Here is a 124,789-nt window from a genome sequence, read left to right on the forward strand (position 1 = left end):
TGTACAGAAACCCAGCCTAAAACCCCAAACAGCAAGCAATGCAGGTGTAGAAGCATATACACTATGTACACAATATATACTATATACACTATACACTATATACAGGATACACACTATACATACACTATATACACAATACAAACTATATACATGATATACACTATATATGCACTAAAATATACTATACCCACTATATACACTATATACAATATATACACTACATACTATATACACTATACATACTATTTACACTATACTTACTATATACACTATATACACTATACATACTATATAAACTATATACACTATGTACACTATACACACCATATACACAACAAATACACTATATATACACAATACATGACATACTATATACACTATATACACCATATATACTATATACACTATGTACACTATACACAGTATACAGTATACACACTATACATACACTATACACACTATATATACGATACATTGTGAACACTATATATACTATGCACTATATACACTGCATATACTATACACTACATATACACTCTTTGTACACTATATATACTATACACTATACTCTTTATACACTATTTATACTATACATTATACTCTTTATACACTATATATACAACAGAATATTCTCTCTACACTATATATATACTATACACTATATACTATATACACTATATACAGTATATACACACTATTTACACTTTATCAAATCAAATCAAATGTATTTGTCACATACACATGGTTAGCAGATGTTAATATGAGTGTAGCGAAATGCTTGTGCTTCTAGTTCCGACCATGCAGTAATATCTAACAAGTAATCTAACAATTTCACAACAACTACCTTATACACACAAGTGTAAAGGAATGAATACGAATATGTACATAAAAAGATATAAATGAGTGATGCCCGAACGGCATAGGCAAGATGCAGTAGATGGTATAGAGTACAGTATATACATATGAGATGAGCAATGTAGGGTATGAGAACATTATATAAAGTAGCATTGTTTAAAGTGGCTAGTGATACATTTAATTACATCAGATGGCAAGATGCAATAGATGGTATAGCGTACAGTATATACATAAGAGATGAGTAATGTAGGGTAAGTAAACATTATATAATATAAAGTGGCTAGTGATAAATTGAATACTGTCACGTCCTGACCAGTATAGGGGTTATTTGTTATTGTAGTTTGGTCAGGACGCGACAGAGGGTATTTTGTTTATGTGGTTCGGGGTGGTGATTTATGTAGTAGGGTGTTTGATTTATTATTTCCGGGTTTTGGTCTATGTTCTATGTTTTGTATTTCTATGTTCTTTCTGGTTTGTGTTTTTCTATGTGTAGGTTAATAGGGGGTTGGACTCTCAATTGGAGGCAGGTGCTTTCTCGTTGCCTCTGATTGAGAGTCCTATATATGGGTAATTGTTTGGTGTAGTGTTGTGCGAGATTGTTTCTTGCTTTGCCTGTGTGAGCCTGACAAGACTGTTTTGTTGTTCATGAGTTCTTCGTTTTGTTATTTTGGTCTCTTTATTTAAAAATAAATACAAGATGAGCATCCACATTCCTGCTGCATTTTGGTCCTCTATCCCCGACGACAACCGTTACAAATACATAAATTTTACCATTATGTTAATATGTACTGTATACACTATACACTATATACAGTTTACACGCTATACATACACTATGTACACAATGTATACAATACACTATAAACACTATACATGCTATACACTATATACACAATACAGTATTCACACTATACTGTACACTATTTATACTATAAGCTATATACACTCTATTTACTATACACAATATACACTATATATATTATACACTATATACACTATACACTTTATACACAATACAGTATTCACACTATATACACTATATATACTACAAACTATATACACTGTATATGCTATACACTATATACAGTATATATACCAAGTTATCCTAACAATTTCACAACAACTACCTTATACACGCAAGTGTAAAAGAATGAATACGAATATGTACATAAAAAATATATAAATGAGTGATGCCCGAACGGCATAGGCAAGATGCAGTAGATGGTATAGAGTACAGTATATACATATGAGATGAGCAATGTAGGGTATGAGAACATTATATAAAGTGGCATTGTTTAAAGTCGCTAGTGATACATTTATTACATCAATTTTCCCATTCTTAAAGTGGCTGGAGTTGAGTCAGTATGTAGGCAGCAGCCTCTCTGAGTTAGTGATGGCTGTTTAACAGTCTGATGGCCTTGAGATAGAAGCTGTTTTGAAGCTTCTCGGTCCCAGCTTTGATGCACCTGTACTGACCTCGCCTTCTGGATGATAGCTGGGGTGAACAGGCAGTGGCTCGGGTGGTTGTTGTCCTTGATGATCTTTATGGCCTTCCTGTGACATCAGGTGGTGTAGGTGTCCTGGAGGGCAGGTAGTTTGACCCCGGTGATGCGTTGTGCCCACCTCACTACCCTCTGGAGAGCCTTACGGTTGTGGGCGGAGCAGTTGCCGTACCAGGCGGTGATACAGCCCAACAGGATGCTCTCGATTGTGCATCTGTAAACGTTTGTGAGTGTTTTTAGTGACAAACCAAATTTCTTCAGCCTCCTGAGGTTGAAGAGGCGCTGCTGCGCCTTATTCACCACGCTGTCTGTGTGGGTGGACCATTTCAGATTGTCCGTGATGTGTACGCCGAGGAACTTAAAACTTTCCACTTTCCAAATCTTAATACACTATATACACTATATATACTACACACTATACACACTAAATATACTATACGCTATACACACTATATACACTAAATATACTATACACTATATGCACTATATATACTATATATGCTATACACTATATAGAGTATATACACAATACAGTATTCACACTATACAAACTATATATACTATAAACTATATACACCATATATACTATACACTATATTCACTATATATACTATACAGTATATACACTATACACTTTAAACACAATACAGTATTCACATTATATACACTACATATACTATAAATGATATACACTATATGCACTATACATACTATACACTATATACACTATATATACTATACACTATATACACTATATACACAATACACAAAATATACTCCACACTCTATATACTATACACTATATACACTTTATATACTATACACTATATACACTAAATATACTACACACTATATACATTAAATATACTATACAATATATACACTAAATATACTACACACTATATACTTTAAAATACTTTAGACTATATACACTAAATATACTATACACTATATACACTAAATATACTACACACTATATACACTAAATACACTATACACTATATACACTAAATATACTACACACTAAATACACTATACACTAAATACACTAAATATACTATACACTATATACACTAAATATACTATACACTATATACACTAAATATACTACCCACTATATACATTAAATATACTATACACTATATACACTAAATATACTACACACTATATACTTTAAATATACTATACACTATATACACTAAATAAACTAAATACACTATACACTATATACACTAAATATACTACACACTAAATACACTATACACTAAATACACTAAATATACTATACACTATATACACTAAATATACTATACACTATATACACTAAATACACTATACACTAAATACACTAAATATACTATACACTATATACACTAAATATACTATACACTATATACACTAAATATACTATACACTATATACACTAAATATTCTATACACTATATACACTAAATATACTATACACTATATACACTAAATAAACTAAATACACTATACACTATATACACTAAATATACTACACACTAAATACACTATACACTAAATACACTAAATATACTATACACTATATACACTAAATATACTATACACTATATACACTAAATACACTATACACTAAATACACTAAATATACTATACACTATATACACTAAATATACTATACACTATATACACTAAATATACTATACACTATATACACTAAATATTATATACACTATATACACTAAATATACTATACACTATATACACTAAATATACTATACACTATATACACTAAATATACTATACACTATATACACTAAATACACTATACACTAAATACACTAAATATACTATACACTATATACACTAAATATTCTATACACTATATACACTAAATATACTATACACTATTGTTGTGTGCTGACGTTGCTGATGTTGCTTCCAGAGACAGTTTGGAACTCGGCAGTGAGTGTTGCAACCGAGGACAGATGGTTTTTACGCGCTACGCGTTTCAACACTCGGCTGTCCCGTTCTCTGAGCTTGTGTGGCCTACCACTTTGCAGCTGAGCCGTTGTTGCTCCTAGACTTTTTCTCTTCACAATAACAGCATTTACAGTTGAGCGGGGCAACTCGAGCAGGGCAGAAATTTGTTGACCTGACTTGTTGGAAAGGTGGCATCCTATGGCGGTGCCACGTTCAAAGTCACTAAGCTCTTCAGTAAGGCCATTCTAATGCCATTGTTTGTCTATGGAGATTGCATGGCTGTGTGCTCGATTGTATACACCTGTCAGCAACAGGTGTGGCTGAAATACCCAAATCTACTAATTTTATATACTTTTATATACTTTTATATACACTACCATTCAAAAGTTTGGCGTCACTTAGAAATGTACTTGTTTTTGAAAGAAAAGCAGAAAAGTTTTGCGGGTACTATTTATTGAAGCTGCCAGTTGAGGACTTGTGAGACGTCTGTTTCTTAAACTAGACACTCTAATGTACTTGTCCGCTTGCGCAGTTGTGCACCGGGGCCTCCCACTCCTCTTTCCATTCTGGTTAGAGCCAGCTTGCGCTGTTCTGTGAAGGGAGTAGTACACAGCGCTATATGAGATCTTCAGTTTCTTGGCAATTTCTCATATGGACTAGCCTTAATTTCTCATAACGAGAATAGACTGATGAGTTTCAGAAGAAAGGTCTTTGTTTTTAGCTATTTTGAACCTGTAATCAAACCCACACATGCTGATGCTCCAGATTCTCAACTAGTCTAAAGAAGGCCAGTTTTATTGCTTCTTTAATCAGAACAACAGTTTTCATCTGTGCTAACATAATTGCAAAAGGGTTTTCTAATGATCAATTAGCCTTTTAAAATTATAAACTTGGATTAGCTAACACAACATGCCATTGGAACACAGGAGTGATGGTTGCTGATAATGGGCCTCTGTACACTAATGTAGATATTCCATAAAGAAATCTGCCATTTCCAGCTACAATAGTCATTTACAACATTAACAATGTCTACACTGTATTTCTGATCAATTTGATGTTATTTTAATGTAATGTATACATGTATGTATGTATATATATTTTTTTACTGCTCTTGGGATGCATTTATTGTTTGGATAACCTTATTTACTATTATGTATACATTGTTCACTCTTTATGCGATGCGCACTGCAGAGAACAAGCGATGAAGAATTATCACAGGTAATTATCACAGGTAATTATCACAGGTAATTATCACAGGTAATTATTACAGGTAATTATCACAGGTAATTATCACAGGTAATTATTACAGGTAATTATCACAGTGAATTATTGTAATGTTTTGTTTATGTCACAATTATTCCTGGTGATTTGCCACGAAAATAACATGTACTTCATTCATTCACAAGTTTAGATAGCTTAGCCAGATCTATCTTAAAAAGTTTTTTAGCTGACATGGCTAATGGATTGACTGTCAGTGACAGACATAACAAGAGGAAAAACGGCCGATGCACAATCATTTTTCGAACTTGTACCTTGGTGTATTCTACTATTTCAACTTGACACAGTAAATTGAGACGCCCGACTGAGTTCCCAGTGGCCTGAAGCCCTAAGCGTCCGCTTACGTCGCTTCTGCCTGGAACCGGTCTTGCCTGCTCTCGCTCTCCACCCATTGATATTCTGTGCTGCTCTATTCTTACAACCCCGCGTTCTTGTGCAAATGGTCTCATCCAAGGAAAGCTGGGGCTGCACGATGCTTGCAGGGGAAGCGTGAACACAAAGAAACCACAGCCGTCGGATTGGGAACAACAAAAGACAAGAAATCTCAAACCAAGTGATGGACCCGATTTATGACAACAGTTTAAATTAAAAACAGTCTTGATTTTCTATTTCTATCCATATTCGAACCATTATTTACATGGCATGTTATAGGAGGGGGACTTTACACAGTCGTTATCCAGGAGAGAGTGAAGCTTGAGCGGTGAGACGTTGTTGTAGTGTTTCCCGATGGCTTGGTGTTCGTGGGCAGTGCTCTCTCTCTGCCAAACCGTGGTCCTGGTGCCTCTGTAGCGTTTGGGACGGGCAGGGACTGGCGGGTTGACGGTTGAGGACGATGACTGTCTTGCAGGCTGCTAGTTGACACAGAGGAGAGGATTCAACGGAATCTGACTGGGCATATCTCTTGTACATGCTGGGTCGTTACGGAGGTGAGTGAGACAGGTGCAGTTTTCTTTGTTCTTCATCAATACCAGCCCTAGGTTGATTTGGACAGCGTGTTCAAGGCTTTTTCTAAAGAATGCTTGTTTGCGAGACATGGAGACAACACACAGGATAATACATCAATTCGTTGGGGGGGGGATCATGATATTATAGAAATACCTGGGTTTGTGTTACATTGTAACGAGCCTCGTTTTTGCTCTTTTGTTTCAATAATGTTATGGTTGCCTATACAACATCTTGCTTTGTTTCCATATTCATTGTCGTAATGTCCCCACCAAACACAATTATCACTTTGTTTTTTTTATTTACTTCGTTTTAATTGGATATTAGGGCGTATAATTTCGCGCCACAGCATGTAAACAAAATAAAGGAATCGATTGCCGGCGTGCCCACTAACCTGCCCGCGCACTCCATCATTTGCCGGAAAGTCTCCTGTGCAATCTGAAACCGTGTTGACAATCCAGCACATTGTACAGACCTAATGTAATTAGTACATCCAGCACAAACATAGCAGATTGCGTTTTAAAAATCGTTTTATACAGTTTGTTTGCATCCTAGTCTCTATAGAAGACACCATTAGGTTGGCCTATGAATTCAGCATACCTTGGTTGTTTATATATTTCAGTCTTTCTCTCTCTCTCTCTCTCTCTGTCTCTCTCTCTCTCTCTGTCTCTCTCTCTCTCTCTCTCTGTATGTGTGTGTGTGTGTGTGTGTGTGTGTGTGTGTGTGTGTGTGTGTGTGTGTGTGTGTGTGTGTGTGTGTGTATATACAGTATGATGTTGGTTATGATTAGGGTCATTAGGTGTCACCATCTGGATGAGGTTGGGTCTGTTTAGGTCAAGTTAAAGGGGCAGTCTTGGAAAACAACAGTCCTGCCACCCTGAAACCTGCTTGGATTAACAGCTGAGGGATGATTCCCACCTCTCAAATTCACAGGCAGACCTACTGACGCAAGGACTGAGAATCCATGATATCAAAACGTAGTTTTTGATGCCCCTCCAGATTGACCCTGAGAGCATTGTGTTTATGAATCTGTTGTCATGGGGGGACTTGTTTTACACCACTGTGCTCGGCAGTGTTTTGGGCTGTGGTTGTTACAGACAACAACATATAAGCTACCCTGAGCAATGTGTTGTGAAAAAGCTCTTAAAAACCATTTACATTTTGAAACATTCTATTGTTTGATGATTTCTATATGCCCTCCATATGCTGAAGGCAGAATAAGTGCATTTGAATCAATATATTAGACAGGCTCAGCTTTAGGGATAGTGAGTGATGGATGAAGGAATGAATTGGGAATGTAAAATGGACGCTGCTTGTAGGAAAGTGAAATGAACAGAGCTTAATGGTGTGAAATGGGGGAATTGTGTTTTTGCTGTGAAGATAGTTATGTAATAATGGGAGGATAGAGAGAACCCAAGCAGCAGCAGCATCAACGGCATGTCTCCTCAGGGGGTTCAGAGTCTAATTGAGTTATGCAGCAACAGGTCAAATATTTTTCGTAGTTAATGCATTATCATAGATGAGAGAGGAGGGGGGAGGTGGGAGGGAGAGAGAGAAAGGTGAAGGTGGAGACGTGAGCAGGGAAAAGTGTTGAGAGTGAGAAATAGAAGGGGGTGAGAGAGAATGGTGGGACAGAAAGAGGGAGAGAGTGGGAGTGAGCGAGAGAGAGGTGGGACTTGGAGAGAGAGTGAGCGAGAGAGATGTGGGACTTGGAGAGAGAGAGAGTGGGAGTGATAGAGAGAGGTGGGACTTGGAGAGAGAGAGAGTGGGAGTGAGCGAGAGAGGTGGGACTTGGAGAGAGAGAGTGGGAGTGAGCGAGAGAGAGGTGGGACTTGGAGAGAGAGTGAGCGAGCGAGAGAGAGGTGGGACTTGGAGAGAGAGAGTGGGAGTGAGCGAGAGAGAGGTGGGACTTGGAGAGAGAGTGAGCGAGAGAGAGGTGGGACTTGGAGAGAGAGTGGGAGTGAGAGAGAGAGAGGTGGGAATTGGAGATGAGAGAGTGTTTGTGAAAGACAGAGAGAGGGGGCGCATGGAGAGAGTGGTGGAACTATTAGAGAGAGGTAGAGAGGGATAGAAGGATAGAGGGAGAGAGAGAGAAAGTTGATTCTAATCCTATTAATCCACTTCACTGCTGTCATTCCTACTAGCCACAGCTATACCTGGCAGCTTGCAGAGACTCTTTATCCAGGGAGCTGAGGTCTGCAGACCCAACAGAGCTTGAGCTCTGTACGACTGAGGATGTGGTGGTTTTATAGACAATATAATGTTTGTTTATTTGGCTGTTACAATTGCAACCGCTGCTCTTTCTGTTTTTACACTGAACAAAAATATGAACGCAACATGTAAAGTGTTGGTCCCATGTTTCATGAGCTGAAATAAAAGATCCCCAGAAATGTTCCATACACACAAAAAGCTTATTTCTGATTTGAACAAATTTGTTTAAATCCCTGTTAGTGAGCATTTCTCCTTTGCCAAGATAATCCATCCACCTGACAGGTGTGGCATATCAAGAAGCTGATTAAACAGCATGGTCATTACACAGGTGCACCTTGTGCTGGGGACAATAATAGGCCACACTAAAATGTGCAGTTTTGTAACACAACACAATGCCACAGATGTCTCAAGTTTTGAGGGAGCGTACAATTGGCATGCTGACTGCAGGAATGTCAACCAGAGCTGTTGCCAGAGAATTGGATGTTAATTTCTCTGCCATAAGCCGCCTCCAACGTCATTTTTTAAAATTCGGCAGTACGTCCAACCGGCCTCACAACCGCAGACCATCTGTAACCGGCTTCTTCACCTGCAGGACCGTCTGAGACCAGCCACCTGGACAGCTGAAGAAACTGGGTTTGAGCAACTGAAACATTTCTACACAAACTGTCATAAACCATCTCAGGGAAGCTCATCTGCCTCACCAGAGTCTTGACCCGACTGCAGTTCAGCATCATAACCAACTTCAGTGAGCAAATGCTCACCTTCAATGGCCAATAGCACACTGGAGAAGTGTACCGGGCAGATGGCAGACATTTATGGCAAGCAGTTTGCTAATGTCAACATTGTGAACAGAGTGCCCCTGGTGGCAGTGGGGTTTTAGTATGGACAACAAACACAATTGCATTTTATCAATGGAAATTTGAATGATAGTCATTTAGCAGACGCTCCTATCCAGAGCGACTTACAGTAGTGAATGCATACATTTCATACGTTTTTTTTTCCGTTTTTTTTTCTTCCCCATACTGGTCCCCCGTGGGAATCGAACCCACAACCCTGGCGTTACAAACACCATGCTCTACCAACTGAGCCACACGAGACCCTATTGTCTAATGTCGTGCCATTCATCCATCACCTCATGTTCTCATATTTCAGCATGATAATGCACAGCCCCATGTCGCAAGGATCTGTACACAATTCCAGGAAGCTGAAAATGTCCCAGTTCTTCCATGGCCTGCATACTCACCAGACATGTCACCCATTGAGCATGTTTGGGATGCTCTGGATTGACGTGTACGACAACGTGTTCCAGTTCCCGCCAATATCCAGAAACTTCACACAAACATTGAAGAGGAGCGGGACAACATTCTACAGGCCACAATCAACAGCCTGATCAACTCCATGTGAAGGAGATGTGTCGCGCTGCATGAGACAAATGGTGGTCACACCAGATACTGACTGGTTTTCTGATCCATGCCCCTACCTTTTTTTTTATAAGGCATCTGTGACTAACAGATGCATATTTATATTCCCATTCATGTGAAATTCGTAGATTAGGTTCTAATAAATGTATTTGAATATATTTCCTTTATATGAACTATAACTCAGTAAAATCTTAGAAATTATTGTATGTAGCATTTATATTTTTGTTCAGTGTATTATGATTTCATAGAACCTGTTGTGTATATGTTACCCCTTTGTCAGCAACATAGACAGGGACAGGGGGATACCTAGTCAGTTGTATAACTGAATGCCTTCTACTGAAATGTGTCTTCCCGTTTAACCCAACCACTCTGAATCAGAGAGGTGAGGGGGGCTGCCTTAATCGTCTTCGGCGCCCAGGGAACAGTGGGTTAACTGCCTTGCTCAGTGGCCAAACGACAGAGTTTTACCTTGTCAGCTTGGGGATTCGATCCAGCAACCTTTCGGGTTACTAGTGCAACGCTTTAACCACTAGTTGTGGTTTGAGTTAGAACTGTCACTTCGTCCCAGAGGAAAGGCCGTTCGTTATTGGTCCTCTATGTGGTCGGGTTCCTTATAAAACAATAGCTCAGGGCCTTTTCACACCTTGACCGTTATAGTTTCTAGAATAGTCTACAGCAGGGGTGTCCAACTCATTCCATGGAGTGCCTAGTGTCTGCTGGTTTTCATTTTTTTCCTTTCAATTAAGACCTAGATAACCAGGTGAAGGGAATTCCTTACTAATCAGTGACCTAGACAACCAGGTGAAGGGAATTCCTTACTAATCAGTGACCTAAACAACCAGGTGAGGGGACTTCCTTACTAATCAGTGACCTAGACAACCAGGTGAGGGGACTTCCTTACTAATCAGTGACCTAGACAACCAGGTGAGGGGACTTCCTTACTAATCAGTGACCTAGACAACCAGGTGAGGGGACTTCCTTACTAATCAGTGACCTAGACAACCAGGTGAAGGGAATTCCTTACTAATCAGTGACCTAAACAACCAGGTGAAGGGAATTCCTTACTAATCAGTGACCTAGACAACCAGGTGAGGGGAATTCCTTACTAATCAGTGACCTAAACAACCAGGTGAAGGGAATTCCTTACTAATCAGTGACCTAAACAACCAGGTGAGGGGAATTCCTTACTAATCAGTGACCTAGACAACCAGGTGAGGGGAATTCCTTACTAATTAGTGACTTTAATTAGATCAAGGACAAGGGAGTAGCGAAAACCGGCAGACACTCGGCTCTCTGTGAAATGAGTTTGAAACCTGTGGTCTAGAGCAATGTATGGGCAATGGGTATAGTCATACTGTATGCATGCTAGCCTGGCTGCAGGTCTGGGGACGGAGAAGGCCTAGCCTGGTCCCAGATCGGTTTGTCTGTGGTCATTGTCAAGCAGCTCTGGTCAAAAGTAGTGCGCGCCATATGTGACAGACACTGACTAGTATCATGATGTCCTGGTCTGTCCCGGTCCTGGTCTGTCCCTGGTCCTGATCTGTCCCTGGTCTGGTCCTTGGCCTGGTCCTGATCTAGTCCTGGTCTGGTCCTGATCTGGTCCTGGTCAGTCCTGGTCCTGGTCTGTCCCTGGTCCTGGTCTGGTCCTTGGCCTGGTCCTGGTCTGGTCCTTGGCCTGGTCCTGATCTGGTCCTGGTCTGGTCCTGGTCTGGTCCTTGGCCTTGTCCTGATCTGGTCCTTGGTCTTGTCCTGATCTGGTCCTTGGCCTGGTCCTTGGCCTGGTCCTGATCTGGTCCTTGGCCTGGTCCTGGTCTGGTCCTGGTCTGGCCCAGGCTTAACAGTGAGCTGTCCAGTAATCCTCTTTAAGTTTCTGTCACGTACTCAGTACTAACCTGGGATTTACAGGGATCAACTGGAGAGATAGATGGATACCTGTGTCCTGCTGCTCCACAGTGGACTAGGGCTAACATAGTGACACTGGCTGTATGGTTAACACAGTGGGATGGCTAACATAGTGAGACTGGCTGTATGGTTAACACAGTGGGCTAGGGATAACATATTGAGACTGTCTGTATGGTTAACACAGTGGGATGGCTCACAAAACCCTGTATATACACTACATGGCCAAAAGTATGCTCGTTGAACATCTCATTCCAAAATCATGGGCATTAATATGGAATTGGTCTCCCCCGTCATGCTGAAACAAGGAAGGGCCTTCCCCAAACTGTTGCTACAAAGTTTGAAGCACAGAATCATCTACATTTACATTTACATTTTAGTCATTTAGCAGACAGTAGTGAATGCATACATTTCATACATTTCTAGAATGTCATTGTATGCTGTAGATTTAATGATTTGCCTTCACTAGACTGAAGGGGCCTAGACGTAACCATGAAAAACAGCCCCAAACCATTATTCCTCCTCCACCAATTTTTGCCGTTGGCACTATGCCAAACCCAGATTCGTCCGTCGGACTGCCTGATGGTGAAGTGTGATTCATCCCTCCAGAGAATGCGTTTCCACTGCTCTTGAGTCCAATGGCGGCGAGCTTTACATGAAGCTCCATTTCATGAAGCTCCCAATGAACAGTTATTGGGCTGAAGTTGCTTCCAGAGGCAGTTTGGAACTTGGTAATGCGGTTTGCAAACGAGGACAGAACATTTTTACGCGCTACGTGCTTCAGCACCTGGTGATCCCATTCTGCTAGCTTGTGTGGCCTACCACTTCGCGGCTGAGCCATTGTCGCTCCTAGACGTTTCCAATTTACAGTACCAGCCAGCACTTTCAGTTGACCGGGGGTGCATTAGAAGGGCAGAAATTTGATGAACTGACTTGTTGGAAAGGTGGCATCCTAAGACGGTGCCACGTTGAAAGTCACTGAGCTCTTCAGTACGGGCCATTCCACGGCCAATGTTTGTCTATGGAGATTGCATGGCTGTGTGCTCGATTTTATACACCTGTCAGCAACAGGTGTGGCTGAAATAGCCGATGACAAAGTGAAAACAGGTTTTTAGAAATGTTTGCAAATGTATTAAAAATAAAAAAACAGATACCTTATTTACATAAGCATTCAGACCTTTTGCTATGAGACTTGAAATTGAGCTCAGATGCATCCTGTTTCCATTGATCATCCTTAAGATGTTTCTACAACTTGATTGGAGTCCACCTGTGGTAAATTCAATTGATTGGACATGGTTTGGAAAGGCACACACCTGTCTATATAAGGTCCCACAGTTGACAGTGCATGTCAGAATAAAAACCAAGCCATGAGGTGGAAGAAATTGTCCGTAGAGCTCCGAGACAGGATTGTGTCAATGCACAAATCTGGGGAAGGGTACCAAAACATTTCTGCAGCGTTGAGGTCCCCAAGAACACAGTGGCCTGTATGATTCTTAAATGGAAAAAGTTTAGAACCACCAAGACTCTTCCTAGAGCTGTCCGTCCTAGAGCTGTCCGCCAAACTGAGCAATCGGGGGAGAAGGGTCTTGGTCAGGGAGGTGACCAAGAACCCAATGGTCACTCTAACAGAGCTCCAGAGGTCCTCTGTGGAGATGGGAAAACCTTACAAAAGGAAAACCATCTCTGCAGCACTCAACCAATCAGGCCTTTATGGTAGAGAGGCCAGATGGAAGCCACTCCTCAGTAAAAGGCACATGACAGCCCACTTGGAGTTTGCCAAAAGGCACCTAAAGGACTCTCGGACCATTAGAAAAAAGATTCTCTGGTCTGATGAAACCAAGATTGAATACTTTTTCCTGAATGCCAAGCGTCACGTCTGGAGTAAACATGGCACCATCCCCACGGTGAAGCATGGTGGTGGCAGCATCATGTTGGGATGTTTGTCAGCGGCAGAGACTGGGAGACTAGTCAGGATAAGATGAACGGAACAAAGTACAGAGATATCATTGATGAAAACCTGCTCTAGAGCGCTCAGGACCTCAGACTGGGGTGAAGATTCACCTTCCAACACGACAACGACCCTAAGCACACAGCCAAGACAACGCAGGAGTGACTTTGGGACAAATCTCTGAATTCCCTTGAGTGGCCCAGTCAGAGCCTGGACTTAAACCCGAATCGAACATCTCTGAAGAGACCTGAAAATAGTTCTGCAGCGACGCTCCCCATCCAACCTGACAGAGCTTGAGAAGATCTTCAGAGAAGAATGTGAGAAACTCCCCAAATACAGGTGTGCCAAGCTTGTAGTGTCTGTATCTCTGTGGTGATTTAACTCTGTAACATCTCTAGATGTTCTGTATCTCTATTTGTATCAGACAGTCCCCTGGACAGTAGATTGATAGTACCCAAGCTATACAGCAGCTCCTTAGGCAGTGTTGATATAATGAAAACATTCAATGCTATGTTTATAATAAAAAAGGACAATAGTATTTAGTACAAATAACAATGGAAATCATCACTCTCAAGGTAAAGTATTGAAATTCGAATGAAGAGCAGTGAAGCACAATATTAGTAAACCTAGTGCCCTTTCCTGATTGAAGGAAAATGTGTCCCATATCTCTCCAATGCATCTCCTTCTCTCTCACACACCCTGCTGCTCTCATTACAAAGGGAGTCTGGCCAAATGTCCATTCTGCCTGCCTGTATGGTGGCTGTTGCGGAAGCTAGGCCTGCATCCCAAATGGCACCCTAATCCCTGTATAGTGCACTACTTTGGACCAGAGCCATAGAGGCCCTATTCCCTATATAGTGCACTACTTTGGACCAGAGCCATATGGGCGCCATTTGGGACGCAGCCTGAGGCTGAATTGTCATGCTGCCCAGAACCTGTGAATATGCTGCCTGTCTATCGCTGTCAGGATCTGGGACTCAACCCCAAGATGCAGGGCAGCTGGGAGAGACCTAATATCAGGATCTGGGTCTCAACCCCAAGATGCAGGGCAGCTGGGAGAGACCTAATATCAGGATCTGGGACTCAAACCCAAGACGCAGGACACCAGGGACGTACCTAATGTCAGGTTCTGGGACTCAACCCCAAGATGCAGGGCAGCTGGGAGAGACCTAATATCAGGATCTGGGACTCAACCCCGAGAAGCAGGGCAGCTGGGAGAGACCTAATGTCAGGTTCTGGGACTCAACCCCAAGAAGCAGGGCAGCTGGGAGAGACCTAATCGATCACTACCCGCACCTGCTCGCCCGTCCAGCATCACTACTCTGGACATCACTGACTTAGAATACGTGGACAATTACAAATACCTGGGTGTCTGGTTAGACTATAAACTCTCCTTCCAGACTCACATTAAGCATCTCCAATCCAAAATGAAATCTAGAATCGGCTTCCTATATCGCAACAAAGCATCCTTCACTCATGCTGCCAAACGTACCCTCGTAAAACTGACCATCCTACCGATCCTCGACTTCGGTGATGTCATCTATAAAATAGCCTCCAACACTCTACTCAATAAACTGGATGCAGTCTATCACAGTGCCATCCGTTTTGTCACCAAAGCCCCATACACTACCCACCATTGCAACCTGTACGCTCTCGTTGGTTGGCCCTCGCTTCATACTCGTCGCCAAACCCACTGGCTACAGGTTATCTACAAGTCTCTGCTAGGTAAAGCCCCGCCTTATCTCAGCTCACTGGTCACCATAGCAGCACCCACTCGTAGCACGCGCTCCAGCTGGAATATCTCACTGGTCACCCCCATAGCCAATTCCTCCTTTGGTCGTCTTTCCTTCCAGTTCTCTGCTGCCACTGATTGGAACGAACTGCAAAAATCTCTGAAGCTGGAGACTCATATCTCCCTCACTAGCTTTAAGCACCAGCTGTCAGAGCAGCTCACAGATCACTGCACCTGTAGATACAGTGGGGGGGGGGGGAGTATTTGATCCCCTGCTGATTTTGTACGTTTTCCCACTTACAAAGAAATGATCAGTCTATAATTTTAATGGTAGGTTTATTTGAACTGTGAGAGACAGAATAACAAAAGAAATCCAGAAAAACGCATGTCAAAAATGTTATAAAATGATTTGCATTTTAATGAGGGAAATAAATATTTGACCTCTCTGCAAAACATGACTTAGTACTTGGTGGTAAAACCCTTGTTGGCAATCACAGAGATCAGACGTTTCTTGTAGTTGGCCACCAGGTTTGCACACATCTCAGGAGGGATTTTGTCCTACTCCTCTTTGCAGATCTTCTCCAAGTCATTAAGGTTTCGAGGCTGACATTTGGCAACTCGAACCTTCAGCTCCCTCCACAGATTTTCTATGGGATTACGGTCTGGAGACTGGCTAGGCCACTCCAGGACCTTAATGTGCTTCTTCTTGAGCCACTCCTTTGTTGCCTTGGCCGTGTGTTTTGGGTCATTGTCATGCTGGAATACCTATCCACGACCCATTTTCAATGCCCTGGCTGAGGGAAGGAGGTTCTCACCCAAGATTTGACAGCACATGGCCCCGTCAAATGATGCGGTGAAGTTGTCCTGTCCCCTTAGCAGAAAACCCCCCCCAAAGCATAATGTTTCCACCTCCATGTTTGACAGTGGAGATGGTGTTCTTGGGGTCATAGGCAGCATTCCTCCTCCTCCAAACACGGTGATTTGAGTTGATGCCAAAGAGCTCCATTTTGGTCTCATCTGACCACAACACTTTCACCAGTTGTCCTCTGAATCATTTAGATGTTCATTGGCAAACTTCAGACGGGCATGTATATGTATTCTTGAGCAGGGGGACCTTGCAGGTGCTGCAGGATTTCAGTCCTTCCCGGCGTAGTGTGTTACCAATTGTTTTCTTGGTGACTATGGTCCCAGCTGCCTTGAGATCATTGACAAGATCCTCCCGTGTAGTTCTGGGCTGATTCCTCACCGTTCTCATGATCATTGCAACTCCACGAGGTGAGATCTTGCATGGAGCCCCAGGCCGAGGGAGATTGACAGTTCTTTTGTGTTTCTTCCATTTGCGAATAATCACACTAAATGTTGTCACCTTCTCACCAAGCTGCTTGGCGATGGTCTTGTAGCCCATTCCAGCCTTGTGTAGGTCTACAATCTTCTCCCTGACATCCTTGGAGAGCTCTTTGGTCTTGGACATGATGGAGATTTTGGAATCTGATTGATTGATTGCTTCTGTGGACAGGTGTCTTTTATACAGGTATCAAGCTGCGGTTAGGAGCACTCCCTTTAACAGTGTGCTCCTAATCTCAGCTCGTTACCTGCATAAAAGACACCTGGGAGCCAGAAATCTTTCTGATTGAGAGGGGATCAAATACTTATTTCCCTCATTAAAATGCAAATCAATTTCTAACATTTTTGACATGCGTTTTTCTCGATATTTTTGTTGTTATTCTGTCTCTCACTGTTCAAATAAACCTACCATTAAAATGATAGACTGATAATTTCTTTGTCAGTGGGCAAACATACAAAATCAGCAGGGGATCAAATACGTTTTTTTCCCCCACTGTAACCTATCTGTAAACAGCCCATCTATCTACCTACCTCATCCCCTACTGTATTTATTTATTTTCTTGCTCCTTTGCACCCCAGTATCTCACTTGCACATTCATCTTCTGCACATCTACCATTCCAGTGTTTAATTGCTATATTGTAATTACTTCGCCACCATGGCCTATTTATTGCCTTAACTTACCTCATTTGCACTCACTGTATATAGACTTTTTGTTTTCTTTTGTTCTACTGTATTATTGACTGTATGTTTTGTTTATTCCATTTGTAACTCTGTTGTTTTATGTGTCGAATTGCTATGCTTTATCTTGGCTAGGTCGCAGTTGCAAATGAGAACTTGTTCTCAACTAGCCTTCCTCATTAAATAGAGGTTAAATAAAGGTGAACAAATATATATATATATATCAGGATCTGGGACTCAACCCCAAGAAGCAGGGCAGCATGGGAGAGACCTAATGTCAGGTTCTGGGACTCAATCCCAAGACGCATGGCAGCTGAGAGAGACCTAATGTCAGGTTCTGGGACTCAACCCCAAGAAGCAGGGCAGCTAAGAGAGACCTAATGTCAGGTTCTGGGACTCAACCCCAAGAAGCAGGGCAGCTAAGAGTGACCTAATGTCAGGTTCTGGGACTCAACCCCAAGAAGCAGGGCAGCTGGGAGAGACCTAATCATGTTCTGGGACTCAACCCCAAGAAGCAGGGCAGCTGGGACAGACCTAATGTCAGGTTCTGGGACTCAACCCCAAGAAGTAGGGCAGCTGGGAGAGACCTAATGTCAGGTTCTGGGACTCAACCCCAAGAAGCAGGGCAGCTAAGAGAGACCTAATGTCAGGTTCTGGGACTCAACCCCAAGAAGCAGGGCAGCTAAGAGAGACCTAATGTCAGGTTCTGGGACTCAACCCCAAGACGCAGGGCAGCTGGGAGAGACCTAATGTCAGGTTCTGGGACTCAACCCCAAGACGCACGGCACCAGGGACGTACCTAATGTGTAAGGAGGAAGTTTTGCTGGTTGATCTGTCTCTTCTATTCAGAAACATTTGAATGAATGTCAGCCAGTCCCAGACCAACATTGGGGCTGCGGCCTAAAAGACAAACTCTGATCTGCCAACTAAGGAGCAAATCCTAACTTCCACTTTAGTTGACTTATCACTTAGTTATACAGTATATTGATGTCAAAGTGAAATTTTAACTTAAAGCTGGAATCCTTAATGGTGAAACTGCCACGTCCGTTTGCGATATTATAACAAGAAGTAACAAACACTGTTTTATTTCAATTTGAGATCATTGCATGTGCGATAGAACAGCAGAACATGTGACTCGTTTCAGGAAACTAGGCGTATGTCACACATCACCACCTTACAGGAGAGCAATTAGAATGTAAACATTTTTTTTTTTTTATCAAAATGCGTTTTTGGCAGAAATGCCTTCTGGAACATGTAAACTTCAATGTGCCTTAATAACAAATTTGTATACCATCTGTAAATACAAATACAGTAAAATGGTTAAATTATGAGCCTAGTTGGTTTAGCCATGGACAAAAACAGGAACCTTGCCGCTAGCCATGATTGGCTGAGATAATGGGTGGGCTGGACATGCCGAGAGATGAGTTCAGATTGGTCTGACATGTAGTACGCTTCTGTCTATAACATGAGCACAGTATGTGTAGGTTATTCTTTCTAATGCAGCTTATTTGAACGATATCACGAAGAACTGCAAAAGTGTTGCTAATGCTCTCCACTTTCTGGAGGACCGCGTTTTGGAGTCAGAGTATGATATCTAAGGAGATAAGGAAAATTCTGGCGTTTGATTGCAAATATGGAGACGGAGTAGAAAAGAGAACACACAGAAGGCTGTTGTATAAAACACCTGTCTCCGGATTACATCTTCAAACTAAGGGCAACCATGGCATCTGTGACAGAGCGGGAGAAGAGTTCATCCATGTATACGGGTAAGAGAGTCTAGCTAGCTACATTTTCAGATGTTACATGTTTCTAATTTTGTCAGAAAGTTGTTTTCATTGCAAGTTAAACCATACTGTTAGCGAGCTAGCTGGCTGGCTAGGCTGGCTGGCTCGCTAGCTAACGTTACGTGTATGATCTGTGTGGTAATATTATTTGTATCTCAGGGCCATTTTCATTGCTAGTTATAGCCTGATGTTAGCTAGCTACCTAACATTAAACCTAGTTGGTTAGTTTTAGCTACCAGCAGATTCATGCAGGGTAGCAACATTATGAGTTGGGATTATGGTTCATTGTTTAGCTAGCTAGCTACATGTCTAAACAAAAGACTCCACTAAGCAAGTAACCATTTCACTGTACCGTTTACACCTGTGTCCTGTGCATGTAACAAATAAACGTTGATTTTATTTAATATAGTGGGTGTTTACCAGATATGGTAATGTTAAGAACAACATGACACCAAAGTCAAAATAGAATGTAACGTTATACCAATGAGACAGTGTCCAAGTTCTAAAATTCTCCGGTAGAATGCCCTGCTTTTATTTCGTCACACTCACAAGTAAGCTATTTTCTGTAATTATCTTTGAAATGTATTTTTTTTTACGTTGGATAAAAGTAGAAACTCAGAGCTAGAAAATGGAATTTCAGACACTACAGTTGAGGAACAATGGGAAAGTAATTCTGCTGTGAAAGTTGATAAACTTGTAATCTCACTTTTGAGAAAATGTCCTTTGAATGTTTTGGTACCTTCTGGAGAGCTCTTCTTTGTTTACACCCATTCAGCATTGTTCACACTCTTTGAAGCTTTAGCCCCACCCATCTATTTAAGGACAGATTGCTCGGATCAACCCTAACAACTGCAGTCAAGCACCCAAGCTAACTGGCTAACGTTGGCTAGCTTGCTAGCCACTTCCAGACATAAATGAGAGAACATCCCCCTCTCACCATTTTACTCACCCTAGAGCTGGTTAGGCTGTTTTGATGTTATCCAGAGCGTTGATGACTGCAACTGTGCTGCTGGCAACAATTTACGCTTTTTTGCCAATGTTTACTGACACCGGCCATATTCAACGGGTGTTGAGCGTTCGTAAATTAGTCAGTTATTCTGCGCTCTGAAATCGGAGTAGATATCCAGAGCGAATTTACCCACTACGTCTATCAACAGCTGTCGTGTCGCAGTAACATCATGAACATTCTGTTGAAATGGATACTTGCATAGTGGAGTCTTTTTATTAAGACATGTAGCTAGCTAGCTAAACAATAAACCATAATCTCTCCTCATGACGTTACTACCCTGCATGAATCTGCAGGTAGCTAACCAACCAGGTTCAATTTTAGCTAGCTAACATAACTAGCAAAGCAAATGGCTCTGAGATACAAATAATATTACTACACAGATCATGGACACGTAACTTTAGCTAGCGAGCTAACGTTAAAACCTTATGATAAATTTAGAAACCTGTAATATCTGTAAATGTAGCTAGCTAGACTATCTTACCCGTCCGTATACATGGATGGACACTTCTCTGACTGTCACAGATGCCATGATTGCCCTTAGTTTGAAGATGTAATCTTAAGACAGGTGTTTTCTCCATCTCCTTAGCTTTCATACTCTAATTCCACTGATTTCAAAACTCAGTCCTCCAGAAAGAGGAGAGTAACACTTATGCAGTTCTATATTTTTTTAAAGCCGTGTTAGACAGGATCACCTACACATACTGACCAGCTCAAATAGACAGAAGCACGCAACATGGCAGACGAATCCGAACTCATGTCTCAGCATGTCCAAATTACTCATTACCTCAGCCAATCATGGCTAGCGGGAAGGTTACTTCCTTTTTCTGTGGCTAAACCAACTAGGCTCGTATTTTAATTGTATTCTTATTTACAGAGGGCATACAAGTTTGTTATTAAGGCACATGAAAGTGATTAAAAAAATAAGGTCAAATCACTTTCTTGTTAAGTAGTGACGCGCGACGATACTTTTTTAAATTTCTATAATGATCGTGTAGGGAGTTTATTTTCCTGTAATAATGAAATTATTAGAAAAAATGTTTAATGTTTTTTTTTATTTCACCTTTATTTAACCAGGTAGGCAAGTTGAGAACAAGTTCTCATTTACAATTGCGACCTGGCCAAGATAAAGCAAAGCAGTTCGACACATACAACAACACAGAGTTACACATGGAGTAAAACACTTACATTTTACATTTACGTCATTAAGCAGACGCTCTTATCCAGAGCGACTTACAAATTGGTGCATTCACCTTATGATATCCAGTGGAACAACCACTTTACAATAGTACATCTATATCTTTTTGGGGGGGGAGGGTGGGGGGGAGGGTTAGAAGGATTACTAAATCCTATCACAGGTATTCCTTAAATAGGTGGGGCTTCAGGTGTCTCCGGAAAGTGGTGATTGACTCCGCTGTCCTGGCGTCGTGAGGGAGCTTGTTCCACCATTGGGGTGCCAGAGCAGCGAACAGTTTTGACTGGGCTGAGCGAGAACTGTGCTTCCGCAGAGGTAGGGAGGCGAGCAGGCCAGAGGTGGATGAACGCAGTGCCCTTCTTTGGGTGTAGGGACTGATCAGAGCCTGAAGGTACGGAGGTGCCGTTCCCCTCACAGCTCCGTAGGCAAGCACCATGGTCTTGTAGCAGAGTGGGGTGACGTGAGAGAACTTGGGAAGGTTGAACACCAGACAGGCTGCGGCGTTCTGGATGAGTTGTAGGGGTTTAATGGCACAGGCACGGAGCCCCGCCAAGAGCGAGTTGCAGTAATCCAGATGGGAGATGACAAGTGCCTGGATTAGGACCTGCGCCGCTTCCTGTGTGAGGCAGGGTTGTACTCTGCGAATGTTGTAGAGCATGAACCTACAGGATCGGGTCACCGCCTTGATGTTAGCGGAGAACGACAGGGTGTTGTCCAGGGTCAACTCAAGGCTCTTAGCACTCTGGGAGGAGGACACAATGGAGTTGTCAACCGTGATGGCGAGATCATGGAACGGGCAGTCCTTCCCCGGGAGGAAGAGCAGCTCCGTCTTGCCGAGGTTCAGCTTGAGGTGGTGATCTGTCATCCACACTGATATGTCTGCCAGACATGCAGAGATGCGATTTGCCACCTGGTTATCAGAAGGGGGAAAGGAGAAGATTCATTGTGTGTCGTCTGTGTAGCAATGATAGGAGAGACCATGTGAGGATATGACAGAGCCAAGTGACTTGGTGTATAGCGAGAATAGGAGAGGGCCTAGAACAGAGCCCTGGGGGACACCAGTGGTGAGAGCACGTGGTGCGGAGACAGATTCTCGCCACGCCACCTGATAGGAGCGACCTGTCAGGTAGGACGCAATCCAAGAGTGAGCTGCGCCGGAGATGCCCAACTCGGAGAGGGTGGAGAGGAGGATCTGATGGTTCACAGTATCAAAGGCAGCAGATAGGTCTAGAAGGATGAGAGCAGAGGAGAGAGAGTTAGCTTTAGCAGTGCAGAGAGCCTCTGTGACACAGAGAAGAGCAGTCTCAGTTGAATGACCAGTCTTGAAACCTGACTGATTTGGATCAAGAAGGTCATTCTGAGAGAGATAGCAAGAGAGCTGGCCAAGGACGGCACGCTCAAGAGTTTTGGAGAGAAAAGAAAGAAGGGATACTGGTCTGTAGTTGTTGACATCGGAGGGATCGAGTGTAGGTTTTTTGAGAAGGGGTGCAACTCTCGCTCTCTTGAAGACGGAAGGGACGTAGCCAGCGGTCAAGGATGAGTTGATGAGCGAGGTGAGGTAAGGGAGAAGGTCTCCGGAAATGGTCTGGAGAAGAGAGGAGGGGATAGGGTCAAGCGGGCAGGTTGTTGGGCGGCCGGCCGTCACAAGTCGCAAGATTTCATCTGGAGAGAGAGGGGAGAAAGAGGTCAAAGCATAGGGTAGGGCAATGTGAGCAGGACCAGTGGTGTCGTTTGACTTAACAAATGAGGACTGGATGTCGTCAACCTTCTTTTCAAAATGGTTGACAAAGTCATCCGCAGAGAGGGAGGAGGGGGGGAGGAGGATTCAGGAGGGAGGAGAAGGTGGCAAAGAGCTTCCTAGGGTTAGAGGCAGATGTTTGGAATTTAGAGTGGTAGAAAGTGGCTTTAGCAGCAGAAACAGAGGAAGAAAATCTGGAGAGGAGGGAGTGAAAAGATGCCAGGTCCGCAGGGAGGCTAGTTTTCCTCCATTTCCGCAAACATACAGTCAATAATACAGTAGAAAAATAAGTCTATATACAATGTGAGCAAATGAGGTGAGATAAGGGAGGTAAAGGCAAAAAAGGCCATGGTGGCAAAGTAAATACAATATAGCAAGTAAAACACTGGAATGGTAGATTTGTAGTGGAAGAAAGTGCAAAGTAGAAATAATGGGGTGCAAAGGAGCAAAATTAATAAATAAATAAATACAGTAGGGGAAGTGGTAGTTGTTTGGGCTAAATTATAGATGGGCTATGTACAGGTGCAGTGATCTGTGAGCTGCTCTGACAGCTGGTGCTTAAAGCTAGTGAGGGAGATAAGTGTTTCCAGTTTCAGAGATTTTTATAGTTCGTTCCAGTCATTGGCAGCAGAGAACTGGAAGGAGAGACGGCCAAAGGAGGAATTGGCTTTGGGGGTGACCAGAGAGATATACCTGCTGGAGCGTGTGCTACAGGTGGTTGCTGCTATGGTGACCAGTGAGCTGAGATAAGGGGGAACTTTACCTAGCAGGGTCTTGTAGATGACCTGGAGCAAGTGGGTTTGGCGACGAGTATGAAGCGAGGGCCAGCCAACGAGAGGGTACAGGTCGCAGTGGTGGGTAGTATATGGGGCTTTGGTGACAAAACGGATGGCACTGTGATAGACTGCATCCAGTTTATTGAGTAGGGTATTGGATGCTATTTTGCAAATGACATCGCCGAAGTCGAGGATCGGTAGAATAATCAGTTTTACGAGGGTATGTTTGGGAGCATGAGTGAAGGATGCTTTGTTGCGAAATAGGAAGCCAATTCTAGATTTAACTTTGGATTGGAGATGTTTGATGTGAGTCTGGAAGGAGAGTTTATGGTCTAACCAGACACCTAGGTATTTGTAGTTGTCCACATATTCTAAATCAGAACCGTCCAGAGTAGTGATGCTGGACGGGCGGGCAGGTCTGGGCAGCGATTGGTTGAAGAGCATGCATTTAGTTTTACTTGTATTTAAGAGCAGTTGGAGGCATTGAAGCTCGTCTGGAGGGTTGTTAACAAAGTGTCCAAAGAAGGGCCAGAAGTATACAGAATGGTGTCGTCTGCGTAGAGGTGAATCAGAGACTCACCAGCAGCAAGAGCGACATCATTGATGTATACAGAGAAAAGAGCTGGCCCAAGAATGTAAGGATCGGTACAACAGGCCATCCGATTTGACACATTGAACTCTATCAGAGAAGTAGTTGGTGAACCAGGCGAGGCAATCATTTGAGAAACCAAGGCTATTGAGTCTGCCGATGAGGATGTGGTGATTGACAGAGTCGAAAGCCTTGGCCAGGTCAATGAATATGGCAGCACAGTATTGTTTCTTATCGATGGTGGTTACGATATTGTTTAGGACCTTGAGCGTGGCTGAGGTGCACCCATGACCAGCTCTGAAACGAGATTGCATAGCGGAGAAGGTGTGGTGGGATTCGAAATGGTCGGTAATCTGTTTGTTGACTTGGTTCACGAAGACCTTAGAAAGGCAGGGTAGGATAGATATAGGTCTGTAGCAGTTTGGGTCAAGAGTGTCCCCCCCTTTGAAGAGGCGGATGACCGCAGCTGCTTTCCAATCTTTGGGAATCTCAGATGACACGAAAGAGGCTAGTAACAGGGGTTGCAACAATTTCAGCAGATAATGTTAGAAAGAAATGGTCCAGATTGTCTAGCCCGGCTGATTTGTAGTGGTCCAGATTTTGCAGCTCTTTCAGAACATCAGCTGACTGGATTTGGGATAAGGAGAAATGGGGAAGGCTTGGGTGAGCAGATGTGTGGGGTGCAGTGCTGTTGACCGCGTTAGGAGTAGCCAGGTGGAAAGCAAGGCCAGCCGTAGAAAAATGCTTGTTGAAATTCTCAGTCATAGTGGATTTATCGGTGGTGACAGAGTTTCCTATTCTCAGTGCAGTGGGCAGCTGGGAGGAGGTGTTCTTATTCTCCATGGACTTTACAGTGTCTCAGAACTTTTTTGAGTTTGTGTTGCAGGAAGCAAATTTCTGCTTGAAAAAGCTAGCCCTTGCTTTTCTAACTGCCTGTGTATATTGGTTTCTAACTTCCCTGAAAAGTTGCATATCACGGGGGCTGTTCGATGCTAATGCAGAACGCCACAGGATGTTTTTGTGTTGGTTAAGGGCAGTCAGGTCTGGAGAGAACCAAGGGCTATATCTGTTCCTGGTTCTAAATTTCTTGAATGGGGCATGCTTATTTAAGATGGTCAGTAAGGCATTTAAAACAAATAACCAGGCATCCTCTACTGATGGGATGAGGTCAATATCCTTCCAGGATACCCGGGCCAGGTCGATTAGAAAGGCTTGCTCGCTGAAGTGTTTCAGGGAGCGTTTGATAGTGATGAGTGGAGGTCGTTTGATTGCTGACCCATTACGGATGCAGGCAATGAGGCAGTGATCGCTGAGATCTTGATTGAAAACAGCAGAGGTGTATTTAGAGGGCAAGTTGGTTAGGATGATATCTATGAGGGTGCCCGTGTTTGTGGCTTTGGGGTGGTACCTGGTAGGTTCATTGATCATTTGTGTGAGATTGAGGGCATCAAGCTTAGATTGTAGGATGGCTGGGGTGTTAAGCATGTCCCAGTTTAGGTCACCTAGCAGCACAAGCTATGAAGATGGATGGGGGGCAATCAGTTCACATATGGTGTCCAGAGCACAGCTGGGGGCAGAGGGTGGTCTATAGCAGGCGGCAACGGTGAGACTTGTTTTTAGAGAGGTGGATTTTTAAAAGTAGAAGTTCAAATTGTTTGGGTACAGACCTGGATAGTAGGACAGAACTCTGCAGGCGATCTCTGCAGTAGATTGCAACACCGCCCCCTTTGGCCGTTCTATCTTATCTGAAAATGTTGTAGTTAGTGATGAAGATTTCAGAGTTTTTGGTGGTCTTCCTAAACCAGGATTCAGACACGGCTAAGACATCCGGGTTGGCAGAGTGTGCTAAAGCAGTGAACAAAACAAACTTAGGGAGGAGGCTTCTAATGTTAACATGCATGAAACCAAGGCTATGATATGATCATTATATGATATGATCGTTATTAACTTAACGTTAGCTAGCTAGCTAACGAGCTGGAAACGAACCAAAAACATAGTTTAGAAAGTTGCTTTTAGTTGCCTGGTTTCGCTAGATTGAAATATGAACTCAACATAAAAAGAAACGTCCTCTCTGTCAACTGTGTTTATTTTCAGCAAACTTAACATGTGTAAATATTTGTATGAACATCAGATTCAACAACTGAGACATAAACTGAACAAGTTTCACAGACATGTGACTGACAGAAATGGAATAATGTGTCCCTGAACAAAGGTGGGGTCAAAATCAAAAGTAACAGTCAGTATCTGGTGTGGCCACCAGCTGCATTAAGTACTGCAGTGCATCTCCTCCTCATGGACTGCACCAGATTTGCCAGTTCTTGCAGTGAGATGTTACCCCACTCTTCCATCAAGGCACCTGCAAGTTCCCGGACATCTCTGGGGGGAATGGCCCTAGCCCTCACCCTACGATCCAACAGGTCCCAGACGTGCTCAATGGGATTGAGATCTTCGCTGGCCATTGCAGAACACTGACATTCCTGTCTTGCAGGAATCACGCACAGAACGAGCAGTATTGCTGATGGCATTGTCATGCTGGAGGGTCATGTCAGGATGAGCCTGCAGGAAGGGTAACACATGAGGGAGGAGGATGTTTTCCCTGTAACACACAGCGTTGAGATTGCCTGCAATGACAACAAGCTCACTCTGATGATGCTGTGACACACCGCCCCAGACCATGATGGACCCTCCACCTCCAAATCGATCCCGCTCCAGAGTGCAGGCCTCGGTGTAATGCTCATTCCTTCGACGATAAACGCAAATCTGACCATCACCCCTGGTGAGACAAAACCGCATCTCGTCAGTGAAGAGCACTTTTTGCCAGTCTTGTCTGGTCCAGCGATGGTTGGTTTGTGCCCATAGGCGACGTTGTTGCCTGAGATGTCTGGTGAGGACCTGCCTTACAACAGGCCTACAAGCCCTCAGTCCAGCCTTTCTGAGCCTATTGCGGACAGTCTGTGCACTGATGGAGGGATTGTGCGTTCCTGGTGTAACTCGGGCAGTTGTGGTTGCCGTCGTGTACCTGTCCCGCAGGTGTGATGTTGGGATGTACCGATCCTGTGCAGGTGTTGTTACACGTGGTCTGCCACTGCAAGGACAATCAGCTGTCTGTCCTGTCTCCCTGTAGCACTATCTTAGGCGTCTCACAGTATGGACATTGCAATTTATTGCCCTGGCTACAACTGCCGTCCTCATGCCTCCTTGCAGCATGCCTAAGGCACATTCAAGCAGATGAGCAGGGACACTGGGCATCTTTCTTTTGGTGTTTTTCAGAGTCAGTAGAAAGGCCTCTTTAGTGTCCTAAGTTTTCATAACTGTGACATGAATTGCCTGCCATCTATAAGCTGTTAGTGTCTTAACGACCGTTCCACAGGTGTATGTTCATTAATTGTTTACGGTTCCTTGACCAAGCATGGGAAACAGTGTTTAAACCCTTTTACAATAAAGATCTGTGAAGTTATTTGGATTTTTACGAGTTATCTTTGAAAGATAGGGTCCTTAAAAAGGGATATTTATTGGTGTTAAAATACACCAGATATGCTGTTTTGGACCACCAGGCTGCTGATGTCATGCATGTGAATCCTTAAAGAGATGGGTGGGGCTAAAGAGGGTATGAACCATGCTGAATTGCTGTAGGCAAAGATGAGCTCTCCAGTATTTGTACCAAAACATTCAAGGATTTTTTTTTTTTTACAAGTTTATCAACTTTCAAAGCAGAATGACTTTCCCGTTGTTCTTCGACTGGTATGTTATACTCTTTTTTTTTGTTGTTGTTCTGAGTCTCTAACAATGTAAAAAACACAATTTAAAATGTTGCTACGTCATCCGACTCTAGCAGGGTCGGTCACATATTAGTACCGCAATTTGGATGACACTCCTCACCAACAAAACAAACAAACAACGACAAAAAACAGACAGTGGTGAGGTTTTCCCTACTGCGGATCCAGCTTTAAGTGGAAGTAAGAATTCACCCATAAGGAAAGAGTGGAGTCATCTCATCCCTATAGTAGCCTGTCAATAGCTGTGATTTCTCTCTCTCTCGTATCGTATGAACCAAAGATGTGTCGCTCGGGTTGTAATCCTCTTCCTGTCAGTACTGTGGTCAATAATCATGTTTGGTCAGTAGTAATGATCGTATTAGATGTCTTAAAGTCCATTCATTTAGACCTCCTCTTTCTGTCTGTATTAAAACCCTGTGAAATGTTCCTGTCTCACTGTCCATGTTGGATAGGTCTTTCTCTCCCTCTCAGCCCCATCCTCCTCTCTCTCTCTCTATCTCTCACTGCCCCTTTCCATCCTTCTCCTCTCTCTCTGCCCTGTCTTATCCTCTCTCTCTGCCCTGTCCCATCCTCTCTCTCTGCCATGTCCCATCCTCTCTCTCTGCCCTGTCCCATCCTCTCTCTCTGCCCTATCCCATCCTCTCTCTCCGCCCTGTCCCATCCTCTCTCTCGGCCCTGTCCCATCCTCTCTCTCGGCCCTGTCCCATCCTCTCTCTCGGCCCTGTCCCATCCTCTCTCTCGGCCCTGTCCCATCCTCTCTCTCTGCCCTGTCCCATCCTCTCTCTCGGCCCTGTCCCATCCTCTCTCTCTGCCCTGTCCCATCCTCTCTCTCGGCCCTGTCCCATCCTCTCTCTCGGCCCTGTCCCATCCTCTCTCTCTGCCCTGTCCCATCCTCTCTCTCTGCCCTGTCCCATCCTCTCTCTCTGCCCTGTCCCATCCTCTCTCTCTGCCCTGTCCCATCCTCTCTCTCGGCCCTGTCCCATCCTCTCTCTCGGCCCTGTCCCATCCTCTCTCTCGGCCCTGTCCCATCCTCTCTCTCTGCCCTGTCCCATCCTCTCTCTCTGCCCCATCCTCTCTCTCGGCCCTGTCCCATCCTCTCTCTCTGCCCTGTCCCATCCTCTCTCTCGGCCCTGTCCCATCCTCTCTCTCGGCCCTGTCCCATCCTCTCTCTCGGCCCTGTCCCATCCTCTCTCTCGGCCCTGTCCCATCCTCTCTCTCTGCCCTGTCCCATCCTCTCTCTCGGCCCTGTCCCATCCTCTCTCTCGGCCCTGTCCCATCCTCTCTCTCGGCCCTGTCCCATCCTCTCTCTCTGCCCTGTCCCATCCTCTCTCTCTGCCCTGTCCCATCCTCTCTCTCGGCCCTGTCCCATCCTCTCTCTCGGCCCTGTCCCATCCTCTCTCTCAGCCCTGTCCCATCCTCTCTCTCGGCCCTGTCCCATCCTCTCTCCGCCCTGTCCCATCCTCTCTCTCGGCCCGTTCCATGCTCCTCTCTCTCTCTCTCTCTCTCTCTCTCTCTCTCTGCCCCTTCCATCACCCTCCCATCCTCCTCTCTGTCTCTGCCCCGTTCCCACCTCCTTTCTCTCTCTTCCCCGTTCCATCCTCCCATCTTATTCCCTCTCTCTCTCTCTGCCCCGTTCCATCCTCTTCCCATCTTATTCCCTCTCTCTCTCTGCCCCATTCCCTCCTCCTCTCTCTCTCTGCCCCATTCCCTCCTCCTCTCTCTCTCTTCCCTGTTCCCTCCTCCTCTCTCTCTCTTCCCTGTTCCCGCCTTCTCTCTCTCTCTTCCCCGTTCCCTCCTCCTCTCTCTCTCTCCCCCATTCCCTCCTCCTCACATCCTCTTCTCTCTCTCTTCCCTGTTCCCGCCTTCTCTCTCTCTCTTCCCCGTTCCCTCCTCCTCTCTCTCCCCCCCATTCCCTCCTCCTCACATCCTCTTCTCTCTCTCGTCCCTGTTCCCTCCTCTCTCTTTCTTCCCTGTTCTTTCCTCCTCCCATCCTCCTCTCTCACTCTGCTCCGTTCCCTCCTCCTCCCATCCTCCTCTCTCTCTCTCTCTCTCAGCCCCCGTTCCATCCGCCTCTCTCTCTTCCCTGTTCCCTCCTCCTCCCATCCTCCTCTCTCCCTCTCGGCCCCATCCTCCTCCTCCTCCCATCTTCCTCTCTCCTTCTGCTTCAGTGAGTGCCAGAGCCTGTTGAGGGCTCGACCAGGGCCAGGAATAGCTTCTCAGTGGAGGCTCTGTCTGTATGGGCTTTGTGTGTTTCTCTCTCTCTCTCTCTGTGTGTGTGTGTGTGTGTGTGTGTGTGTGTGCGCGCCCACGCTGCCGGGGAAAACCACTAAACCGTTTTGATTGGGACAAAAAAAAAGTACATGGCACTGGGTCAGCCAGCCCTCTCAATGTGCTTTCAGCCCGAGAAGAGAGAACGCTCGCAGCAGATTTAAAGCCTCATAGCCTCCCTACAAATCATTTTGTCTCATTTGCAGAAAGCTAAATATTTCACTCTTTTGAGTTATATCCTGTTTTATTAACTGTAAAATGGACCACAATTAACACTACACTGTCAACACATTCTAGTTGAAGTAATTATTATTAAGTAACTGTTTCCACAGCCTTTTTTTTAAGTGTACTTAACTTTTTGATCAAAGTGTTACCTGAACTTAAAATGTTTAGTTGACCCAAACTAAGCTGTCAACTTGAGAAAATTCAGTCAACTTAAAATGATGTTTTCTCAACTTGTCTCACATGTTCATTCAACTAGAAATGTTTATTTGGGAATCTTCACAACAACAGTGAAACTACTTACACACACTGTGCTTTTGACATACAATGTTTTCAACTTACATATTTCACACACGTTGACATACATGAATATACATGCAATTTTCCATGTAATATTATTCAACATGTCCTCACCTGGGATTTGAACTCAACCTCTTGGTTCACGACATACCCATCTTCCTGCTATGCCTCCATGTCTGTGTCAATCACTGATTTCACCTGTATTGCTAACACTTTGCACTTCTCAACTCTGTTAAAAGAACACTCAAGAAAAACTATTATATTTATCATAGTGATTATCATTAAAACGGAATAATATTCCCCACCAACATAACACAACTATACTGAAAACCCCTAAAATGTCTCAATTACTGTAAGTAAATCAATCAATCCAATCAATAAATCAAATGTATTTATAAAGCCTTGACTAAAACCCCAAACAGCAAGCAATGCAGGTGTAGAAGCACGGTGGCTATGGAAAAACTCCCTAGAAAGGCCAGAACCTAGGAAGAAACCTAGAGAGGAACCAGGCTATGAGGGGTGGCCAGTCCTCTTCTGGCTGTGCCGGGTGGAGATTAGAAACCTAGAGAGGAACTAGGCTCTAAAGGGGTGGCCAGTCCTCTTCTGGCTGTGCCGGGTGGAGATTAGAAACCTAGAGAGGAACTAGGCTCTAAAGGGGTGGCCAGTCCTCTTCTGGCTGTGCAGGGTGGAGATTAGAAACCTAGAGAGGAACTAGGCTCTAAAGGGGTGGCCAGTCCTCTTCTGGCTGTGCTGGGTGGAGATTAGAAACCTAGAGAGGAACTAGGCTCTAAAGGGGTGGCCAGTCCTCTTCTGGCTGTGCTGGGTGGAGATTAGAAACCTAGAGAGGAACTAGGCTCTAAAGGGGTGGCCAGTCCTCTTCTGGCTGTGCCGGGTGGAGATTAGAAACCTAGAGAGGAACCAGGCTCTAAAGGGGTGGCCAGTCCTCTTCTGGCTGTGCCGGGTGGAGATTAGAAACCTAGAGAGGAACCAGGCTCTAAAGGGGTGGCCAGTCCTCTTCTGGCTGTGCCGGGTGGAGATTAGAAACCTAGAGAGGAACCAGGCTCTAAAGCGGTGGCCAGTCCTCTTCTGGCTGTGCCGGGTGGAGATTAGAAACCTAGAGAGGAACTAGGCTCTAAAGGGGTGGCCAGTCCTCTTCTGGCTGTGCCGGGTGGAGATTAGAAACCTAGAGAGGAACTAGGCTCTAAAGGGGTGGCCAGTCCTCTTCTGGCTGTGCCGGGTGGAGATTAGAAACCTAGAGAGGAACTAGGCTCTAAAGGGGTGGCCAGTCCTCTTCTGGCTGTGCCGGGTGGAGATTAGAAACCTAGAGAGGAACTAGGCTCTAAAGGGGTGGCCAGTCCTCTTCTGGCTGTGCCGGGTGGAGATTAGAAACCTAGAGAGGAACCAGGCTCTAAAGGGGTGGCCAGTCCTCTTCTGGCTGTGCCGGGTGGAGATTAGAAACCTAGAGAGGAACTAGGCTCTAAAGGGGTGGCCAGTCCTCTTCTGGCTGTGCCGGGTGGAGATTAGAAACCTAGAGAGGAACTAGGCTCTAAAGGGGTGGCCAGTCCTCTTCTGGCTGTGCAGGGTGGAGATTAGAAACCTAGAGAGGAACTAGGCTCTAAAGGGGTGGCCAGTCCTCTTCTGGCTGTGCCGGGTGGAGATTAGAAACCTAGAGAGGAACTAGGCTCTAAAGCGGTGGCCAGTCCTCTTCTGGCTGTGCCGGGTGGAGATTAGAAACCTAGAGAGGAACTAGGCTCTAAAGGGGTGGCCAGTCCTCTTCTGGCTGTGCCGGGTGGAGATTAGAAACCTAGAGAGGAACTAGGCTCTAAAGGGGTGGCCAGTCCTCTTCTGGCTGTGCCGGGTGGAGATTAGAAACCTAGAGAGGAACTAGGCTCTAAAGGGGTGGCCAGTCCTCTTCTGGCTGTGCAGGGTGGAGATTGAACCTCTTGGCCATGTACTGTTATAAACGTTCATAAATGACCAGCAGGGTCAATTAATAATAATCACAGTGGTTGTAGCGGGTGCAACAGGTCAGTACCTCAGGAGTAAATGTCAGTTGGCTTTTTCATAGCCGATCATTCAGAGTTCGAGACAGCAGGTGTGGTAAAGAGAGACGAAAACAGCAAGTCCGGGAAGGTAGCTTGTCAGGTGAACAGGTCAGGGTTCCATAGCCAGACAGGTAGACAGGCAGAACATTTCAAATGTAAATCAGGTCAATGATGAGAGATTAGTCAGATAAACTGACACAGACATGGTGCAGTAGCATGAAGATCGGAATGATGTCAACCAAGAGATTGTGCGTTGAAATCTCACATCAGGACATGTTGAATAATAATGACTGTCTAAATGAACATGCACAGTGTAATTATGTACGTCAACCAGTGTCAAATATCTAAGTTGAAAACATTATGTTAAAACCACTGAGTGTGTAACCAGTTGCACAGCCATTTTGTTTTTAGTTAAGATGCCCAAACAATAGTGGGAAGAAAATATCAGACAAGTTAAGCAAACATATCAATTTATGTTGACAGAATTTTTGGCCACGTTTGTTTCAAGTAGGAGTTAAGTTTAGGCCAACTAAAAATGTTATATTCAAGTAACACTTTTAACCGAAAAGTTGAGTAAACAAAAAAACGGCTGTGGGACCAGTTACTTAAAGATGCACTATACAGAAATTTCTCCGCCATTTCCTGGTTGCTAAAATTCGTATAGTTCGCCTAATTTCAGTTTATGTGACAAAACAAGCAAGTAGAGCGTAGAGAATCATTGTACCATCTAAACCGCTGTGAAATATATTTCCTATAACCAAAAAATATTGTATTTTCAGCTGTTCTGAAGCTGGTGCACAAAACAGAAAACACAAAATAAAGACTCAAAAAAACGAAACTTAAACACGGGAAGCATAGAAATAGGGAACATAGAACAGATCTAGCGCTTCTTAGACTTGCTTTCAGTATGTGACAGATCTATAACTCACATTTCTATGTGCATTTTTAGTAACAATTAGTTGAAACAACTAGAATTTACAGTGTACATTATTGAATATATTTGATGAATAAATAAAATGGTCTTAGATGATGTTACACTCACACGGGCGGCTCCGTTCTGAAAATAACCCTGTCCTATAGAAGAACAACAGCTTCTAACTGGCTCTCAGGTGCTAGTCCAGAGTGAGGGGTCTGGTGTAATCATAGTGTAAGGTGTGACTCCCCTACAGACTGTGTTGGTCTCTAGGAGAAAGTGATACTGTAGAGAAGAATGTCATGAGAGATCCTGGATGACTTATTGATTGACATTGTTATTTTCCTTCTAGAACGTTTATTTTTATTTTATTTAACCAGGGAAGACCCTTGAGGTTAGAAACCTATTTTGTCAGGGGGACCTACTCGTTCCCACAGGGTAAGAGAACGAGCCAATTGTAGAGTAGGCCAATAATAACAGGCAGATCGAAACAACTGATTCATCTCTGAAAAGACGGATGCATCTTCAGGTCTGGACAGTCATCTACAGGCTGGGTTATGGACGACACCGTTAAATAGGACAGTATGTATAATAATAAAATAGTATCTCTCTATGAGGTAGACACTGATGTTTAGCTACAGGAGCAGGGATTTGTTTTGCCCGTTTGTTTTTTTGAACGTAGTCATAAACCAGAAAGGAATGGATGACTTATGAAGGGAAAGGAGGGATACCTAGTCAGTTGTACAGGGAACAAAAATATAAACTCAACATGTAAAGTGTTGGTCCCAGGTTTCATGTGTTGAAATAAAAGATCCCATTTTCCTTATGCACAAAAAATATGATTTCTTTAAAATGTTGTACACAAATTTGTAAATATCCCTGTTAATGAGCATTTGTCCTTTGCCAAGATAATCCATCTACCTACCTGACAGGTGTGGCATATCAAGAAGCTGATTAAACAGCATGATCATTACACAGGTGCCCCTTGTGCTGGGGACAATAAAAGGCCACTGTAAGTTGTGCAGTTTTGTCACACAACACAATGCCATAGATGTCTCAAGTTTTGAGGGAGTGCGCAGGTGGCATGCTGACTGCAAGAATGTCCACCAGAGCTGTTGCCAGAACTGAATGTTCATTTCTCTACCATAATCCGCCTCCAACGTCGTTTTAGAGAATTTGGCAGTACGTCCAACCAGCCTCACGACCGCAGACCACGTGTATGGCGTTGTGTGGGCGAGCGCTTTGTTGATGTCAACGTTGTGAACAGAGTGCACCATGGTGACGGTGTGGTTATGGTTTGGGCAGGCATAAGCTACGGACAACGAGCACAATTGTTCTATCCGTCTCGTTAAGTTACCACACCTGTTAGTTACCACACCTGTTAGTTACCACACCTGTTAGTTACCACACCTGTTAGTTACCACACCTGTTAGTTTCCACACCTGTTAGTTACCACACCTGTTAGTTACCATACCTGTTAGTTTCCACACCTGTTAGTTACCACACCTGTTAGTTACCACACCTGTTAGTTACCACACCTGTTAGTTTCCACACCTGTTAGTTTCCACACCTGTTAGTTACCACACCTGTTAGTTACCACACCTGTTAGTTTCCACACCTGTTAGTTACCACACCTGTTAGTTACCACACCTGTTAGTTACCACACCTGTTAGTTACCACACCTGTTAGTTTCCACACCTGTTAGTTACCACACCTGTTAGTTACCACACCTGTTAGTTACCACACCTGTTAGTTACCACACCTGTGATATAATACATTCAGACAGTGGAGAGGAGTACTAGAGAAAATGACTGGTAATCTACTGACAAACCACAGCGTATATTGAGTATCTACCACACACACACACACACACACACACACACACACACACACACACACACACACACACACACACACAGTGAGTATCTCTCTACACCATTTATTCACGGAAGGCTACCTCAGGACACACATACCCACTCAATCAGTCTCTCACTAACCCTGCTGCAGGGTTTAAAGATGCAGCAGCTCTCTACAAGATTAGCTAATGTTTAATCACCTCACGTTCATACCATATAGCCCAGGAATGGGCAACTTTGATGGGGGTGAACTCATCATGAGGGTCCGTAGTGGTCTGCATACCAACACATACAGTCAACTGATTTGTGTAATCAACCTATTTGTGCAGTGAAACTACTTAACTCTCTTAACTAGAGGTCGACCGATTAATCGGAATGGCCGATTTAATTAGGGCCGATTTAATTAGGGCCGATTTCAAGTTTTCATAACAATCGGTATTTTTGGACACCTATTTGACGATTTAAATAATTTTTCATTTTTTCATTTTTAATTTTTTTAAATTTCATTTTACCGTTATTTAACTAGGCAAGTCAGTTAAGAACACATTCTTATTTTCAATGACGGCCTAGGAACGGTGGGTTAACTGCCTTGTTCAGGGGCAGAACGACAGAGTTTTACCTTGTCAGCTCGGGGATTCAATCTTGTAACCTTACGGTTAACTAGTCCAACGCTCTAACCACCTGCTTTACATTGCACTCCACGAGGAGCCTGCCTGTTACGCGAATGCAGTAAGAAGCCAAGGTAAGTTGCTAGCTAGCATTAAACTTATCTTATAAAAAACAATCAATCAATCATAATTACTAGATAACTACACATGGTTGATGATATTACTATATAATCTAGCCTGTCCTGCATTGCATATAATCGATGCGGTGCGCATTCGCGAAAAAGGACTTTCATTGCTCCAACGTGTACCTAACCATAAACATCAATGTCTTTCTTAAAATCAATACACAAGTATATATTTTTAAACCTGCATATTTAGTTAATATTGCCTGCTAACATGAATTTATTTTAACTAGGGAAAATGTGTCACCTCTTGCAACAGAGTCAGGGTATATGCAGCAGTTTGGGCCGCCTGGCTCGTTGCGAACCGTGTGAAGACTATTTCTTCCTAACAAAGACAGCCAAACGTGGGATGATTTAACAAAAGCGCATTTGCGAAAAAAGCACAATCGTTGCACGACTGTACCTAACCATAAACATGAATGCCTTTCTTAAAATCAATACACAGAAGTATATATTTTTATACCTGCATATTTAGCTAAAATAAATCCAGGTTAGCAGGCAATATTAACCAGGTGAAATTGTGTCACTTCTCTTGCGATCATTGCACACAGAGTCAGGGTATATGCAACAGTTTGGGCTGCCTGGCTCGTTGCGAACTAATTTGCCAGAAGTTTACGTAATTATGACATAACATTGACGGTTGTGCAATGTAACAGGAATATTTAGACTTAGGGATGCCACCCGTTAGATAAAATACGGAACGGTTCCGTATTTCACTGAAAGAAAAAAGTATTGTGTTCGAGATGATAGTTTCCGGATTCGACCATATTAATGACTTAAGGCTCGTATTTCTGTGTGTTTATTATATTATAATTAAGTCTATGATTTGATAGAGCAGTTTGACTGAGCGGTGGTAGGCACCAGCAGGCTCGTAAGCATTCATTCAAACAGCACTTTCATGCGTTTTGCCAGCAGCTTTTCGCAATGCTTCAAGCATTGCGCTGTTTATGACTTCAAGCCTATCAACTCCCAAGATTAGGCTGGTGTAACCGATGTGAAATGGCTAGCTAGAACAGCTGCCTCCAATCGAAGGTCAAACCAATAACCCTAAACATAGAACTAAAAAGACTAGACCAGAACATACTAGCATAGAACATAAACAAACACCCCTCTAAATAAACACATAGCCCAACAAACCCCGAAACACTCTAAACAAATACCCCCTGCCACGTCCTGACCAAACTATAATAACAAATAACCCCTTTACTGGTCAGGACGTGACAGTACCCCCCCCCCCCCAAAGGCGCAGACCCCGGATGCACCTCACACAAAAAAGAAACACAAAATAAACCCCCAAAACTAAAGGGAGGGAAGGGAGGGTGGCTACCATCACCAACGGTTCCCGTGCTACACCCCCCACCCTCCCCAATCCTCCTACTGTGGAGGTGGCTCAGGCTCTGGCCTTTGTCCCCCACCTAACCTGTCTACCCCCGCTGAATACTTCGGGCTGAAGCGCGTCGCTGTAAACCTCGGGCTGAAGCGCGTCTTTGGCTGCGCCGCTTCCGGACTGTCGGGCGACTCTCGCTGCACCGATTCTGGACTGTAGGGCGACTCTCGCTGCACCGATTCCGGACTGTAGGGCGACTCTCGCTGCGCCGGCTCCGGACTGTGGGCCGTCTCTCTCGGCTCCGGACTGTGGGCCGTCTCTGCTGGCTCCGAACTGTGGGCCGTCTCTCTACAGGGCACTGTCGCCGGAAGCTCTGGACGGGTCACTGTCGCCGGACACTCTGGACGGGTCACTGTCGCCGGACAGTCTGGACGGGGAACTGTCGTCGGACAATCTGGACGGGGCACTGTCGCCGGAAGCTCTGGATGAGACACTGTCGTCGGAAGCTCTGGACGTTGACTGCGCACTGAAGGCCTGATGCGTGGGGCTGGCTTAGGATGCGCCAGACTAAGGACACGCACCACAGGGCTAGTGCAAGGAGCAGGAGCAGGACGAGCTGGACTGGGCTGACGCACTGGAGGCCTGGTGCGTGGGGCTGGTACTGAAGGTACCAGACTGGAGACACGCACCCCAAGGCTAGTGTGAGGAGCGGGAACAGGAGGTACTAGGCTGGGCAGACGCACTGGAGGCCTGGTGCGTGGTGCTGGCTTTAGAGGCGCCAGACTAGAGACACGCACCTCAGGGCTAGTACGAGGAGCAGGAACTGGATACATCGGGCCATGGGTAAACACTGGAGGTCTGGAGCGCACCTCCTGCACAACCCGTCCTAGCTGGATGGTAATAGCAGCCCTGCACGAGCAGAGTACTGGCACAGGGCGAACTGGGCTGTGCAGAGGCCTGATGGTTGCCGTGCGTAGAGCAGGCGTAGGGTAGCCTGGGCCTAGGAGGCGCACTGGTGGCCAGATGCGCTGTGCCTGCATTCTCCTTCCAGGCTGGATGCCCACTCTAGCACGGCACTTGCGAGGGGCTGGGATCGCTCGCACCGGACTGTGCGTGTGCATGGGCGAGATCGTGCGCACTACAGCATACTCCTGCGCTCACCACTCCATACTCTCCCCATAATAAGCACGGGGAGTTGGCTTAGGGCTCACCCTTGGCCCAGCCAAACTACCCGTGTGCCCCCCCCAAAAAAAATGTATTGGGGTTGCCTCTCGTACTTGCCCCTCGGCGCATATAATGCCTCATAATGTCGTCGCTCCGCCTCGGCTGCCTCTATTTCCTCCGGTGGGCGACGGTATTCACCAGCCTGGTGCCAAGGTCCAGCCCCGTCCAGAATTTCCTCCCATGTCCATGATTCCCCATAGTCCATATAGTTCCTCTGCTGCTCCTTACCCCGCTGCTTGGTCCTTTGGTGGTGGGAAGTTCTGTAACGGCCGTTGTATGAAGTAGACCAAGGCACAGCGGGTTGAGTGCTCATTTTAACATTTTATTTTAATAAACTTCAACACTTAACAAAAATAAGAAAACGAACGACAGCTAAACAGTTTTGCAGGCTAACCCTAGCAGTGCAAAAACAACTTCCCACAAAACCCATTACAAAAACACACCTCTATATAGGACCTTCAATCAGAGGCAACGAAGAACAGCTGCCTCCAATTGAAGGTCAAACCAATAACCTTAAACATAGAACTAAAAAGACTAGACCAGAACATAGAAATATACTAGCATACCCCCTGCCACGTCCTGACCAAACTATAATAACAAATAACCCCTTTACTGGTCAGGACGTGACAGTGTGTGTGTATATACCTTATAACCTTGGTCCTGGAACACTTAGGAATACATCAAATGGAATGAAATGAAACCTCTGACAGTTCAGTAATATCTAACAAATTACACAACCCAATACATACAAATCTAAGTAGGAATGAAATAAGAATATTTAAATATGGAAGAGCGCCGTCAGAGCGGAAGGGACTAAGATACAGTAGAATAGTATAGAAAACAGTATATACATATGAGATGAGTAATGCCAGATATGTAAAGATTAAGTGACATTGGATATGTACATAGAAATACAGCAAAGTTTGCCCTTAAAAGTATGTGAAGCAAGTATTCAGCATTTTTGCAGACTGCTGATGTTTAGCCTACTTACAGTATGTGTCTGCTCTGCATCATGCAGCAATACACCTGGGATGTTACTGTAATATATAATGCGTCAATACACCTGGGATGTTACTGTAATATATAATGCATCAATACACCTGGGATGTTACAGTAATATATAATGCATCAATACACCTGGGATGTTACTGTAATACATAATGCATCAATACACCTGGGATGTTATTGTAATACTGTGTTTCTGTGTGTTAGCAAGCAGACTCGGCGTTCAGGAGACAGACAGACAGGCGTGCATGGCCTCATTTTGTTCACGTCCTTTCCCCAGGCATGATGCCGGCCTCAGCCTGTCTCTGACTGTCTGTATGTTAAAATATTCATGTGAAACTGCATGCCTAATAGACCCTGCTGCTGGCTCAGCTGGCCTGCATGGATCATGAGGACTGACACTCTGACTGGGGGGTGTGAGAGAGAGAGAGAGAGAGAGAGAGAGAGAGAGAGTGAGAGAGTGAGAGAGAGAGAGTGAGAGAGTGAGAGAGAGAGAGAGAGAGAGAGAGAGAGAGAGAGAGAGAGAGAGAGAGAGAGAGAGAGAGAGAGAGAGTATATATATTCCCTGTGGGGCAAAAGGAAGATGACACAACGACACAGCTACCTCTGTGTTTAGTACCTTGTTATGTTGTGTGGTAGTGCTTCTACATCACCTTACTGCCAAGTGGAAACAGAGAGTAGATAGTGTTTCCTTTTGTACTACCAGGAAGTCTCAGTAGATCCACGTCGTCATGCATGGCGGCTACATTAACATCTTTCCAGTAGAATGAATAGGTCAGTGATTAATTAAGACTCGTCTGTCTTCATGTCTGGTGGAGCTTATCTTGTACACAGTAATCCTGAGGTACATTATGATTATCGTGAAGTGGGGACAGTGAGCTATTGCTTACACTTACCCAGTTGAGTTGTCTTGGGTACAAGGGGAGGAGAGGAGGAGACGAGGAGAGGGGACGTGGACAGGGAAGGGGAGGAGAGGAGGGGAGAGGACGAGGAGAAGGAAAGGGAGGGAGGAGAGGAGACGACAAAGGAAAGGGTATGAGGAGGGGGAGGAGAGGAAAAGAGAGGACGAGGGAAGGAGAGGGAGGAGAGGATGAGGGGATGGGGAGAGGGAAGAGAGGAGAGGGAAGGGGAGGAGAGGACGGAGACAAGGACAGGGAATGAGTAGAGGGAGGAGAGGAAGGAGAGGGAAGTGGAGGGAGGAGAGGAGAGTGAAGAGAGGCGAGGACAGGGGAGGGAGGGAGGGAGGGAAGAGGAGAGGAGAGGACAGGAGAAGAGAGGAGGGGACAAGAGAAGGAACTATACAGGTGACGTTGCCATGGTGCTAAGTCCTCCTCTTCTCATGTGTCACGTTTTAACACCACCACCCTGGAGCATCACTTTGGTTGTTATGACAACAGACAGGAAGAGGAAAAACAGCTGTAACAAGCTTTGGTAACTATACAGAACTCTGTATGGTAAAGTATTACCCAAGTTTCTTTCACTGAAAATACATTGACATTTGTACAGTTATTTGCCCTACTAATTTGTGTGAATGTCATTTGAAAATCCATTTGACATATCTGACCCCAACTACTGCTGAGTTCATGATTTGAAATCAATTTTTTACTGTGTGAGAAAACATTTTGGCACCTGTCTGGGTACTGTCTGGTCATTATAACCCTGTGAGACCTGGCAGCACAGCTTCAGGTGAAAGAAATCTGACCGCACGCACCGCCAGCGTTTTGAAAAGTCCAACGGCCTCCCCTTCTCGCCTCCTCTCCTCTCCTCTCCTCTCCTCTCCTCTCCTCTCCTCTCCTCTCCTCTCCTCTCCTCTCCTCTCCTCCATAAGGACCAACTACCAAGACAACCAGTAAAGTAAGTTGAAATGTAATTTCATTCAACATTCTGGCTTGCAGAGGTCCTGCTAGGTCCTTTTCCAAACAACTGTATTTCATAACGTCGGACTGTGAATCGCATGTTGCTATGCTATCTCAGGATGATTTTCAGCAACCGTGTGCCTAAAGAAATATTCACCCAGATAATACACACTGTTGTTACATTTGTCTGGTTCGTTCCGGCTGTTGCATCATTATCTGAGCGCCGCACATCATCAGCAAAGTTGCTACTTTGTATAATTAACCAATAAGGCACGAGGAGGTGTGGTATATGGCCAATATACCACATCTGGCTGGCTGGGCTGGAGTGCAACGCAAAGTGCTTGAATACAGCCCTTAGACGTGGTATATTGGCCATTATAAAATGGTTACCAACGTAATTAGAGCAGTAACAAGAAATATTTAGTCATACCCGTGGTATACTGTCTGATATACCATGGCTTTCAGCCAATCAGCATCCAGGGCTCCAACCACCCCAGTTAATCATTTCACATTAAACCTCTGAGAGTGAAGAGGACGTTCAGAAACTCTTGGAGGACAGTGAAGGGCTTTACCCATTGGACATAGAACAACGTAACATCTGTCCTATCATCAGGGAGATCATGGGTAGCACCACCCTTTAGTCCATTTTCTTCTAATAATGTTTTGGAGAGATGCTTGTATTTCCCACTGTTTCCCAACTATCCCTGAGACTCCGAACTTCCCACAGGGAGTGGGGTCACAGTTTTGGGGTCACCATTGTCCAGTGCAATTGGGGTCGAAGTGTCTTGCTCAAGGGCACAGTGGTATATGTTTTACTTTGTCTGCTCCGCGATTCGAACCAGTGACCTTTCGGGTTCACAGTGCTCTAACCTGGAGGCTACCTGCTGCTGCTTCCTCCTACTACTTCTATGAGTCGGTAAACAAACTGAAAGGGTGCATACTGCCCCCTGGAGGGTGTTGTCTGAACAGGTATAAAGACAAGGATGGTGATTTACTGCCCCCTGGAGGGTGATGTCTGAACAGGTATAAAGACAAGGTTGGTAATTTACTGTTTTTATCAAACAAAAAATAATAAAAAAAGATAAATGAGTTAAAGAAATCTGTCAAACTAATGAAGGCTGAAGGGGAAGACTAAATGGGGATGAGGTAGTTAGATGGGCTATTTACAGATGGGCTATGTACAGGTGCAGTGATCTGTGAGCTGCTCTGACAGCTGGTGCTTAAAGCTAGTGAGGGAGATATGAGTCTCCAGCTTCAGTGATTTTTGGAATTCGTTCCAGTCATTGGCAGCAGAGAACTGGAAGGAAAGGCGGCCAAGGGAGGAATTGGCTTTGGGGGTGACCAGTGAAATATACCTGCTGGAGCACGTGCTACAAGTGGGTGCTGCTATGGTGACCAGTGAGCTGAGATAAGGCAGAGCTTTACCTAGCAGAGACTTATAGATTACCTGGAGCCAGTGGTTTTGGCGAGGAATATGAGCTGACAAGAGCATACAGGTCGCAGTGGTGGGTAGTAAATGGGGCCTTGGTGACAAAATGGATGGCACTGTGATAGACTGCAACCAGTTTGCTGAGTAGAGTGTTGAAAACTATTTTGTAAATGACATCGCCGAAGTCGAGGATCGGCAGGATGGTCAGTTTTACGAGGGTATGTTTGGCGACATGAGTGAAGGATGCTTTGGTGTGAAATAGGAAGCCGATTCTAGATTTAATATTGGATTGGAGATGTTTAATGTGAGTCTGGAAGGAGAGTTTACAGTCTAACCAGACACCTAGGTATTTGTAGTTGTCCACATATTCTAAGTCAGAGCCGTCCAGAGTACTGATGCTGGACGGACAGAAGTATCAAAGTTCAGAGGGAAGTAGGCTACTGGCTCTTCCATGCCACACCTGTTTTCACCACCTATCAGACATTTTTACAGATTATTATACTGTGTACTCGTTTGCTATTTGATAAACTTGGGTTGAACGGATTAAGATCTAGCCTGGTTCCCAATCTGTTTGTGTGTTATATAGCAAATGACCGTAGCTGTCAAGACAGCACATATCTGAGAACAGGCTATCAGGGGCCTATGGAGGGAGTCCCTTTCATGATCTCTGCTGTTTTATAACCATGAGCTTTAAAGACCAAAAATTATGCCCCCCCCCCCCCACCCTCTTAGAGACTAAAATGATATTCCTCTCTGTGAGGAGAGTGTCTGTGTTCCTCTGAAATGAATCTACTTCGCAAATGTGTCATCAAACGCAGGGCACTGAACTGTGATGAGAGCTGTGGGAGTCAGATACTGCAGGCTTGTTAGATGATTTACCCTCAGTGTTTCTTCTGACTCTGATGTTTTGTCCCTTTGGTCTCTTCTTTACTGTCTGTATGAGCTGTTAGTCAGTAGCTCAAACTTTTTATAGTACCTTACCCCTTCAAAAAAGTTTACCTCCAGCTGCGTACCCCCTCTAGCACCAGGGTCAGCGTACTCTCAAATGTTGTCATTGTAAGCCTGCCACACACACACACACACACACACACACACACTATACGATAGATTTATTAAACATAAGAATGAATGTGAGTTTTTTTTTTGTCACAACCCGGCTCGTGGAAAGTGACAAAGAGCTCTTATAGGACCAGGGCATAAATAATAATTTTATAATAATCAATAATTTTGCTCTTTATTTAGTCATCTTACGTATAAAACCTTATTTGTTCATTGAAAATTGTGAATAACTCAGCACAGGTTAATGAGAAGGGTGTGGTATTTTGGTATTTTATTAGGATCCCCATTAGCTGCAAAAGCAGCAGCTACTCTTCCTGGGGTTCCACACAAAACATGAAACATGATACAGAATGACATAATACAGAACATCATTAGACAAGAACAGCTCAAGGACAGAACTACATAAAAAATGTTAAAAGACACACGTAGCCAACATATCAATACATACACTCAAACTATGTAGGTCAAATAGGGGAGAGGTGTTGTGCCGCGAGGTGTTGCTTTATCTGTTTTTTGAAACCAGGTTTGTTGTTTGTTTGAGCAATATGAAATGGAAGGAAGTGTGCTTGAAAGGATGCACATGACTGCAATGTTGGGTTGTATTGGGGAGAGTCTCAGTCTTAAATCATTTTCCACACACAGTCTGTGCCGGTATTTAGTTTTCATGCTAGTGAGGGCCGAGAATCCACTCTCACATAGGTACGTGGTTGTAAAGAGCATCAGTGTCTTAACAGCGCGAATTGCCAAGGCAGGATCCTCTGAGCGCAGCCCAATCCAGAAATCTGGCAGTGGCTTCTGATTAAATTCAATTTTCACAGAACCGCTTGTTGCAATTTCGATGAGGCTCTCTTGTTCAGATATCGGTAAGTGGACTGGAGGCAGGGCATGAAAGGGATAACGAATCCAGTTGTTTGTGTCGTCCTTTTACGGAAAGTACCAGCGTAATTGCGCACCAATCTCACTCAGGTGCTTCGCTATATCACATTTGACATCGTCCGTAAGTTTGAGTTCATTTAAACACAACAAATCATACAATGATGGAAAGACCTGTGTGTTGTCCTTGTTAATGCAGACAGAGAAGAGCTCCAACTTCTTAATCATAGCCTCAGTTTTGTCCTGCACCTTGAATATAGTTACGGAGAGTCCCTATAATCCTAGATTCAGATCATTCAGGCGAGAAAAAACATCACCCAGATAGGCCAGTCGTGTGAGAAACTCATCATCATGTAAGCGGTCAGACAAGTGAAAATGATGGTCAGTAAAGAAAACTTTAAGCTTGTCTCTCAATTAAAAATATGTGTCAATACTTTGCCCCTTAATAACCAGCACACTTCTGTATGTTGTAAAAGCATTACATGGTCGCTGCACATATCATTGCTCCAGGCAGAGTCCAATAACTCCAGGCAGAGTCCAATAACTGCAGGCAGTGTTCAATAACTCCAGGCAGTGTTCAATAACTCCAGGCAGAGTCCAATAACTCAAGGCAGAGTCCAATAACTCCAGGCAGAGTCCAATAACTCCAGGCAGAGTCCAATAACTCCAGGCAGAGTCCAATAACTCCAGGCAGAGTTCAATAACTCCAGGCAGAGTTCAATAACTCCAGGCAGTGTTCAATAGCTGCAGGCAGTGTTCAATAACTCCAGGCAGTGTTCAATAACTCCAGGCAGTGTTCAATAACTCCAGGCAGAGTTCAATAACTCCAAGCAGAGTCCAATAACTCCAAGCAGAGTCCAATAACTCCAAGCAGAGTCCAATAACTCCAGGCAGAGTCCAATAACTCCAGGCAGAGTCCAATAACTCCAGGCAGAGTTCAATAACTCCAGGCAGATGTGAGATGCAGGAGGATGGAACTCTTCTCTTACCTCTCTGTAGCTACTGACCAAGCAGGAGGTCAGCAGCCTACAGACTAATATGATATGAGTGCAAAATTGCTGAACTTTTGTAGATATTCTAAACAAAGTGTTTTGATAACATTGAAGGGTACCAGTTTCATGAAGAATAAACCCTCCTTCAGATCATGCTGTAGAAGCAGTGTTCTTCTGATATAACAATTGGCAAATATTACATCTTCCTCTATGGTGTCCCATATCATTTTTTTATTTAACCAGGCAAGTCATCTAAGAAGAAATTCTTATTTACAATGACAGCTTAGGGTTAAACTGCCTTGATCAGGGGCAGAACAGATTTTTATCTTGTCAGCTGTGGGATTTGATCTTGCAACCTTTCTGTTACTGACCAAATGCTCTAACAACTAGGCTACCTGCCACCCCAGGGTGTTGCCTGACATATTTGAAGAATACACAGGTTCTTGTATAATTTGAACGCTGAGTTCAAGGTTCCGCGCAATTCAGACATCACTATCAACCTTTCTTTCAGTCCGAGAATTCATTTCAATAGTATCTCTTCTGCCGATCTGTAGAAAAACAAGGAAGACTTGATGAATGACACGTATTGAAATTGTGATATTACTAATCACTTGTGATGTACTGTCTTAACAGGAATCACTTTTAGGCCCTTCAGAGGTGATGGTCATGTCAGTATAGCTCAGACCTCTCTCATCACAGATACTGGTCATAGCTGCGTAGATCAGCTCCATATAATTACTCAATAAACATAACTTTTGTCTAGTTTTGAAGTAATGTATATATCTGGGAAAAGAAAATACAAAGAAAAAAACAGTCTTTGAAATGTAAGAGAAAGGCCATAATGTATTATTCCAGCTCAGGCACAATTTAGATTTTAGCCACTAGTTGGCAGCAGTGTATGTGCAACGTTTTAGACTGATCCAATGAACCATTGCATTTCTGTTTTAAAAAATGGTATTAAGACTGCCCAAATATGCCTCATTTGTTTATTAATAACTTTTCAAGTTCATAACTGCACTCTCCTCAAACAATAGCATAGTATTATTTCACTGTAATAGCTACTGTAAATTGGACAGTGTAGTTAGATTAACAAGAATTTAAGCTTTCTGCCCATATCAGATATGTCTATGTCCTGGGAAATATTATTGTTACTTACAACCTCATGCAAATCGCATTAGCCTACGTTAGCTCAACCGTCCCATGGACCCACCAGTCCTGGAGAAGTTTTTGATATCAAGAATTTTAAATTATTTATACTTTTACGTTTGATACTTAAGTATATTTTAGCAATTCCATTTACTTTTGATACTTAAGTACATTTAAAACCCAATACTTTTAGACTTTAACTCAAATAGTATTTTACTGGGTGACTTTTACTTGAGTAATTTTCTATTATGGTATCTTTACTTTTACTCAAGTATGAAAATGGAGTACTATTTCCACCACTGTGTATACCTGTCACGGGAGTCGTAATGTAGAGACCAAGGCTCATCATTATTTTATTTAAACGTGAACACGGAAAAGAACAAGAAAACAAAGAGGCGACAGAATGACAGTTTCGCAGGCTAAACTAACAGCAATGCAACATTAACTACCCACAAAGGGACAGGTGGAAAACAAGCTCCTTAAGTATGACTCTCAATCAGAAACAACAATGTACAAGCTGTTCCTGATTGAGAGCCACACCAGGCAAACAAAGAAATACACAACATAGACAACCTAGAATACAAAACAAGAACATAAACCAAAAACCCCGGAACACATAAATACAACACCCCTCTAAGTACACACACACACCCCGAACCATATAAAACAAATACCCCGGTCTGCCACGTCCTGACCAAACTACAATAACCAATAACCCCTTATACTGGTCAGGACGTGACAATACCCAACCTTCAAGGAAGTCCTGACTAACTCACTTACAAAACAGAGTTTTGGATGGGACTGACTTTATGACCAAATTGTTTTCTTTTTTCTGTATTTAACCAGGCAAGTCAGTTAAGAACAAATTCTTATTTTCAATGACAGCCTAGGAACAGTGGGTTAACTGCCTTGTTCAGGGGCAGAACGACAGATTGTTACCTTGTCAGCTCGGGGATTTGGTCTTGCAACCTTTCGGTTACCAGTCCAACACTCGAACCACTAGGCTACCTGCTCTATTTACACTCCGTAGTAAATTTTGTAACTAGACTTAATGTTTCTGACTCATATCAGAAATACCAGAGAAGTCGGTTAATCTTCCATTGTTGTCTTACCTGTTGTTGTCTTAGCTAGCTCTCCAAATCAACACCTGTGATTGCTTTATGCCTCGCTTTATGTCTCTCTCTAATATCAATATGCTTGTATACTGTTGTTTAGGATAGTTATCATTGTTTTAGTTTACTGTGGAGCCCCTAGTCCCACTCAACATGCCTCAGATAACTCCTTTGTCCCACCTCCCACACATGCGGTGACCTCACCCAGCATAACTAGTGCGTCCAGAGATGCAACCTCTCTTATTGTCACTCAATGCCTAGGTTTACCTCCACTGTACCCGCACCTTACCATACCCCTGTCTGTACATTATGCCCTGAATCTATCCTACCACGCCCAGAAATCTGCTCCTTTTATTCTCTGTCCCCAACGCACTAGACGACCAGTTTTGCTAGCCTTTAGCCGTACCCTCATCCTACTCCTCCTCTGTTCTTCGGGTGATGTGGAAATTAACCCAGGCCCTGCAGCTCCTAGCTCCACTCCCATTCCCCAGGCGCTCTCATTTGTTGACTTGGTTTCATGCATGTTAAAACCTCTTACATCTAGACGTTCCGCTAGCGGAACACCTGCTCCAATATCCAATGATAGGCGTGGCGCGAATTACAAATTCCTCAAAAATACAAAAACGTCAATTTTTCAAACATATGACTATTTCACAGCATTTTAAAGACAAGACTCTCCTTTATCTAACCACACTGTCCGATTTCAAAAAGGCTTTACAGCGAAAGCAAAACATTAGATTATGTCAGCAGAGTACCCAGCCAGAAATAATCAGACACCCATTTTTCAAGCTAGCATATAATGTCACAAAAAACAAAACCACAGCTAAATGCAGCACTAACCTTTGATGATCTTCATCAGATGACACACCTAGGACATTATGTTATACAATACATGCATGTTTTGTTCAATCAAGTTCATATTTATATCAAAAACCAGCTTTTTACATTAGCATGTGACGTTCAGAACTAGCATACCCCCCGCAAACCTCCGGTGAATTTACTAAATTACTCACGATAAACGTTCACAAAAAACATAACAATTATTTTAAGAATTATAGATACAGAACTCCTTTGTGCAATCGAGGTGTCCGATTTTAAAATTGCTTTTCGGTGAAAGCACATTTTGCAATATTCTGAGTAGATAGCCCAGCCATCACGGCTAGCTATTTAGACACCCACCAAGTTTAGCCCTGACCAAACTCCGATTTACTATTAGAAAAGTTTGATTACCTTTGTTGTCTTCGTCAGAATGCACTCCCAGGACTGCTACTTCAATAACAAATGTTGGTTTGGTTCAAAATAATCCATTGTTATATCCAAATAGCGCCGTTTTGTTCGTGCGTTCAAGACACTATCCGAAGTGTAAATAAGGGTCGCGAGCATGGCGCATTTCGTGACAAAAGATTTCTAAATATTCCATTACCGTACTTCGAAGCATGTCAACCGCTGTTTAAAATCAATTTTTATGCCATTTTTATATGGCATAAATTCCGACCGGGAAAGCGTGTATACGTACAAAGAGAGAGAAAATAAAAGCATGGGATCCCCTCGTGCACGAGCCTGAGTTTCATAGTACTGTGACTGGCCACTATCCAAACGCGCTACTTTTTTTCAGCCAGAGCCTGCAAAGCCACGATTCAGCTTTTTGCCGCCTTCTGAGATCCCATGGGAGCCGTAGGAAGTGTCACGTAACAGCAGAGATCCCCTGTAATGGATAGAGATAATCAAGAAGGGCAAGAAATGGTCAGACAGGGTACTTCCTGTACAGAATCTTCTCAGGTTTTGGCCTGCCAAATGAGTTCTGTTATACTCACAGACACCATTCAAACAGTTTTAGAAACTTTGGAGTGTTTTCCATCCAAAGCTAATAATTATATGCATATTCTAGTTTCTGGGCAGGAGTAATAATCTGATTAAATCGGGTACGTTTTTTATCCGGCCGTGAAAATACTGCCCCCTAGCCATAACAGGTTAACGTCAGAAGCCTCCTCCCTTATTTTGTTTTACTCACTGCTTTAGCACACTCCGCCAACCCTGATGTCCTTGCTGTGTCTGAAACTGGTTTAGGAAAGTCACCAAAAATTCAGAGATTTCCATCCCCAACTACAACATTTTCCATCAAGATAGAACTGCAAAAGGGGCAGGACTTGCAATCTACTGCAGAGATAGCCTGCAAAGTTCTGTCATACTTTCCAGGTCTATGCCCAAACAGTTCGAGCTTCTAATTTAAAAAATGTATCTCTCCAGAAATAAGTCTCTCACTGTTGCCGCCTGTTATAGACCACCCTCAGCTCCCAGCTGTGCCCTGGACACCATATGTGAATTGATTGCCCCAAGTCTATCTTCAGAGTTTGTTCTGTTAGGTGACCTAAACTGGGATATGCTTAACACCCCGGCAGTCCTACAATCTAAGCTAGATGCCCTCAATCTCAAACAAATGATCAATGAACCCTCCAGGTACAAACCTAAATCCGTAAACATGGGCACCCTAATAGATATTATCCTGACCAACCTGCCCTCAAAGTACACCTCTGCTGTCTTCAACCAGGATCTCAGCGATCACTGCCTCATTGCCTGCATCCGCTATGGGTCCGCGGTCAAACGACCACCCCTCATCACTGTCAAATGCTCCCTAAAACACTTATGCGAGCAGGCCTTTCTAATCGACCTGGCCTGGGTATCCTGGAAGGATATTGACCTCATCCCGTCAGTAGAGGATGCCTGGTCGTTCTTTAAAAGTAATTTCCTCACCATCTAAATAAGCATGCCCATTTAAAAAAAATGTAGAACTAAGAACAGATATAGCCCTTGGTTCAGTCCAGACCTGACTGCCCTCGACCAGCACAAAAACTTCCAGTGGCGGACTGCAATAGCATCGAATAGTCCCTGTGATATGCTACTTTTCAGGGAAGTCAGGAACCAATACACGTAGTCAGTTAGGAAAGCAAAGGCTAGCTTTTTCAAACAGAAATTTGCATCCTGTTGCTCTAACTCCAAAAGGTTTTGGGACACTGTAAAGTCCATGGAGAATAAGAGCACCTCCTCCCAGCTGCCCACTGCACTGAGGCTAGGAAACACTGTCACCACCGATAAATCCACAATAATCTAGAATTTCAAAAAGCATTTCTCTACGGCTGGCCGTGCTTTCCTCCTGGCTACCCCAAACCCGGCCAACAGCTCCACACCCCCAGCTTCTCCTTCACCCAAATCCAGATAGCAGATGTTCTGAAAGAGCTGCAAAACCTGGACCTGTACAAATCAGCTGGGCTAGACAAACTGGACCCTCTCTTTCTAAAATTATCCGCCGCCATTGTTGCAACCCCTATGACCAGTCTGTTCAACCTTACTTTAGTACCGTCCGAGATCCCTAAAGATTGGAAAGCTGCCACGGTCATCCCCCTCTTCAAAGGGGGAGACACTCTAGACCCAAACTGTTACAGACCTATATCCATCCTGCACTGCCTTTCTAAAGTCTTCGAAAGCCAAGTTAATAAACAGATCACTGACCATTTTGAATCCCACCGTACCTTCTCTGCTGTGCAATCCGGTGTCCGAGCTGGTCACGGGTGCACCTCAGCCACGCTCAAGGTACTAAACATAACCGCCATCGATAAAAGACAGTACTGTGCAGCCGTCTTCATCGACCTGGCAAAGGCTTTCAACTCTGTCAATCACCGTATTCTTAACGGCAGACTCAACACCCTTGGTTTCGCAAATGACTGCCTTGCCTGGCTCACCAATTACTTCTCAGATAGAGTTCAGTGTGTCAAATTGGAGGGCCTGTTGTCCGGACCTCTGGCAGTCTCTATGGGGGTACCACAGGATTTAATTCTCAGGGCGACTATTTTCTCTGTATATATCAACGATGTCGCTCTTGCTGCTGGTGAGTCTCTGATCCACCTCTACGCAGACAACACCATTCTGTATACATCTGGCCCTTCTTAGGACACTGTGTTAACAAACATCCAGATGAGCTTCAATGCCATACAATACTCCTTCCGTGGCCTCCAACTGCTTTTAAACGCTAGTAAAACTAAATGCATGCTCTTCAACCGCTCGCTGCCCGCACCCACCCGCCTGACAAGCATCACTACTCTGGACGGTTATGACTTAGAACATGTGGACAACTACACATACCTAGGTGTCTGGCTAGACTGTAAACTCTCCTTCCAGACTCATATTAAACATCTCCAATCCAAAATTAAATCTGTTATCAGCTTCCTATTTTGCAACAAAGCATCCTTCACTCACGCTGCCAAACATTCCCTCGTAAAACTGACTCTCCTACCAATCCTCAACTTCGGCGATGTCATTTACAAAATAGCCTCCAACATTCTACTCAGCAAACTGGATGTAGTCTATCACAGTGCCATCCGTTTTGTCACCAAAGCCTCATATACCACCCACCAGTGCGACCTGTATGCTCTCGTCGGCTGGCCCATATTTGTCGCCAGACCCACTGGCTCATCTATAAGTCTTTTGCTGGGTAAAGCTCTACCTTATCTCAGCTCACTGGTCACGATAACATCACTCTCACCCTCGCTCTCCAGCAGGTATATCTCACTGGTCATCCTCAAAGCCAACACCTACTTTAGCTGCCTTTCCTTCCAGTTCTCTGCTGCCAATGACTGGAACGAATTGCAAAAATCGCTGAAGTTGGAGACTTTTATCTCCCTCACTAACTTTAAACATCAGCTTTCTGAGCAGCTTACCGATTGCTGCAGCTGTACATAGCCCATCCAATCTACCTACCTCATCCCCATACAGTTTTTATTTACTTTTCTGCTCCTTTGCACAGCAGTATCTCTACTTGCACATCATCATCTGCACATCTATCACTCCAGTTTTAATTTGCTAAATTGTAATTACTTCGCTACTATAGCCTATTTATTGCCTTACCTCCTCACGCCATTTGCACACACTGTATATATACTTTTTTATATTGTGTTATTGACTGTACGTTTATTCCATGTGTAACTCTGTATTGTTGTTTGTGTCGCACTACTTTGCTTTATCTTGGCCAGGTCACAGTTGTAAATGAGAACTTGTTCTCAACTGGCCTACCTAGTTAAATGAAGGTTAAAAATATTCTTCTTTGGGATTGGGTTGGCGGATCGAGTCCAACTTTTAGGTGCGTACTGTACTGGTGTGTGAGGACATTTTCATAAAATTCTTGATACAGTAATACAAATTGGGCAAAAGGAAAATTGTGCTGCCAACTGTTAGCCCTCTCTAAGAAACCCACCACCCCCATTCCAATATCTAACCCTCACTAACCCTGCCTAACCCTACCTAAACCTGCCTAGCCCTATCTAACCATACTTCAGACCAACGGACTGAGAGGACAGAACACTAGCACTCAAGGAGAAGTTGGTTCTAAGGGGCAATTGACTTTTAAAGAGATTCTCTGGTGTTTTTGTATACCTTTTAGCCAGTAGTTTTGAAAGTAGTGCTCACGAGCCAAAAGTGGTCCCCGAAAATTGAGTACTACATCACATATGTGCAGATTTGTGCCCAACATCATCGCTCTCTCTGCTGTACATACATGATATCTCTTTCTAGCATTGGTTTAGGGTAAGGTAAGGATTATGGTTTATAGGGTATTTTGTATTTATTATGGATCCCCATTAGCTTCTGCCACGGCAGCAGCTACTCTTCCTGGGGTCCAGCAAAATGAAGGCAGTTTATACAATTTTAAAAACATTACAATACATTCACAGATTTCACAACACACTGTGTGTCCTCAGGCCCCTACTCCACTACGTAATTTCTACAGTACTAAATCCGTGTGTACGTGTGTGTGTATAGTGTGTGTGTGTTATCGTGTGTATGTTTAAGCATGTGTCTGTGCCTATGTGTGTGTCTCTTCACAGTCCCCGCTGTTCCATAAGGTGTATTTTTATCTGTTTTTTAAAATCTGATTCTACTGCTGCATCAGTTACCTGATGTGGAATAGAGTTCCATGTAGTCATGGCTCTATGTAGTACTGTGCGCCTCCCATTGTCTGTTCTGGACTTGGGGACTGTGAAGAGACCTCTGGTGGCATGTCTTGTGGGGTATGCATAGGTGTCTGAGCTGTGTGCTATCCGTTTAAACAGACAGCTCAGTGCATTCAACATGTCATGTTCAAAATAAAGGTAAAAATAAATGTCAATACCTCTCATAAATAAAAGTAGTGATGAAGTCAATCTCACCTCCACTTTCAGCCAGTAGAGATTGACATGTATATTATTAATATTAGCTCTCTGTGTACATCCAAGAGCCAACTGTGCTGCCCTGTTCTGAGCCAATTGCAATTTTCATAAGTCCCTCTTTGTGGCACCTGACCACACAACTGAACAGTAGTCCAGGTGTGACAAAACTAAGGACTGTAGGACCTGCCTTGTTGATAGTGCTGTTAACAAGGTAGAGCAGCGCTTTATTATGGACAGACTTCTCCCCATCTTAGCAGCTACTGCGTCAATATGTTTTGACCATGACAGTTTATAATCCAGGGTTACTCCAAGCAGTTTAGTCACCTCAATTTGCTCAATTTCCATATTATTTATTACAAGATTTAATTGAGGTTTAGGGTTTAGTGAATGATTTGTCCCAAATACAATGCTTTTACTTACTTAAATATATTATATTATCACCATGCAGTGAGGGGAAAAGGTATTTGATCCCCTGCTGATTTTGTACATTTGCCCACTGACAAAGAAATGATCAGTCTATAATTTTAATTGTAGGTTTATTTGAACAGTGAGAGACAGTATAACAACAACAAAATCCTGAGAAACGCATGTAAAAAATGTTATAAATTGATTTTCATTTTAATGAGGGAAATAAGTATTTGATCCCCTCTCAATCAGAAAGATTTCTGGCTCCCAGGTGTCTTTTATACAGGTAACGAGCTGAGATTAGGAGCACACTCTTAAAGGGAGCGCTCCTAATCTCAGTTTGTTACCTGAATAAAAGACACCTGTCCACAGAAGCAATCAATCAATCAGATTCCAAACTCTCCACCATGGCCAAGACCAAAGAGCTCTCCAAGGATGTCAGGGACAAGATTGTAGACCTACACAAGGCTGGAATGGGCTACAAGACCATCGCCAAGCAGCTTGGTGAGAAGGTGACAACAGTTGGTGCGATTATTCGCAAATGGAAGAAACACAAAAGAACTGTCAATATCCCTCGGCCTGGGGCTCCATGCAAGATCTCACCTCGTGGAGTTGCAATGATCATGAGAACGGTGAGGAATCAGCCCAGAACTACACGGGAGGATCTTGTCAATGATCTCAAGGCAGCTGGGACCATAGTCACCAGGAATACAATTGGTAACACACTACGCCGTGAAGGACTGAAATCCTGCACCACCCGCAAGGTCCCCCCGCTCAAGAAAGCACATATACATGCCCATCTGAAGTTTGCCAATGAACATCTGAATGATTCAGAGGACAACTGCGTGGAAGTGTTGTGGTCAGATGAGACCAAAATGGAGCTCTTTGGCATCAACTCAACTCGCCGTGTTTGGAGGAGGAGGAATGCTGCCTATGACCACAAGAACACCATCCCCACCGTCAAACATGGAGGTGGAAACATTATACTTTGGGGGTGTTTTTCTGCTAAAGGGACAGGACAACTTCACCGCATCAAAGGGACAATGGACGGGGCTATGTACTGTCAAATCTTGGGTGAGAACCTCCTTCCCTCAGCCAGGGCATTGAAAATGGGTCGTGGATGAGTATTCCAGCATGACAATGACCCAAAACACACGGCCAAGGCAACAAGAAGAAGAAGAAGCACATTAAGGTCCTGGAGTGGCCTAGCCAGTCTCCAGACCTTAATTCCATAGAAAATCTGTGGAGGGAGCTGAAGGTTCGAGTTGCCAAACGTCAGCCTAAAAACCTTAATGACTTGGAGAAGATCTGCAAAGAGGAGTGGGACAAAATCCCTCCTGAGATATGTGCAAACCTGGTGGCCAACTACAAGAAACGTCTGACCTCTGTGATTGCCAACAAGGGTTTTGCCACCAAGTACTAAGTCATGTTTTGCAGAGGGGTCAAATACTTATTTCCCTCATTAAAATGCAAATCAATTTATAACATTTTTGACATGCGTTTTTCAGGATTCTTTTGTTGTTTTCTGTCTCTCACTGTTCAAATAAACCTACCATTAAAATTATAGACTGATCATTTATTTGTAAGTGGGCAAATGTACAAAATCAGCAGGGGATCAAATACTTTTTTCCCTCACTGTATTACTTTAAGTATTCAACACTGAAATACTTTAAGTTGGGTTACAACAATGGTTATAGGCAACAAGCTTCCACAAAAATAATGTGTTAGCAGAACTAGTTACTTTTTAGTAGTGGTAGTGGTAGTGGTAGTAGCAGTGGTAGTAGTAGTAGTAGTAGTGGTGGTAGTAGTAGTGGTAGTGGTGGTAGTAGTAGTGGTAGTAGTAGTAGTAGTAGTAATAGTGGTAGTAGGGGTGGTAGTAGCAGTGGTAGTAGTAGTGGTTGTAGTAGTAGTAGTAGTAGTGGTGGTAGTAGTGGTGGTAGTAGTAGTAGTAGTGGTGGTAGTAGTAGTGGTAGTGGTGGTAGTAGTAGTGGTAGTAGTAGTAGTAGTAGTAATAGTGGTAGTAGTAGTAGTAGGGGTGGTAGTAGTAGTGGTAGTAGCAGTGGTAGTAGTAGTGGTGGTAGTAGTAGTATTGGTGGTAGTAGTAGTGGTAGTAGCAGTGGTAGTAGTAGTGGTAGTAGTAGTAGTGGTGGTGGTAGTAGCAGTGGTGGTAGTAGTAGTGGTAGTAGCAGTGGTGGTAGTAGTAGTAGTAGTGGTGGTAGTAGTAGTGGTAGTGGTGGTAGTAGTAGTGGTAGTAGTAGTAGTAATAGTGGTAGTAGTAGTAGTAGGGGTGGTTGTAGTAGTGGTAGTAGCAGTGGTAGTAGTAGTGGTGGTAGTAGTAGTAGTAGTAGTAGTAGTAGTAGTATTATTGGTGGTAGTAGTAGTGGTAGTAGCAGTGGTAGTAGTAGTGGTAGTAGTAGTGGTAGTAGCAGTGGTAGTGGTAGTAGTAGTGGTAGTAGTAGTGGTAGTAGTAGTAGTGGTAGTAGTAGTAGTGGTGGTAGTAGTAGTGGTGGTAGTAGTAGTAGTAGTAGTAGTAATAGTAGTAGTAGTAGTAGTGGTAGTAGTAATGGTGGTAGTGGTAGAAGTAGTAGTGGTGGTAGTAGTGGTAGTAGTAATAGTAGTAGTGGTGGTAGTAGTACTAGTAGTGGTGGTAGAAGTAGTAGTAGTGGTAGTAGTGGTAGTAGTGGTAGTAGTAGTAGTAGTAGTAGTACTGTATCTCTGTAGTATTGGTGTGTTACTGTAAGAATGCAGTTTACAGCAGGCCAGGTGGTGAGAAGAGCAACATGGCTTTGACCTCTCTGTGCAGCCAGGCATGACCATGTTCAGCCAGCTCCATTTGTCTAACTGACTATGAGAGGTGGAGGGAGATTGAGAGGGAGGATGAGGGGAAGAGAGGGAGGATGAGCGGAAGGAAGAGAGGAAGAAAGAGAGGGAGGATGAGAGGGAGGATGAGAGGGAGGATGAGAGGAAGGAAGAGAGGGAGGATGAGAGGACAGAAGAGAGGGAGGAAGAGATGGAGGAAGAGAGGACAGAAGAGAGGGAGGAAGATATGGAGGAAGAGAGGACAGGATGAGAGGAAGGATGAGAGGGAGGATGAGAGGGATTGTGAGGGGGAGGAAGAGAGGAAGGAAGAGAGGAAGGAAGAGAGGGAGGAAGAGAGGGAGGATGATAGGGAGGTAGAGAGGGAGGATGATAGGAACGAAGAGAGGGAGGAAGAGAGGATGGAAGGAAGAGAGGGAGGAAGAGAGGAAGAGAGGGAGGATGAGAGGGAGGATGAGAGGGAGGATGAGAGGAAGGATGAGAGGGAGGATGAGAGGGAGGATGAGAGGGAGGATGATAGGAAGGAAGAGTGGAAGGAAGAGAGGGAGGAAGAGCGTGAGGAAGAGAGGATGGAAGAGAGGGAGGAAGAGAGGATGGAAAAGAGGAAGGAAGAGAGGGAGGAAGAGAGGACAGAAGAGAGGGAGGAAGAGAGGAAGGATGAGAGGGAGGATGAGAGGGAGGATGAGAGGGATTGTGAGAGTGAGGAAGAGATGGAGGATGAAGGGAAGAGAGGGAGGAAGGAAGAGAGCAAGGAAGAGATGAAGGAAGGAAGGAAGGAAGGAGAAGGAAGGAAGGAAGGAAGGAAGGAAGGAAGGAAGGAAGGAAGGAAGGAAGGAAGGAAGGAAGGAAGGAAGGAAGGAAGGAAGGAAGGAAGGAAGGAAGGAAGGAAGGAAGGAAGGAAGGAAGGAAGGAAGGAAAACAGGAAGGAAGAGAGGGAGGATGAGAGGGAGGAAGGAAGGAAGGAAGAGAGGAAAGAAGTAAGAGAGGAAGGAAGGAAGACAGGAAGAGAGGAAGGAAGAGAGGAAGGATGGAAGGGAGGATGGAAGAGAGGGAGGAAGAGAGGGGGGATGAGAGGGAGGATGAGAGGGAGGAGGAGAGGGAGGAGGAGAGGGAGGAGGAGAGGACAGAAGAAAGGAAGGAAGAGAGGAAGGAAGAGAGGGAGGATGAGAGGAAGAGAGGGAGGAAGGAAGGAAGGAAGGAAGGCAGAGGATGAGAGGAAGGAAAAGTGGAAGAAAGGAAGGAAGAGAGGGTGGAAGAGAGGGAGGAAAAGAGGAAGGAAGAGAGGAAGGAAGAGTGGGAGGAGGAGAGGGAGGAAGAGAGGAAGGAAGAGAGGAAGGAAGAGAGGGAGGAGGAGAGGGAGGAAGAGAGGAAGGAGGAGAGGAAGGAAGAGAGGGAGGAGGAGAGGGAGGAAGAGAGGGAGGAAGAGAAGAAGGAATAGAGGAAGGAAGACAGGGAGGAGGAGAGGAAGGAAGAGAGGAAGGAAGAGAGGGAGGAGTAGAGGGAGGAAGAGAGGAAGGAAGAGAGGGAGGAGGAGAGGGAGGAAGAGAGGAAGGAAGAGAGGAAGGAAGAGAGAGAGGGAGAGGAGGAGGTGCCTGGGGGATCGTCATCATTGTAATACTCCTGTCTGTAGATATCTGTGACAGGCTAAGTGCTGAGTTGTGTCACACATGTTCCTACATGGCAGGTGCACTGACCTGCAGGATTGAATCAGAGAGGAGAAATGAGAGCTTTGAGCTTTGTCCCTACTGGCACCCCATACCCTATACAGTCCGCTATTTTTGACCAGGGCTCTCATCAAAGGTAGTGCACTATATAGGGACTAGTGTGCCCAGGAACAGGGCTAGAAGGGACACGCTGGTAGATATCGAGATTTAAATTGTGTGTAGGGATTGGATGTGAATAGTTAGGAGGACAAAATGGTTTTTGGTCATACAGCACATGCAGTGCATTCTGGGCTTGACGTTTTGTGATTTGTATGGCTTCTCAGAGTGTATGGGAGGAGTATTTTGGTACGTAGTTGTTCAGTCTTTGAGTTGAGACAATATTAAGCTCCTCTTTACACTTTTTGCAGGACTTACTGATCCATAGATCTGGGTTCAGAGCAAAGTAGCAGTTGGTGCATTGGAACGAGAGGGATGGAAGGGCTCCCTGGTCTGTGTCTGTTTCAGGCCTCAGACCTTAATGATGCCATATGGTGAGAGAGGCTGTCTGTCTTGGCATGGTGCCTCTCTCAAACCTCACTAATGAATTAACATCCAATCAATAATGCTATGTCTCTCTCTCTCTCTCTCTCTCTCTTTCTCTTGTCTCTCTTTCTCTTTTCTCTCTCTCTCTCTCTCTCTCTCTCTCTCCCTCTTTCTCTTGTCTCTCTTTCTCTTTTCTCTCTCTCTCTCTCTCTCTCTCTCTCTCTCTCTCTGTATCTCCATCTCTCCCTCTCTCTCTATTTTCTCTCTCTCTCGCTCTCTCACGCTCTCTGTGTCTTTCTCTCTCTGTATCTCCCTCTCTTTTCTCTCTCTGTCTCTCCCTCTCTCTCTGTCTCTCTCTGTCTGTCTCTCTGTCTCTCCCTCCTTCTCTCTTTTCTCTCTCTCTCTCTCTCTCTCTCTCTCTCTCTCTCTCTCTCTCTCTCTCTTTCTCTTTCTCTTTCTCTCTCAGGTGGATCCTTTTGGATGGGTAACATCGCTCCCTGATCGTCCCTGTCCCGGCCCACCTATACAACCCCTGACCCCCCCCCCCCCTCCCCCCTCCCTTAACACCCTAGTCACCATGACATCTACATCCTGGCCTCAGCTGCTGGCCTTCAAACTGGCCCCTCCACCACATGACCCGGGGAGCCCAGAGAGGATCCTCAGCTGTGAGGAAGAGATCGAGCGTCGTTATGAGATCGTTCCCTCTGTGGCCTGCTCCATGTGCTGCCTCTTCGGTATCATATACTGCTTCTTTGGTAAGATTCTCAACAGCGCTAATCCACTGGGCAAAAAAAAAAACGGGTTGAATAAACATTGTTTCCATGTCGTTTCTACAACAACAACAACAACAACAAAAACATGATTTGTGATGATGTTGAATCAACGTGGAAAACTATTTTTTTTTTGTACATTTTTTAAGTCATCAACGTCAGGGAATTTAGTATTTTCTTTTCACCTAACTTTTTACCTAAATTCAATTACACGGTGGGATTTTTGTTGTTGTTGTTGATTTCACGTTGAATTCAGGTTAGTTGACAACTCAAACAAATCAAAACTAGACGTTGCCCAGTGGGAAGTTACCACAACCCGCTTCTTTGGTAAGACCGTAGAGATAATGTCATGTAGAATGTAACGTGTATTCTTTGGTAAGACCGTAGAGATAATGTCATGTAGAATGTAACGTGTATTCTTTGGTAAGACCGTAGAGATAATGTAACGTAGAATGTAACGTGTCCATTGTCTATCAGAATTACTTTTAGTTCATCTTAACTCCACAGCAACGTGTTTAGCTTGTCTTATTGACGATAATCACCATAACCGCTTGATTTTAATGTGGATAAAAAAAATAAAAAACTGTCACGTCGTCTCGATTCAGAGCGACCGATCTCAGTTAATTGCTGTTGGTTTATAACATAACAGCTGTCATCTCACCACGCTTGTTGCTTCCCAATCTTTTGTGTGATCGAGACAAACCAAGAGAAGGGAGAAAACTGTATGTTAACAGTTTGTTTGTTAGTCGTCTTCGTTAGAGCAAGAAAAAGACAATTGATTTTATCCTCCTCCACTTAACGCACAAAATATATAACCTGGTTTACCCAGACGAGCTGGAGAGCAGGAGGTTGTTAATAACCTGGTTTACCCAGACGAGCTGGAGAGCAGGAGGTTGTTGATAACCTGGTTTACCCAGACGAGCTGAAGAGCAGGAGGTTGTTGATAACCTGGTTTACCCAGACGAGCTGAAGAGCAGGAGGTTGTTGATAACCTGGTTTACCCAGACGAGCTGAAGAGCAGGAGGTTGTTAATAACCTGGTTTACCCAGACGAGCTGAAGAGCAGGAGGTTGTTAATAACCTGGTTTACCCAGACGAGCTGGAGAGCAGGAGGTTGTTAATAACCTGGTTTACCCAGACGAGCTGGAGAGCAGGAGGTTGTTAATAACCTGGTTTACCCAGACGAGCTGAAGAGCAGGAGGTTGTTGATAACCTGGTTTACCCAGACGAGCTGAAGAGCAGCAGGTTGTTAATAACCTGGTTTACCCAGACGAGCTGAAGAGCAGGAGGTTGTTGATAACCTGGTTTACCCAGACGAGCTGAAGAGCAGGAGGTTGTTAATAACCTGGTTTACCCAGACGAGCTGAAGAGCAGGAGGTTGTTGATAACCTGGTTTACCCAGACGAGCTGAAGAGCAGGAGGTTGTTGATAACCTGGTTTACCCAGACGAGCTGAAGAGCAGGAGGTTGTTGATAACCTGGTTTACCCAGACGAGCTGGAGAGCAGGAGGTTGTTAATAACCTGGTTTACCCAGACGAGCTGAAGAGCAGGAGGTTGTTGATAACCTGGTTTACCCAGACGAGCTGAAGAGCAGGAGGTTGTTGATAACCTGGTTTACCCAGACGAGCTGGAGAGCAGGAGGTTGTTAATAACCTGGTTTACCCAGACGAGCTGAAGAGCAGCAGGTTGTTAATAACCTGGTTTACCCAGACGAGCTGAAGAGCAGGAGGTTGTTAATAACCTGGTTTACCCAGACGAGCTGGAGAGCAGGAGGTTGTTAATAACCTGGTTTACCCAGACGAGCTGGAGAGCAGGAGGTTGTTAATAACCTGGTTTACCCAGACGAGCTGGAGAGCAGGAGGTTGTTAATAACCTGGTTTACCCAGACGAGCTGGAGAGCAGGAGGTTGTTAATAACCTGGTTTACCCAGACGAGCTGAAGAGCAGCAGGTTGTTAATAACCTGGTTTACCCAGACGAGCTGAAGAGCAGGAGGTTGTTAATAACCTGGTTTACCCAGACGAGCTGAAGAGCAGGAGGTTGTTTCACAGGGCCTCAGCTGTAGTTTACACCCAGATTGTAATCTGATGGTTGATCCTTGTGGTAGAGGAAGACAGTGGGCTGGGAGTCAGAGTACAGGAGCACATTCACTAATGAACTCTTTCTCGCTCTCTCTCTCGTTCTCTCTTTATTGTTATCTCGCTCTGTCTTTCTCTCTCTCTTTATATCTATCTCTCTTTCTCTCTCTCGTTATCTCTCTCTCTCTTACTCTCTCTCTCTCTTGCTCTCTCTCTTGCTCTCTCTTTCTCTCTCTCTTTCTCTATCTTTCTCTCTCTCTCTCCCTCTCTCTCACCGTCTCTCTCTCCTTCCTCTCTAGCTCCTCTCTCTTTATCCCTATGTCTCTCTCTCTCTCCTCTCTTTTTATCCCTATGTCTCCTCTCTCTCTCTCCTTAAGCTCTCCCTTGACTATTCATCATTAAAAAGGAATAATTGTCATAAGATATAAGCTCAAATGTTCATAATTTAAAGGAATAGCATAACTAGGTTAACTCAGCTATAGAAAATGTCATCTTTTTATGCAACCTCCCTCTCCCAACCCACCCACCCAGCTCTGTACAGTATAGCTTTACGCTTGTCTCTTTCTTTCTTTGACTCTCTCTCTCCTTTTTTTCTCTCCCATCTCCTCCTCCATGCTGTCTGTCTGTCCCTGACCTGGCTCTATATCTCTCAGCCAAGCCTGACTGTCTGTGTAGCTCTGACCTGTCTCTATATCTCTCAGCCGAGCCTGCCTGTCTGTCATTGACCTGTCCCTATATCGCTCAGCCAAGCCTGCCTGTCTGTGTATCTCTGACCTGTCTCTATATCGCTCAGCCGAGCCTGCCTGTCTGTCATTGACCTGTCCCTATATCGCTCAGCCAAGCCTGACTGTCTGTGTAGCTCTGACCTCTCTCTATATCTCTCAGCCAAGCCTGACTGTCTGTGTATCTCTGACCTGTCTCTATATCGCTCAGCCATGCCTGACTGCCTGTGTATCTCTGACCTGTCTCTATATCGCTCAGCCATGCCTGACTGCCTGTGTATCTCTGACCTGTCTCTATATCGCTCAGCCATGCCTGACTGCCTGTGTATCTCTGACCTGTCTCTATATCGCTCAGCCATGCCTGACTGTCTGTGTATCTCTGACCTGTCTCTATATCTCTCAGCCAAGCCTGACTGTCTGTGTATCTCTGACCTGTCTCTATATCTCTCAGCCAAGCCTGACTGTCTGTGTATCTCTGACCTGTCTCTATATCGCTCAGCCATGCCTGACTGCCTGTGTATCTCTGACCTGTCTCTATATCGCTCAGCCATGCCTGACTGTCTGTGTATCTCTGACCTGTCTCTATATCTCTCAGCCAAGCCTGACTGTCTGTGTATCTCTGACATGTCTCTATATCGCTCAGCCAAGCCTGACTGTCTGTGTATCTCTGACCTGTCTCTATATCGCTCAGCCATGCCTGACTGCCTGTGTATCTCTGACCTGTCCCTATATCGCTCAGCCAAGCCTGACTGTCTGTGTATCTCTGACCTGTCTCTATATCGCTCAGCCATGCCTGACTGCCTGTGTATCTCTGACCTGTCCCTATATCGCTCAGCCAAGCCTGACTGTCTGTGTATCTCTGACCTGTCTCTATATCGCTCAGCCAAGCCTGACTGTCTGTGTATCTCTGACCTGTCTCTATATCGCTCAGCCATGCCTGACTGCCTGTGTATCTCTGATCTGTCTCTATATCTCTCAGCCAAGCCTGACTGTCTGTGTATCGCTAATCTGTTTCTATATTTCTCAGCCAAGCCTGACTGTCTGTGTATCTCTGACCTGTCTCTATATCGCTCAGCCATGCCTGACTGCCTGTGTATCTCTGACCTGTCTCAATATCGCTCAGCCATGCCTGACTGTCTGTGTATCTCTGACCTGTCTCTATATCGCTCAGCCAAGCCTGACTGTCTGTGTATCGCTAATCTGTTTCTATATTTCTCAGCCAAGCCTGACTGTCTGTGTATCTCTGACCTGTCTCTATATCGCTCAGCCAAGCCTGACTGTCTGTGTATCGCTAATCTGTTTCTATATTTCTCAGCCAAGCCTGACTGTCTGTGTATCGCTAATCTGTTTCTATATTTCTCAGACAAGCCTGACTGTCTGTGTATCTCTGACCTGTCTCTATATCGCTCAGCCAAGCCTGACTGTCTGTGTATCGCTAATCTGTTTCTATATTTCTCAGCCAAGCCTGACTGTCTGTGTATCGCTAATCTGTTTCTATATTTCTCAGACTACCTTGATGTGGTTATTTAAATCTTCTTCTTCTTTACATTACTCTACATCAATATTTTTTTTTCAAACTTTTTCTTTCAAACGTTCTGACTCACTTTTTAACCACCTCAAATCACAGCAAATAACATAACAATATACTGTATATAACATAACAATATACTGTACATAATATAACAATATACTGCACATAATATAACAATATACTGTACATAATATAATAATATACTGTATATAACATAACAATATACTGTATATAATATAATAATATACTGTATATAACATAACAATATACTGTATATAACATAACAATATACTGTATATAACATAACGATATACTGTACATAATATAAGAATATACTGCACATAATATAACAATATACTGTATATAATATAGTCACATACTGTATATAACATAACAATATACTGTATATAATATAATAATATACTGTATATAACATAACGATATACTGTATATAACATAACAATATACTGTATATAACATAACAATATACTGTATATAACATAACAATATACTGTACATAATATAACAAAATACTGCACATAATATAATCATATACTGTATATAACATAACAATATACTGTATATAACATAACAATATACTGTACATAATATAACAATATACTGCACATAATATAACAATATACTGCACATAATATAGTCACATACTGTATATAATATTTTCACGTTGTATTAGTTGTATGTACGGGATACACATGGTATACAAATCAAATCAAATTCTGACTAAAATACAGTAGAATAGAATACAGTATATACATATGAGATGAGTAAAGCAGTATGTAAACATTATTAAAGTGACCAGTGATTCCATTATTAAAGTGACCAGGGATTCCATGTCTATGTACACAGGGCAGCATCCTCTAAGGTGCAGGGTTGAGTAACCGGGTGGAAGCCGGCTAGTGATGGCTATTTAACAGTCTGATGGCATTGAGATTGAAGCTGTTTTTCAGTCTTTCGGTCCCAGCTTTGATGCACCTGTACTGACCTCACCTTCTGGATGATAGCGGGGTGAACAGGCAGTGGCTCGGGTGGCTGATGTCCTTGATGATCTTTTTGGCCTTCCTGTGACATCGGCTGCTGTAGGTGTCCTGGAGGGCAGGCAGTGTGCTCCCGGTGATGCATCTGGCAGACCGCACCACCCTCTGGAGAGCCCTGCGGTTGTGGGCGGTGCAGTTGCTGTACCAGGCGGTGATACAGCCTGACAGAATGCTCTCAATTGTACATCTGTAAAAGGGTTTTAGGGGCCAAGACACATTTCTTCAGCCTCCTGAGGTTGAAGAGGCGCTGTTGCGCCTTCTTCACCACACTGTCGGTGTGGGTGGACCATTTCAGATCGTCAGTGATGTGTACGCCGAGGAACTGGAAGCTTTCCACCTTCTCCACTGCGGCCCCGTCGATGTAGATAGGATAGGGGGGTGCTCCCTCTGCTGTTTCCTGAAGTCCACAATCAGGTCCTTCATTTTGTTGACGTTGAGTGAGAGGTTATCTTCCTAGCACCACTCTCCCAGGGCCCTCACCTCCACCTTGTAGGCTCTCTCGTCATTGTTGGTAATCAGGCCTACTACTGTTGTGTCGTCTGCAAACTTGATGATTGAGTTGTAGGCGTGCTTGGCCACGCAGTCATGGGTGAACAGGGAGTACAGGAGAGGGCTGAGAACGCACCCTTGTGGGGCCGCAGAGTCAAGGATCAGCGAAGTGGAGGCATTGTTTCCTACCTTCAGCACCTGGAGGCGGGCCGTCAGGAAGTCCAGGACCCAGTTGCACAGGGCAGGGTTCAGACCCAGGGTCCTAAGCTTAATGATGAGCTTGGAGGGTACTATGGTGTTGAATGCTGAGCTGTAGTCAATGAACAGCATTCTTACATAGGTATTCCTCTTGTCCAGATGGGATAGAGCAGAGTGATGGCGATTGCATTGTCTGTGGACCTGTTGGGGCGGTAAGCAAATTCGGAGTGGGTCATCGGGTGACAGGTAGGGTGGAGGTGATATGATCCTTAACTAGCCTCTCAAAGCACTTCATGATGACAGAAGTGAGTGCTACGTGGCAATAGTCATTTAGTTCAGTTACCTTTGCTTTCTTGGGTACAGGAACAATGGTGGACATATTGAAGCAAGTGAGGACAGCAGACTGGGATAGAGAGTGATTGAATATGTCCATAAACACCCAAGCCAGCTGGTCTGTGCATGCTCTGAGGACGCGGCTAGGGATGCCGTCTGGGCCGGCAGCCTTGCGAGGGTTAACACTGTCGTGTCTTTGGGGGTACCATTAAACTGAAGATATGTTTATCAATTAGCTCCCTGTAATTATTATCACGCGATTAAACTGATTAATCGTTTAATTGTAATTAACTAGGAGATCGGGGCACCAAGGAGAATATTCAGATTACAAAGCTATAATTTTCCTAATATAACTTTCCTGTACTATAATATTATATCCTATTATAGTATAGGCCGATTATCTTCTGGTTTAAATGGTGTATTTACCTCTAGTCCAGTCTCATTCCAAACGTCGTAAATTGTTGTATCTCCACGAACCCAGTCTTTACTAAAATCATCCATACATCAATTGTCTTAAAATCATTTATTTACTACACTAAGTAATTAACAGAAAACATACAAACAGTAATTATCGTCACAAAGGATTGGTAGAGGAATGTGCCCTTGTGGGCTAAACAGGCAGGTCGGCCTGTTGAACAATGGGTCATAAACGGTCAGCTGAGAAGTTACACAGAGTTCATTAATATTAACAATTGACAATTGAAGGCTCACTCATTCGGGAACAATTGCAATCAATATATATTTACGCTCAGTGTGTCGTCGTTCTTTGTTGGAGAGTTCAGTTCTGTTGGAGAGTCTCTCTCTCGGTTAGAATGGATCTTTCAAAGCGACATTCATTAATGTCGTTATAGAATGGATGTTTCGTTGGTCTTCGCGTTCGATGATATAATTTACTTAGCTGCAGACTAATAATTAATATCAAAGACTTGTTCTTATTCTGTCGGTCTCGATAGTCTAAAAGTTAACCACGTGGTATAGTTCACTTTCAGTAGAGTACTTGGATGGTCAAACCTATGGGCCAACTCAATGGAGTGGAGGCCTGGTCTGGGGAAATGTAAATCAAGGGGTGTTTTATAGTGCCCATCGAACAGGCTTGTCAAATGACGCCTGGTCCTGTATGGGTCCCTGGGGGCGTGCCCATGACTGAGCTAGACTTGGTTACAGAAATACAATTCTATCACATTACATCAGTACATAGCATCTCAATGTCTTACAAAAGCTTTATCCTTATTAATACATTCTATACAACCATTATGATGCTATTATATAAACAGTTTTATGGTAATATGGCTATATTGTCTCTTCTGAGTATCACAAAATTGTACCAAGCGGATCAGTTCGTAGCTGGATTCTTCACCAATCTTCCATACCTTCTCCAGAACACAAAATGTCGCTTGGCTCTCCAATTCTATGAGTTGGAAGAATTTCCTGTGTCTCTCTATGGGCCATGTGGCCAGAGACTCTCCTGGAATTTTAGAGTTTTTACAACCCTTTACACACAGGGTGGATTGGGGGGAAGGTAGGTTGGGTGGTGGTGCAAAAGGGAGGGGGTCAACTGTCCTCCCTGTACCAAAAGAGGCCAACGTCATGACAACACACTTAAATGTCTTACTCACATCGGCCACGGAGAAGGAGAGCCCACAGTCCTTGGTAGCGGGCCGCGTCGGTGGCACTGTGTTATCCTCAAAGTGGAGAAAGAGAAGGTGTTTAGCTTATCTGTAAGCAAGACATCTGTGACGTTGCTGGTTTTCCCTTTGTAGTTCGTGATTGTATGTAGACCCTGCCACATATGACTCGTGTCTGACCCATTGAATTGCGACTCCACTTTGTCTTTGTACTGATGTTTTGGCTGTTTGATTGCCTTACGGAGGGAATAACTACACTGTTTGTATTCTGCCATATTCCCAGTCACCTTGCCATGGTTAAATGCAGTGGTTCGCTCTTTCAGTTTTGCGTGAATGTTGCCATCTATCCACGGTCTCTGGTTTGGGTAGGTTTTAATAGTCACAGTGGGTACAACATCTCCTATACACTTCCTGATGAAATTAGTCACCGTATCCTTGTATTCGTCAATGTTATTCTCAGAGGCTACCCGGAACATATCCCAGTCCACGTGATCAAAACAATGTTAAAGCATGGATTCCGATTGGTCAGACCAGCTTTGAATAGTCTTTTGCACGGGTACTTCCTGATTGAGTTTCTGCCTATATGAAAGGAAAAGCAAAATGGAGTTGTGATCAGATTTGCCGAAGGGAGGGCGGGGGAGGGCCTTGTAGGCATTTCGAAAAGTTGTGTAGCAGTGGTCCAATGTTTTTCCAGAGTGAGTACCACAGTCAATGTGTTGACTATAGAACTTTGGAAGCGTTTTCCTCAAATTTGCTTTGTTAAAATCCCCAGCTACAATAAATGCGGCCTCAGGATAGATGGTTTCCAGTTTTGCATAAAGTCCAGTGTAGTTTGTTGAGGGCCGTCGTGGTATCGGCTTGAGAGGGAATATACATGTCTGTGAATATAACCAAAGAAAATGATCTTGGGAGGTAATACAGTCTGCATTTGATTGTGAGGTATTCTAGGTTGGGTGAACAAAATAACTTGAGTCTCTGTACGTTATCACAATTAAACCATGAGTAGTTAATCATGAAACATACAGCCCCGCCTTTCTTTTCCCCTGGAGAGTTCTTTATTCCTGTCTGTGCGATGTACTGAGAACCCAGCTGGCTATATGGACGGGGACAGTATATCCGGAGAGAACCATGTTCCTGTGAAACAGAGTATGTTACAATCCCCGATGTCTCTCTGGAAGGAGATCCTCGCCCTGAGCTCATCTATTTTATTATCCAGAGACTGAACATTAGCGAGTAATATCCTCGGAAGCGGTGGATGGTGTGCACGCCACCTGAGTCGGACAATAAGTCCACTCCGAATACCTCTTCTCCGCCGGCAGGGTTTTGGAGCAGCCTCTGGAATAAGTTCAATTGCCCTGGTGTGTACGAACAAAGATTCCATTTCGGAAAAGTTGTATTCTTGGCCGTATTGCTGGTGAGTTACCGCCGCTCTGATATCCAAAAGTTGTTACTGGCATGATGTAATAACACAAACAAAAATACTGGGCTGATAATGTAAGAATTAACACGCAAAAAAAAAGAATGACTACAAAGTTGCTTCGGAGGTAGAAGCAGAGCTGCCATATCTGTCGGTGTCATTTTCGCATCCAACTAAATTCTCACTTGCAGGTTCCTTCTCGACAATGCAACAACAATAAGATGTCTGTGTGGGTGTGTGTCTGTGTGTGGGTGGGTGGGTGGGTGTCTGTGTGGGTGGGTGTCTGTGTGGGTGTGTGTCTGTGTGGGTGGGTGGGTGTCTGTGTGGGTGTGTGTCTGTGTGGGTGTGTGTCTGTGTGGGTGGGTGTCTGTGTGGGTCGGTGTCTGTGTGGGTGGGTGTCTGTGTGGGTGGGTGTATGTGTGGGTGAGTGTCTGTGTGGGTGGGTGTCTGTGTGGGTGTGTGGGTGGGTGTCTGTGTGGGTGGGTGGTCTGTGTGGGTGGGTGTGTGTCTGGGTGGGTGTCTGGGTGGGTGTCTGGGTGGGTGGGTGTCTGTGTGGGTGGGTGGGTGTCTGTGTGGGTGGGTGTCTGTGTGTCTGTGTGGGTGTCTGTGTGGGTGGGTGTCTGTGTGGGTGGGTGGGTGTCTGTGTGGGTGGGTGTCTGTGTAGGGTGGGTTGGTGGTGGTCTGTGTGGGTGTGTGTCTGTGTGGGTGTCTGTGTGGGTGGGTGTCTGTGTGGGTGGGTGTCTGTGTGGGTGTCTGTGTGGGTGGGTGTCTGTGTGGGTGAGTGTCTGTGTGGGTGGGTGTCTGTGTGGGTGGGTGACTGTGTGGGTGGGTGTCTGTGTGAGTGGGTGTCTGTGTGGGTGGGTGTCTGTGTGGGTGTGTGTCCTGTGGGTGTGTGGGTGGGTGGGTGTCTGTGTGTGTCTGTGTGGGTGAGTTAGTGCAGTTATCCTAGACTCTCTAGACTAACCTGTTGTGTCTCTCTCTCCTCCTGCAGGTTTCCGCTGCTTCAAGGCAGTGATGTTCTCTAATCTCTCTCCTGTCTGGCCTGCAGGCTCTAATCCAGGGGTGGGCAACTTTGATGGGAGTGGGGGGGGGGGGGGGGGGGGGAGAGATTTAGAAATGTTATAACGAATTTCTTGCAATGCTACACATTTTGCCATAGGGTGGAGAGAAATATTTTGAATGTTTGCAGTATGATATCTGAGTGTGACTGACTAACAAAATCAGTTGGGGGGGGTCCCCCGGCCAGTAATTCAACCATGATAACAAGTTTAATAGCTGGCACCGAAACTAATTTAGCAATGTAAAAAATGTTAGCGGACATGGGCTAATTGACTGACTATCAGAGACATAACAAGTTTAAAAAAAATTGCTTATGGACAACCAAGGTTAGAAATGGCATCTTGGTGTATTCTACTATTCTGTCAACAGTAAGTTGAGACCAATGACCTGTATATATATAAACCCTGGAATGCTGATGCTATGTTTTAGACATGGAGAGGCTTTGAAGCCACCGGTCCTCCATATTGGAACTCCTCAGAAAAAACTGTCTTCCATATGAATGAATGGAATTTTACAGTATTTCATTTAAAATGTTTCAAGGGCAAAATTACGTGTTTTTAAGTATTTTTTGTTGTTGTAGTGGGGACAGTAACATTTTCCAAACATTGTAAGAAAAATGTAAGAACATTTGTTTTTAGCGCACATAATGTAATTTAAAAGTATGTCTGTTTGTCTGTCCTTCAGGCTCTAACATGTCTGTCTGTCTGTCTGTCTGTCTGTCTGTCTGTCTGTCTGTCTGTCTGTCTGTCTGTCTGTCTGTCTATCTGTCTGTCTGTCTGTCTGTCTGTCTGTCTGTCTGTCTGCCCTTCAGGCTCTAACCCTCCTCCTCTCCTCTCCTCTCCTCTCCTCTCCTCTCCTCTCCTCTCCTCTCCTCTCCTCTCCTCTCCTCTCCTCTCCTCTCCTCTCCTCTCCTCTCCTCTCCTCTCCTCTCCTCTCCTCTCCTCTCCTCTCCTCTCCTCTCCTCTCCTCTCCTCGTCCTCTTCCTCTCCTCTTCCTCTCCTCTTCCTCTCCTCTTCCTGTCCTCTCCTCTCCTCTCCTCTCCTCTCCTGTCCTCTCCTCTCCTGTCCTCTCCTCCTTTCAGGCTTTAACCTGTCTCTCTCTCCTCTCCTCCTCTCAGGCTTTAACCTGTCTCTCTCTCTCCTCTCCTCCTCTCAGGCTTTAACCTGTCTCTCTCTCTCCTGTTCTCCTCTCAGGCTTTAACCTGTCTCTCTCTCTCCTCTCCTCCTCTCAGGCTTTAACCTGTCTCTCTCTCTCTCCTCTTCTCCTCTCCAGGTTACCGTTGCTTCAAGGCGGTGATGTTCCTAACAGGCTTGATGTTTGGCTCCGTCATCATCTTTCTGCTGTGTTATAAAGAGCGTGTTCTGGACACCCAGCTGAGTGTGGAGGCCTCGGTGGGCATCGGCCTGGGCATCGGTACCCTCTGTGGCCTGGTCACCATGCTGGTACGCTCTGTTGGACTATACATGGTGGGGCTCCTGCTGGGACTGCTGCTGGGCATCGCTTCGCTGGTAAATAAGAGAATACAGTCTTTATCTGTGTGTGTTTGTGTGTTTGTTGTTGAGTGGGTGTGTGTGTGTGTGGGGGTGGGGTTGTGTGTTTTGTTGAGTGTGTGTGTGTGTGTGTTTTGTTTAAGTCTGGAAGAAAATTAACACTTTTTTTATTTATTTTTATGTAATTCCCCTTTTAGTTGCACATCTAGCGAGTGAGGAATGTCTAATGTAATCTTCTAGTGATGGTTCTATACTGCTGCAGCTCATTTCATGACAACGTTTACAAATAATTAATAATAGATACAAATGGTATACTTCCTCCTGGTATACTTCCTCCTGATATACTTCCTCCTGGTATACTTCCTCCTGGTATACTTCCTCCTGATATACTTCCTCCTGATATACTTCCTCCTGATATACTTCCTCCTGATATACTTCCTCCTGGTATACTTCCTCCTGGTATACTTCCTCCTGATATACTTCCTCCTGATATACTTCCTCCTGATATACTTCCTCCTGATATACTTCCTCCTGGTATACTTCCTCCTGATATACTTCCTCCTGATATACTTCCTCCTGATATACTTCCTCCTGGTATACTTCCTCCTGATATACTTCCTCCTGATATACTTCCTCCTGATATACTTCCTCCTGAGTATACTTCCTCCTGATATACTTCCTCCTGATATACTTCCTCCTGATATACTTCCTCCTGGTATACTTCCTCCTGATATACTTCCTCCTGATATACTTCCTCCTGATATACTTCCTCCTGATATACTTCCTCCTGATATACTTCCTCCTGATATACTTCCTCCTGATATACTTCCTCCTGATATACTTCCTCCTGGTATACTTCCTCCTGATATACTTCCTCCTGATATACTTCCTCCTGATATACTTCCTCCTGGTATACTTCCTCCTGATATACTTCCTCCTGGTATACTTCCTCCTGATATACTTCCTCCTGATATACTTCCTCCTGATATACTTCCTCCTGATATACTTCCTCCTGATATACTTCCTCCTGATATACTTCCTCCTGATATACTTCCTCCTGATATACTTCCTCCTGATATACTTCCTCCTGATATACTTCTGCCAGGTAAGACTACTTTGCAGTTAACATTTAATTGAGGAGGTTTTGGGGGAAGTATTTCTGTCAACCCACAAGACGGTTATAACATCAACTGTCTAGAGAGTGTGTAGCAAACGGGCGCACCAGACCGAAACGGGCGCACCAGGCCGAAACGGGCACACCAGACCGAAACGGGCACACCAGGCCGAAACACCGAAACGGGCACACCAGACCGAAACGGGCGCACCCAGGCCGAAACGGGCACACCAGACCGAAACACCAAAATGGGCACACCAGACCGAAACGGGCGCACCAGACCGAAACACCGAAATGGGCACACCAGACCGAACACCGACGGGCGCACCAGACCGCGGGCGCACCAGACCGAAACACCGAAACGGGCGCACCAGACCGAAACACCGAAACGGGCGCACCAGACCGAAACGGGCGCACCAGACCGAAACGGGGCGCACCAGACCGAAACGGGCGCACCAGCCCGACCGACAGGGCAATATTGCTGGAAATGAATTGTCAGATATTGTTTTAGGTTTGGCATTTTAAGCCAATAGAGGCTAGCCAGTGGTGGGATAATGTCAATGTTAGATTGATTAGATTGATTAGTAGCTGGGAGATTGCATTGTCTGAGCTTGCGCTATCAAACCAGGAAATGTTTTCCTGATGTACTATTGGCTATCTGAATAAACTAAAACTTAACACAAATCTCTCCATTCAGGTGGTAATGGAGGAGTTCCACCACCCCCGGACGGTGTGGGTTCCCCTGGGGGTGTTGTTGGGGTCAGGCATGCTGTTCGCCGTCCTTACCCTCCAATGGCAGCGCTTCTTCACCACCCTCTCCACCGCTGTGTTTGGCTCGGCTGTCATCACCGTCACTGTGGACTATTTCATCGAATTGTTTGCTCTTGTCAGGTATATTAAAGACACATATATTACAGATGCATATTATATATTACAGATACATATTATGTATTACAGATGATATATATATCAGAGGATATTATATATCACAGACACATATTATACATTGCATATGCATCGATCTATAAATTACAGATACATATTATATATCACAGATACATATTATATATTACAAATACGTATTATATATTACAGATAAATATTATATATCACAGATACATATTTTATATTACAGATATTATATGTTACATATGATATTATATATTACAGATACATGTTATATATTTATATGATATTATATATTAGATATGATATTATATATTATATATTACAGATTATATTATATGTTACATATGATAATATATGTTACAGATGATATTATATATTACAGATACATATTTTATATTACACATGATATTATATATCACAGATTATATTATATATTACATATACATATGATATATTACATATGATATTATATATTACATATGATAATATATGTTTTATATTACACATGATATTATATATTACAGATTATATTATATATTACATATACATATGATATATTACAGATACGTATTATATATTACTGATGATATTGTATATTACATATGATATTATATATTTATATGATATTATATATTACATATGATATTATATATTATATATTACTGATGATATTATATATTACTGATGATATTATATATTACAGATACATATTATCTATTTATATGATATTATATATTACATATGATATTATATATTATATTATATGTTACATATGATATTATATATTACAAATTATATTATATATTACAGATGATATTATATATTACACATGATATTATATATTACAGATCATATTATATATTTATATGATATTATATATTACACATGATATTATATATTACATATACATATGATATATTACAGATACGTATTATATATTACTGATGATATTATATATTACAGATCATATTATATATTTATATGATATTATATATTACACATGATATTATATATTACATATACATATGATATATTACAGATACGTATTATATATTACTGATGATATTGTATATTACAGATTATATGATATGTTACATATGATATTATATATTACAGATGATATTATATATTACAGATCATATTATATATTTATATGATATTATATATTACAGATGATATTATATATTACAGATTATATTATATATTTATATGATATTATATATTACAGATCATATTATATATTTATATGATATTATATATTACATATGATATTATATATTACAGATTATATTATATATTACATATGATATTATATATTAGAGAATATATTATATATTACAGAACATATTATATATTACAGATCATATTATATATTACTGATGATATTATATATTACAGATTATATTATATATTACAGATTATATTATATATTTATATGATATTATATATTACAGATTATATTATATATTACAGATCATATTATATATTACTGATGATATTATATATTACAGATTATATTATATATTACAGATTATATATTTATATGGTATTATATATTACAGATTATATTATATATTACAGATTATATTATATATTACAGATCATATTATATATTACAGATTATATTATATATTACAGATCATATTATATATTACAGATCATATTATATATTACAGATTATATTGTATATTACAGATGATATTATATATTACAGATCATATTATATATTACTGATGATATTATATATTACAGATTATATTATATATTACAGATTATATTATATATTACAGATACATATTTGAGAGGATCAAGGTGGCTCCGCCCCGTCCTGTCTGCTGGTTCACCTGGGTCATCATGGGGGTGTGGCCTGTACTGGCATTGCTGGGGGTCCTCATCCAATGGAAGGTCACCGCCGAGGGATACTCACACACTGAGGGTAAGTCTGAACCCTAACCGTTAACCCTACCCTTAACCCTAACAGAGGGATACTCACACACTGAGGGTGCTGTCTTGCCAGCTCCTGTGGTCATTGTCATGCCAAGTTTAAACGTAGTCCTAGACATGATTAAGCTTAGTCCAAGACAAACAAAGAAAAGGGCCCAGGACAAGGCTTAAAAGAAAACTTCAAACAATTTGAACTTCATATTCATCCTCTCCAGCACCACCCCAACATCAACATATGTGAAAATGACGCCTTTTTTTGTAGTTTTTTGGGGGGTTTTGTAGTTAAAAAGATCGAGCATGATGAGCTTTTCATCAGGTGATTTTAACCACATCCTCATCTAGCTTTTTTACTACTAAACATAGACATGCCCCATTTTCACATACACTATACACTGTATACAAAAGTATGTGTACTCCCCTCTCTCAAATAGGTGCACTTGACTATTTCAGCCATACCCGTTGCTAATAGTTGTATAAAATCGAGCACACAGCCATGCAATCTCCACAGACAAACATTGGCAGTAGAATGGCCTCTCGGAACAGCTCATTGACTTTCAACGTGACACCGTCATGGGATGCCACCTTTCCAACAAGTCAGTTCGGCAAATTTCTGTCCAGCTAGAGCTGTTATTGTGAAGTGGAAACGTCTAGGAGCAAAAACGGCTCAGCCACGAAGTGGTAAGCCACACAAGATCACAGAAAGGGACCACCAAGTGCTGAAGCGCGTAGCACGTAAAAATCATCTGTCCTCGTCCGCAACACTCACTGTTGAGTTCCAAACTGCCTCTGGAAGCAACGTCAGCACTAGAACTGTTGGTCAGGAGCTTCATGAAATGGGTTTCCATGGCCGAGCACCTGCACACAAGCCTAAGATCACCATGCTCAATGCCAAGCATAGGCTGGAGTGGTGTAAAGCTTGCCGCCATTGGACTCTGGAGCAGTGGAAATGCGTTCTCTGGAGTGATAAATCACACTTCACTATCTAGCAATCTGACAGACTAATCTGGGTTTGGCGGATGCCAGGAGAACGCTACCTGCCCGAATGCATAGTGCCAACTGTAAAGTTTGGTGGAAGAATAATGGTCTGGCGCTGTTTTTCATGGCTCGGGCCCCTTAGTTCCAGTGAAGGGAAATCTGAACGCTACAGCATACAATGACATTCTAGATGATTCTGTGCTTCCAAATTTGTGGCAACAGTTTGAGGAAGGCCCTTTCCTGTTTCAACATGACAATGCACCCATGCACAAAGCGAGGTCCATACAGAAATTTGGGATGAATTGGAATGCCAACTGCGAGCCAGGCTTAATCTCCAAACACCAGGCTTAATCTCCAAACATGCATGTCCCCTGCAGCAATGTTCCAACATCTAGTGGAAAGCCTTCCCAGAAGAGTGGAGGCTGTTATAGCAGCAATGTTCCAATATCTAGTGGAAAGCCTTCCCAGAAGAGAGGAGGCTGTTATAGCAGCAATGTTCCAATATCTAGTGGAAAGCCTTCCCAGAAGAGTGGAGGCTGTTATAGCAGCAATGTTCCAATATCTAGTGGAAAGCCTTCCCAGAAGAGTGGAGGCTGTTATAGCAGCAAAGGGGGGGGACCAACTCCATATTAATGACATTATTTTTGGAATGAGATGTTTGACTTGCATGTGTCATACTTTTGGTCACATAGTGTATGTTGATGTTGGGGGGGGGGGGGGGGGGGGTGCTGGAGGTAATGAATATGATGTTTAACATTTTAGAAGTATCCCTTTCATCAGGTTCTAACCGGCTTATAGTGTGGTAGGAGGTAGGCTATATACCACCACAGAATCAGCGGTTTCAGAGAACCAGAGTTTTTTTTTTTAACCATATAATGACATCACACATCTAATGTGATAAAGCTGTGAAAATGTGATGGCTTGTGATCAAAAGCAAAAGGGAGGGAAAGAAGCTTTGGTGGTGGTGGTGTGGTTCTGATCTGGTGGTTGTCATAGTACCAGCCTGGTTACGTGGTGCGCCACCCCCCCCCTTCTACCCCTGCTCCCTAGTCTCCCTGGGTTAAAAGTTTTTGATTACTGGGCTTGAAGGGTGTCAGGCGAAAGGAAGAAGGGGGGTAAGAGAGAGGTGTGAGGGTGAGTGGGGGCAGGGAGAGGTTGACGGGAGGCAGGGTGGAGGACAAGAGGAGGCGAGGGGGCAGAGAGAGGGTAGGGGGCAGCGAGGAGGACAAGGGGCAGGGTGAGGATGGGGTGGCAGTGATGAGGATAAGAGGGGGCAGGGAGAAGGTGGGGGGCAGAGAGAAGGTAGGGGCATCGAGGTGGACAGGAGGGGGCAGGGAGTGGATGGGGGGCAGAGAGAGGGTGGAGGGCAGAGAGAGGGTGGAGGGCAGAGAGAAGGTAGGGGGCAGCGAGGAGGACAGGAGGTGGCAGGGTGAGGATAGAGGGCAGAGAGAAGGTAGGGGCAGCGAGGAGGACAGGAAGGGGCAGGGAGTGGATGGGGGGCAGAGAGAGGGTGGAGGGCAGAGAGAGGGTGGAGGGCAGAGAGAAGGTAGGGGGCAGCGAGGAGGACAGGAGGTGGCAGGGTGAGGATAGAGGGCAGAGAGAAGGTAGGGGCAGCGAGGAGGACAGGAAGGGGCAGGGAGTGGATGGGGGGCAGTGAGGAGGACAGGAGATGGCAGGGTGAGGATGGAGGGCAGCGAGGAGGACAGGAGGGGGCAGGGTGAGGATGGAGGGGCAGTGATGAGGGAGAGGGGGTAGAGAGAGGGTGGGGGCAGTGAGGAGGACAGGAGGTGGCAGGGTGAGGGATGGGGGGCAGAGAGAAGGTAGGGGCAGTGAGGAGGACAGGAAGGGGCAGGGTGAGGATGGGGGAAAAGAGGAGGACAGGAGGGGGCAGGGTGAGGATGGAGGGCAGCGAGGAGGACAGGAGGGGGCAGGGTGAGGATGGGGGGCAGCGAGGAGGACAGGAGGGGGCAGGGTGAGGATGGGGGGCAGCGAGGAGGTCAGGAGGGGGCAGGGTGAGGATGGAGGGCAGCGAGGAGGACAGGAGGGGGCAGGGTGAGGATGGAGGGGCAGTGATGAGGGAGAGGGGGTAGAGAGAGGGTGGGGGGCATCGAGGAGGATAAGAGGGGGCAGGGTGAGGATGGGGGGCAGTGATGAGGATAAGAGGTGGTGAGGGGGCAGAGAGGGGTGGGGGGGCAGAGAGAAGGTAGGGGGCAGCGAGGAGGACAGGAAGGGACAGGGAGTGGATGGGGGCAGCGAGGAGGACAGGAAGGGACAGGGAGTGGATGGGGGCAGCGAGGAGGGTAAGAAGTGGTGAGGGGCAGAGAGAGGGTGGGGGGCAGAGAGTAGCAACGAGATGCAGAGAGATGGGCGAGGAAGGGCAAGAGGGGAAATCCATTAAGTGGAGACGCTGACAGATGTTGCCTCTACCTCTCTGACAGATGCTGTCTAGGCACACAAAAAAAGAGAGATCCCCATGTATGACACATTTTATCCTGCTACTGCTGCTGGTAATGAACAGGGAACAGTATTATTAAATCAAATCAAATTATATTTGTCACATACACATGGTTAGCAGATGTTAATGCGAGTGTAGCGAAATGCTTGTGCTTCTAGTTCCGACCATGCGGTAGTATCTAACAAGTAATCTAACAATTTCACAACTACCTTATACAAGTGTAAAGGAATGACTAAGAATATGTACATATGAACAAGAAACAGTATTATTAGACCTGCTGCTAATGAACAGGGAACAGTATTAGTAGTCCTGCTGCTGCTGATAATAATGAACAGGGAACAATATTATTAGTCCTGCTGATAATGAACAGGGAACAGTATTAGTAGTCCTGCTGCTGCTGATAATAATGAACAGGAAACAGTATTAGTAGTCCTGCTGCTGCTGATAATAATGAACAGGAAACAGTATTAGTAGTCCTGCTGCTGCTAATGAACAGGAAACAGTATTAGTAGTCCTGCTGCTGCTGATAATAATGAACAGGAAACAGTATTAGTAGTCCTGCTGCTGCTGATAATAATGAACAGGAAACAGTATTAGTAGTCCTGCTGATAATACTGATAATGAACAGGGAACAGTATTAGTAGTCCTGTTGATGATACTGACAATGAACAGGGAACAGTATTATTAGTCCTGCTACTGCTGATAATGAACAGGGAACAGTATTATTAGTCCTGCTGATAATACTGATAATGAACAGGGAACAGTATTATTAGTCCTGACGATAATGAACAGGGAACAGTATTATTAGTCCTGATTATAATGAACAGGGAACAGTATTATTAGTCCTGCTACTGCTGCTGATAATGAACAGGGAACAGTATTATTAGTCCTGCTACTGCTGATGATAATGAACAGGGAACAGTATTATTAGTCCTGATTATAATGAACAGGGAACAGTATTATTAGTCCTGCTACTGCTGATGATAATGAACAGGGAACAGTATTATTAGTCCTGATGATAATGAACAGGGAACAGTATTATTAGTCCTGATGATAATGAACAGTGAACAGTATTATTAGTCCTGCTACTGCTGATAATGAACAGGGAACAGTATTATTAGTCCTGATGATAATGAACAGGGAACAGTATTATTAGTCCTGATGATAATGAACAGTGAACAGTATTATTAGTCCTGCTACTGCTGATAATGAACAGGGAACAGTATTATTAGTCTTGATGATAATGAACAGGGAACAGTATTATTAGTCCTGCTACTGCTGCTGATAATGAACAGGGAACAGTATTATTAGTCCTGCTACTGCTGCTGATAATGAACAGGGAACAGTATTAGTAGTCCTGCTGCTGCTAATGAACAGGGAACAATATTATTAGTCCTGCTACTGCTGCTGATAATGAACAGGGAACAGTATTATTAGTCCTGATTATAATGAACAGGGAACAGTATTATTAGTCCTGCTACTGCTGATAATGAACAGGGAACAGTATTATTAGTCCTGCTACTGCTGATAATGAACAGGGAACAGTATTATTAGTCCTGCTGCTGATAATGAACAGGGAACAGTATTATTAGTCCTGCTACTGCTGCTGATAATGAACAGGGAACAGTATTATTAGTCCTGCTGCTGCTAATGAACAGGGAACAATATTATTAGTCCTGCTACTGCTGCTGATAATGAACAGGGAACAGTATTATTAGTCCTGATTATAATGAACAGGGAACAGTATTATTAGTCCTGCTACTGCTGATAATGAACAGGGAACAGTATTATTAGTCCTGCTACTGCTGATAATGAACAGGGAACAGTATTATTAGTCCTGCTGCTGATAATGAACAGGGAACAGTATTATTAGTCCTGCTACTGCTGCTGACAATGAACAGGGAACAGTATTATTAGTCCTGATGATAATGAACAGGGAACAGTATTATTAGTCCTGCTGCTGATAATGAACAGGGAACAGTATTATTAGTGCTGCTGCCTGCATGGGGGAACGTGTCAAAACATTTTAGAATTATTTTGGTGGAATCCCCATGCTGGGTGTAGTTGTTTGAAAGAGAGCATGTTTGATGACAATGTTTGGAGCAGGCGCGTTCTCTCTCTTTTTTTCTCATTGTCTCTTATCCTATCCTGCTGTCTCTCTCTCCCTCCCTTTGTCTCCCTCTCGCCACTCTCACTCTATCTATTTTCCTCCCCGTCTTTTCTCTCATCCTCTCCTGCGCTCTCTCCCTCCCTCTGTCTCCCCTCTCAACTCTCACTCTATCTATTTCCCTCCCCCTCTTTCCTCTCATCTGCTCCTGCTCTCTCTCCCTCCCTTTCTTTCTCTCGTCCTCTCCTGTTCTCTCTCCCTCCCCCTCTTTTCTCCCGGCCTCTCCTGCTCTCTCGCCCTCCCCCTCTTTCTCTCATTCTCTCCTGCTCTCTCTCCCTCCCCCTCTTTTCTCGCGTCCTGTCTCTCGTCTCGTCCTCTTTTCTCTCATTCTCTCCTGCTCTCTCTCCAGTGGTTCTCAGTCGACAGCAGCGGAGGATCCAATTGATGAGGATCCACCAGAAGGAAGAGAGGATGCAGAAAGAAGTGAGGAAGAAGAAGAAGAGACAGAAGCAACAACAGCAGAAGCAGCCGGAGCAACTCCAGCATCAGCAGTACCACCGCCCTCCTCCACCTACCTACCCTCCTCCTCCTCCTACCACCGCCACCACCACCACCACCAACAAACCCCTCCTCCCTGAGCCCATCACCTACCACAGGAAACCAAACCCTATTCGACGCTTCGATGGGGACGTGCTGTCTCCAGTAAGACCCTCTTTCTTTCTCTGTCAGTGTGTATGGGCTGCGTCTCACTGGACTGTCTTTGACTTCGCCATCTAATGTTATCTCCAAAGTTTTGGCATCCGCCATAGAAATCCTTAGAAAGAATAAGATAAAGCTATTGAAAGATAGCCCGATATGCGTTTTTCTACAGTGTAATGGACACGGTGCAACCTTTGGTAGGTAGGCTGCTGGCAGGCTTCGGCTGCGGTACAGCAGAGCCAAGTCAGCCAGTTGTCATAGTTATCACTGGGGAAGTAAAATTATAGGCTACAATGACTTTGTTTATGATTATGCACATCACAAATGAAATGTAACTATTCGTTTCTTTAATTTTATTTTCTGTATGCCTTTTTATTATCTGGATAGACACAACGGTTACACCAATCAAAACGTTACACCAATCAAAACGTTAGACCAATCAAAACGTTAGACCAATCAAAACGTTACACCAATCAAAACGTTACACCAATCAAAATGTTACACCTATCAAAACGTTAGACCAATCAAAACGTTAGACCAATCAAAACATTACACCAATCAAAACATTACACCAATCAAAACGTTACACCAATCAAAACGTTACACCAATCAAAACGTTAGACCAATCAAAACGTTAGCCCAATCAAAACGTTACACCAATCAAAATGTTACACCAATCAAAACGTTACACCAATCAAAACGTTACACCAATCAAAACGTTACACCAATCAAAGCAGTGGAACAGTGTCTCAGACCCCTTGGATTTATTTACATTTTATTGTGTTACAAAGTGGGATTAAAATGAATTTCTTTCAACAATCTACACAAAATACTCCGTAATGTCAAAGTGGAAGATTATTCTTTTTTTATAAATAAAATATAGTTATTGCATAAGTGTCCAGACCCTTTGTTTAGGCAAGCCTACATTAGTTCAGGAGTCAAATTTGTCTTAACAAATCGCATAATAAGTTACATGGACTCACTTTGTGTGAATGACTAGCCCTTCCTCTGTCCCCCATACATACAGTACAACATCTGTAAGATCCCTCATCAAGTATTACATTTGAAGCACAGATTCAACTACAAAGACCAGTAAGCTTTTTCAAAAGCCTCATAAAGAAGGGCAGTGATTGGTACTGTAGATGGGTAACAATAACAAATCAGGCTTTGAATATCTCTTTAAGTATGGTCAAGTTAATAAGTATGCTGTGGATTACGTATTAAACCACCCAGACACATCAAAGATACCGTCGTCCTTCTGAACTGAGCTGCAGGACAGGAATGAAACTGCTCAGGGATGTTGCCATGGGGCCATTGGTGTTTTTAAAACAGCTACAGAGCTCAATGTCTATGATGATAGAAAACTGAGGATGATCAACAACATTGCAGTGACTCCACAATAATGACCTAAACGACTAACACAAATATACAGAATATCTTGTATGCAACAAGGCACTGAAGTAATACTGCAGAAAAAAAGCACAGCAAAGGAATACACTTTTTGGCCTAAATGCAAAGCCTTATGTTTGGGGCAAATTCAACACATCACTCAGTAAGTGCCTCCTTATTTTCAAGCATGATGGTGGCTGCGTCATGGTATGGGTATGCTTGACATCGGCAAATACTGGGCAGTTTTTCAGGATAAAAATAAATGGGATGGAGCTAAGCACAGGCGAAATCCTAGAGGAAAACCTATAAGCTATAAGCACGAGCAAAATTCTACAGGAAAACCTGGTTCAGTCTGTTTTCCAACAGACACTGGGAGATGAATTCACCAGCAGACTGAACCAGGTTTTCCTGTAGAATTTTGCTCGTGCTTATAGCTGTATTCCATTTATTTTTATCCTAAAAAACACTCCCTATTCCTTGCCGATGACAAGCATACCCATAACATGATGCAGCCACCACCATGCTTAAAAATATGAAGAGTGGTACTCATTGACGTATTCAGGACAACAAGTTCATTTCTTTGACACATTTTTACAGTATTATTTAAGTGCCTTGTTGCAAACAGGATGCATGTTTTGGAATATTTGTATTCTGTACAGACTTCCTTCTTTTCACTCTGTAAATTAGGTTAGTATTGTGGAGTAACTACAATGTTGTTGGTCCATGCTCAGTTGTATCTTATCACAGCCATTAAACTCTGTAACTGTTCTAAAGTCACCATTGGCCTCGTGGTGAAATCTCTGAGTGGTTTCCTTCCTCTCCAGCAACTGAGTTAGGATGGATGCCTGTATCTTTATAGTGACTGGGTGTATTGAGAAACCATCCAAAGTGTAATTAATAGCTTCACCATGTTCAAAGGGATTTTCAATGTCTGTTTTTAATATATTTACCCATCTACCAATCGGTGCACTTCTTTGGGAGGTATTGGAAAACCTCCTTTGTCTTTGTGGTTGAATACCTCCTTGGTCTTTGTGGTTGAATACCTCCTTAGTCTTTGTGGTTGTACCGGTACCCCCGCACATTGACTCTGTACCGTAATACCCTGTATATAGCCTCCACATTGACTCTGTACCGGTACCCCCCTGTATATAGCCTCCACATTGACTCTGTACCGGTACCCCCTGTATATAGCCTCCACATTGACTCTGTACCGGTACCCCCCTGTATATAGCCTCCACATTGACTCTGTACCGGTACCCCCTGTATATAGCCTCCACATTGACTCTGTACCGGTACCCCCTGTATATAGCCTCTACATTGACTCTGTACCGGTACCCCTGTATATAGCCTCCACATTGACTCTGTACCGTAATACCCTGTATATAGCCTCCACATTGACTCTGTACCGGTACCCCCCTGTATATAGCCTCCACATTGACTCTGTACCGGTACCCCCTGTATATAGCCTCCACATTGACTCTGTACCGGTACCCCCTGTATATAGCCTCTACATTGACTCTGTACCGGTACCCCTGTATATAGCCTCCACATTGACTCTGTACCGTAATACCCTGTATATAGCCTCCACATTGACTCTGTACCGGTACCCCCTGTATATAGCCTCCACATTGACTCTGTACCGTAACACCCTGTATATAGCCTCCACATTGACTCTGTACCGTTACCCCTATATATAGCCTCCACATTGACTCAGTACCAGTACTCCCTGTATATAGCCTCCACATTGACTCTGTACCGGTACCCCTTGTATATAGCCTCCACATTGACTCTGTACCGTTACCCCTATATATAGCCTCCACATTGACTCTGTACCGGTACCCCCTGTATATAGCCTCCACATGGACTCTGTACCGGTACCCCCTGTATATAGCCTCCACATTGACTCTGTACCGGTACCCCCTGTATATAGCCTCCACATTGACTCTGTACCGTAATACCCTGTATACAGCCTCCACATTGACAATGTACCGTAATACCCTGTATATAGCCCCGCTATTGTTATTTTACCGCTGATCTTTAATTATCTGTTATTCATATCTCTTACTTTTTTTAGGTATTTTCTTAAATCTGCATTGTTGGTTAAGGGCTTGTTAGTAAGCATTTCACTGTAAGGTCTACACCTGTTGTATTCGGTGCATGTGACAAATACCATTGGATTTGATTTGATTAGATTTAAAAAACCTTTCTGGTCTTTGTGGTTGAATCTGTGTTTAAAAACTCATTGCTCGACTGAGGGACCTTGAAGATAATTGTATGTGTGGGTTACAGAGGTGAGGTAGTCATTCAAAAATCAAGTTAAAACACTGTTTTAAAGACGGAATGTATCAATGCAAATTATTATGTGATTTTTTTCACATTAATTTATTTAGGCTTCTATAACAATGGGGTTGTATACTTATTGACTAAAGACATTTCAGGTTTACATTTTTTATTAATTTCAAAAGAAATTCTACTAACAAAATTCCACTTTGACATTATAGGGTATTGTGTGTATATCAGTGACATAAAATCTCAATTTAGTTCATTTTAAATGCAGGCTGTAATACAACAAAATGTGGAAAAAGTCAATGTGTGTGTGAATACTTTCTGAAGGCTCTGTATATTGCACTTTGACTAAAACGATGACTTATTGACTTAAATTGTTGTCTATCAATCAAATGTATTCATAAAGCCCTTTTTACATCAGCTGATATGTCAAAGTGCTGTACAGAAACCCAGCCTAAAACCACAAACAGCAAGCAATGCAGGTGTAGAAGCACGGTGGCTAGGAAAAACTCCCTAGAAAGGCCAGAACCTAGGAAGAAACCTAGAGAGGAACCAGGCTATGAGGGGTGGCCAGTCCTCTTCTGGCTGTGCCGGGTGGAGATTATAACAGAACATGGCCAAGATGTTCAAATGTTCATAGATGACCAGCAGGGTAAAATAATAATAATCACAGTGGTTATCGAGGGTGCAACAGGTCAGCACCTCAGGAGTAAATGTCAGTTGGATTTTCATAGCCGATCATTGAGAGTATCTCTACCACTCCTGCTGTCTCTAGAGAGTTGAAAACAGCAGGTCTGGGACAGGTAGCACGTCCGGTGAACAGGTCAGGGTTCCAGCAGGTCTGGGACAGGTCGCACGTCTGGTGAACAGGTCAGGGTTCCATAGCCGCAGGCAGAACAGTTGAAACTGGAGCAGCAGCACGGCCAGGTGGACTGGGGACAGCAAGGAGTCATCAGGCCCTAGGGCTCAGGTCCTCCGAGAGAGATAAAGAAAGAAAGAAAGAAAGAAAGAAAGAAAGAAAGAAAGAAAGAAAGAAAGAAAGAAAGAAAGAAAGAAAGAAAGAAAGAAAGAAAGCATACTTAAATTCACACAGGACACCGAATAAGACATGAAAAATACTCCAGATATAACAGACTGACCCTAGTGCCTTTCCGTTCACCTTCACACTCCTGGGCCAGACTACACTTAATCATAGGACCTACTGAAGAGATGAGTCTTCAATAAAGACTCATCGGTTGAGACTGAGTCTGCGTCTCTCACATGGGTAGGCAGACTATTCCATAAAAATGGAGCTCTATAGGAGAAAGCCCTGCCTCCAGCTGTTTGCTTAGAAATTCTAGGAACAATTAGGAGGCCTGCGTCTTTTGACCGTAGCGTACGTGTAGGTATGTACGGCAGGACCAAATCGGAAAGATAGTTAGGAGCAAGCCCATGTTAGCAGGTTAGCAGTAAAACCTTGAAATCAGCCCTTGCCTTAACAGGAAGCCAGTGTCGAGAGGCTAGCACTGGAGTAATATGATCAAATTTTTTGGTTCTAGTCAAGATTCTAGCAGCCGTGTTTAGCACTAACAAAAGCCTGATAATGATGTGCAACATTATGGGTATTTCAGCTCGAAAAAGTGGATTTTTACTGGTGTGGGCTTTAAAATTAAAGTTCATTTAAGTAACAGAAAGAAAAAAATATTTTGCGGGAAAGCAAGAAGTATTGAGTTAAAAAAAAAAAAAGGATAATTGGTAGATTACTGTGGATACCATTATCTCAGTGAGCCTCCCAGGCCAATGTTGTCCAGGTTTAAGAACATAAACTGTATATTAATAATGAATAATATTATATTGTATTCTATTACACCCTCTTAACATATCCCACAGATCCCTTGGACAAAATTAGTTTAATCTGCCACTATTACCCCCCCCGCCAAATGTACAACTAAAATAAAAACTATTTTATTGTGGAGATCAGCCCGCTGACACCGTGCAGTGCCGCAGCAGTTGCTGCAGTACCTCCTTGAGAACCCCTGCCCTATATAGTGCCTTACTATGGGTCCTGCTCAACAGTAGTGCACTACTATGGGTCCTGGTCAACAGTAGTGCACTACTATGGGTCCTGGTCAACAGTAGTACACTACTATGGGTCCTGGTCAACAGTAGTACACTACTATGGGTCCTGGTCAACAGTAGTGCACTACTATGGGTCCTGGTCAACAGTAGTGCACTACTATGGGTCCTGGTCAACAGTAGTGCACTACTATGGGTCCTGGTCAACAGTAGTGCACTACTATGGGTCCTGGTCAACAGTAGTACACTACTATGGGTCCTGGTCAACAGTAGTGCACTACTATGGGTCCTGGTCAACAGTAGTGCACTACTATGGGTCCTGGTCAACAGTAGTGCACTACTATGGGTCCTGGTCAACAGTAGTACACTACTATGGGTCCTGGTCAACAGTAGTGCACTACTATGGGCCTGGTCAACAGTAGTGCACTACTATGGGTCCTGGTCAACAGTAGTGCACTACTATGGGTCCTGGTCAACAGTAGTGCACTACTATGGGTCCTGGTCAACAGTAGTACACTACTATGGGTCCTGGTCAACAGTAGTACACTACTATGGGTCCTGGTCAACAGTAGTACATTACTATGGGTCCTGGTCAACAGTAGTGCCATACTATGGGTCCTGGTCAACAGTAGTGCACTACTATGGGTCCTGGTCAACAGTAGTGGCTTATTACTATGGGTCCTGGTCAACAGTAGTACACTACTATGGGTCCTGGTCAACAGTAGTACACTACTATGGGTCCTGGTCAATAGTAGTACACTACTATGGGTCCTGGTCAACAGTAGTGCACTACTATGGGTCCTGGTCAATAGTAGTACACTACTATGGGTCCTGGTCAATAGTAGTACACTACTATGGGTCCTGGTCAACAGTAGTGCACTACTATGGGTCCTGGTCAACAGTAGTGGCTTATTACTATGGGTCCTGGTCAACAGTAGTGCACTAATTTGGGCCCTGGTCAACAGTAGTGGCTTATTACTATGGGTCCTGGTCAACAGTAGTGCCCTACTATGGGTCCTGGTCAACAGTAGTACACTACTATGGGTCCTGGTCAACAGTAGTGCACTACTATGGGTCCTGATCAACAGTAGTGGCATATTACTATGTGTCCTGGTCAACAGTAGTGCACTACTATGGGTCCTGGTCAATAGTAGTACACTACTATGGGTCCTGGTCAACAGTAGTGCCCTACTATGGGCCCTGGTCAACAGTAGTGGCTTATTACTATGGGTCCTGGTCAACAGTAGTGCCCTACTATGGGTCCTGGTCAACAGTAGTGCACTACTATGGGTCCTGGTCAACAGTAGTGCACTACTATGGGTCCTGGTCAACAGTAGTGCCCTACTATGGGCCCTGGTCAACAGTAGTGGCTTATTACTATGGATCCTGGTCAACAGTAGTGCACTACTATGGGTCCTGGTCAACAGTAGTGCACTACTATGGGTCCTGGTCAACAGTAGTGCCCTACTATGGGTCCTGGTCAACAGTAGTGCACTACTATGGGTCCTGGTCAACAGTAGTGCCCTACTATGGGTCCTGGTCAACAGTAGTGGCTTATTACTATGGGTCCTGGTCAACAGTAGTGCACTACTATGGGTCCTGGTCAACAGTAGTGCACTACTATGGGTCCTGGTCAACAGTAGTACACTACTATGGGTCCTGGTCAACAGTAGTACACTACTATGGGTCCTGGTCAACAGTAGTGCACTACTATGGGTCCTGGTCAACAGTAGTGCACTACTATGGGTCCTGGTCAACAGTAGTGCACTACTATGGGTCCTGGTCAACAGTAGTGCACTACTATGGGTCCTGGTCAACAGTAGTACACTACTATGGGTCCTGGTCAACAGTAGTGCACTACTATGGGTCCTGGTCAACAGTAGTGCACTACTATGGGTCCTGGTCAACAGTAGTGCACTACTATGGGTCCTGGTCAACAGTAGTACACTACTATGGGTCCTGGTCAACAGTAGTGCACTACTATGGGTCCTGGTCAACAGTAGTGCACTACTGTGGGTCCTGGTCAACAGTAGTGCACTACTATGGGTCCTGGTCAACAGTAGTACACTACTATGGGTCCTGGTCAACAGTAGTACACTACTATGGGTCCTGGTCAACAGTAGTACATTACTATGGGTCCTGGTCAACAGTAGTGCCATACTATGGGTCCTGGTCAACAGTAGTGCACTACTATGGGTCCTGGTCAACACTAGTGGCTTATTACTATGGGTCCTGGTCAACAGTAGTACACTACTATGGGTCCTGGTCAACAGTAGTACACTACTATGGGTCCTGGTCAATAGTAGTACACTACTATGGGTCCTGGTCAACAGTAGTGCACTACTATGGGTCCTGGTCAATAGTAGTACACTACTATGGGTCCTGGTCAATAGTAGTACACTACTATGGGTCCTGGTCAACAGTAGTGCACTACTATGGGTCCTGGTCAACAGTAGTGGCTTATTACTATGGGTCCTGGTCAACAGTAGTGCACTAATTTGGGCCCTGGTCAACAGTAGTGGCTTATTACTATGGGTCCTGGTCAACAGTAGTGCCCTACTATGGGTCCTGGTCAACAGTAGTACACTACTATGGGTCCTGGTCAACAGTAGTGCACTACTATGGGTCCTGATCAACAGTAGTGGCTTATTACTATGTGTCCTGGTCAACAGTAGTGCACTACTATGGGTCCTGGTCAATAGTAGTACACTACTATGGGTCCTGGTCAACAGTAGTGCCCTACTATGGGCCCTGGTCAACAGTAGTGGCTTATTACTATGGGTCCTGGTCAACAGTAGTGCCCTACTATGGGTCCTGGTCAACAGTAGTGCACTACTATGGGTCCTGGTCAACAGTAGTGCACTACTATGGGTCCTGGTCAACAGTAGTGCCCTACTATGGGCCCTGGTCAACAGTAGTGGCTTATTACTATGGATCCTGGTCAACAGTAGTGCACTACTATGGGTCCTGGTCAACAGTAGTGCACTACTATGGGTCCTGGTCAACAGTAGTGCCCTACTATGGGTCCTGGTCAACAGTAGTGCACTACTATGGGTCCTGGTCAACAGTAGTGCCCTACTATGGGTCCTGGTCAACAGTAGTGGCTTATTACTATGGGTCCTGGTCAACAGTAGTGCACTACTATGGGTCCTGGTCAACAGTAGTGCACTACTATGGGTCCTGGTCAACAGTAGTACACTACTATGGGTCCTGGTCAACAGTAGTGCACTACTATGGGTCCTGGTCAACAGTAGTGGCTTATTACTATGGGTCCTGGTCAACAGTAGTGCCCTACTATGGGTCCTGGTCAACAGTAGTGCACTACTATGGGTCCTGGTCAACAGTAGTGCACTACTATGGGTCCTGGTCAACAGTAGTACACTACTATGGGTCCTGGATAACAGTAGTACACTACTATGGGCCCTGGTCAACAGTAGTGGCTTATTACTATGGGTCCTGGTCAACAGTAGTGCACTACTATGGGTCCTGGTCAACAGTAGTGCCCTATATAGAAAATACGGTACCATTTTGGACGCAACCACCATCCTACAGATGTAGGATCTTCATTTGACCTATATTATCACAGCAAAGTAATCTTCATCTGTCTTCATCACTGTCTGTGTCTGTTGTCTCTGGACATCTGGAGTAATCTTTCTCTCTCTCTCCCTTTCCCTCTCTCTTTCTCCCTTTCTTTCTATCCTCTCTCACTCTCTCCCTCTACCCTCTCGTTCTCTCTCCCTCTACCCTCTCCTTCTCTCTCCCTCTACCCTCTCCTTCTCTCTCCCTCTACCCTCTCCTTCTCTCTCCCTCTACCCTCTCGTTCTCTCTCCCTCTACCCTCTCGTTCTCTCTCCCTCTACCCTCTCCTTCTCTCTCCCTCTACCCTCTCCTTCTCTCTCCCTCTACCCTCTCGTTCTCTCTCCCTCTACCCTCTCCTTCTCTCTCCCTCTACCCTCTCCTTCTCTCTCCCTCTACCCTCTCCTTCTCTCTCCCTCTACCCTCTCCTTCTCTCTCCCTCTACCCTCTCGTTCTCTCTCCCTCTACCCTCTCCTTCTCTCTCCCTCTACCCTCTCCTTCTCTCTCCCTCTACCCTCTCCTTCTCTCTCTCTCTACCCTCTCCTTCTCTCTCCCTCTACCCTCTCGTTCTCTCTCCCTCTACCCTCTACCCTCTCCCTCTACCCTCTCCTTCTCTCTCCCTCTACCCTCTCCTTCTCTCTCCCTCTACCCTCTCCTTCTCTCTCCCTCTACCCTCTCCTTCTCTCTCCCTCTACCCTCTCGTTCTCTCTCCCTCTACCCTCTCCTTCTCTCTCCCTCTACCCTCTCGTTCTCTCTCCCTCTACCCTCTCCTTCTCTCTCCCTCTACCCTCTCGTTCTCTCTCCCTCTACCCTCTCCTTCTCTCTCCCTCTACCCTCTCGTTCTCTCTCCCTCTACCCTCTCCTTCTCTCTCCCTCTACCCTCTCGTTCTCTCTCCCTCTACCCTCTCGTTCTCTCTCCCTCTACCCTCTCTCTCTACCCTCTCCTTCTCTCTCCCTCTACCCTCTCCTTCTCTCTCCCTCTACCCTCTCCTTCTCTCTCCCTCTACCCTCTCCCTCTACCCTCTCGTTCTCTCTCCCTCTACCCTCTCCTTCTCTCTCCCTCTACCCTCTCCTTCTCTCTCCCTCTACCCTCTCCTTCTCTCTCCCTCTACCCTCTCGTTCTCTCTCCCTCTACCCTCTCCTTCTCTCTCCCTCTACCCTCTCCTTCTCTCTCCCTCTACCCTCTCCTTCTCTCTCCCTCTACCCTCTCCTTCTCTCTCCCTCTACCCTCTCCCTCTACCCTCTCCTTCTCTCTCCCTCTACCCTCTCGTTCTCTCTCCCTCTACCCTCTCCTTCTCTCTCCCTCTACCCTCTCCTTCTCTCTCCCTCTACCCTCTCCTTCTCTCTCCCTCTACCCTCTCCTTCTCTCTCCCTCTACCCTCTCCTTCTCTCTCCCTCTACCCTCTCGTTCTCTCTCCCTCTCCTTCTCTCTCCCTCTACCCTCTCGTTCTCTCTCCCTCTACCCTCTCCCTCTACCCTCTCCTTCTCTCTCCCTCTACCCTCTCCTTCTCTCTCCCTCTACCCTCTCCCTCTACCCTCTCCTTCTCTCTCCCTCTACCCTCTCGTTCTCTCTCCCTCTACCCTCTCCCTCTACCCTCTCCTTCTCTCTCCCTCTACCCTCTCCTTCTCTCTCCCTCTACCCTCTCCCTCTACCCTCTCCTTCTCTCTCCCTCTACCCTCTCCTTCTCTCTCCCTCTACCCTCTCGTTCTCTCTCCCTCTACCCTCTCGTTCTCTCTCCCTCTACCCTCTCCTTCTCTCTCCCTCTACCCTCTCCTTCTCTCTCCCTCTACCCTCTCCCTCTACCCTCTACCCTCTCCCTCTACCCTCTCCTTCTCTCTCCCTCTACCCTCTCCTTCTCTCTCCCTCTACCCTCTCCTTCTCTCTCCCTCTACCCTCTCCTTCTCTCTCCCTCTACCCTCTCGTTCTCTCTCCCTCTACCCTCTCCTTCTCTCTCCCTCTACCCTCTCGTTCTCTCTCCCTCTACCCTCTCCTTCTCTCTCCCTCTACCCTCTCCTTCTCTCTCCCTCTACCCTCTCCTTCTCTCTCCCTCTACCCTCTCCTTCTCTCTCCCTCTACCCTCTCGTTCTCTCTCCCTCTACCCTCTCGTTCTCTCTCCCTCTACCCTCTCGTTCTCTCTCCCTCTCCTTCTCTCTCCCTCTACCCTCTCCTTCTCTCTCCCTCTACCCTCTCCCTCTACCCTCTCCTTCTCTCTCCCTCTACCCTCTCCTTCTCTCTCTCTCTACCCTCTCCTTCTCTCTCCCTCTACCCTCTCCTTCTCTCTCTCTCTACCCTCTCCTTCTCTCTCCCTCTACCCTCTCCTTCTCTCTCCCTCTACCCTCTCCTTCTCTCTCCCTCTACCCTCTCGTTCTCTCTCCCTCTACCCTCTCCTTCTCTCTCCCTCTACCCTCTCGTTCTCTCTTCCTCTACCCTCTCCTTCTCTCTCCCTCTACCCTCTCCTTCTCTCTCCCTCTACCCTCTCGTTCTCTCTCCCTCTACCCTCTCCTTCTCTCTCCCTCTACCCTCTCGTTCTCTCTCCCTCTACCCTCTCCTTCTCTCTCCCTCTACCCTCTCGTTCTCTCTCCCTCTACCCTCTCCTTCTCTCTCCCTCTACCCTCTCGTTCTCTCTCCCTCTACCCTCTCGTTCTCTCTCCCTCTACCCTCTCGTTCTCTCTACCCTCTCGTTCTCTCTCCCTCTACCCTCTCGTTCTCTCTCCCTCTCCTTCTCTCTCCCTCTACCCTCTCGTTCTCTCTCCCTCTACCCTCTCCCTCTACCCTCTCCTTCTCTCTCCCTCTACCCTCTCCCTCTACCCTCTCCTTCTCTCTCCCTCTACCCTCTCCTTCTCTCTCCCTCTACCCTCTCCTTCTCTCTCCCTCTACCCTCTCGTTCTCTCTCCCTCTCCTTCTCTCTCCCTCTACCCTCTCGTTCTCTCTCCCTCTACCCTCTCCCTCTACCCTCTCCTTCTCTCTCCCTCTACCCTCTCCTTCTCTCTCCCTCTACCCTCTCCCTCTACCCTCTCCTTCTCTCTCCCTCTACCCTCTCGTTCTCTCTCCCTCTACCCTCTCCTTCTCTCTCCCTCTACCCTCTCGTTCTCTCTCCCTCTACCCTCTCCTTCTCTCTCCCTCTACCCTCTCGTTCTCTCTCCCTCTACCCTCTCCTTCTCTCTCCCTCTACCCTCTCCTTCTCTCTCCCTCTACCCTCTCCTTCTCTCTCCCTCTACCCTCTCCTTCTCTCTCCCTCTACCCTCTCCTTCTCTCTCCCTCTACCCTCTCCTTCTCTCTCCCTCTACCCTCTCCTTCTCTCTCCCTCTACCCTCTCCTTCTCTCTCCCTCTACCCTCTCCTTCTCTCTCCCTCTACCCTCTCCTTCTCTCTCCCTCTACCCTCTCCTTCTCTCTCCCTCTACCCTTTCCTTCTCTCTCCCTCTACCCTCTCCTTCTCTCTCCCTCTACCCTCTCGTTCTCTCTCCCTCTCCTTCTCTCTCCCTCTACCCTCTCGTTCTCTCTCCCTCTACCCTCTCCCTCTACCCTCTCCTTCTCTCTCCCTCTACCCTCTCGTTCTCTCTCCCTCTACCCTCTCCTTCTCTCTCCCTCTACCCTCTCCTTCTCTCTCCCTCTACCCTCTCCCTCTACCCTCTCGTTCTCTCTCCCTCTACCCTCTCCCTCTACCCTCTCCTTCTCTCTCCCTCTACCCTCTCGTTCTCCCTCTCCCTCCCTCCTCAGAGTTACATCGCTAGTTTCCGGGACAGACAGGTGGACAGACGGGATTACCCTCACCACGGCAGGCCCATCGCCAGGCACCACATGGCTGACCGAGACTACGACTGTGGATCCCAAGTACCCCTGACTGCCCCCAATGGACCGGCTGTACGAGTTTGACATTGACAATAACCTTTATATCCTGTGACAGTGCTCCTACTGGTTTGGAGTGGTACTGTTTTGTCCTTTTTTTTGTCTTTTTTTTTGTTGTTGTCCAGTGAAGTTCTCCAGTGTCCAGATTGAATGTTAATCTCTGGACTAATGTATTCTGAGGTGGATATAGAAGGTTGATGTCACCCGTCCCCTTCTCTTTTCTTTTAGCCTGAAGCAAATCAGTGTCCAGACTGAGATTGACCTTTGAACCCTGGACTGACTTAGAAATGAAAGGCCTTTGATGTCTTCCATTGAACTCTCTTCCATTCCGTCTTTTAGTCTGTGGTTTACATGGGCTGTGGAACATATAAACCTTGAGGTGGTTCCTTCGTCTCAGCTCTTAAAGACATCTATTTTTTTGGAGCGTTACAATTTCCCTGAACATGTATGTCGATACCTGTATAGGGTCTTAAAGGTGAAAGGAAGCGTAAAACATTACCAACGTAAGACATCAACTTCCCTGGAAATATGTCACTACAGTTGAAATACCATTTTCTCCTACTGTGTGATATGTGGGCTAGTGTTGATGTGTTGTGTGTCTAAGATCATTGTCCTGTGTGTCTGTGTGTGTCTACTGCCCCACGGTCCATTATTAGTCAGCACTAAGTCTCTTTAATCTGCTCATTTTAAACATGGCTAAGCGATGTTACCTTTAAATCTACTGTATTATTCAAAGAAACCTGCTATGGCTTCGATGTTGCCTTTACTGGTCTTGTGGGGGAGATGGAGTACAACTCACCTGCTATTTCTCTCCTCCACTCCCCCTTGTCCTCCCCTCTTCCCTCCTCTCCCCCTTCTCCTCTCCTCTCCTCTCCCCCTTCTCCTCTCCCCTTCTCTCCCCCTACTCCTCTCCCCTCCTCTCCCCCTTCTCTCTCCTTCTCTCCCCCTTCTCCTCTCCCCTCCTCTCCCCTTCTCCTCTCCCCTTCTCCTCTCCTCTCCCCTCCTCTCCCCCTACTCCTCTCCCCTCCTTTCCCCCTTCTTCTCTCCTCTCCTCTCCCCCTTCTCCTCTCCCCTCCTCTCCCCCTACTCCTCTCCGTTCCGCTCCTCTCCCCCTTCTCCTCTCTCCTTCTCTCCCCCTTCTCCTCTCCCCTCCTCTCCCCCTTCTCCTCTCCCCTTCTCCTCTCCCCTCCTCTCCCCCTTCTCTTCTCTTCTCCTCCCCTCCCCCTTCTCCTCTCCTCCTCTCCCCCTTCTCCTCTCCTCTCCCCCTTCTCTTCTCCTTTCCTCCCCTCCCCCTTCTCCTCTCCTCCTCTCCCCCTTCTCCTCTCCTCTCCCCCTTCTCTTCTCCTCTCCTCCTCTCCCCCTTCTCTTCCCCTCCCCCTTCTCCTTTCCTCTCCTCCTCTCCCCCTTCTCCTCTCCCCCCTCTCCTCTCCTCCCCTCCCCCTCCTCTTCTCCTCTCCTCCCCTCTTCTGTCTTTGTATTGTATTTACCCCTACAGTCCTCCAAAACTGCAGTGCAATCGGAAGATAACATCACAAGTCCGTTAGGCACATTTTGTGCTGTGATGGAAAACAGGGACTGTTAGAGTCCATGTGGGGATATTATAGAGCATGTGATAATGTCTCCCCCTGTGTCAGTTACAGCACTATATCAGGTACAGCATATGAAGGGGGAGTCATTTCAACTCCTACATGAAGGGGGGGGGCTCATTTCAACTCCTACATGAAGGGGGGGGGCTCATTTCAACTCCTACATGAAGGGGGGGCTCATTTCAACTCCTACATGAAGGGGGGGCTCATTTCAACTCCTACATGAAGGGGGGGGGGGGGCTCATTTCAACTCCTACATGAAGGGGGGGGGCTCATTTCAACTCCTACATGAAGGGGGGGCTCATTTCAACTCCTACATGAAGGGGGGGCTCATTTCAACTCCTACATGAAGGGGGGGGGGCTCATTTCAACTCCTACATGAAGGGGGGGGCTCATTTCAACTCCTACATGAAGGGGGGGGGGGCTCATTTCAACTCCTACATGAAGGGGGGGCTCATTTCAACTCCTACATGAAGGGGGGGGGCTCATTTCAACTCCTACATGAAGGGGGAGCTCATTTCAACATAACATGACTGTACTGAAAGCTTTCCCTCGACACTGTTCTTTCCTGTGATCGAGTGTGAAATGGTTATCTTTTGTGTTGGCGGTTAGTACGATGTGACTGAATACATACAGGAGCTAACAAAGAGAAGATTATATATATATGTATGTATGTATGTATGTACTGTGAGAGCGCTATTGAATATGTGGATCTGTATTTAACAGAGAGTGACTTACGGTACATAGTACAGGCCTGGAAGTGTACTGAGGATTATTTCTGAAGATTCATTCATTTCTGAACAGGGATCCATCGTCCTTGCGTGTGTTGTTTTGCGAGTTTTTATACGCCACTTTAACAGACGCTTTTATCCAAAGCGTTAAAGCGTGCGTACATTTTACGTATTGGTGGCCCCGGCGGGAATCAAACCCATGACCTTAGGTATTGCAAGCTCCGTGCGCTGAGCCAGACAGGGACGCTGTGTGTGTTTTATTACAAATATTACTAATATGTTGTACATATTAAAATGGGGGCAGACGTCAATAGATGTTTTGGGGCAGGGTTCAATGGAGCCGTTCTCGGTGTTTCTTCTCGTGTCAGGAGAAAGAGTCCTGAACGTGACTTTGGGGGGTGGGGTTGGGGGGGGGGGGTGAGAAATTAACACAGCACTATGAGTGAAGGACCAGCCAATGGGGAGTTACTTTGACTTTCTATCCTCCCATCTGTTTTTTGTTACATAGTGAAAAAGGGCTCGAGGGTTTCGAACAGTTTTCTCTTCCTGTTGTTAAGTGACTGTCAGTCAAAATACTTTTAATGTCTTTATAAATACTGTACATCTTTTTGAATGCTGTGTGTGTATATATATATATATATTTTATGTTGTGTGTTCTTGTTAATTATTGTCATAATTAGTAGTTTAATTGATTTAATGCTCTGATTTATCCTTTTCTAAGTATTATTACATACTGTATGTTGGCCGCGATTCAAGGAGCGATGTAGCACAGCGTACTATAACAGATTGTAAAAAGGCATTTTACGCTGACATTTTCAGAGTTTTACCATGAATACGCTCACCTCTTAAAGTTCCTGGGAAAAATGTCTGGCTGTAGAGTGCCGTTGCTGCTCTTTATTAGCTAGGCAGACATGATTATATGAGTTGTACTTTTCTCTTACGGACTGATCAGCTGTGGGTTTCCATGGCTGATTTTCAAATTATAAAATATTTCCCTCTATAGGGCACTACTTTTGACCAGGGCCCATAGTGCATTACTTTTTATTAGGGCCCATAGGGCTCTGGTCAAAAGTAGTGCACTATATAGGAAATAGGGTGCCATTTGGGATGTAATGCATGAGTTAAAGGTCTGATGCATAAATTTTTATCTCAATATCAAATCAAGTACCTTACTGGGATTATTTTCAATCGAAAAGGTACAAAATAGCTTCTTAGCAAGAAATTTCTCATGTAAGAATTTTGCTAGGACTGTCTGGGAGTGGTCTGAGTGGGAAGGGGAAAACTGAAAATGATCTGTTATTGGCAGAGAGGTTTGGAACTCTTTTTCTTATTGGTCTATTAACTTATTTACCGCCTGGTGATGTCACCAGGCAGGCCAAAACTCCATCCATCCAAAAACAGTCAGATATTTGAGGCGGTCTCTTCAAACAGCTCTTACGCTAAAAGGGCATTATCATCATTAAAAAATAAGAATTCACAGTATTGTTCCAACCTCACTAGTGCGTAAATATATATAAAACACGGGGGAAAAAAAAACATTTTTAACTGCACTGGGCCTTTAAAGGATTATTCTGTCGTGTGTGTAAAGGGGCCGTTAAAACAAAAGACCTGAGCCTTGTAGCTTTATTATTGTTGTTATTATTCAAATTATTATTGAGCATGTATTTGTATGAACCTGGATATGATAAATATTGTGATTCCAAAGATGTTGACTACGCTATTTATTACTGCAATTTGTTGTGTTTACGTCTATTATTTCAACTAATTACAGTAACTACTGAACATATCCTGCAGTAACAACATGAATATATATATAGTAATTTACAGTAACTACTGAACATATTCTGCAGTAACAACATGAATATATATAGTAATTTACAGTAACTACTGTACATATCCTGCAGTAACAACATGAATATATATATAGTAATTTACAGTAACTACTGTACATATCCTGCAGTAACAACATGAATATATATATAGTAATTTACAGTAACTACTGAACATATTCTACAGTAACAACATGAATATATATATAGTAATTTACAGTAACTACTGTACATATCCTGCAGTAACAACATGAATATATATTGTAACTTACAGTAACTACTGTACATATCCTGCAGTAACAACATGAATATATATATAGTAATTTACAGTAACTACTGAACATATTCTACAGTAACAACATGAATATATATTGTAACTTACAGTAACTACTGAACATATTCTACAGTAACAACATGAATATATATATAGTAATTTACAGTAACTACTGAACATATTCTACAGTAACAACATGAATATATATAGTAATTTACAGTAACTACTGAACATATTCTACAGTAACAACATGAATATATATATAGTAATTTACAGTAACTGCTGTATATATTCTACAGTCATCAAGGCTTCTTGAAGTGCACGGCTTGTATACATTAGGTCAGTGGTCTTCCACTAGTTTTGCTTCTGGACCCAAATTGAAACGGGTTGTCTCAGTCGCGACCGAATAACCACACCGTGAATATGGTTTGAGACCACAAAATCAACCAAATCCACTACAGCTATATTGAAAATACTGTGATTTGAAGATGTTTTTTTTTTTCAAAGATTAAATTACAACAAAAAAAGTGGTTCATTATCATCTTTGCAGTTCAGACTGGAGTATTTACAAACATACACTTTTTCATGGTCCTTTGAGCTGGATAGGAACACTGTGCTCAGAGGATTTTATACAGCGTGAGAGAGTAATTTACAGTAACTTCATATTCTAGAGTAACAACATGCATACATATAGTAATTTACAGTAACTACATATTCTACAGTAATGACATGAATATATAGTAATTTACAGTAACTACATATTCTACAGTAACAACATGCATACATATAGTAATTTACAGTAACTACATATTCTACAGTATCGACATGAATATATAGTAATTTACAGTAACTACATATTCTATAGTATCAACATGAATATATAGTAATTTACAGTAACTACATATTCTACAGTAACAACATGCATACATATAGTAATTTACAGTAACTACATATTCTACAGTATCAACATGAATATATAGTAATTTACAGTAACTACATATTCTACAGTAACAACATGAATATATAGTAATTTACAGTAAATACATATTCTACAATACCGACTTTGATATATTCAAGCATCCTTTATGCATGTCTTGTATGCAAATATGAAATGCGACAGGCCATGCCTGCAGGGGATGTGTATTATAATGTATGTTATAATGTGAGAGACCGGGTGTATGTAATGTACTGTATGTAATGTATGTACTGTAATGTATGTAATGTACTGTAATGTACTGTATGTAATGTATGTACTGTAATGTATGTAATGTACTGTAATGTACTGTATGTAATGAATGTAATGTACTGTATGTAATGTACTGTAATGTACTGTACTTCATGTAATGTACTATATGTAATGTATGCAATGTACTGTATGTAATGTAATGTACTGTAATGTACTGTACTTCATGTAATGTACTGTATGTAATGTATGTAATGTATGTAATGTACTGTATGTAATGTACTGTAATGTACTGTACTTTATGTAATGTACTGTACTTCATGTAATGTACTGTATGTAATGTATTGTACTGTATGTAATGTAATGTATGTTATGTACTTTATGGAATGTAATTAATGGAATGTATGTTATGTAATGTATGTAATGTAATGTATGTAATGTACTGTATGTACTGTAATGTACTGTACTTCATGTAATGTACTGTACTTCATGTAATGTACCATATGTAATGTAATGTATGTTATGTACTTTATGTAATGTAATTAATGGAATGTATGTTATGTAATGTATGTAATGTATTTTATGTAATGTAATGTATGTAATGTAATGTATGTAATGTATTTTATGTAATGTATTTTATGTAATGTAATGTATGTAATGTATTTTATGTAATGTAATGTATGTAATGTATTTTATGTAATGTAATGTATGTAATGTCATGTATGTAATGTCATGTATTTTATATAATGTAATGCAATGTAATGTATGTTATGTAATGTATTTTATGTGTGTACTAATGTATGTAATGTAATGTATTTCATGTAAGGTACTGTATGTATTGTAATGTATGTATTGTAATGTATGTAATGTACTGTATGTAATGTACTGTACTTCATGTAAGGTACTGTATGTATTGTAATGTATGTATTGTAATGTATGTAATGTACTGTATGTAATGTAATGTAATTTTATGGTAGGTAATGTAATGTAATGTATGTAAAGTAATGTATTTCATGTAATGTACTGTATGTATTGTAATGTATGTATTGTAATGTATGTAATGTACTGTATGTAATGTACTGTATGTACTGTAATGTATGTAATGTACTGTATGTACTGTAATGTATATAATGTAATGTACTGTATGTAATGTAATGTATGTAATGTAATGTACTGTATATAATGTATGTAATGTAATGTAATCTAATATATGTAATTTAATTAATATAATGTACTGTATTTAATGTAATGTAGTGTTTGTAATGTAATGTACACTATCGTTCAAAAGTGTGGGGTCACTTAGAAATGTCCTGTAAAGACAAGCTTTATTTTCTGTCCATTAAAATAACATCAAATTGATCAGAAATACAGTGTAGACATTGTTAATGTTGTAAATGACTATTGTAGCTGGAAACGGCAGATTTTTTATGAAATATCTAGATAGGCGTACAAAGGCCCATTATCAGCAACCATCACTCCTGTGTTCCAATGGCACGTTGTGTTAGCTAATCCAAGTTTATAATTTTAAAAGGCTAATTGATCATTAGAAAACCCTTTTGCAATTATGTTAGCACAGATGAAAACTGTTGTCCTGATTAAAGAAGCAATAAAACTGGCCTTCTTTAGACTAGTTGAGTATCTGGAGCATCAGCATGTGTGGGTTCGATTACAGGTTCAAAATGGCCAGAAACAAATAACTTTCTTCTCCGGCCTCTAGGTCACCAGGCTGCTCTTTTTGGCGCACACCTGTCACCATCGTTATGCGCACCTGCTCGTTGTCAGACTCACCTGGACTCCATCACTTCCCTGATTACCTTCCCTATATATGTCACTTCCTTTGGTTCCTTCCTCAGGCGTTATTGTTTCTGTTTCCTGTCTGTGCATTGTTCGTGTTTCTTGTTTTGTTCAGTTGTTTATTAAATTATGCACTCCCTGAACTTGCTTCCTGACTCCCAGCGCACACGTTAAAAGTCTATTCTTGTTCTGAGAAATGAAGGCTAGTCCATGCGAGAAATTGCCAAGAAACTGAAGATCTCGTACAACGCTGTGTACTACTCCCTTCACAGAACAGAGAAAACTGTCTCTAACCAGAATAGAAAGAGGAGTGGGAGGCCCCGGTGCACAACTGAGCAAGAGGACAATACATTAGAGTGTCTAGTTTGAGAAACAGACGTCTCACAAGTCCTCAACTGGCAGCTTCAATAAATAGTACCTGCAAAACACCAGTCTCAACGTCAACAGTGAAGAGGCGACTCCGGGTTGCTGGCCTTCTAGGCAGAGTTGCAAAGAAAAATCCATATCTCAGACTGGCCAATAAAAAGAAAAGATTAAGATGGGCAAAAGAACACAGACACTGGACAGAGGAACTCTGCTAGAAGGCCAGCCTCCCGGAGTTGCCTCTTCACTGTTGATGTTGAGTTCCTTTGTCCGGTGTCTGTGTTATTTTAACCATCTTAATCTTTTATTATTATTGGCCTGTCTGAGATACGGCTTTTTCTTTTCAACTCTGCCTAGGAGGAATCAAGCCAAATTTCTGCAAAGAAACCACTACTTAAGGACACCAATAAGAAGAAGAGACTTGCTTGGTCCAAGAAACACGAGCAATGGACATTAGACCATTGGTCTGGAGTCTATATTGGAGATTTTTGGTTCCAACCACTGGACACACACACACACACACACACACACACACACACACACACACACAGAGAGAGAGACGCTTGGCTAGAAGAGAGAGACACTCTGGATGAAGAGAGAGACACTGGATAGGGAATAGGGTGCAATAGGGCTCTGGTATAAACTAGTGCACTATATAGGGAATAGGGTGCCATTTGGCATGCAGCCTCAGTGTCTGACACAGATCCTCTAGATGGGGAGATGCTATGTTCTATCCTGTATCACCAGTTTCCTGTATTACCAACCTCCTTTATCACCAGCCTCCTGTATCACCAGCCTCCTGTATCACCAGCCTCCTGTATCACCATTCTCCTGTATCACCATTCTCCTGTATCACCAGCCTCCTGTATTGTCAGCCTCCTGTATCACCAGCCTCCTGTATTGTCAGCCTCCTGTATCACCAGCCTCCTGTATCACTAACCTCCTGTATCACTAACCTCCTGTATCACCAGCCTCCTGTATCACCAACCTCCTGTATCACCAGTTTCCTGTATTACCAACCTCCTTTATCACCAGCCTCCTGTATCACCAGCCTCCTGTATCACCAGCCTCCTGTATCACCAACCTCCTGTATCACCAGTTTCCTGTATTACCAACCTCCTTTATCACCAGCCTCCTGTATCACCAGCCTCCTGTATCACCAGCCTCCTGTATCACCAGCCTCCTGTATCACCAGCCTCCTGTATCACCATTCTCCTGTATCACCAGCCTCCTGTATCACCAGCCTCCTGTATCACCAGCCTCCTGTATCACCAACCTCCTGTATCACCAGCCTCCTGTATCACCATTCTCCTGTATCACCAACCTCCAGTATCACCAGCCTCCTGTATCACCATTCTCCTGTATCACCAGCCTCCTGTATTGTCAGCCTCCTGTATCACCAGCCTCCTGTATCACTAACCTCCTGTATCACTAACCTCCTGTATCACCAGCCTCCTGTATCACCAACCTCCTGTATCACCAGCCTCCTGTATCACCAACCTCCTGTATCACCAACCTCCTGTATCACCAGCCTCCTGTATCACCAGCCTCCTGTATTTTTATTTTTGTTTAATCTTTATTTAACTTGGCAAGTCAGTTAAGAACAAATTCTTATTTACAATGACGGCCTAGGAACAGTAGGTTAACTGCCTTGTTCAGGGGCAGAACAACAGATTTTTACCTTGTCAGCTTGGGGATTCGATCTAGCAACGTTTTGATTACTTGTCCAACACTCAAACCACTAGTCTACCTGCCGCCCCTACACTCTAACCACTAGGCTACCTGCCGTCCCTACACTCTAACCACTAGGCTACCTGCCGCCCCTACACTCTAACCACTAGGCTACCTGCCGCCCCTACACTCTAACCACTAGGCTACCTGCCGCCCCTACACTCTAACCACTAGGCTACCTGCCACCCCTACACTCTAACCACTAGGCTACCTGCCACCCCTACACTCTAACCACTAGACTACCTGCCGCCTCTACACTCTAACCACTAGGCTACCTGCCGCCTCTACACTCTAACCACTAGGCTACCTGCCGCCCCTACACTCTAACCACTAGGCTACCTGCCGCCTCTACACTCTAACCACTAGGCTACCTGCCGCCCCTACACTCTAACCACTAGGCTACCTGCCGTCCCTACACTCTAACCACTAGGCTACCTGCCGCCTCTACACTCTAACCACTAGGCTACCTGCCACCCCTACACTCTAACCACTAGGCTACCTGCCGCCCCTACACTCTAACCACTAGGCTACCTGCCGCCTCTACACTCTAACCACTAGGCTACCTGCCGCCCCTACACTCTAACCACTAGGCTACCTGCCGCCCCTACACTCTAACCACTAGGCTACCTGCCGCCCCTACACTCTAACCACTAGGCTACCTGCCGCCCCACACTCTAACCACTAGGCTACCTGCCGCCCCTACACTCTAACCACTAGGTTACTTATCACCAGCCCCCGAGACAGATCTCACATTGTTTTCTGAATTCCCTAAAACTGACTATAAATCGAAGGACCCCATCTTTACAGCACAGTGATTCTCTCTCTCTTTCTCATAAATATGGGTTGAATTTACAATGGTGTTTGTTCTTCACTGGTTGTCCTTTTCTTGTGGCAACAGGTCACACATCTTGTTGTTGCGATGGCAGACTGGTTTTTTAACCCAATAGATTAAGAGAGTTGATCAGAATTGGGTTTGTTTTTTGAATTCTTTCTGGATCTGTGTAATCTGAGGAAAATATATCTCTAATATGGTCATACATTTGGCAGGAGGTTAGGAAGTGCAGCTCAGTTTCCACCTCATTTTGTGGGCAGTGTGCACATAGCCTGTCTTCTCTTGGGAGCCAGGTCTACATACAGTGGTCTGTCTCAATAGCAAGGCTATGCTCACTGAGTCTGTACATAGTCAAAGCTTTCCTTAAGTTTGGGTCAGTCATAGTGGTCAGGTATTCTGCCACTGTGTACTCTCTGTTTAGGGCCAAATAGCATTCTAGTTTGCTCAGTTTTTTTGTTAATTCTTTCCAATGTGTCAAGTAATTATCTTTTTGTTTAATTTGGTCTAATTGTGTTGCTGTCCTGGGGCTCTGTGGGGTGTGTTTGTGTTTGTGAACAGAGCCCCAGGATTAGCTTGCTAAGGGGACTCTTCTCCAGGTTCATCTCTCTGTAGGTGATGGCTTTGTTATGGAAGGTTTGGGAATCGCTTCCTTTTAGGTGGTTGTAGAATTTAACGGCTCTTTTCTGGATTTTGATAACTAGTGTGTATCGGCCTAATTCTGCTTAGCATGCATTATTTGGTGTTCTCTGTCTCTTTCTCTCTCTCGCTGTCTCTCTCTCTCTCTCTCTCTCTCTCTCTCTGTCTCTCTCTCTGTCTCTCTGTTCCTCTCTCTCTCTCTCAATCTCTCTCTCTCTCTCTCTCTCTCTCTCTCTCTTTCTCTGTCTGTCTCTCTCTCTGTCTCTCTTTGCTGTCTTTGTTCAGTGTTAATTAAATCTGTCAAGTAGATCCCTCATAGCCTGGTCCCAGATCTGTTTGTGCTGTGGTCATTGTTCAAACAGATCAGTCCATATCAGAGCCTTAAAGGTCTTCATCATCCTAATAGATCTCTCAATTCTTAACAGTGCTGATCTGCAACACACAGATAGTCAGAGAACAGAGACAGCAGCAGCAGCAGCAGACATGATAGGGAAAGGTTGTTGGGATATCACTGTCTGTCACACAGAGCTGCTTCTAAACCACAGGAAAGAAAGTTGAGTGAGGAGAGAGAGGGGGATGGAGAAGGGAGATGGGGAGAGAGAGGGGGATGGAGAATGGAGATGGGGAGAGAGAGGGGGGTGGAGAATGGAGGTGAGGAGGGTGGAGAAGGAAGGTGAGGAGTTTGGAGAAGGAAGGTGGGGAGAGAGAGGGGGATGGAGAAAAGAGATGGGGAGAGAGAGGGGGGTGGAGAATGGAGGTGAGGAGGGTGGAGAAGGGAGGTGAGGAGAGAGAGGGGGATGGAGAAAAGAGATGGGGAGAGAGAGGGGGGTGGAGAATGGAGGTGAGGAGGGTGGAGAAGGGAGGTGGGGAGAGAGAGGGGGATGGAGAAAAGAGATGGGGAGAGAGAGGGGGGTGGAGAATGGAGGTGAGGAGGGTGGAGAAGGGAGGTGGGGAGAAAGGGGAATGAGAAGGGAGGTGGGAAGAGAGAAGGAGGTGGAGAAGGGAGGTGGGGGAGGACAGAAATAACATTTTAGTCTTTGTCTTCATGTCTCTGTTTTATGGTAGCCTTGGTGACTACCTCCTGTTATTATGAAGACTAGTATTACCTCCTGTTATTATGAAGACTAGTATTACCTCCTGTTATTATGAAGACTAGTATTACCTCCTGTTATGAAGACTAGTATTACCTCCTGTTATTATGAAGACTAGTATTGCCTCCTGTTATTATGAAGACTAGTATTACCTCCTGTTATTATGAAGACTAGTATTACCTCCTCCTGTTATTATGAAGACTAGTATTACCTCCTCCTGTTATTATGAAGACTAGTATTACCTCCTGTTATTATGAAGACTAGTATTACCTCCTGTTATTATGAAGACTAGTATTACCTCCTGTTATTATGAAGACTAGTATTACCTCCTGTTATTATGAAGACTAGTATTACCTCCTGTTATTATGAAGACTAGTATTACCTCCTGTTATTATGAAGACTAGTATTACCTCCTGTTATTATGAAGACTAGTATTACCTCCTGTTATTATGAAGACTAGTATTACCTCCTCCTGTTATTATGAAGACTAGTATTACCTCCTGTTATTATGAAGACTAGTATTACCTCCTGTTATTATGAAGACTAGTATTACCTCCTGTTATTATGAAGACTAGTATTACCTCCTGTTATTATGAAGACTAGTATTACCTCCTCCTGTTATTATGAAGACTAGTATTGCCTCCTCCTGTTATTATGAAGACTAGTATTACCTCCTGTTATTATGAAGACTAGTATTACCTCCTGTTATTATGAAGACTAGTATTACCTCCTGTTATTATGAAGACTAGTATTACCTCCTGTTATTATGAAGACTAGTATTGCCTCCTGTTATTATGAAGACTAGTATTACCTCCTCCTGTTATTATGAAGACTAGTATTACCTCCTGTTATTATGAAGACTAGTATTACCTCCTCCTGTTATTATGAAGACTAGTATTACCTCCTCCTGTTATTATGAAGACTAGTATTACCTCCTGTTATTATGAAGACTAGTATTACCTCCTGTTATTATGAAGACTAGTATTGCCTCCTGTTATTATGAAGACTAGTATTACCTCCTGTTATTATGAAGACTAGTATTACCTCCTGTTATTATGAAGACTAGTATTACCTCCTGTTATTATGAAGACTAGTATTACCTCCTGTTATTATGAAGACTAGTATTACCTCCTGTTATTATGAAGACTAGTATTACCTCCTGTTATTATGAAGACTAGTATTACCTCCTGTTATTATGAAGACTAGTATTACCTCCTGTTATTATGAAGACTAGTATTACCTCCTGTTATTATGAAGACTAGTATTACCTCCTGTTATTATGAAGACTAGTATTACCTCCTGTTATTATGAAGACTAGTATTACCTCCTGTTATTATGAAGACTAGTATTACCTCCTCCTGTTATTATGAAGACTAGTATTACCTCATCCTGTTATTATGAAGACTAGTATTACCTCCTCCTGTTATTATGAAGACTAGTATTACCTCCTGTTATTATGAAGACTAGTATTACCTCCTCCTGTTATTATGAAGACTAGTATTACCTCCTGTTATTATGAAGACTAGTATTACCTCCTGTTATTATGAAGACTAGTATTACCTCCTGTTATTATGAAGACTAGTATTACCTCCTGTTATTATGAAGACTAGTATTACCTCCTCCTGTTATTATGAAGACTAGTATTACCTCATCCTGTTATTATGAAGACTAGTATTACCTCCTGTTATTATGAAGACTAGTATTACCTCCTCCTGTTATTATGAAGACTAGTATTACCTCCTGTTATTATGAAGACTAGTATTGCCTCCTGTTATTATGAAGACTAGTATTACCTCCTCCTGTTATTATGAAGACTAGTATTACCTCCTCCTGTTATTATGAAGACTAGTATTACCTCCTGTTATTATGAAGACTAGTATTACCTCCTCCTGTTATTATGAAGACTAGTATTACCTCCTGTTATTATGAAGACTAGTATTACCTCCTGTTATTATGAAGACTAGTATTACCTCCTGTTATTATGAAGACTAGTATTACCTCCTCCTGTTATTATGAAGACTAGTATTACCTCCTGTTATTATGAAGACTAGTATTGCCTCCTGTTATTATGAAGACTAGTATTACCTCCTCCTGTTATTATGAAGACTAGTATTACCTCCTGTTATTATGAAGACTAGTATTACCTCCTGTTATTATGAAGACTAGTATTACCTCCTGTTATTATGAAGACTAGTATTACCTCCTGTTATTATGAAGACTAGTATTACCTCCTGTTATGAAGACTAGTATTACCTCCTCCTGTTATTATGAAGACTAGTATTACCTCCTGTTATTATGAAGACTAGTATTACCTCCTGTTATTATGAAGACTAGTATTACCTCCTGTTATTATGAAGACTAGTATTACCTCCTGTTATTATGAAGACTAGTATTACCTCCTCCTGTTATTATGAAGACTAGTATTACCTCCTGTTATTATGAAGACTAGTATTACCTCCTCCTGTTATTATGAAGACTAGTATTACCTCCTGTTATTATGAAGACTAGTATTACCTCCTGTTATTATGAAGACTAGTATTACCTCCTGTTATTATGAAGACTAGTATTACCTCCTCCTGTTATTATGAAGACTAGTATTACCTCCTGTTATTATGAAGACTAGTATTGCCTCCTGTTATTATGAAGACTAGTATTACCTCCTCCTGTTATTATGAAGACTAGTATTACCTCCTGTTATTATGAAGACTAGTATTACCTCCTGTTATTATGAAGACTAGTATTACCTCCTGTTATTATGAAGACTAGTATTACCTCCTGTTATTATGAAGACTAGTATTACCTCCTGTTATGAAGACTAGTATTACCTCCTCCTGTTATTATGAAGACTAGTATTACCTCCTGTTATTATGAAGACTAGTATTACCTCCTGTTATTATGAAGACTAGTATTACCTCCTGTTATTATGAAGACTAGTATTACCTCCTGTTATTATGAAGACTAGTATTACCTCCTCCTGTTATTATGAAGACTAGTATTACCTCCTGTTATTATGAAGACTAGTATTACCTCCTGTTATTATGAAGACTAGTATTACCTCCTGTTATTATGAAGACTAGTATTACCTCCTGTTATTATGAAGACTAGTATTACCTCCTCCTGTTATTATGAAGACTAGTATTACCTCCTGTTATTATGAAGACTAGTATTACCTCCTGTTATTATGAAGACTAGTATTACCTCCTGTTATTATGAAGACTAGTATTACCTCCTGTTATTATGAAGACTAGTATTACCTCCTGTTATTATGAAGACTAGTATTACCTCCTCCTGTTATTATGAAGACTAGTATTACCTCCTGTTATTATGAAGACTAGTATTACCTCCTGTTATTATGAAGACTAGTATTACCTCCTGTTATTATGAAGACTAGTATTACCTCCTGTTATTATGAAGACTAGTATTACCTCCTGTTATTATGAAGACTAGTATTACCTCCTGTTATTATGAAGACTAGTATTGCCTCCTCCTGTTATTATGAAGACTAGTATTACCTCCTGTTATTATGAAGACTAGTATTACCTCCTCCTGTTATTATGAAGACTAGTATTACCTCCTCCTGTTATTATGAAGACTAGTATTACCTCCTGTTATTATGAAGACTAGTATTACCTCCTGTTATTATGAAGACTAGTATTACCTCCTGTTATTATGAAGACTAGTATTGCCTCCTCCTGTTATTATGAAGACTAGTATTACCTCCTGTTATTATGAAGACTAGTATTGCCTCCTGTTATTATGAAGACTAGTATTACCTCCTGTTATTATGAAGACTAGTATTACCTCCTGTTATTATGAAGACTAGTATTACCTCCTGTTATTATGAAGACTAGTATTACCTCCTGTTATTATGAAGACTAGTATTACCTCCTGTTATTATGAAGACTAGTATTGCCTCCTGTTATTATGAAGACTAGTATTACCTCCTGTTATTATGAAGACTAGTATTACCTCCTGTTATTATGAAGACTAGTATTACCTCCTGTTATTATGAAGACTAGTATTACCTCCTGTTATTATGAAGACTAGTATTACCTCCTGTTATTATGAAGACTAGTATTACCTCCTGTTATTATGAAGACTAGTATTACCTCCTCCTGTTATTATGAAGACTAGTATTACCTCATCCTGTTATTATGAAGACTAGTATTACCTCCTGTTATTATGAAGACTAGTATTGCCTCCTCCTGTTATTATGAAGACTAGTATTACCTCCTGTTATTATGAAGACTAGTATTACCTCATCCTGTTATTATGAAGACTAGTATTACCTCCTGTTATTATGAAGACTAGTATTACCTCCTCCTGTTATTATGAAGACTAGTATTACCTCCTCCTGTTATTATGAAGACTAGTATTACCTCCTGTTATTATGAAGACTAGTATTACCTCCTGTTATTATGAAGACTAGTATTACCTCCTGTTATTATGAAGACTAGTATTACCTCCTGTTATTATGAAGACTAGTATTACCTCCTGTTATTATGAAGACTAGTATTGCCTCCTGTTATTATGAAGACTAGTATTACCTCCTGTTATTATGAAGACTAGTATTACCTCCTGTTATTATGAAGACTAGTATTACCTCCTGTTATTATGAAGACTAGTATTACCTCCTGTTATTATGAAGACTAGTATTACCTCCTGTTATTATGAAGACTAGTATTACCTCCTGTTATTATGAAGACTAGTATTGCCTCCTGTTATTATGAAGACTAGTATTACCTCCTCCTGTTATTATGAAGACTAGTATTACCTCCTGTTATTATGAAGACTAGTATTACCTCCTGTTATTATGAAGACTAGTATTGCCTCCTGTTATTATGAAGACTAGTATTACCTCCTCCTGTTATTATGAAGACTAGTATTGCCTCCTCCTGTTATTATGAAGACTAGTATTACCTCCTGTTATTATGAAGACTAGTATTACCTCCTCCTGTTATTATGAAGACTAGTATTGCCTCCTCCTGTTATTATGAAGACTAGTATTACCTCCTGTTATTATGAAGACTAGTATTACCTCCTGTTATTATGAAGACTAGTATTACCTCCTGTTATTATGAAGACTAGTATTACCTCCTGTTATTATGAAGACTAGTATTGCCTCCTGTTATTATGAAGACTAGTATTACCTCCTCCTGTTATTATGAAGACTAGTATTACCTCCTGTTATTATGAAGACTAGTATTACCTCCTGTTATTATGAAGACTAGTATTACCTCCTGTTATTATGAAGACTAGTATTACCTCCTGTTATTATGAAGACTAGTATTACCTCCTGTTATTATGAAGACTAGTATTACCTCCTGTTATTATGAAGACTAGTATTACCTCCTCCTGTTATTATGAAGACTAGTATTACCTCCTGTTATTATGAAGACTAGTATTACCTCCTGTTATTATGAAGACTAGTATTACCTCCTGTTATTATGAAGACTAGTATTACCTCCTGTTATTATGAAGACTAGTATTACCTCCTGTTATTATGAAGACTAGTATTACCTCCTGTTATTATGAAGACTAGTATTACCTCCTGTATTATGAAGACTAGTATTACCTCCTGTTATTATGAAGACTAGTATTACCTCCTGTTATTATGAAGACTAGTATTACCTCCTGTTATTATGAAGACTAGTATTACCTCCTGTTATTATGAAGACTAGTATTACCTCCTGTTATTATGAAGACTAGTATTACCTCCTGTTATTATGAAGACTAGTATTACCTCCTGTTATTATGAAGACTAGTATTACCTCCTGTTATTATGAAGACTAGTATTACCTCCTGTTATTATGAAGACTAGTATTACCTCCTGTTATTATGAAGACTAGTATTACCTCCTGTTATTATGAAGACTAGTATTACCTCCTGTTATTATGAAGACTAGTATTACCTCCTGTTATTATGAAGACTAGTATTACCTCCTGTTATTATGAAGACTAGTATTACCTCCTGTTATTATGAAGACTAGTATTGCCTCCTCCTGTTATTATGAAGACTAGTATTACCTCCTGTTATTATGAAGACTAGTATTACCTCCTGTTATTATGAAGACTAGTATTACCTCCTGTTATTATGAAGACTAGTATTACCTCCTGTTATTATGAAGACTAGTATTACCTCCTGTTATTATGAAGACTAGTATTACCTCCTGTTATTATGAAGACTAGTATTACCTCCTCCTGTTATTATGAAGACTAGTATTACCTCCTCCTGTTATTATGAAGACTAGTATTACCTCCTGTTATTATGAAGACTAGTATTACCTCCTGTTATTATGAAGACTAGTATTACCTCCTGTTATTATGAAGACTAGTATTACCTCCTGTTATTATGAAGACTAGTATTACCTCCTGTTATTATGAAGACTAGTATTGCCTCCTGTTATTATGAAGACTAGTATTACCTCCTGTTATTATGAAGACTAGTATTACCTCCTGTTATTATGAAGACTAGTATTACCTCCTCCTGTTATTATGAAGACTAGTATTACCTCCTGTTATTATGAAGACTAGTATTACCTCCTCCTGTTATTATGAAGACTAGTATTACCTCCTGTTATTATGAAGACTAGTATTACCTCCTGTTATTATGAAGACTAGTATTACCTCCTGTTATTATGAAGACTAGTATTACCTCCTGTTATTATGAAGACTAGTATTACCTCCTGTTATTATGAAGACTAGTATTACCTCCTGTTATTATGAAGACTAGTATTACCTCCTCCTGTTATTATGAAGACTAGTATTACCTCCTGTTATTATGAAGACTAGTATTACCTCCTGTTATTATGAAGACTAGTATTGCCTCCTGTTATTATGAAGACTAGTATTACCTCCTGTTATTATGAAGACTAGTATTACCTCCTGTTATTATGAAGACTAGTATTACCTCCTGTTATTATGAAGACTAGTATTACCTCCTGTTATTATGAAGACTAGTATTACCTCCTGTTATTATGAAGACTAGTATTACCTCCTGTTATTATGAAGACTAGTATTACCTCCTGTTATTATGAAGACTAGTATTACCTCCTGTTATTATGAAGACTAGTATTACCTCCTGTTATTATGAAGACTAGTATTACCTCCTCCTGTTATTATGAAGACTAGTATTACCTCCTGTTATTATGAAGACTAGTATTACCTCCTCCTGTTATTATGAAGACTAGTATTACCTCCTGTTATTATGAAGACTAGTATTGCCTCCTCCTGTTATTATGAAGACTAGTATTACCTCCTCCTGTTATTATGAAGACTAGTATTACCTCCTGTTATTATGAAGACTAGTATTACCTCATCCTGTTATTATGAAGACTAGTATTACCTCCTGTTATTATGAAGACTAGTATTACCTCCTCCTGTTATTATGAAGACTAGTATTACCTCCTGTTATTATGAAGACTAGTATTACCTCCTGTTATTATGAAGACTAGTATTGCCTCCTGTTATTATGAAGACTAGTATTACCTCCTGTTATTATGAAGACTAGTATTACCTCCTGTTATTATGAAGACTAGTATTACCTCCTGTTATTATGAAGACTAGTATTACCTCCTGTTATTATGAAGACTAGTATTACCTCCTGTTATTATGAAGACTAGTATTACCTCCTGTTATTATGAAGACTAGTATTACCTCCTGTTATTATGAAGACTAGTATTACCTCCTGTTATTATGAAGACTAGTATTACCTCCTGTTATTATGAAGACTAGTATTGCCTCCTCCTGTTATTATGAAGACTAGTATTACCTCCTGTTATTATGAAGACTAGTATTACCTCCTGTTATTATGAAGACTAGTATTACCTCCTGTTATTATGAAGACTAGTATTACCTCCTGTTATTATGAAGACTAGTATTACCTCCTGTTATTATGAAGACTAGTATTACCTCCTGTTATTATGAAGACTAGTATTACCTCCTGTTATTATGAAGACTAGTATTACCTCCTGTTATTATGAAGACTAGTATTACCTCCTGTTATTATGAAGACTAGTATTACCTCCTGTTATTATGAAGACTAGTATTACCTCCTGTTATTATGAAGACTAGTATTACCTCCTGTTATTATGAAGACTAGTATTACCTCCTCCTGTTATTATGAAGACTAGTATTACCTCCTCCTGTTATTATGAAGACTAGTATTACCTCCTGTTATTATGAAGACTAGTATTACCTCCTGTTATTATGAAGACTAGTATTACCTCCTGTTATTATGAAGACTAGTATTGCCTCCTGTTATTATGAAGACTAGTATTACCTCCTGTTATTATGAAGACTAGTATTACCTCCTCCTGTTATTATGAAGACTAGTATTACCTCCTGTTATTATGAAGACTAGTATTACCTCCTGTTATTATGAAGACTAGTATTACCTCCTGTTATTATGAAGACTAGTATTACCTCCTGTTATTATGAAGACTAGTATTACCTCCTGTTATTATGAAGACTAGTATTACCTCCTGTTATTATGAAGACTAGTATTACCTCCTGTTATTATGAAGACTAGTATTACCTCCTCCTGTTATTATGAAGACTAGTATTACCTCATCCTGTTATTATGAAGACTAGTATTACCTCCTCCTGTTATTATGAAGACTAGTATTACCTCCTGTTATTATGAAGACTAGTATTACCTCCTCCTGTTATTATGAAGACTAGTATTACCTCCTGTTATTATGAAGACTAGTATTACCTCCTGTTATTATGAAGACTAGTATTACCTCCTGTTATTATGAAGACTAGTATTACCTCCTGTTATTATGAAGACTAGTATTACCTCCTCCTGTTATTATGAAGACTAGTATTACCTCATCCTGTTATTATGAAGACTAGTATTACCTCCTGTTATTATGAAGACTAGTATTACCTCCTCCTGTTATTATGAAGACTAGTATTACCTCCTGTTATTATGAAGACTAGTATTGCCTCCTGTTATTATGAAGACTAGTATTACCTCCTCCTGTTATTATGAAGACTAGTATTACCTCCTCCTGTTATTATGAAGACTAGTATTACCTCCTGTTATTATGAAGACTAGTATTACCTCCTCCTGTTATTATGAAGACTAGTATTACCTCCTGTTATTATGAAGACTAGTATTACCTCCTGTTATTATGAAGACTAGTATTACCTCCTGTTATTATGAAGACTAGTATTACCTCCTCCTGTTATTATGAAGACTAGTATTACCTCCTGTTATTATGAAGACTAGTATTGCCTCCTGTTATTATGAAGACTAGTATTACCTCCTCCTGTTATTATGAAGACTAGTATTACCTCCTGTTATTATGAAGACTAGTATTACCTCCTGTTATTATGAAGACTAGTATTACCTCCTGTTATTATGAAGACTAGTATTACCTCCTGTTATTATGAAGACTAGTATTACCTCCTGTTATGAAGACTAGTATTACCTCCTCCTGTTATTATGAAGACTAGTATTACCTCCTGTTATTATGAAGACTAGTATTACCTCCTGTTATTATGAAGACTAGTATTACCTCCTGTTATTATGAAGACTAGTATTACCTCCTGTTATTATGAAGACTAGTATTACCTCCTCCTGTTATTATGAAGACTAGTATTACCTCCTGTTATTATGAAGACTAGTATTACCTCCTGTTATTATGAAGACTAGTATTACCTCCTGTTATTATGAAGACTAGTATTACCTCCTGTTATTATGAAGACTAGTATTACCTCCTGTTATTATGAAGACTAGTATTACCTCCTGTTATTATGAAGACTAGTATTACCTCCTCCTGTTATTATGAAGACTAGTATTACCTCCTCCTGTTATTATGAAGACTAGTATTACCTCCTGTTATTATGAAGACTAGTATTACCTCCTGTTATTATGAAGACTAGTATTACCTCCTGTTATTATGAAGACTAGTATTGCCTCCTGTTATTATGAAGACTAGTATTACCTCCTGTTATTATGAAGACTAGTATTACCTCCTCCTGTTATTATGAAGACTAGTATTACCTCCTGTTATTATGAAGACTAGTATTACCTCCTGTTATTATGAAGACTAGTATTACCTCCTGTTATTATGAAGACTAGTATTACCTCCTGTTATTATGAAGACTAGTATTACCTCCTGTTATTATGAAGACTAGTATTACCTCCTGTTATTATGAAGACTAGTATTACCTCCTGTTATTATGAAGACTAGTATTACCTCCTCCTGTTATTATGAAGACTAGTATTACCTCATCCTGTTATTATGAAGACTAGTATTACCTCCTCCTGTTATTATGAAGACTAGTATTACCTCCTGTTATTATGAAGACTAGTATTACCTCCTCCTGTTATTATGAAGACTAGTATTACCTCCTGTTATTATGAAGACTAGTATTACCTCCTGTTATTATGAAGACTAGTATTACCTCCTGTTATTATGAAGACTAGTATTACCTCCTGTTATTATGAAGACTAGTATTACCTCCTCCTGTTATTATGAAGACTAGTATTACCTCATCCTGTTATTATGAAGACTAGTATTACCTCCTGTTATTATGAAGACTAGTATTACCTCCTCCTGTTATTATGAAGACTAGTATTACCTCCTGTTATTATGAAGACTAGTATTGCCTCCTGTTATTATGAAGACTAGTATTACCTCCTCCTGTTATTATGAAGACTAGTATTACCTCCTCCTGTTATTATGAAGACTAGTATTACCTCCTGTTATTATGAAGACTAGTATTACCTCCTCCTGTTATTATGAAGACTAGTATTACCTCCTGTTATTATGAAGACTAGTATTACCTCCTGTTATTATGAAGACTAGTATTACCTCCTGTTATTATGAAGACTAGTATTACCTCCTCCTGTTATTATGAAGACTAGTATTACCTCCTGTTATTATGAAGACTAGTATTGCCTCCTGTTATTATGAAGACTAGTATTACCTCCTCCTGTTATTATGAAGACTAGTATTACCTCCTGTTATTATGAAGACTAGTATTACCTCCTGTTATTATGAAGACTAGTATTACCTCCTGTTATTATGAAGACTAGTATTACCTCCTGTTATTATGAAGACTAGTATTACCTCCTGTTATGAAGACTAGTATTACCTCCTCCTGTTATTATGAAGACTAGTATTACCTCCTGTTATTATGAAGACTAGTATTACCTCCTGTTATTATGAAGACTAGTATTACCTCCTGTTATTATGAAGACTAGTATTACCTCCTGTTATTATGAAGACTAGTATTACCTCCTCCTGTTATTATGAAGACTAGTATTACCTCCTGTTATTATGAAGACTAGTATTACCTCCTGTTATTATGAAGACTAGTATTACCTCCTGTTATTATGAAGACTAGTATTACCTCCTGTTATTATGAAGACTAGTATTACCTCCTCCTGTTATTATGAAGACTAGTATTACCTCCTGTTATTATGAAGACTAGTATTACCTCCTGTTATTATGAAGACTAGTATTACCTCCTGTTATTATGAAGACTAGTATTACCTCCTGTTATTATGAAGACTAGTATTACCTCCTGTTATTATGAAGACAAGTATTACCTCCTCCTGTTATTATGAAGACTAGTATTACCTCCTGTTATTATGAAGACTAGTATTACCTCCTGTTATTATGAAGACTAGTATTACCTCCTGTTATTATGAAGACTAGTATTGCCTCCTCCTGTTATTATGAAGACTAGTATTACCTCCTGTTATTATGAAGACTAGTATTGCCTCCTGTTATTATGAAGACTAGTATTACCTCCTGTTATTATGAAGACTAGTATTACCTCCTGTTATTATGAAGACTAGTATTACCTCCTGTTATTATGAAGACTAGTATTACCTCCTGTTATTATGAAGACTAGTATTACCTCCTGTTATTATGAAGACTAGTATTGCCTCCTGTTATTATGAAGACTAGTATTACCTCCTGTTATTATGAAGACTAGTATTACCTCCTGTTATTATGAAGACTAGTATTACCTCCTGTTATTATGAAGACTAGTATTACCTCCTGTTATTATGAAGACTAGTATTACCTCCTGTTATTATGAAGACTAGTATTACCTCCTGTTATTATGAAGACTAGTATTACCTCCTCCTGTTATTATGAAGACTAGTATTACCTCATCCTGTTATTATGAAGACTAGTATTACCTCCTGTTATTATGAAGACTAGTATTGCCTCCTCCTGTTATTATGAAGACTAGTATTACCTCCTGTTATTATGAAGACTAGTATTACCTCATCCTGTTATTATGAAGACTAGTATTACCTCCTGTTATTATGAAGACTAGTATTACCTCCTCCTGTTATTATGAAGACTAGTATTACCTCCTCCTGTTATTATGAAGACTAGTATTACCTCCTGTTATTATGAAGACTAGTATTACCTCCTGTTATTATGAAGACTAGTATTACCTCCTGTTATTATGAAGACTAGTATTACCTCCTGTTATTATGAAGACTAGTATTACCTCCTGTTATTATGAAGACTAGTATTGCCTCCTGTTATTATGAAGACTAGTATTACCTCCTGTTATTATGAAGACTAGTATTACCTCCTGTTATTATGAAGACTAGTATTACCTCCTGTTATTATGAAGACTAGTATTACCTCCTGTTATTATGAAGACTAGTATTACCTCCTGTTATTATGAAGACTAGTATTACCTCCTGTTATTATGAAGACTAGTATTACCTCCTGTTATTATGAAGACTAGTATTACCTCCTGTTATTATGAAGACTAGTATTGCCTCCTGTTATTATGAAGACTAGTATTACCTCCTGTTATTATGAAGACTAGTATTACCTCCTGTTATTATGAAGACTAGTATTACCTCCTGTTATTATGAAGACTAGTATTACCTCCTGTTATTATGAAGACTAGTATTACCTCCTGTTATTATGAAGACTAGTATTACCTCCTGTTATTATGAAGACTAGTATTGCCTCCTGTTATTATGAAGACTAGTATTACCTCCTCCTGTTATTATGAAGACTAGTATTACCTCCTGTTATTATGAAGACTAGTATTACCTCCTGTTATTATGAAGACTAGTATTGCCTCCTGTTATTATGAAGACTAGTATTACCTCCTCCTGTTATTATGAAGACTAGTATTGCCTCCTCCTGTTATTATGAAGACTAGTATTACCTCCTGTTATTATGAAGACTAGTATTACCTCCTCCTGTTATTATGAAGACTAGTATTGCCTCCTCCTGTTATTATGAAGACTAGTATTACCTCCTGTTATTATGAAGACTAGTATTACCTCCTGTTATTATGAAGACTAGTATTACCTCCTGTTATTATGAAGACTAGTATTACCTCCTGTTATTATGAAGACTAGTATTACCTCCTGTTATTATGAAGACTAGTATTGCCTCCTGTTATTATGAAGACTAGTATTACCTCCTCCTGTTATTATGAAGACTAGTATTACCTCCTGTTATTATGAAGACTAGTATTACCTCCTGTTATTATGAAGACTAGTATTACCTCCTGTTATTATGAAGACTAGTATTACCTCCTGTTATTATGAAGACTAGTATTACCTCCTGTTATTATGAAGACTAGTATTACCTCCTGTTATTATGAAGACTAGTATTACCTCCTCCTGTTATTATGAAGACTAGTATTACCTCCTGTTATTATGAAGACTAGTATTACCTCCTGTTATTATGAAGACTAGTATTACCTCCTGTTATTATGAAGACTAGTATTACCTCCTGTTATTATGAAGACTAGTATTACCTCCTGTTATGAAGACTAGTATTACCTCCTGTTATTATGAAGACTAGTATTACCTCCTGTTATTATGAAGACTAGTATTACCTCCTGTTATTATGAAGACTAGTATTACCTCCTGTTATTATGAAGACTAGTATTACCTCCTGTTATTATGAAGACTAGTATTACCTCCTGTTATTATGAAGACTAGTATTGCCTCCTGTTATTATGAAGACTAGTATTACCTCCTGTTATTATGAAGACTAGTATTACCTCCTGTTATTATGAAGACTAGTATTACCTCCTGTTATTATGAAGACTAGTATTACCTCCTGTTATTATGAAGACTAGTATTACCTCCTGTTATTATGAAGACTAGTATTACCTCCTGTTATTATGAAGACTAGTATTACCTCCTGTTATTATGAAGACTAGTATTACCTCCTGTTATTATGAAGACTAGTATTACCTCCTGTTATTATGAAGACTAGTATTACCTCCTGTTATTATGAAGACTAGTATTACCTCCTGTTATTATGAAGACTAGTATTACCTCCTGTTATTATGAAGACTAGTATTACCTCCTGTTATTATGAAGACTAGTATTACCTCCTGTTATTATGAAGACTAGTATTACCTCCTGTTATTATGAAGACTAGTATTGCCTCCTCCTGTTATTATGAAGACTAGTATTACCTCCTGTTATTATGAAGACTAGTATTACCTCCTGTTATTATGAAGACTAGTATTACCTCCTGTTATTATGAAGACTAGTATTACCTCCTGTTATTATGAAGACTAGTATTACCTCCTGTTATTATGAAGACTAGTATTACCTCCTGTTATTATGAAGACTAGTATTACCTCCTCCTGTTATTATGAAGACTAGTATTACCTCCTCCTGTTATTATGAAGACTAGTATTACCTCCTGTTATTATGAAGACTAGTATTACCTCCTGTTATTATGAAGACTAGTATTACCTCCTGTTATTATGAAGACTAGTATTGCCTCCTGTTATTATGAAGACTAGTATTACCTCCTGTTATTATGAAGACTAGTATTACCTCCTGTTATTATGAAGACTAGTATTACCTCCTCCTGTTATTATGAAGACTAGTATTACCTCCTGTTATTATGAAGACTAGTATTACCTCCTCCTGTTATTATGAAGACTAGTATTACCTCCTGTTATTATGAAGACTAGTATTACCTCCTGTTATTATGAAGACTAGTATTACCTCCTGTTATTATGAAGACTAGTATTACCTCCTGTTATTATGAAGACTAGTATTACCTCCTGTTATTATGAAGACTAGTATTACCTCCTGTTATTATGAAGACTAGTATTACCTCCTGTTATTATGAAGACTAGTATTACCTCCTGTTATTATGAAGACTAGTATTACCTCCTGTTATTATGAAGACTAGTATTACCTCCTGTTATTATGAAGACTAGTATTACCTCCTCCTGTTATTATGAAGACTAGTATTACCTCCTGTTATTATGAAGACTAGTATTACCTCCTGTTATTATGAAGACTAGTATTGCCTCCTCCTGTTATTATGAAGACTAGTATTGCCTCCTCCTGTTATTATGAAGACTAGTATTACCTCCTCCTGTTATTATGAAGACTAGTATTACCTCCTGTTATTATGAAGACTAGTATTACCTCATCCTGTTATTATGAAGACTAGTATTACCTCCTGTTATTATGAAGACTAGTATTACCTCCTCCTGTTATTATGAAGACTAGTATTACCTCCTGTTATTATGAAGACTAGTATTACCTCCTGTTATTATGAAGACTAGTATTGCCTCCTGTTATTATGAAGACTAGTATTACCTCCTGTTATTATGAAGACTAGTATTACCTCCTGTTATTATGAAGACTAGTATTACCTCCTGTTATTATGAAGACTAGTATTACCTCCTGTTATTATGAAGACTAGTATTACCTCCTGTTATTATGAAGACTAGTATTACCTCCTGTTATTATGAAGACTAGTATTACCTCCTGTTATTATGAAGACTAGTATTACCTCCTGTTATTATGAAGACTAGTATTACCTCCTGTTATTATGAAGACTAGTATTACCTCCTGTTATTATGAAGACTAGTATTGCCTCCTCCTGTTATTATGAAGACTAGTATTACCTCCTGTTATTATGAAGACTAGTATTACCTCCTGTTATTATGAAGACTAGTATTACCTCCT

At 42.8% G+C, this 124,789-nt stretch overlaps 1 protein-coding gene and 1 non-coding gene across 2 annotated transcripts; one reads left to right on the forward strand and one right to left on the reverse strand.

Annotated features, from left to right (window-relative positions):
* Positions 1–9,776: 9,776 nt before the first annotated feature.
* On the reverse strand, positions 9,777–9,852 carry trnat-ugu (transfer RNA threonine (anticodon UGU)). The gene has a single exon. It is a non-coding gene; the product is annotated as a tRNA-Thr (tRNA).
* A 51,355-nt stretch (positions 9,853–61,207) lies between these two features.
* Positions 61,208–100,802, forward strand: tmem198aa (transmembrane protein 198aa). Its single transcript, XM_045704903.2, has 6 exons — positions 61,208–61,414; positions 73,206–73,441; positions 75,235–75,428; positions 77,237–77,382; positions 83,337–83,629; positions 96,651–100,802. The coding sequence occupies exons 1-6, from the start codon at positions 61,237–61,239 to the stop codon at positions 96,804–96,806; spliced, it is 1,203 nt and encodes a 400-aa protein (XP_045560859.1). The 5' UTR covers positions 61,208–61,236; the 3' UTR covers positions 96,807–100,802.
* The last annotated feature ends 23,987 nt before the right edge of the window (positions 100,803–124,789 follow it).

Source organism: Salmo salar, chromosome 21 (genome assembly GCF_965601325.2).
Source record: "Salmo salar chromosome 21, fSalSal1, whole genome shotgun sequence".
NCBI classification, from domain to species: Eukaryota; Metazoa; Chordata; class Actinopteri; order Salmoniformes; family Salmonidae; genus Salmo; species Salmo salar.

What these genes read in the sequence shown, in the direction of transcription:
- tmem198aa (XM_045704903.2), top strand. Translation starts at nt 61,237, where the DNA reads ATGACATCTACATCCTGGCCTCAGCTGCTGGCCTTCAAACTGGCCCCT. An exon ending in GAATTGTTTGCTCTTGTCAG is followed by an intron (nt 75,429 to 77,236) that starts GTATATTAAAGA and finishes TATATATTACAG; the next exon opens with ATACATATTTGAGAGGATCA. An exon ending in GGGATACTCACACACTGAGG is followed by an intron (nt 77,383 to 83,336) that starts GTAAGTCTGAAC and finishes CTCTCTCTCCAG; the next exon opens with TGGTTCTCAGTCGACAGCAG.